The sequence below is a fragment of the Neoarius graeffei genome, chromosome 11, assembly GCF_027579695.1.
Source record: "Neoarius graeffei isolate fNeoGra1 chromosome 11, fNeoGra1.pri, whole genome shotgun sequence".
NCBI classification, from domain to species: domain Eukaryota; kingdom Metazoa; phylum Chordata; class Actinopteri; order Siluriformes; family Ariidae; genus Neoarius; species Neoarius graeffei.
The window spans coordinates 48270730-48379470 of record NC_083579.1 but is presented as its reverse complement, the minus strand read 5'-3'; the positions used below and the strand labels follow the sequence as shown (position 1 = coordinate 48379470).

General features: G+C 40.1%; 4 protein-coding genes across 8 annotated transcripts in view; 2 read left to right on the top strand and 2 right to left on the bottom strand.

Moving 5' to 3' along the window:
• Window positions 1–1212, top strand: part of tpp1 (tripeptidyl peptidase I) — a 35305-nt gene extending 34093 nt beyond the window's left edge. Inside the window, exon 13 of the mRNA XM_060934082.1 lies at window positions 73–1212. Within this exon, the coding sequence (XP_060790065.1) occupies window positions 73–213 (141 nt within the window). The 3' untranslated portion in view covers window positions 214–1212. The remainder of the gene's footprint in view (window positions 1–72) is intronic.
• A 4201-nt stretch (window positions 1213–5413) lies between these two features.
• On the bottom strand, window positions 5414–10206 carry yy1a (YY1 transcription factor a). Its single transcript, XM_060934083.1, has 5 exons — window positions 9614–10206; window positions 8141–8303; window positions 7628–7688; window positions 6521–6679; window positions 5414–6238 (listed from the first exon to the last, which is right to left on the bottom strand). The coding sequence occupies exons 1-5, from the start codon at window positions 10113–10115 to the stop codon at window positions 6056–6058; spliced, it is 1068 nt and encodes a 355-aa protein (XP_060790066.1). The 5' UTR covers window positions 10116–10206; the 3' UTR covers window positions 5414–6055.
• Window positions 10207–35308: 25102 nt separating this feature from the next.
• On the top strand, window positions 35309–41241 carry degs2 (delta(4)-desaturase, sphingolipid 2). Its single transcript, XM_060933030.1, has 3 exons — window positions 35309–35580; window positions 39307–40049; window positions 40637–41241. Exons 1-3 carry the CDS (start codon window positions 35499–35501, stop codon window positions 40778–40780), a joined length of 969 nt encoding a protein of 322 aa, XP_060789013.1. The 5' UTR covers window positions 35309–35498; the 3' UTR covers window positions 40781–41241.
• A 3043-nt stretch (window positions 41242–44284) lies between these two features.
• evla (Enah/Vasp-like a) lies at window positions 44285–107507 on the bottom strand. Of its 5 annotated transcripts, none has more exons than XM_060934081.1 (13): window positions 107335–107507; window positions 80210–80378; window positions 76807–76984; window positions 64646–64706; window positions 60997–61058; window positions 53168–53394; window positions 50410–50528; window positions 50280–50316; window positions 50123–50159; window positions 47545–47605; window positions 45412–45472; window positions 45249–45306; window positions 44285–45155 (listed from the first exon to the last, which is right to left on the bottom strand). In XM_060934081.1, exons 1-13 carry the CDS (start codon window positions 107337–107339, stop codon window positions 45118–45120), a joined length of 1113 nt encoding a protein of 370 aa, XP_060790064.1. In that variant the 5' UTR covers window positions 107340–107507; the 3' UTR covers window positions 44285–45117. The 5 variants fall into 5 exon arrangements, with proteins under 5 accessions (XP_060790064.1, XP_060790060.1, XP_060790062.1 ...); XM_060934077.1 differs by lacking the exon at window positions 107335–107507 and adding an exon at window positions 81633–81711; XM_060934079.1 differs by lacking the exon at window positions 107335–107507 and adding an exon at window positions 81633–81711 and having other exon boundaries at window positions 53168–53391.
• Window positions 107508–108741: the final 1234 nt, after the last annotated feature.

Below are 108741 nucleotides of genomic sequence, written 5' to 3'. Positions count from 1 at the left end.
TGGAATTTTGGCTTTCTCTGTTGCCAGAATTTATTTATTTATTTTTAAGTTTTAACTTCCTTATGTTCTCAGGTCACAGAGGGATGTCACTTGGGTTGTCTGGATGAGAAGGTTGAAGGGCAAGGTTTCTGTGCTGCTTCCTCATGGGATCCAGTGACTGGATGGGGAACGCCAGACTACCCTGCTCTACTCGCTGCTCTGATGAAGGACTAAAGACTCAGACGATCAAAAGTGCTTGAAAATGTTCACCTTTACCTTGCAAGACCTTAAAGATAATCTTGTTCTATACAATAACTGAGTATCTCACAGCAGTATGATTCTATGAGGCATAGTGTTCTAACTACATTTTTCTTTTACTGAGCAAATACAAGTCAAGGTGATGTATATTTTTTTAAGATTATTAAAATTGGGGGGGGGGGGAATACACCACACCACACACCTGCCCCTCTTGCAGTGATCTATATTTAAGATAATGTTGTTGAAAAGCCCAGGACTAAAGTTTATAAGCATAATAAACACTAGTGTTTAAAGAACGCAAGTCAGTCATGTCTTTAAAGAGAAGCCAGCCACAAAATCCACTGTTCCTGACCATAAATATACTGCACTGGAGGTATGTATATATCTTTAGATATGTGGCCTTAAAACCTCTCAGGCTCTTTAACTAATGTAAAACAATTTTCAGTAAGATTGCACTGAACAATTTATGCAGTGAAACTGAGCTGGATTCTTAAGATCAGTAAAAGTACCGGGAGGGGGGGACGACTTCCTGTTGAGTCCATTCATCTGTTTTGCACTGAGTTTGTCAAAGAAAATGTCTATTTTTCCTTATAGAAAAATAGCCAATTTTCAAATGAGCTTTAAGCTGCGTTACAAAGAACAACACTGGTTATATAACCTGCACTGATATGTAGGATCATGTATCATTAATCTAGTTCAAATGCAAATTGAATAGGGTCAGTAATCATAATGTACACCTTTACCTTGTGTGTGTGTGTGTATGTATATGTCACCTTAGACCACAATATTTGTGTTTTTTTTTTTTTTTACTATTGCTGAAATTCCTTTGAGGTCATGAATGTTGTTTTAGACACACAGTTGAGTTGAGCCAGGTCTGTTAATCCAGGGAACATGATGCAACAGGGAACCTTTACTCGGTATTTTTAATGATGACCAATGATTGATGCAAATCAAATAAAATCATTTTGAATAGCATATGCTTACTGTGTCTTGGTGTAATACAAATTAAGTTCCCCCATTATTATTTTTTTCCTCTGTATTACACTGGACCATACAAGTCATGGTAAAGGGCTGGGTATTATGAACAAAATAATTCACAATGGCTGTCTCTAATAACACAAGAAGAAACTAGACTTTCATTGTGATAACACTCATCAGTCAAGTAATTGTTTTCCTTTCTCCAACCCACCAGATTTAACTCCGAACTGATGATCAAGCTACAGTAATCAGAATTATGTGCATTAAAGCAAGGAAATCTGTGCAACCACCATGTACTCACCACTGCTGACTGGGAGTGCCTCACAAGCCTTGCCACTACTGTAGATGCTCCAACCCAGGTGTGCGTGTGTAACTAACACACACAACACTCACTGTCCACTTTACTAGGAGCATCTGTACACCTACACATTCATGTAGTTATCTAATCAAGTGTTATCACGAGTTATCATGTGACTTTAACCATGGCATGGGGTTGTTGGTGCCAGATGGGCTGGTGTTAATATTTCAGAAACTATTGATCTCCTGGGATTCTCGCATGACAATGAAAACAGTCTCTAGAGCTTACACAGAATGGTGCAAAAAACATCTGGAGAGTTGAGAGTCTGCAGGCTGAAACACCTTGAGAGAGATCAGAGAAGCATGACCAGACTGGTCTGAGCTGACAGGAAGAGGTATGTATGCTGTGATGCTTTTCTGTTCACCACGGTTGTAAAGAGTGATTATTTGAAGTAGTATATCCCACCTGGCAGCTCAAACCAATCTGGCCATTTTCCTCTGACCTCTCATCAATAGGGTGTTCCCACCCACAAAACTGTCACTTTTTTAAACACTATTCTGTGTGAACTCTAGAGACTATTTTTTGTGTGCGCGCACACGAGAGAGAGAGTGTGTGAGAGACAGAAATTCCCAGGTCAGTAGTTTCTGAAATACTCAAACCCAGGGTGTCTACAGGTTTGTCCAAGTTAAATTTAAGACTTTTTAAGACCATGTTCCAAAAAAAATTAAGACCAAATCTAAAGTCACGCAAAAACGTACTCTTTTGAAAAAAAAAACCTATATAATTTAATGCAACTTATTGTTCTTGTAAACATTCACCAGAAAACACTATTCTAGTAGAAGTACTTCATTTCTTTTCCTTGACAGGCATTCACACACTCAGAACACAATATAAGGAGGATCGGATAAACTTGTAACTATGTGACAATCAGAATGCAGTCACAATGTTTGAATCCAAGGCCATCCTTAAAAAAAATCTGTTTTCTGTCCACCGGGTGAGCAAAAAAATTTTCAGTAGGGAGGGAGGGATTTTTTTTTTAATGGATGGATAAGAAAATCGCAATGCTGTGTTTGCTTTTTCTTTCAGTACTTTTTTATTACAAAAGCAGACACATTTAATAATATGACAGTTTAATCAACTGAAACTTGTACAAAAACTAAGTTAGCATTTTAAATGCTGACTGCAACATTTGCAAAACTTTTACAAAGGTACTTAAAATGTCCGACACACGGACTTTTTGTAGTTCTAAATCGAGCGTTAGGCCTAGTTCGGATGAAATTACACTATTAAAATGATCACTGAATGATTTGTTTTTCTGAATCTTTACTATTTTGTTGTTCGCTAGAATACCATTTTGCGATTTCACACTTAAGCAAATGTTTGAAAACTCCGGATCTCCTTCCTTCATGGTGGCTGCTATTTTTTTGTGCCGCACGGCACATGCGCAGAGCTGATTCGACAGGGCTTTCCACAAGCGCCGGCTGCCGGCCATACAGCCGACTACACAATTAAGTCCAGCCGGCTACTTTAATGACTATTATTTTTGTAGCCCACAGGCTCTAAATATTAATTTTCGATTTTAATAAAATTAAATGTTTATCTAACGGACTGACAATAATGTCAAACTGAACCGCACTCATTTAAGTTGTGATTCGCGCTGTTTGTACCGATAATAACCACAAATTCCCCGCCGACTTCGTTGATCAAGGGAGAGTAACTCATCCGCGGCCCCGACATGCGGTGTGCGCGCGCGCACTCGACGGAGGCGACATCAGAGGGAACAGAAGCAGAGATGACGCTTATTTTGTCTCCGGTAAACCAGTCTTCTCTCGTTCAATTACGTGCTGGCATCAAAAGACACCGTTGGTTGTAAATGAAACCAAACTGAGTCGTTGGAGTGTATTTGCATACACAAATGGAGAAATGTTCGCTGAGTGTTTAATTGTGTAGCCGCCACTGCAGACCGTTGTCGTTGTTAATTCATAGCATGCTCAGCTGCATGAATGTGTCATGCACCGAAAATAAGAGATTTACAAGCCAGGAACGCCTCATGATGCAATACGCAAGAAAAGAAAGATGATTTACTGCCATTTTACTTTGTATTTGAGTAAAGTGAATAAATAAATGGTCTGTGGAAAATACATTTAATCCTGGGAACTGCGTGCACAGGAGTTTATTATTAGTGATGCAGTGCTATGCATTGCAAACTACTGACTCCCATATAGGGAGCAAAGCACAGCAAACTCTTGTTCTTCCGTTTTTCATCTTCTGTACAAATTTTGATTTCGAATAACCCAATAACTGTACATCGCACACAGACAAACAATACATCAAAACGTGCGGCTCGATCGGACTCGCTATGCTATTACTTTGTTCAGCATTCTACGATTTTTTTCGCGACATAGTCGCGAAAAAAATCACACAAAATTTCCCATTCATTTTCTATGGAATTAATTGAAAAAAATCGCACATTTTCAATGTTTTTCAAACATCCGCTGCTCTGGCATGCTTTCACCTAGAGACATGATTCAAACTTTAAAATGGAGACAAAATTCTCCTGTGTGGATCTGGCATTCAACTTTTTTCCTAGGTTCTATACTTTTTGATCAGTCACAGATCAAACACCATGATCAAATCTGGAGAAATTCAGACTTTATAATGGGTGTCTATTGCGTTACACACCACGGGGGTTCAGGAGTTTAGAGTGTAGGCAGCCTGAAAAAAAAAGCTCTAACTTTCTCATTTAAACTGTGTTTTCAGCCACAATTTTCACTCTACACACAATTTTCTCAAAAGTAGTAGCCACACTTGTCTTGATTCACACAATGTGTCTCCCTGAGCGATAGGATTTACAGTTTTTGAATGAGAAGCCTGAAAGTAAGGAGAGGACAGGCACGCTGCCCCATAGACTCCCATTATAAACGTGGCGGCGCTTTTACTGCAAAATCAGAAATGTCACTCGTTTTTAACTCGCTCTAGTGTCCACATTTTTTACACTAGGGACAAAAAACTTACATCAATGTGTTTATGAGACCCTTGTAGCGCTCAATGTGCAAGAATTTTGTGAATAGCTCCTTTCGTTTCCGTGTAAATCAGCGTTGTTCGAGGAGAGGGAACTCTGAGAAAAAGCGCTCTTTGCTTGTCATATTGTGTCTCTTCCCTGCACCTGCACCGTTACCAAGGCGACAAGCTCCACTCAGGGAGCAGAGAGGGGAGGGGCTCCACTCAGGGAGCAGAGAGGGGAGGGGCTCCACTCCGGGAGCAGAGAGGGGAGGGGCTGCTCTCTCTCTCACACGATAGGACTTACACAACAGATCAGGCACTGAGTGGTTGTCAAGCACGCGTGTGTCTAGCAACCGGTGGATTCTGAGCCTGCGCGGTATAATTGTGGGCATCAAAAACGATTAAACTTTTTCCCCATCCAAAGTGTACCACATTTTAACGATATGACTGAGTAAAATCTCCATAAATTTAAGATTGAAAATTTAAGACCACGGGGTTTGAAATTTAAGACTTTTTAATGGCCTTATTTTAGGAAAATTAAATTTAAGACTTTTTAAGAACCCGCGGCCACCCTGCAAACCAGTCCATCTGATGTCTACATCTATGTCACGATCAAAGTCACACAGATTACACTTTGTCCTTAATTCTGATGTTTGATGTGAACAGTAACTGAAACTCTGGATCCGTCTCAGCAAGATTGTGTGTATTCTGCTGCTGCCACATGTTCAGATGATTAAATAATTACATAAATGTGCAGGTGGATGGTGAGTGTACACCAAACAATGCTAACATCTAAAATCTTTTACATTTTAGTAATTAGTACATCCTAGTAACAATAATGGACTCGCACTAATTTGTTGAATGTAAAGGAATGTAGTTCTGCATGCAATGGCACAATTTTAAATTGAATAAAATTCCTTTAATAGGTTAAACAGAAATCTAACATCTCTATTATCTACATGATTTTCAAAATATTTTTACAGAACAGTTATACAAAATGAGATACCGCTGGAGGATACCCCATAACTGGAAAAATGTTTTAATAGTATCTTCTTCTTTTTGAAGAAGAGCATTCACATATATCAAATCTTAGGGGAAAAAAACAAGCATTTCAAGATGAATCTAATGTCTAAAAAGTGTACAATATGCACACTTGGAAGACAACTAAAAAGCAGTCATGTCTCTTTGTGGACAGGTAACATACACAGATGAAAAGATTAGACTCTTTGGGCTCTGGAGACAAAAAATAAAATAAAATCTCAGGTTGTGGCTGAAGGTCCAGAAACGCACATCTTCAAAAGAAGATACTTTCTGGTAGCAAAGAAATTTCAGTCCATTTTGTACCATAAGAAGTGTCCTAAGGGCTAGCTGAGCATCTGATCATCAGTTAAATACTCATTCTGATAAAACATCAGTAGATAATCTCTCTTAAAAAAAAAACCCAAACAAACAAAAAAAAAAACCCTACAAACAACACACAAAGGGTGTTTTAAAGCGTTGAATGCTGCTGTCCTTATTGAAATGTCTTTCCAGAACAACTCACTGGTTGTTCTTAGCTTTAGCATGTGTCAGAATGTGAGACTTTAGGTTGGTGGACTGAGCAAATTTCTTATTGCAGCCGTCAAACGGGCACACGTAGGGTCTGTCTCCAGTGTGAATACGCACGTGTGTACGCAAGTTGAAGTCCAGCGAGAAACGCTTTCCACAGCCCTCGAATGTGCACTGAAACGAAAAAGAAACTACTTTAATGTATTCTATTAGAACAAAAATATTAAATTCTTTAAAAGACTTTAGTGTCTTAAAGAGGTGCTGCCCAATCCCACTTCTGGTGTGTCCCTGCAATGCACTATTCATAGAGGTTTGCTTGTAACACACCAGATTTAACTCAACTGACGAACAGGCTCCAATAATCAGAATTATGTGCACTGAGCAGGAGAACCAATTTATGGAATACAAGTGTCCTGAGAAATGTAATTAAAATTCACTGCTTATATTAAAACTCACCTGGAAAGGCTTTTCGCCAGTATGAACCAACTGATGTCGTTTGAGTTTGGAACTTTCAACAAATGCTTTCCCACATTCTGCGCACACGTGGACGCGTGGTCCGTGTGTGTGCAAATGCTTCCTCATTGCAGAGTTGTCTCTGAACATTTTTGAGCAGCCCTGGAAATTAGTCCACAAAAAAAGGGATCAAACTCAAAATCAATGGCTTAGGCTGCTGGGCCATAGAAGGTTCACGCTGCATGCTGCACGCTACACGTTCACGTGAAGAACCGGACCCTGGGCCATTAAACTTCATGCTTGGATGTTCACGTGTTGCGTCTGTTCTACTTTGACCGAGTAACCAACAATATGGACTCTTCGGATGACGACGATTGCCTCATTCTGCTTTTACTGAGACAGAGGAAGAGAAAAAGGAACACTATTTGGAGCCGAGAACACTTCCTTCTGAGAGAAACCCGTGGTGAATTTCACCGAACATTCTATAATCTGCTTGACAATCCCGATGAAGAACTATTTTTCAATTATACCATTCAATTATATTTTTTCTGAAGTTTTCCCCTGAAAGCATAGCGTTATCTCCCTAGACCCGTTCTGATTGGCTGGCGCGGCGGTGACCGCATGCATTGACTGGAATTTCCATCTTCACGCCTAAAAAAAAAGTGTGCATGTTCATTTCATGCTTCACGCGTGAAGTGTGCAGCGTGCAACGTGAACGCCGTTCTATGGCCCAGAGCAAGTCATGCTACGTTTGTCCACTTTTCTTTACACGCGTGTAGCGTGTAGTGTGCAGCATGCAGCGTGAACCTTCTATGGCCCAGCAGCCTTAAACATGATGTTAAATGCCCTTATAGGGAAAATGGCAAGTTGGCCACTGAAACGAAGGCTATTTAGATCACACCTCGCTTAAAACTGCTACTTTCTCATATATACAAAAATAAAATGACATCTAAAGCAATCAAGTGAAGTAATAATGATTGTGACATAACCCTTAATAAGTAATTTGATTCTGTAGAAGACAGCCATGCATTATTTCGGATATTTACAACAGTTGCTCTGGATAAAATGGGAAAAACAGCATTTAAATTTGCTGTTTGTGACATTGCTTACTTTGTGGGGGCATGCTATTGTTCTTGGTGAATCATCTTCCTTCATTTTTCGTGGTTTCATCCTGTTACATAAAAATAATATACAATGTTTAAAATGTTCAACAACACACTGTGAAATAAAAATTTTTATTATTGTGACAGAAGAGGAATAACGCACTTTGCAATGTTCTAATATATTTACTGTTCATATAAACCTGCAACTCAAATTATAACCAAAGCTATGGTCCAAAAATGAATTGAAGAATTCAATTATGCTGTGGTACAATATTCAACAGTAACCATTACAGTATAGCACTGTCTTTTTAAAACATTCAATGTCTAAATATTAGTGTAAAACCCCAACACAAAATGTATTACACTGTATTTTCACCTGTACATGTGTCATGTATTTTTTAAAACCAAAATATGGATTGCTTTTACTAATGATTGGACTTGTGTGTATATAAATAAAACAACCCCTTCTCCTCAAAATACCACTTCAGAAAGTGTCTCAGTGTAGACGTCAAATGATCACCTAGCAAACTCTGCCAGTTGTTTGGGGTCAGACAGGTCAATGCCCGGGATTCCACCAGGTGGCAGCTTCTTGCCCGTCATGTACTCGGAGTAGTCTGGAGGGGAGTTCTCCCCAATGATCTGCTCCTCAACTACTGACTCGTGATCAATGTCTTTCTTATCATCTGCAACAAAGCCAAAGGACAGCATTAGTAGTAACAAACAAAAGGTCACATATAAACACTGTAAACTGACGGTCACTGCTTTGAGTGAGATCAAAGTCAAGCCAAACTCAGAGATTAGGTCAGGAGTCCTGTTTCAGCAGGCTATTAAAGACATGGATTAAACAAGACGTTGTCACTGATACAATCATATCACTAAGGCAAGTAAAGGGTGACTGAAACCAAACTAAACCTTACTTATGTATACAGGTACTACAGACTTCATACCGATTCACATTCAAGCAGTAAAAACAACAAGCACAGCTTTTGGATTTGCAAATGTACAAGGGAAAGACCCACTTTAGTACTAATTAGCTAGTCGTAAAATTGACTAATAAGGACTTTCTGCTTTTACGTCACTTATATCATGACTAGGTTTCAGGGATCAAGAACTTAAAGTGCAGCCTGGTTCATCTACATGATCAGCACAACAATAACAAGCAAAGAGCCAAAATCAACCTCTGAATTTTCTCACATTTTAACCATGTTCATAACTAGCTATCTATAGTAGACACATACATAATTCATGCTTTAATAATAAGTTTATTATCAACAATTTATTATTAATAAAATTAATGATTATTATTAACTACTACTATTATTACACTACATTAAATAATCTATCATAAATAAGTGAAGAAAAAAAAAGCTAAATTCGCTTAAGAGAATTAACATTTTTAAGGTCACGCCCCTTCTTCGGGAGGACCGTGGTTTTGTGGCACTTTCACCCGTATTCCGCCAAATATCACCTTATCTTCACTGACTGGTTATAGTATCAGGCTTTCTGAAGGAGAACTCGACACTGTCCAATAAACAGCTCGCTTGACAACATGACGAGCCAATCACGTCGCACGAGGCGGGATTTACGTGAATACTGGTAGGGAAAAAAAAGCAGACAGGTTAACAGTGAAGAAAGCCCGTTGAGCTGAAGTGCGCCACTGAGGCCTTCTTCCAGCCTGCAGCTGGGCGCCTGTCGCGGTTCGCCGCCATCTTTCCCGGTTACAGAAACGCCATTTTCGGGCGGCCATAATGGTCTGGACGAATATGGCGGCGCCCATCAACACTTAAAACATGGCTTCCCATCAAAACAAAAACATTTCAAGCCGGCACTAGAGCCTAAAGTCTGTATTTGTGGCTGTAAATAAGGCGCACGGCGCGCTGTTTCAGTGAGTCGCCTGCTGTGTGTGTTGAGCAGCTCAGGGCCCACACGAGGCCCTCTTTCTTTTCAAACCAAGAACAATGCAACTAGCCAACTTTCACAACATAAAACCTACCGGATGCCCACATAGTAACAGAAAATTCCCCTTCCAGAGTTTTGATCTGCACTTGTTTCTGCTCCCATTTCCGTCCGCTCGCCTCGGTGGAGCCCAGAAAGCCTTTTTTGACCACTTTCTTTCCGCTTCCTTTCTTCAGGCGCCCCGTGTTTTTCCCGGACACAGTCACCAGAGTCTGCTCGATAAACTCTTCCTCCGCGGCTGGAACTGGAACCGGAATGAGAATTTGGTCCTCGAATCCGTCGTTCGGGTGAAGTTCCGAGTCGTCGCAGCCCACAACCTCCTCCCGAGTCTGCACTAAGATCACCTCTTGGTGGTGGATGTGATTCGGGTCGTCAGAGACCAGCGGCTGCAGCGCGATCATGGACTGATGCTCGTCCTCGTCGTCTCCCCCGACCACCGTGGTCTCGATGGTCTCCACCTCGATTTCATGCAGCTCCACGATCTCCGCCGGCATCTCAGAGCCGTCCGTTTCTATGTACAGTGTCTCTCCAGACGCCATTCCGGATTGTTTTTCGTCCAAACAGGACCTGAGCAGCTTCACTCTGCCTCTCCGGCGCCTCGTACTGACACCCCCTTCCTTACAATAGTAACAACACAGACTGCCCGGGTGGCCAGATTGCACAGAAACCCCCTACTCTCCTTTGACACTTTTTGAATTCTGGAAAGTAGAATAGAATGCCTTTATTGTCACTATACACATGTACAATGAGATTAAAGCATCTCCAATAACAGTGCAAACAACGTGGAGAGAGAGAGAGAGAGAGAGAGAGAGGGGAAGGGGGGGGAGGTGCACAGTCTGAGGTGTATATGTGTTGTGTTACACATTATGGAGTGAGGTATTGCATATATTAGTACAACCAAACATGAAAACTATATGAAAGTACATCAAATTATGTACAATATTTACTAATAAACAAATATCATTATTGCTATTATTCAAACTATAGATCAGGATATAGCAACTGTTAATAAAAAGGACATGATTTGTGGGCAGGTTATAAACTCAGTAGTGAAAGTACAGTGTTTGAGTTGTGTATAGATTTAGTGTCTATAATTTTGCTTAAAAAGAAAAACTTCCATGAAAGTATAGTGCAACATAATCGGTATACATAATCTAAAATATTTCTACAATCTTACAAAATCAATAATAACCATAATCAATAAAAATCCATTGTAACAGGTATGAGAGGTAATTTTAAACACATAAGTAAAATAAATATTCAGTTATTACAGCTTTATATGCTACAGTTTATCATCAATTTCATATTACTTTACATACACAGGTAGTCGTCGACTTACGACTGCGTTTGGTTACGACTGACCGGTCGTAAACCGATCTGGTCGTAAGTCGGCCTATGTTAAATGAACGTAAGTATATTGTGATGTGTAATGATATTGTAATCATCTTAAAGTCTTATTTTATCAACATTTTCTTATTTCATTACCTTGGCTCATTATTTGGTTTAAGTCAAACACTGCATACTACATTGCGTACAGTACAATTCATTTAATATGTGCAAAACAAAAAATATAAAATACAGGTGTGAAAAATAGAAAACATTTTAGTTTGAAACATACCAAAATACAGATGTAAAACATAGCAAAATACAAAATTTAGTGACCGCTGGCATCACTGGTGCTTGGCTGTGGGTCGTCTACGTCATCATCAGCTGTTGCAGCACTCAGGCTGGTGGGAGGATTTGCTCGTTTCATAAACCAGGAGCTGGGGCGGAAACTGTATGACGGAGTGCGCGAGGACGCGCGAGAGAGACTGCGCATGTGCCTGAAACTGTCGTACGCTCAGCTAGCTCAGCTGGGAAACACTTGCCAGTCATAACCAGATGGTTGTAAAGTCAATCGGTCGTAAGTCACATAGGTCGTAAGTCGACGACTACCTGTACTCAATACATTTTACTGAATTAGAATATTTCAGTTTACACACACACACACACACACACACACACGGTACTGAAAATGAACAAATAAATTAAATAAATTAAATGTACTGATTAAAATTCTTGTGTGCACAAAATAATTTATGATAAATTTATACGCATCTTTCATGACTTCAGATGCACACTGCCACCATATAATGTGCAGAGCCCCTCAAATCCCATAAGGTAATATTTTTAATCTTGTGTGCACAAGATTAAAAAAAAAAAAAAGAAGTAAAATAATAAAGACTAAAAAAGGCTTTAGGGGATCAATATAAATGAGTAAAAATTGGTTAATAAATATTATTTGTATTATATAAAATAATTTTAGAATAAATGTACTTGCTTTTGTGTATCTTTAAAAACTGGGAAAATAACCAAATTCGATCCAAAATAAACAGTGGTAAATAAAGAAATTTAATAATAAAGTCAAAGTTAAATCTGTGCCAGTTCAAGGCTATGATATTAACCAAAAGTTATTAAGAAGAAAAAATAAAAGACAACTCGAGGGTAAAAATCTCAAATCTGGCAACATTGCAAGTTACACATTCATGTTGAAGCAATGTTGTCAGATTTAATAGTCTTATAGTTCCTGAAATCAAACTAAGAATACTTTTGTTCTTAAAGAACACTCTCGTAACCAAAAGTATTCTTAGTTTGATTTCAGGAACTATAAGACTATTAAAAATAAACACTAGGATAGACTTAACTATGGCGTGTGTATATATATATATATATATATATATACACACACACGTATATAAACACACACACACACACACACACTAGTGCATCTCAAAAAATTAGAATACCATGAAAAAGTTCCCTTTTTTCATAATTTAATTCAAAAAGGTAAACTTTCATATATTCTATATTCATTACATGTAAAGTGAAATATTTAAAGCCTTTTTTGTTTTAATTTTGATTATTATGGCTTATAGCTCATGAAAATCAGAAATCCAGTATCTCAAATTATTAGAATATTCCCTAAGATCAGTCAAAAAAAGGATTTACAATACAGAAATGTCCAACTTCTGAAAAGTATATTCATTTATACACTCAATACTTGGTTGGGGCTCCTTTACCATGAATTACTGTATCAATGCAGTGTGGCATGGAGGTGATCAGTCTGTGGCACTGCTGAGGTGTTATTGAAGCCCAGGTTGCTTTGATAGTGGCCTTCAGCGTATCTGTATTTTTGGGTCGGGTGTTTCTCATCTTCCTCTTGACAATACCCCATAGATTCTCTATGGGGTTCAGGTCAGGCAAGTTGGCTGGCCAATCAAACACAGTAATATCATGTTCAGCAAACCGTTTGGTAGTAGTTTTGGCACTGTGGGTAGGTGCCAAGTCCTGCTGGAAAAGGAAATCAGCATCTCCAAAAAGCTCGTCAGCAGATGGAAGCATGAAGTGCTCTAAAATCTCCTGGTAGATGGCGGTGTTGACTTTGGACTTGATAAAATACAGTGGACCAACACCAGCAGATGACATGGCACCCCAAATCATCACAGACTGTGGAAACTTCACACTGGGCTTCAAACACCTTGGATTCTGTGCCTCTCCACTCTTCCTCCAGACTCTAGAACTGTGATTTCCAAATTAAATGCAAAATGTACTTTCATCTGAAAAGAGGACTTTGGACCACTGAGCAACAGTCCATTTCTTTCTCTCCTTAACCCAGATAAGACACTTCTGACATTGTCTCTGGCTCAGGAGTAGCTTGATATTAGGAATGCGAAAGTTGTATCCCCTTTCTTGAAGATGTCTGTTCGTGATGGGTCTTGATACACTGACACCAGCCTCAGTCCACTCCTTGTGAAGCTCTCCTAAGTTCTTGAGTCAACTTTTCTTGACAATCCTCTCAAGACTGCGGCCATCCCTGTTGCTTGTGCATCTTTTCCAGCCACCCTTTTCAGCAATGACCTTTTGTGGCTTACCCTCCTTGTGGAGGGCATCAGTGATCATCTTCTGGACAACAGTCAAGTCAGCAGTCTTCCCCATGATTGTGGCTGTGTGTACTGAACTAGACCGAGAGATACACTGTGTTCATACTGTTTTACTCAAACTCGAAATGAAATATTCTAATATTTTGAGATGTTTTTTTTATGTTTTTGTACTGTATGCTGATTAAAATTAAAATAGAAAAATGCTTGAAACATTTTAGTTTATGTGTAATGTCTAATATATAACATTTTCACTTTCTTAAATAACTGATGGAAAATATTGAACTTTTTCACAATATTCTAATTTTTTGAGATGCACTAGTATATATATAAAAGATAAACAAGTTTGAAATAGAAAAGAACATCAAATTATATTACATATACATAACACACACATGTACATATTCTCTTTCTCTCTCTCTCCTTTTTTTCTGTATTGCTAAAGCGACATCAACTCCAGAACCAAATTCCTTGTGTGTGTTTACTACTGAGCTCTACGTAAAATATCAAAGAGAGCTCAAGGACTAAAGCGCTGCTGCATCAGTCTCTTTAGATGGAGTGTTGACTAAATCTCACTGACACCACTACAATAGAATGGCATTGTGGGTAATATAGGAAACTTTTCAGGAAAGTGGAAACAGACTAACACAGGCTTGTAGTACTTGAGTCCAGGACTGGGAGTCGAGTCCGACTCGTGCCCTAATTTTAAGGACTCGTGACTCAACTTGGACTTGAGCACTGATAACTCAAACTTGGACTCGTGCACTAACTGCATTCGGACTCCTAAATTGGAGATGAGGACTTGGATTTTTTCTTTAATTTTTTGTAACATGCCATAATAATTTGACATTTATATCTACATTATTTTTTATACTAATTTCGTCCAAGAGTGTCACACCTGCACGCCTTGGCACGTGCATCAAAATAGACTCTCGGGCGTGCTCCGGACAGCGCACGCACCAAGTGGACTCTCGCACACGCTCCGTAAACAACTCACACCTGCACAGGATTAAGGTGCAATCAGCACGCTGATATAAAAACTGTGAAAACACACTTACTTTGCAAAGTATTGAGTTGCGTTATTGACATTACTGAGCCTTATTTCCTTGCTTGGGTTCCTGAGCCCTGATTTCCTGTTTCTCCTCTTTGATTCTGCCTAGTCTACGATAGCCTGTTTGTGTCTTGCTCGACCTACTGCCTGTTTCGCTGTTTTACAATTTTGCCTGCCATTCTGGATTGTTTACCTGTCTTCACTTATATTAATAAACACAGCTTCTGCACTTACATCCATCTCCCAACCATCTCTGACAGAATACTTCACACTCCCTGATAAAGAGAATGCACATTCACCTGTTCATACGTCATGTTCAGGAACAAACTAATGTTAATGGCACGAAAATAGCCACCGTTAAATGGTGCGTTTGGAGTCTTGTTCTTTGACTCAGCTCAAATTTTTTTAATGACTCAGACTTGAACACTGGGGACTCGAGACTGGACTCGAGGTTTAGTGACTCAACTACAACACTGGACGAACATGTAGATGAAGAAAATTTAAGCAAAAGTAGAGATCAGTGGTGTCAACAGACCTGGCCAATGAACATGATCCTGAAAGTCACTGTTGCTGTGAAGCCCAGTGCTAAAAGACAGCGACATGTTCCTCCTGAGTGTTTACTTATCTCAAGAAAAAAGGTTGAAGGTAAATTTCTCTCACTTTTAGGAGTTAGTGGGACCATTAACTCGTAAGCTATAGATAAACTGACGACTGAAATGTTATGAGTCCATGAAAACAAAAAAAATTCACTTTAACAAAACATATTTCATGAATTGTGGGAAATTCTCAATATATTGTCAATACATATGGGGTAAATTTCCACTTGTCAGTAAGGGGCCACTCAACATATTATGGACAAAAATCCACAATATTGATAGATTTATTTATTTAGTGTAATATAATGTATCTATGCTTATTAAAAATATGAAATTCAGATATTCTTTTTCTTCCTTTGCAAAATATTTACACAATCAGGTAGCTAGCTCAATAATAACAACAGTATTACATAGATTAGTTAGCAATTAATTAAGCTAATATTACTTGCAATCTTTATAAGTGCTAATAAAAAATTTTTTATGGCCCACACATCTTACTTTATCTGGCCCACATATCACCGTGAAACGATGGCGGTGAATTCATCTGAATCTGGCTGCCAGAACACAATACAAACTACAACCCCAATTCTAAAAAATTTGGGACACTGGGTAAAACATAAATAAAAACAGATGTTTTAGTTTAGTTAAAACTGCATGGCTCCGTAGTAAGAGAGTCCGGGTGCTAAACTGGCTTGCCTGCAGTCCAGACTTATCTCCCATTCAAAACATTTGGCGCATTATGAAGTGCAAAATACAACAAAGGAGACCCCGAACTCTTGAGCAACTGAAATTGTATATCAGGCAAGAATGGAATATTTATTTTTCAAAACTACAGCAATTGGTCTCCTCAGTTCCCAAATGTCCACAGAATGTTGTTGAAAGTAGAGGTGATGCAACACTAGTAAAAATGCCCCTGTTCCAACTTTTCTGAAACATGTTGTTGACATCAAATTCAAAATGAGCATATATTTAAAAAAAAAACAATAAAATTTCTCACTTTCAACATTTGATATGCTGTCTTTGTACTATTTTCAATAAAATATAGGGTTTCCATGATTTGCAAATTATCGCATTCTGTTTTTACTTACAGTTTACACAACGTCCCAACTTTTTTGGAATTGGGGTTGTAGAAGGGCACTTGGTAGAGCGCATACCTCTGCCAGGACAAATATTTGGATTTGCATCAAAATTTAATTAATTGTTCATTGGCCCATGGCTGACCTTTCCTCAAAATTTCATCAAAATCCATTTACTACTTTTTTTTTTTAGATTAGATTAGAAACTTTGTCTGTTCTTCAGTAAAAAAAACAGAAATTTATCTTAGACACGGCTTCAACAGAAATTAAAAACACACAAACACATTCACACACAACAACAAATAGTGCAACCTATTTTGTGCTGTTTAGAACAGTTATTGCAAAGGGGATGAATGATTTCTTATAGATGATGTTTTTCCGGGCCAGTGGGGTTCTGTATCGTCTGCCAGATGGCAGCAACATGAAGGAGTGGTGCAGGGGGTGGGAGGGGTCTTCAGTGATGAGGGTGGCTTTCCTCATCACTTTTCCTCATGAGCCTGTACAGTTCAGTCAGAGGTAGTTGGGCTGTTCTGGTTATTTTACTGGCCTGATTTATTATGTGGGAGAGTTTTGTTTTGGTGGTTATGTTGGTGGTTCTTTTTGAGTTACGTTGGGAACAGGCTAATAAATGGAGGCAAAAACATAACCTCCTCCAACAAAGTTGGCAGAGATAACTATTTTAGCAATATGCTCGAAAAAGTTAAAGGAAAAGTCCACCCTGAAACACATTAATAAATGTTTGTAAAATAGTTGTGATGTGCTTAGCAATTCTGGTGTAGAATTGTTAGTTGTTGCTGCATTTTCTTTATTCCAGTGAGAAGTTAGTGGTTGTGTCACATGCTGACGTCACAGGGGAACATAAGAGCAGTTACAATCGAGATTAATAACTGGAAATATAGGTGGAGACAACATATGTTGGATTAAAAGTCCCAGAATGCAACACTGCTCTACATCATGTTGCAATGGGTGATGGCAGAGAGTAGGTTCAGCTAGTTAGTCATCTAAGGGTGTATTCAGACCAGGATAGTTCGATAGTTCACTTGCTTTGGTCCGAACCAAATTTTTTTTTTTCATTTTGGTGCGGTTCGCTTTCACACTGTACATTTTAGTAAGCAGACCAAAATCTGTCAACAAAGCCACGCGCCCTGAGGTCGTTCAGCTATTGGTCAGAGACGACATGCGCACAAAGCGTTAAGTTCAAAAGTAGTCACGGAGGATAGCGCTGATGAGCACACATCATGTTGTGACAGTTCTGGCTCTTCATGCAAGTCGCTAGTACCGCCACTTTTTGAAAGAATGTCCCTGATTTTAATGTAGGTCTGATGGAGTTTCTTCACTTTTAGCCGACATTGTTCTGGGGAGCGCGTGAACCCCTTCTCCTTCATTTTCTCACTGAATACAGCAAACACATTGGCATTTTTGTGTGTTCTCTCCAAAAGCTCAGATATGTGGACATCTGCCCATATATCCACAAGGGTATGGGTTTCTTCCTCGGCCCACGTTTGCCCCCTACTCATTTTTTGTACTCTGTAGTCTAGCCTACCACTGGTCTGAATGACTGAACGACTGTTGTAAGGTTCCCTTGACAACCGAAACAGTGTTTGCGCTTTGCGGTGGAGTGTCAACACTCTGTTTCCCATAATGCTCGACAAACGACGGAAGCTCCCGAGGTACAAAAAAGCAAAACTGTCGGATTAGGTCCGGTCTGCTTTCACACCTCCAAAAGGTCCGCACCAGGGTTCCTTTGGTCCGGACCGAGTCCGACCTTGCAGCTTGGTCTCGGTCCGCTTGTTTGGTCCGGACCAGAGTTCGGTGGTTTGTATTCAGACCAACCCAAAAGGTCCGGACCAAGGGAAATTTGGTTCGTTTGGTCTGGACCAAACAACGTAGGTGTGAATACGCCCTAAGTGACAGTAAGAATCATACTACTGATGGTCAGTGGTATGAATGTTGACAATTTAAAATCTTATGTTTGAGCAGACTGTACAGATCAGGAAGTGAGAGAGGTCAAGGACTAGTGCGCTGCTGCATCAGTCCCTTTAGATGGAGTGTGGACTAAATCTCACTGACACTATCGTTCATCTTGACATACTTATTTGTCTTTGTACACCACCACAATGGACTGGAAATGAAATAATCAATCAAGATGTGGTTCAGTTCAATTATACTTTCAGCTTTCATGTAATTCAAAGGGTTTAACAAATAAATAAATATTATATATATATATATATATATATATATATATATATATATATATATATATATATATATATATAGTAATTGGACAAAAATAAATTGTCCAATTATTCAAAAGTAATTGGACAATTGACTGGTAAGCAGTTCCATGGCCAGTTAGGGCTGGTTTCCTCATTAGTTCATAAAAAAATTAAGGAGATAAACGGTCTAGATAGAAGTTGATTCCAAGTGTTGAATTTGCATTTGGTAGCTGTTCATGGAAACTCTCGATATGCAGTCTGGCGAGATGTCAATGCAAATGAACGAAGCCATCATTAGATTAAACAAAACAGACCTATCAGCGAGATAGCAGAAACTTTAGGAGTGGCCAAATCAACAATTTGGGATATTCTACAAAAAGAAGGAATGCACTGGTGAGCTGAGCAACACCAAAAGGCCTGGAAGACGACAGATGACCACTGCAGCGGATGATCACAGAATTATTTCTTTGGTGAAGAAAACCTTCACATCATCTAGCCAAGTCAAGAACACTCGAGGTGATAGGCCTATCATTATCAAAGTCAACAATCAAGAGATGCCTTCATGAAAGTAAATACAGAGGGTTTACCTCAAGATGCAAACCAATTTTAACACTCAAGAACAGAAAAACCAGATTAGAATCAAATTAGACTCGAAGACATCCAAAAAGCCTGCCCTGTTCTGGAACAAGATTCTCTGTACAGATGAAACCAAACATGACTTGCACCAGAATGATAAGAGAAGAGTATGAAGAAAGAAAGGAAGGGCTCATGATCCAAATCACACCATCTCATCTCATTATCTCTAGCCGCTTTATCCTGTTCTACAGGGTCGCAGGCAAGCTGGAGCCTATCCCAGCTGACTACGGGCGAAAGGCAGGGTACACCCTGGACAAGTCGCCAGGTCATCACAGGGCTGACACAGACACAGACAACCATTCACACTCACATTCACACCTACGGTCAATTTAGAGTCACCAGTTAACCTAACCTGCATGTCTTTGGACTGTGGGGGAAATCGGAGCACCCGAAGGAAACTCACGTGGATACGGGGAGAACATGCAAACTCTGCACAGAAAGGCCCTCGCCGGCCACAGGGCTCAAACCCGGACCTTCTTGCTGTGAGGCGACAGCGCTAACCACTACACCACCGTGCCACCCCAAATCACACCATGTCATCTGTAAAACATGATGGACATGGGCATGTATGGCTGCCAGTGGAACTGGATCACTGGTGTTTATTGATGTTGTGACTGCTGATAGAAGTAGCAGAATGAATTCTGAAATATATATAGCTATACTTTCTGCTCAGATTCAGTCAAATGCTACAAAACTGATAGGACAGCATTTCACAGTACAAATGGATAATAACCCAAAACATACTGTGAAAGCAACCCAAGATCTTCTTAAGGCAAAGAAATGGAATGTTCTTAAAATCCCAAGGCAGTCACCTGACCTCAACCCAAGTGAGCATGCTTTTCACTTACTGAAGACAAAACTGAAGGCAGAAAGACCCACAAACATGCAGTATTTGAAAGCTGATGGAGTATTATCTCAAGGCCTTGTAAAGCATCTCAAGGGAGGAAACTCAGCATTTTGTTGATGTCCATGGGTTCCAGATTTCAGGCAGTCATTAACTCCAATTATTATGTGGCACGAGCTGCTTCCGTTAAAATCATACGCTTTCACTAGTTCCTTGGCGGGTAGTATTTTCCCATAATTATGGACTTTTTTCCAAGGTGCTGGCTTTTAATGCTACAAAAAACAAACAAAATGACAAAAGATTAATTGGAAATCAAAACAGAAACAAAAAAGACAAACAAGAGTCACTGAGTTATTCAAGAAATGAACAATGAACAGCATTCAGAAACCGCTAACCACTAACAGAAATTCAGTTTTGAAACTGCTAGCTGTTTATTCTACATGCATGACTCAGCTACGTTACAAATATGATGTTACTGAAAGCAGCACCACACCTCATTATAATGACAGTCTATTTTAATCTTAGGAATAAAAAAGCCAGATAATAAACTCCCGATTAACCTCGCTTGCTCGGCCTTAAGAGGAAAATATCAGACTTCGGTCTTTTTGCACTGTCAAGATCTCGGTTGATGCTGATTTTCCCGTAAAGACCTTGTGCTCAGTTAATAAGTAATTATGAATTTGAATCCAATTATTAAAAATAACCCTAATATTTATAATTGTTAGTTTTTCCAATGACTTTTGAACCGGTAAAAATGGCTGTAATTCCTAAACGGTTAATGCCATGTTTTTGTTCAACCTCTTTCATTAAAACTGAAAGTCTACGCTTCAAACACATTTTGATGGCTTTATTTCAAATCCATTGTGGTGGTGTACAGAGACAAAATTATGAAAATTGTATTTTGAATTTGGCTCAAGGGTGGCATGGTGGTGTAGTGGTTAGCACTGTTGCCTCACAGCAAGAAGGTCCTGGGTTCGAGCCCAGCAGCCGGCAAGGGCCTTTCTGTGTGGAGTTTGCATGTTCTCCCCATGTCTGTGTGGGTTTCCTCCGGGTGCTCTGGTTTCCCCCACAGTCCAAAGACATGCAGGTTAGGTTAACTAGTGGCTCTAAACTGACCGTAGGTGTGAACGTGAGTGTGAATGGTTGTTTGCCTCTGTGTGTCAGCCTTGGTGATGACCTGGCGACTTGTCCAGGGTGTACCCTGCCTGTCGCCCATAGTCAGCTGGGATAGGCTCCAGCTTGCCTGCGACCCTGTAGAACAGGATAAGCGGCTACAGATAATAGATGGATAGTATTTTGAATTTGGCTCAAGGGTGGCACGGTGGTGTAGTAGTTAGCAATGTCGCCTCACAGTAAGAAGGTCCTGGGTTCAAGCCTAGCGGCCGGTAAGGGCCTTTCTGTGTGGAGTTTGCATGTTCTCCCCATGTCTATGTGGGTTTCTTCCAGGTGCTACGGTTTCCCCCACAGTCCAAAGACATGCAGGCTAGGTTAATTAGTGGCTCTAAACTGACCGTAGGTGTGAACATGAGTGTGAATGGTTGTTTGCCTCTATGTGTCAGCCCTGTGATAACCTGACGACTTGTCCAAGGTGTACCCTGCCTGTCGCCCATAGTCAGCTGGGATAGGCTCCAGCTTGCCTGCGACCCTGTAGAACAGGATAAGCGGCTACAGATAATAGATGGATAGTATTTTGAATTTGGCTCAAGGATGGCATGGTGGTGTAGTAGTTAGCAATGTCGCCTCACAGTAAGAAGGTCCTGGGTTCGAGCCTAGCAGCCGGCAAGGGCCTTTCTGTGTGGAGTTTGCATGTTTGTGAAGATTCTTAATCATCCAGGTCATAGTAAACTGTGGGTGGTAGAAAAGGGCAACTGGACTTGCTTGAAGATTCTTGAAAACGTTTCACCTCTCGTCCGAAAGGCTTCCTCAGTTCTGTCTGACTAATAGGGAGTATCATCCTCTCCTGGATCAGAATCAGAATTCTGATGACAAGCTCATCTAAGGTGTCGTTGAGGCATCATGTTGGTGTGGGTCACTGGAGGCTGGGTGTGAACGGCGAGTCATTAGGGTGATCAAAGGATTGCCCGTTAGGGTGATCAATGGAAAGCTGACTCTCTCTGTCCTCTTGTGAGTCACCGAAAACAGCTAGGTCCTGGCGTACACCCAGCCGTCTGGGAAGAGTGTCCAAGACCGCATTGTAGATGGTTGATAAATGATGTCTTAGACCCCCACCTCTGGTCAGTGATGGCTGTTCCAGGTTGACAAAAATGGCTTCTTTAACTCCTCACTCATACCAACGATCCTCTCTGGCTAAAATGCATACGTTACAATCCTGAAATGAGTGTCCTTTGTTGTTAAGATGAATGTAGACAGCCGAGTCCTGGCCTGAGGAGCTGGCTCTCCTGTGTTGAGCCAAGCGCCTGTATAGCGGTTGTTTTGTTTCGCCAATATACGAGTCCGTGCATTCCTCACTGCACTGAATTGCATACACTACGTTGTCCTGTTTGTGTCTGGGTATTCTGTCCTTAGGGTGGACCAGTTTTTGCTTCAGGGTGTTACTGGGTCTGAAATGTACCGGAATGTTGTGTTTGTAGAATATCCTCCTGAGTTTCTCAGATAGACCAGAAATGTAGGGAATGACAATGTTCTTGTGTTTGTTCCTGTTATCATCCTTGTCCATTATGTTCCTTTTTATGCTCTTTAGGAAAGCCCAGTTGGGATAACCGCAATTCTGAAGTGCTTTCTTGATATGATTCTGCTCCTTCTCTTTCCCCTCTATCGTTGTAGGAATGTTCTGAGCTCTGTGTTGCAAGGTCCTAATGACCCCCAATTTATGTTCCAGTGGGTGGTGAGAGTCGAAAAGTAGGTACTGGTCTGTGTGTGTGGGTTTCCGGTAGACCTCGAACAGTGCTTCAAAGAGACCGGAACATCACCATCCTTCCTGCTGACAAAGGGAGATGCACAGTGGTGCTAAACACAGCAGACTACCACTCCAGGATGACCAGTCTCCTCAGTGATACAACCACTTATGAAACATTGAGGAGGGACCCCACAAGTGGTTACAAAAGGAAAGTTGTTAGCTGTTTGCAACAACTAGAAAAGGACCAAGCCATCAACCGATCTCTTTACTACAGATTGTACCCTGGGGAAGCCGTGCCTCTCATATACGGACTCCCCAAGATTCACAAAGAAGGCGCTCCTCTCAGACCTATTATCAACAGTATAAACTCGGTCACATATAACATTGCCAAACACCTAGCCACCATCTTGGCTCCTCTGGTTGGGAATACACCATATCATGTCAAAAATTCCCAAGATTTTGCTACTAAAGTTGCAGACCTCAAACTAGATTCAGATGAAACCATGGTTTCCTACGACGTCACTTCTCTGTTCACCTGCATTCCCACCACAGAAGCAGTCGAATCTGTAAGAAAACGACTTCTTCAGGATAGCTCCTTACTGGATAGAACGAACCTCACCACGGATCAGATTTGCACCCTGCTTGACCTCTGCCTGACTACCACTTATTTCCAGTTTAATGAAAGTTTCTACAGACAGAAGCATGGATGCGCCATGGGATCACCGGTGTCCCCTATTGTGGCCAATTTATACATGGAGGAAGTGGAACATATAGCTTTGACCACTTTTGCAGGAGTTGCTCCCAGCCATTGGTTTAGATACGTAGATGATACTTGGGTTAAAATCAAAATCCATGAGGTGGAAGCTTTCTCGAAACACATCAATGCAATGGATAGCAACATCAACTTCACTTGGGAGGATGTCAGTGGGAATAATCTAGCCTTCTTGGATTGTGATGTACACATTAGACAAGACAGAAGCCTTAGTATCGAGGTCTACCGGAAACCCCCACACACAAACCAGTACCTACTTTTCGACTCTCACCACCCACTGGAACATAAATTGGGGGTCATTAGGACCTTGCAACACAGGGCTCAGAACATTCCTACAACTATAGAGGGGAAAGAGAAGGAGCAGAATCATATCAAGAAAGCACTTCAGAATTGCGGTTATCCCAACTGGGCTTTCCTAAAGAGCATAAAAAGGAACATAACGGACAAGGATGATAATAGGAACAAATGCAAGAACATTGTCATTCCCTACATTTCTGGTCTATCTGAGAAACTCAGGAGGATCTTCTACAAACTAGGGCTGTGCGATGTCCCCTTAATTGGCATCGACGATGTTTACAGTGCAAACATCGTGATGGACGATGATATCGTGGGCGGGGGATTTTAATACCACGTTATTAAATATATTATTATTATTATTATTAAAAGTATTAGATACTCATCCGAGGCTTTGGCACGTAAAGGAAAAAAAAGCGCTAGGTGATGTGGAATATTTGGCCTTGACAACGGATATGTGGTCCAGCTGCAACATGATGCCCTATATGTCAGCTACCGTACATTATGTGGACCGAGAGTGGGCAATGCAGTCCAAATGCCTGCAGACGAGTTTCATGCCAGAGACACATTCAGCGGACCATTTAGAAGACGCATTGCGCGAGACACTTGCCGAATGGAAAATAGAGGAGAAAAAGATCGCCTGCAACAACGGGGCGAATATTGTCGCAGCCATCAGGCAATTGAAATGGCCGTGGTTAAGTTGTTTTGGGCACAATTTGAACCTGGCCATAACCAACTCGCTTGCGCAACAGAGGGCCAGTACAGACCGAGCGTTTGGAGTTTGCCGAGCAGTCAACACTGCGTTTGCACACAGCTGGCTTCGGAGAAATGAGCTGCGCAAAGCGCAGGTGGAAATGAACCTCCCCGAGCACTCACTGATCACGGCAAGATATTAATCTGCTCTAACAATGAAAGACTAGTATTCAAACTATGAGAAGAAACTACACTTAAGCTATTACTCATTGTTTATAACCATATCAATTGAAGATGCGTTTCGGCCTTTAGTGCGCACTTGAACGCGCTAATTTTTCCAATTTATTAGTGTTTGAATTATTGCACCAGCTTTTAAAATCATGATTTAATATTGTTTTTTTTTAACTGTCTTTACATTTATCAGAATCACCTTCATTCTTCCATTTGGTTTGACATTATGGCTTAGAGTGGACCATTTTGAGTCTGAAAGTAGGCCTATTTACCAGATTAAAGTTATTTGACTTCTGCCGAAGTCTGCGCTTCACTGCCGTTTGATAAGGTGCAATATTTCCCGACTGTTAATAGTGGCTATTTGTTTGAACAACATGACAAATTTTACATTAAAAGTGTAGTGTAGGCTAAAAAATGAAGTCGAAATTTATTATTAGTAGCATACTGTATTTGTGTAACCACGTTATGTTCACTAGCACGTCCCTGCACCATAGCCTACGTAAACAAGTGGTAATAGGATATTACTTTATAATGATTTATATAATTATGTATTTATATATATGTTATATAATATATTTATATATTAAACAAAACTAACTAACTAAACTAACAAAAAACTAACTTTTTAGGTTAAATAGGCCCAGATGATACTGTATATGCATGCAGGCATGCAAACTGGTCAGGGGTGAAAAAGGTAAGAAGGATGCACGGGGACACGGCACGCGCGCAAAAGTACATTTCGTAGTCTACGTTACAAAAAAAATTGCAACCAGTGACATCTTGAATTTAATACAGTACAAAATAACTTTCCATAAACATATCTTAATAAGTTACTGTTGAGTGGCCGGTAAATTGTACCATTTATTTGTCAGTGGCCGGTAAAGTTTGATATTTTGTGAAGTTAATTTTCACCCCTGTGTACAACACAGTGGGCTATTTACAAAAAGGTATATATTACTGCCTGTGCTATCTAACAGACCTACCCCAGAGGACACACCTGACCAATCCCTGTCTGTCAATTTTCTTAAAGACATCACCTATGTGAAATCAGGGGCGGATCTAGAAAAATATTTATGGGGTGGCAAGAGGGGGGCAGGAATTTTTGAGGGGTGGCAACGTATTACAGACATGTATATATACTGAATTTAATCACAGTTTGACGACAAATAGTATGTACACACTACAAAAGGGCACAGACTGCCATTTGCAAACTCATACAGATAAACTTAATCTCATGCCTTTATTGTTCACGAAGAACACACATTCTCAGATGAGGTCTATACCGTTTCTGGACAGTTTTATACTGTATTTGCAAAAGAACAGACACTAAAAAACAACAATAACAACACTGCTTCAAGTTCAGCATGATTTAAACCATTTACACCAGTGCCACATTTTATAGTTTTTTTTCTCACGCTTTGTAAAGGCTCACCAGTGAGCAGAACATGAACTTGTCATGCCTACAACAGCTGAATGCGGCGATTTCCATGTTGCTCAGCAAAACGCTTCACAAATTTATCAAGATCTAATGCTTTTGTGCGCTTTGATTCAATGCTGAGTACAGCCAAACTTGATAGTCTCTTTTCTGTCATAGTCGACCGCAAATAAGTCTTTATGAGCCTGAGAGATGAAAAACTTCGTTCACAGGATGCACTGCTCACAGGCAAGACAACCGCTATTTTACACAACCTGAACAACTCAAAAAAAACCAACAACATCATCTTGGTATGGGTCCAAAAACAGTGAACTCCATGAGAGTGGTAGGACTCTCCTGTTCCCCCTTTTTTCTGTCTAGTACTCTCCTCGTCTGATGTAACTCATGTTTAAGATCCTCAATATTTGAATCATAAGCTTCAGCCAATAGCAATGTTTTCCTTGACAGACGGTGAATCAATATTAACTTTCGTGGCCGACTTTACACAAAACTAATGTCAGACCTAGCTAACATTAGGCCAAAAAAAAAAAAAAAAAAGTGTTTCAGGTAACATGAAATACTAAAATAAGGTCGGTAGGTAGGAAATTTTTTTTCTTAATTTGTTTTATTTTGTTCGAAAAAATTAACACAAGTAAACATCTTACAAAATAGTATTTTGGCACAGAATCCTTTATACCACACATCATAATAAAATAAGTGTTTTAAATCTTTAAACGAATAAAAAAAATATCGCAAGAGTTCGAGTTATGATCTGCGGAAGCGTATTGCTGCCACACTCAAAAAAAAAAAAAATTGGCTTAGACTCAAGTAATTACGTGAAAAGATATTGCTAACAGAGTTATCACGTTTTTACAATATATTTATCATGTAATAACAACACGTAATTTCATGATATTTTCATGTGATAATGTGAAAACACCTTATCAAGAAATAACGTGAAAATATGGTTTAACGTCCTAGGCTAGGCTACTTCCATTAAAAGCAGACGGCCTCGCCTACTGTAGAACTTGGGTCGAGCAAAAACATGGCTGAATCCTGAATGACTCCTATTTGTATAAATAGGGGACTACATAGGCGGCAAAATGTAGTGTTTTTCCTGCCATGGAAGTGCACTTGTATACTGAAGAGGAAGCAATTTGCATTACAGCCAGGAGGGCTGATAGAAGTGGCAAAACATTTTACTTTTTATCGTTTCTTTCACAACTTGAATGTGTTGAAACAAAAAATTATGACAAACTAACGCCACTTACACTAAAATATCGAGGGAAATTTGTAATAAAAACTTTACGGTCGGCAATTTCGACGCGGAAATTCTCGATCGGTCGGGTTACCGGAAACACACTTTTTTTTTTTGCCTTACATGTATAGTTAGCTAAATAACCTTCTCCAACCTGATTTTTATCCTCTCAAAATCAGCATCGCAACTATACTAGCACTGTTCATTCATTATAATTTCATTTTTTGATAGATAGTTAATCAGCTTTTAGCCCTTTCCTCCCGTGTCTCCTTTCCTCGCGACTCCTGGCTCCCTCGCTTCGCGCCTCTCAATTTTCCAAAACAACCAATCTCTGGCGTTATCTCGTGCTGCATTCGCCGCAGTCGGACATTGGAAATTCGCGCACGTAAATGTCAAATTGGCCGTAATTTTTCTTTGAATTCGTCGCTGCCAACTGGGGTAGCAGCAGGGGTGGCAAGGCTTTCTTTTAGAGTGGCATATGCCACCCCGGTAGATCCGCCCATGGTTATTCACCCCCGAGCGCGCTGGAAACTGTTCCATTGGTATTCAGATTCAGTCGCGAGATGAGGTTGCCAGATCTCTCTATAAAAAGGTGACTTTGCGGTCTGAATCTGTGGAATATTCGTAAGCGAGGACTGGCAACCAGCAGTGGGTTGTGCACCAGCTGATCAGAACTCCAATGGAAAAGAAGCGTGTTAGTTACTGTTTATCTTGATTGGCTGTAACCTTGTAAGTGAAATGTTTGGCAACAATAGCGTTGTAGCCTGCCTACCCCCCCAAAAAAAAAAACCTCTTCGGATCTACACGATTCACACAAGTGACCTATTTTGGGACCAAAACGGCGAATTTCGCCGAAAGGTGAGGAGTTTGCATGTGTGTGCATGTTTATGACAGGAGGGGGCGTGGTATCACGATGGTGGCTCTCCATCGTGATGGATGACCACCATCGTCGATGGACGATGGCATCGTCTATGGACGATGGCATCGTCTATCGGCACAGCCCTACTACAAACACAACATTCCGGTACATTTCAGACCCAGTAACACCCTGAAGCAGAAACTGGTCCACCCTAAGGACAGAATACCCAGACACAAACAGGACAACGTAGTGTATGCAATTCAGTGCAGCGAGGAATGTACGGACTCGTGTATTGGGGAAAACAAAACAACCGCTATAGACCCATCCCACGTGACGTCATGACAAATGCGGCTGCCATTTTGGACATGAACTACCAGTAGTCTACCACAGCCAACAACGAGGAACGACGGCGAAGCATCGAAAGGAATATAGCCATCAAAGAAAGTTTTTACTTTCAGCAAGACTTCCATCATGCCATTATATTGTTGTGCACCTGGATGTAGTAACCATCAACACACAAGGCAAGATTTATCATTTTATCGGATCCCGACAGATGCTGACCGACGGAGAAGATGGATGGTCTCTAAAATATTGGCAAAATGATGTTTATTGACATAGCAATCGTGTGTAACGGGAAGCATTTGCATATCCGAAGTGTTGTGTTTACATCAAAGATAAAATAAACCGATATGACAACGACTGCTGCTGCCAGGTTGGGGACGGGCAATTCCATGTAAATGTCAACCTCACCATGCAAAATTAAAGCAACATGTAATACATCAAAACCACTCCCAGAGATATCACCTAGGCCTGTATTTTACAGATGTGAATAAGTTGAACCAATTTGTAACCAACCTAATATGTCACTGTCAGTCTTTCTTTCTTATAATGTAAAACCCAAGCTAAAATCAACTTTGATCATATACAATTCTATATTATTGCCACAAGCCACAGAAATGTATGCTAAAATCCACAAAACAGCAAAACAATAGCCATTCTAAATATTATTTAAGAACTTTGATAGTTTTAGCTGATATTTAGAGAGTTTTTCAAAGGGTTATGGTGGTTAAATTGATGATTTTCTAAACATATGCCATGTCTATTTCAGACGCGTCACATCCATAACGGAATTTCGTCACATCCATAACGCTGACTTTTCCTTCCGAAACTCTGCATGAAATACAAAATATTTTAAACAAAGATTTTTTTAATATTCACCTTGGACCCCTCTATCAAATGGATATCTCCATTTCGACATTAGGTTTACAATTTCACAGAGTTTGATAAAAATGTACAGTCACCCAAGAAAAGTGATACTTTTTCTGTCACATCCATAACGCATCTTTTATTGGCATTTTCTGGCATGCCCTAGATGTACTATGGGAATTGTTCTTGTTCTATCACTTCTCCAGTATGGTACAGCCTTAAAATATGCAACACCTGTTTAAATACTGGGAGACAATAAAACATGCACTGGGTCATTTGTTGCCATTTTGAGTTCAAGTGTCACGTCCATAACGCTGGAATTGCTCGGACACAAACTAGTAGAAAGGAAGTGTGCCAACACGCTTCCTTTGTGGTCGATTCTGCTTTAAGCTAAGATGCATTTAATTATTCGTCTGCTGTGGGTTTGGAATCGGTAGCCTGACCGATCCGTTCATGTTTGTGGTGCCATTTGTTTGTTGACGCGTGTTGAAATGGAAGATTGGTTGTTGACATGATTTCCAGTGATGCTTTGGTGCTGCTGTGGATCAGATGTGTTGAGTAGCCTGACTGTTTTTTTTTTCTTGCGTGTGGTATCATTGTTGACGCGAGGTTGTTTTTTGAACATGCCAATGCGGACACAATTTCCCCTGATGAGTTATGACTTCAGACGCGATGCGTGTGTGGAGTCCACGTGATATGTGCGTAAGATAGGCTTCTCATGTGTTTGGAGATCCGCGCTCTGAGACAAGCGCAAGCACCCCCCCAAGGGGAAAAAAAGGGACCCCCCGAAAATATCGGCATAGTTCGAACACTGGGTTGGAGAAAGTAATGGCAAATAGTGAGTGCACAAACCATAGAAGGTAAACTGTACACAGCGCCAGGGCAGTGTGATGGTATGTCTACTTTTAGATTGTGTTAGCTTATCAATAAACACACTCGTCACTCGATGAGTTTCACGTCTTTACGACGGATACTTAAATGTGTGTTAGGTATTATTGTTGCAGTCTAAGCAATCATTGTAGCAGCTAGATGAGCGAGAACCGAAAGGGTCTGTGCCATAAACCGTTATTTCTTCATGTCCAAAATGGCGGTCGCGTTTACGAAGGTCACGTGAGTGGGAAGGGTCAATACAGGCGCTTGGCTCAACACAGGAGAGCCAGCTCCTCAGGCCAGGACTCGGCTGTCTACATTCATCTTAACAACAAAGGATACTCATTTCAGGATTGTAATGTACGCATTTTAGCCAGAGAAGATCGTTGGTATGAGCGAGGAGTTAAAGAAGCCATTTTTGTCAACCTGGAACGGCCATCACGGAACAGAGGTGGGGGTCTAAGACATCATTTATCAGCCATCTACAATGCGGTCTTGGGCTACATCCACACGACAACGGCAACGAGATTTAAAAAAAAAAATATTGCGTCCACATGGGCAACGGATCAGTAAAATATCAGGTACATATGGCAACGCAACGCTTGCTGAAAACAATGCAATACACATGCCACACCTCTAGGTGCGCTGTAAGACGGTCCCATCGGAGACACCACAACAATAGAAGAAGTAAGGATGCATGCGCATAAACTATTATGCGCGAGACTTCATATTAGCCACAAAGTCAGAAAAATCTGTTCGTAAAATTACGTTATAATGACCAAATACAATGAAAAGTATTTTTCCAGTCTCACCTGTGAAAGGTAATCCCATGTGATCTCGTTTGGACGGCAAACCTGTTGGTACAGTTAAACGCAGCACATGAATGAGGCATCTTTATTCTCCGCTTTGACCCATCCAATATGGCAGCGAGGATGACGTATGATTCTACGCGGAAGGCGGCGTCTTTAATGGTCCGGAATAAACTGAATGCTACATGTTGATGGATTAATTTGTTCTTCTACGCCCTTTTTGAGGAATGTATTGTAGGACTTAAACCAACATCTGAAGAGGTGAGATCGCGCCTTTTTTTCCCTATTTTTGCTGGCGGGATTGGCTCTCACTCTCTCTCTCACTTTGCACCATTACACAATAAATATTCACAGTGAAAATATTTTGTAAGCATGTTTCATGAACCAAGTTATAGGATTTGTTGACAACTCGCATCGAGTTCGTTACACTTCTACCCGGCGTGAAGCACATGTGGTTGTGACGTCATCGTAAACAAATCCGTTCTACTCATCCAGACGACTTCGCAACGGCGCCGTTGCCAGATCTTTCCACTCTAGAACCCGTTCTCAAAAGATTTCGTTTTGGGGCACCCAAAACGCCGGTGCCGTGTGGACGCCAGGCCAAAACGATAAACAATTTTATCAGATTCACCTGAATCCGTTGCCGTGTGGACAGGGCCTTGGACACTCTTCCCAGACGGCTGGGTGTACGCCAGGACCCAGCTGTTTTTGGTGACTTACAAGAGGACAGAGAGAGTCAGCTTTCCATTGATCACCCTAACGGGCAATCCTTTGATCACCCTAATGCATACCTGTCAACTTTGAGGTTTGAAAAAAAGGGATATTTCCCAGATTTTTAACTCAAAATAAGGGAAAATTTCGGAAAGTCATACCCTTCACCAAAAGTGGGTGTGTAGTTGAATGGGGGGCAATTTTCTATCTAGTATTTGTGATTTCCTGTACTCTGGTGTATGTTGGTGATAGCCAAGACCCAAACTCAATATGCTTATAGTTTATAGAGTGCATTTGTGAATAAACTATACATTTATTTTTATTTGCTTTTAGTGGTACCAGTTAGTTCCCAAATTAAGGGCTAAAATACGTATCTTATGTTAAAATAAGAAAGGTCATTATATAACCAGTCAATAAATTCAATTCCATTGCAATTTATTATGGTTTTACCAGAATCATGGCCTCAGAACACTAGATAGATAGATAGATAGATAGATAGATAGATAGATAGATAGATAGATAGATAGAGTAATAAAGAGTAATATAAAATATTAAACCAAGAGTGATTTAAAATGGGTAAGTTTCAGATAGAAAATAAAATAGACAATTAGTGGATAAAACAGTTAATACACCAATTAGTTTACACTAGGCCAGGGGTTCTCAACCTTTTGCAACCTGGGCCCCACCAAAGCTGGTTCATTGCAGTTGGGGGCCCCTCTTCTCGCCCCGCCCCCATCCCCCCCCAAACACACTCACCTGCAGTGACGCCACCCGACCTACAGCACCTTATATAGATAGATAGATAGATAGATAGATAGATAGATAGATAGATAGATAGATAGATAGCTAGCTAGCCCTGGGCTAGATTATTATTATTAGTAGTAGTAGTAGTAGTAGCAGCAGTAGTAGCATTATCCATTCCATAGAAATACATAGGCCTATTATCATTATTAGGCTATTGTTATAATTGGCAGTAGCACCACATTTCTAATCTGCTTTCGGGCATTATTATAATTATAATTATTATTATTATTATTATGGCCTATTATCATTACTAAGCTGTTGGCAGTAGTACAAGACTTATGTTCTTTCAGGCATTATTATTATTATTATTATTATTATTAGGCCTATTATTATTATTATTATTATTATTGCTGTTGTTGGTTGTTGATATTATTATTATTATTATTATTATTATTATGCTATTATTATTAATAGGCATAATAATAATAATAATAATAATAATAAATAATAATAATAATAATAATAATAATTATTATTATTATTATGTGTTTTTATTAGGTATTTTATTAGGCTTATCATTAGCTGGCTATTGATATCATTGGGAATTGGGACCAGGCGTGAATTTAGGTTTTACTTTTTACTGTGCCTTTGTGATCTGCATTTGCGTTAATGCGAGACCTGAGCCTGCTTTGCCTTACAAAGATCCTCGATTCTTGGCGAAATGTTTGACAAGCACAGTCTCAAGTCATCCTCAATTTGCGCACGATTGCGATATTTCGTTTTGAGCGCAGTCATTTTTGAAAATCCTGCCTCACACAAGTAGGTCGATGCGAATGGGATGAGCAGTTTCAAGGCTACGTCACACAGTTGCGGGTACTCCTGCATCAATGCTGCCCAGAATGTCGAAAGAGGGCATGAGGTGAAGACTGCCTTAAGTCTACTGTCACTCTTCAGCTCAATAAGCTGTTCCTGCATGTCAACTGGAAGTTCGTCAGCAGTACACACAAATGGATCTCGAACCCACGCAAAAGAGCGATAATCCTCTGTGAAGTATGCCGCAAACTGTTTTCTCATTACCGACAGGTGCTCTGACGCTGCTTGAAAGACAGATGAGAAATCGTGGGAAGTGCCTGCATTACTGACAAAGTCTGCAAGGCTTGGGAACATATCACAGTTCCCCCGACTGATGCGGCCACACACACAAGATTTTATGATAGATTTTATAATAGTATTGATTTGTATGTAATAGTCCAATGTCCTGCATTTTGACATGGGTAAATGTGTTGCATCTGCTTAGCTTAGCTGGGGCCTGTTAGCCCCAGATTTTTTTTTCCCTCCATACATGAAGCCTACTCGCGACCCCCCTGGAGTACCTCCGCGCCCCACCAGGGGGGCGCGCCCCCCCCCGGTTGAGAACCACTGCACTAGGCTATTTATGAGGTCTTAGCCAGGACATACTTAATGTAAACATGTGTAGCTTACCTTTGATTATTTGGGAGGCTTTTTGTTTTCCCCATGGAAAATTTCTTTGCGATGGAAGAGTCTGGGAACATTCCAGCCACGCACTTGTTGAAATCATCAAAGAAAGAGAGGCTAATGTTTTTCTTAGCTGTTAGCATCGCCATCTTCACCTCAGACCTAATCACTTGCTCAGCCTCGCCTCCGGACGGAGTTCTGTAATTACTGATGCCTGAGAGGGCGGGGACGTGAATTCATGGCCCGACTTCCTGCTGTAAACTCCTGTCAGAGGCGCGTCATGAATTCTGGACCTACCGACTTTTTTATATTGTGAAAATACGGGATATTTTCGGGGAAATAAAAAAACAGGAAGACAGCGGGAAATAAGTCAAAATAAGGGATTTCCCGGGGAAAACGGGAGGGTTGACAGGTATGCCCTAATGACTCGCCGTTCACACCCAGCCTCCAGTGACCCACACCAACATGATGCCTCAACGACACCTTAGATGAGCTTGTCATCAGAATTCTGATTCTGATTCAGGAGAGGATGATACTCCCTATTAGTCAGACAGAACTGAGGAAGCTTTTCGGACGAGAGGCGAAACGTTTTCAAGAATCTTCAAGCAAGTCCAGTTGTCCTTTTCTACCACCCACAGTTTACATGTTCTCCCCATGTCTGTGTGGGTTTCCTCCGGGTGCTCCAGTTTCTCCCACAGTCCAAAGACATGCAGGTTAGGTTAACTAGTGGCTCTAAACTGACCGTAGGTGTGAATGTGAGTGTGAATGTTTGTTTGTCTCTATGTGTCAGCCCTGTGATGACCTGGCGACTTGTCCAGGGTGTACCCAGCCTGTCGCCCATAGTCAGCTGGGATAGGCTCCAGCTTGCCTGCGACCCTGTAGAACAGGATAAGCGGCTAGAGATAATGGATGGATGGATAGTCCTGATAATTAATAGATTTGATAATATAGCATAAAAGGACTGTATAAGGGGTCACATCTAGAGATAATGGATGGATGGATGGTATTTGGCTCGATTTGCTTGACTTCACCCGAATGTAATATGGCGCCATCTGCTGGTCGTAATGTAAACTGCTTTCATAATCGGTTAAAGTCCCGAGAAAAAAGTAGAGGAGCTGTCAGTTACAGGCTCGACCTGGTGCTTATGAAATAAGGGAAGGATGGGCTAGTCTCTGCCTTTCCCACGTTAAGCCTGTTTTCTACACTTTCATCAGGTCGAGAGTTTCACCGCCTTAAGCAGCCTCGCCTGTTTTTGGCAAATCCATGATCATTATATAGTTTGTGTAGTCACTCTGGCACACCTTTCCAGCCTTATCAGCGAGGGCGTGTCCCAAAGCAGCGCTCTCCGACACGAATCACCTGAGCTCACTACGCCACGACAGGAGGAGGAAAATGGGTAAAGTAGGAGAACGTGTGGATTTTGAATGGGTCTATGATGAGCAGCCACACACATGGAGAAGAAAAGAGATTTTAGGTAGGTCCACTTTTTTAGGGGGGAAAAAAACATCACTGGGGATTAGTGATTCTGTCTTTGTAATATTTCTTTTAAAATGGCAGGGAGTTATATCTAGGGCAGGTGTTTCGGATTTAACCCCGTAATTGCTGGTGTAAACTGGCGCACTTGTTTTATTTCCTTCCATTTCCATATCGTTTGGGTTTTTTCCCCCCCTCCCTCTCTCTTAGATTTTTTTTCTAACTGAATGTCAGATCATGTGAACTGTCTGCCTGTTTATTTTCCGCATCTGCAAAGCCACTGGACGCACAGTTCCCTACTTCCGCTCAGACAGGTGGCTGAAACTACCGCATAGATACTGGGTTCTGTATTATACCCTGTGTTTAGGAAACAAAACAACACAAACAGAGGGCTGTCTTCATACCTGATGAGCTCAGAACGCTTTCTAGTGCTTCTTTGTTGCTGAAGGTTTCTACAGTTTCCTGGATATTGTTTGACCCTTGTTTTTCCAGAAATGATTGCACCATTCAGTCCTGTTGAACCACATGGGGTGTTAAACGTTGATGCATTTTTTTTGTTTTGTTTTTTTTTGGTGGTACTCCTTTCCAAACTAGACTAATTTTTGGGGGTTTTTTTCCCACAGTAATATGCTAAATAGTTAAACAATTAGGACAGTATTCTGAGGTTAGAATATTAAAAAGGAAATAGATTAAATATCCTAAAGCAAAGGCATGTGAGATTGAATTAAATTGACTTTGCTTTAGAAGTACTGTAGAATTTGGATTTGTAAAGCACATATCCACATTTGCTTATTCAGTTATTGTGTGCCCTTAGATAAATATCATAAACTGTTAAACAGTAACCGCTACCATTCTGGCCTTTTTCAGTTCACTTGCAATCTAGCCTTCAGTCTTTACTGAGAGATGCAGTGTGAATGAGAACAGGCTGATTATTTTCAGTAAACTGACTCCAGACAAATCACACTTTGACAAGTGGAACAATCGCTGAGTGGCTCAGGTGTGTCTGGTGGTTATTAGGCTTTGCTTGGAAACAGTGCACACTTGAATACTGTGGTGGTCCCCCCCCCCCCGTTGGCATTAATGTCTGAAGGTCAGCAGAGCAGAACTCCATTCAGGACTGGTAAAATGCCCCTATATTGTGTTGCCAGTTTATTAGTTACTGGATTGGTATACCTAACAAACTAGCAGTCCACTTATATAGCCATAGATTGTGTACAATGAATGCCTGGTTTGTGTAGTGTATCTAGGTGGACTCTGCTGACTTTTTTTTTTTGGTCATAAAATATGTAATCTCTGCCTTGTAGTGTAAGTATTATGCGAGAATGAACAGCATATTTGTATGATGTAAAAATCAGTTTTCTATTCGTAATGGTTTCCTTTTTGTGGAGTTCATTAAACCTAAACCTCCATTGGGAACTGACACCTTGAGGCTGTTCAAATATTTATAACGCTGTATTTTATTATCCCTATGCACACTGAATGGGAACTGAGGAGTCAAAATGGCTAGTGTTTTTAAGTGACACTCAAGGTGTGGAAGTTGTGTAAGAAATGTTTCCATCACAATCATTTTACACCTTCACTGAAGATACTAGTGCTCACTGAGCTGATTCATAGTACTTGAAGGTCATTAAGTTTGCACAATGCTGAAGTGGCATTTAAAGAGAACCTTTTTTTTTCTATTAAAGAATTGGTTACCTCCTGTAACTCTCTCTTCTTGGAGCATTTTGGGAAATGTTCTACTGATCACATGAGATACTTGAGTCACAGGAATTATGATGATATCAGTGCTGACTGAACACAGCTGTTTCGGTCACATGTTACTCATTCACATGCTCAAAAATGTATCAGGATGAATGATGAAGAAAAAGCTGTTATTTATATGCTTAAAAAAACCTTTATTATGAAATTTGAAGAAATAGTTGCTCTGTAATTTTCTTAGTTACAAACAGCCAAAGATGATGTGTGCCACCCTGTTATTGAAGTCAGTGGTGAGGTAGCCATCCAGTCACACACAGCGTCTAACTGTGACACCTTAACAACCCCGCTTGCCGATCAGTAGCTTCTTTACATCTTAAAAGATTTGGGGTTAATTGAGGCTAATGTACAAAGTAATGCTTTGTCTAAACTAGCCCTGGTTGTGGTCAGTGAACTACTGTCAAAGCTAATTGTAATGTATCGGTGTTTTTCTTGTGTTGTAAATTAAAGGATCCAGATATCCTTTACAGTAGTATCATAAAACAGGTTTTTTTTTTTTTTTTTGGGGGGGATGTACAATATAATCATTAGACAACAAATAGTTCATTCAAAATAGCCATTGCTAGTTAAATTAGTATTATTGGAACTGTTCCTGTAAAGGTTGTATGCGATTTCCCAAGTGAAAGTAAGAAGTGAAAAACAGAGGAACTGTTTCCGTTGCAAGTTTAAATAAAATGGAGGGAACAAAACACAATTGTGGAAGTGGAAACACACACCAGAGTGGTGATGTGCAGTTAAAATCAAGTCAATTTGTGTATAGCGCTTTTAATAATAGACGTTGTTGCAAAGCAGCTTTACAGAAAAATAAAGATTTTAAACATATGAAGTAATAAATTTATCTCTGATGAGCAAGTCTGAGGCGATGGTGGCAAGGAAAAACTCCCTGAGATGACATGAGAGAGAAACCTTGAGAGGAACCAGACTCAAGGGAACCCATCACCCAGATGAGGATAACAGATAGCATGATTATAAATAACTCCCTTCCATAACTATGTAACCAGGAAATTCACTATAGTTTTAACATGAAGTCTGTTTTATATTGGTTATCAGCTGTTCATTGATGGAGATTTGAGTCAAAACTGCTCATGACAACAGAAGCCCTAAAGTTATCATGGCAACTGTAGTCCTGAGCCATTGCAGCAAAACTGTAAGTGTTCAGAGCCATCTTCTAAGTGTATCTTTAAACTGTCCAGTGCAAGCCCACTAGAAAGTACCCCTGCTTTGGGACAGAATATGCACGTCTGATGATGCAGTTTTCGATTAAACCTGGGTTTTCTCCTCTCGCAATAGTCATTCCAATTAAACATGAGTAATGGATCTCTGCAATCTATGGATGTGTGTTGCCATGATGATTTTAATTGCATCCTTGTGACTTAAATGCAAACAATGTGCTTCTATTTCAATTTGGTGAAATGTTGCTGTGTTGAATCGTCTGAAAACCAGCTCATGCATGGTATTATCTGAAAAGTTTTCCTCCCAAAAAACATATTTGTTTTTTAGTTTGCTATTTCAGATTGTGTATTAATGGAAACCTGCTTAGGGATTGCTCAGCTGAAGTGTAAACAAACGAATGGTACAGAGTGTAAACTGACATCTTCAGTTTGCATACGGACTGCATGCAAATGGTAAATGTTGATGTAATCGTTAATGCAAATGGTAAGAGTAAGACCTGGTTTTCTAAATTCAGTTGTTTTTGTCATAAACCAAAATAATTGAGTGTTTTTGTCAAAGTATCTACCATGAGTGCCATTTGACAAGCAGTCACAAGAGCAACAAGTGTACTAATTAAAACAAAGGCACAACATCAGGAGGGCTTCCTGCCCCACAGGGAGACCATTAACCACTGCATGACTTCTCGTGTACCTTGTTGCATTTCCATGTAGTTTCCAGGTTACATACAACTGCGGGGGGGGGAACCCTGAAAGCAGAGTTAACATAAGTAAATGATTGACTTCCTGCTCTCTCTTTACAGGAAAGTATCCACAGATCAAGAGTTTGATGGGTCCTGACCCCCAGCTGAAGTGGGTTGTGTCTGGAATGGTGCTCACTCAATTCGTGGCATGTTACCTGATCCATGAGTTGTCTTGGAAGTGGTTGTTTTTCTGGGCATATGCCTTTGGTGGCTGTATAAACCACTCCTTAACCCTGGCAATCCATGACATCTCGCATAATATTGCATTTGGGAACAAGCGAGTGCGCTGGAATCGGTGGTTTGCCATGTTTGCCAATCTACCCATCGGCCTACCTTACTCAGCCTCCTTCAAGAAATACCACATTGACCACCACCGCTACCTTGGAGGGGATGGCCTGGATGTGGATATCCCTACAGATCTGGAAGGCTGGTTCTTTTGCACGCCTGCAAGGAAGTTGCTCTGGCTCTTCCTCCAGCCCTTCTTCTATGCACTACGGCCTCTGGTGGTGAACCCAAAACCTGTCACCAGATTGGAGATGATGAATGCAGCCGTTCAGTTTGCAGCAGACATTCTTATCTACTATATCTGGGGACTCAAACCAATTGTGTACCTTATCTCAGGGTCCATACTGTGCATGGGCTTGCACCCCATCTCTGGACACTTCATTGCTGAGCATTACATGTTCCTGAAGGGCCATGAGACCTACTCGTACTATGGCCCTCTGAACTTGATCACCTTCAATGTGGGATACCATATGGAGCATCATGATTTCCCCAGCATCCCTGGTAGTAAGTTACCTGAGGTGAGTGTCAATGTATATGGGCTGTTTCCAACAGTGAATGCCTGTTTGACATTCCAGAATGTGTATGAAAGTGAATTAGATGGGTGTGGCACCATGTGGTTTGACTTTTAGAAAGAAGGTATTTCCAGGAAAAAAAAAACCCTGAACAATAACAGCAAACAGCACTTTAGCCACATACAAAGACAAATATTTACCTGATTTGGCAGCCTGTTTAAGGTCTTAACTGCAATTAAATTGATTGCCTAAGTAATGTTTTTATCTGACAAGTTTTATAACCCATGTGTGTATTTTGGTACCACATCCATGGTATTATTTCTGTTTAAAGTTATGAATATGCAAATCCCAGACACTATTCCACCTATACTTCCTGGAGCTTGTTTTGTTTGCCAATTTTGTTGATGTAAACTACAATGTCAGGGATTATGGTAGGAAAATTTACTCTTTGTGTTGTGACAGACTGTAGAAATGCATGGTTTGACAGCATATGCAAATTTAAGGTGAAGCAACCAACATGGATTCTTCTGAAGCTTGGCTTCCAGGTCCATTCCCTAAGCAACTACTGAAATCTTTTCTCCTTTCATTACCAGGTGAAGAAAATAGCAGCAGAGTATTATGATTCTCTACCGCAGCACACCTCCTGGATACAGGTGCTCTGGGACTTTGTGTTTGACGACAGCATTGGCCCCTATGCCAGAATCAAAAGAGAATACAAACTGGCCAAACAGGAATAAGTTGCACTGTGGGCGCATTATTCTCACAGAGCCGCTATTTAAACGGAAAAGAAGAAAAGCTGGACAGGCCTGCTGAACTGGTAGAAACCTGCGTTTAAAACCTTTTTGACTTGCAGCAGGGAAACGGGTTTAGAGTACATCTGAACTGGATGGTCAGTTCCATTGAGTTTTCAACTAATGTTGGGTAGAAGCAATGGATGATGAGATGAAATGTGTTTTTGTACTAATCAGCCTCTAAAATGTCTTCTCAGTGATGAGGCATACTGACCTTTGGACATGCAGAATATTTCAGAAGAGGCTGTCATTCTAAAACTACTGTAATCTGAGATTGATCAAGTTTGAATACGTTCATTCACAAGTTGTGAACTGTACGTGACCTTGTGAATCACTTGATGTGTGACAGTGTGAATACGTTACAATGCAATGCCTAAATTAAAACAAGAATTCCTTAAGTAGTTGAAGCACAAGTATAAAAAGTGTTTGTGTTTTTATTAACGTGGGATTCTTAGCTTTTTTTTTTTTTTTTTAAATTCCCTGTTGGCTGAAAGGCCTGAAGGGGGATTATGTCGTGGTGATGTCCGTCCATCCCAGGAAGGGTCCTCGCCTTCTGAAATCAACTCCTCTCACAGATTTTGAAAGAATTTCACGAAACTTGACAGGATTCTTTGTTCTATAGCGGTAGTACACATATTGCAATTTTGTTCAATTTAGTCGCATTTTACCAGAGTTATGGCCTTATAGTATAGATATAGTTGCCGGGGGGGGGGGGGGGGGGGTATTGTGCTCTCAGAGCACTCTTGTTTAAAAAAAAAAAAATGCTGTATTTCCCCCAAGCCTGGGTATGATCAAGTTACAAATCAAGCATCCACAAATTCTATATTGCACTATTTTTTTTTATTTTTTTTAAATTTTCATGTGCAATATCATGAGTCAGTTTCATTTATCTGTATGATCAAAGTTGTAACTTGAGTGTAAAATTTACACAACCTAAAGAATGCTGCCTTTTTTTTTTTTTTTGCAGTTAAAGAAGTATAATCTAGCTGATATCGTAAGCAGGCTACAGTAAGTGCAATGCTCATATTAAAATAGAAGCCAGCAGGATTTAGTGCCAGCATGTAATTTGCAAATGTGAATCAGAATGCTTGGAGATGGATCTTTTTATAAGCTCATTAGTCCTTCAATTTAGTAATGTGTATGTGCATACAGGAAAACAGCATGGAGTGCTTGGTGAACTGAAGTTTGAGGTTATAATGTAATGCAAATCATATTGCATTACAGGTATTTAGCAACTGCTCTTATCTAGAGCGATGTACAACATACTCGGAGCAGCCTGGGGAGCAGTTGGGGGTTAAGTGCCTTACTCAAGGGCACTTCAGCCATTCCTGCTGGTCCTGGGAATCGAACCAGCGACCTTAAGATTAACAAATATACCAGACAGGCCATTATTCATTTTGGTAGTCTAATTTTTCAGTGCCTCATTGAATCCCCCTTTCTTTCCTTTCAGCGTTTAAATAAATCAAAATTGAAAATGAAGTAATTTTTAGCATTTGTTCAGGATAGAAACCTGGTTCACACATCGTGTACTTGTAAATAAATCTTTCATCAAATTTGTCTTATTTGGTTCTAAAATGAATAAAACCTAGCTGTGTACAGAGTTCACCTAACTAGCTGCAGGTCAGGTTGGAGAACCTTTATCCCATACCCCTTTCTAGGAGGGGGGAAAAAAACCCTGTATATTTGTAACAACCTCGGACAAAAGCACTTCTAACTCACTGAAAATTGAGTCTTCGCTAAATTTTTTTTCCCCCTTTTCTAGTTTGAGGATGAAATTGATGAATAAGGAAACTGTTGGTTGAATTTGCATATACTTTTTTTTTTTTTTGGATCAGATTTGACCATGTGCAACTTTTGATGAATACCAGTCAATGCAATAATCATCTTTTGGCGGCTCCCGTTAGGGGTTGCCACGACTAAACCTGTGGAACAGATCTATTTGGCATAGGTTTTACACTGGATGGTCTTCCTGACACAACCTTCCCCAGTCTATCCAGGCTTGGAACCAGCACTAAGTTAAGTATGCACTGGCTTGTGCAACCCCAGTGACTGGGTATTTTACCTAATCTGCATGTCTTTGAACTGTCAGGGAAACCAGAGGAAACCCACACAGACATGGCAAGAGCATGCAAACTCCACACGCAAAGGCCCCCATATAAAGGCTAACTACTATGCTATTGTGCTGCCACAATACCAGTCAATGTGATTGATTGTTTAAAAAAAAGTTCTTTAAAATACTTTCCTATTTTTATAGAGATCTTGCAGTCACGTGACCGGAAAGTACACAGCCGCCATCTTGTCGGTCAACAGCACAGCTGAATATTGCTGCACTCGTGTACAGAATGGATCAATTTCAACCGACAGACTACACGGCTCATTTTTCTAATGAACAGATAACTAGATATATGTCTCAAATAAACGATCTACAGATTAGTGACCCTTATGGCTTACCGGACGGAGTTTTCACGACCGTGTCAGTGGATATGGAACTGCCAGAGGTGGAATACCCGGACGTGTTTAATTACCTCATCAACTTTCCCTCGCTGTTCAGTGGTGAAGCACTGCGTGCTTATAAATCTCTGGACAGTTATCTTTACAGAAATTCAGGATTTGTCAGCGACTCAGATGTGGCATCTTGTAAACAAGAAAATGATCCTCACTGGATGGGTAAGTCACTTAAGTATTGAGTATAACACTGACCAGCCGATTATAGAATAGAGTAAGGTAATTCCAGCTGTAATTCCAAATCGTCCGTCTTGTTTACCTGGCGTTGGAGAGGTAGAGGCTTAGCAGTGGAGATTTGAGTGGCTGTTTTCTGAGCTTAGTCAACAGGCCGGCTCTGCAGCCTCGCTTTTGCTTCCTCTCCCGGCGCCGCCTCCTTAGCTTTGCTTCCAATAACAATCCACGGAGACCCCGCTGGTCTCGCTATCTCGTCCGGAATGTATTTTTTTTTTTTTTTTTTCTCGTCCGGAATGTTGTGCATGCGATTGGAAATTGCTACAAACCGTCATTTTCTGCTGGAAACCAATGTCCAGTAAGTCCATATGGTTGTAGTGGATATTGAAGTCCGGTACAGATGAACAACACGCAAAAATACACACACAAAACAAAAAACGTGTAAGGTAGGGAGAGCTTGTAGCCGCAGCCGTTGTAGTAGAATTGTATATAGTAGGTTTTTCCAGAAGAAAAGGTAGAAGTAGAACCAGAAGTAGAAGGTGGAAATATGGCGTTTGACCTACAAGATGGCGTCTGTCACAATCTGGATCGGCTGTGACGTCACATGCAAGTGCTCCATAGGTAAATATTTTTCCTTTAAATTTCAATTAAGTAAAATTAAGTGATTTAGCATTACATGTAATGTTGTGGAGTTTGGAAGTATTCATCTGAATGCAAAGTGTATAGGACAAATGAAAAATATTTCTTGTACATATAAAAGAAGACATTCACAAGTTGTAGATTCAGTGTTTTTATTCAAAGGTCATTTAATGTTGACTTTTTAAGAGGATTAACCCAGTAGGCTAGGCTAATCATTTTAATAATTTAGGACCCAATATTAGGAACCAATTCTCTTTCAAACCAAATGAGGAGAGTCCACAAACTGGTGTCTCACAGGGCTATAGCTACAGGTACATCTCTCATAAGACCATCATCAATAACTTCACACTACCAATTCAAATTGAAGCTAAAAAAATCCAGTGAACATTTTGTATTGGCAAAAAAAAAAAAAAAAACTGTAACGTAGGATGGTGACAGAGCAGCGCAAAAGTGTGCTGAATGTGCTTATCAAAAACCAAAGTATGAAGATAAAATATAAAACGTGGACAAAAGTGAGCAACTTTTGTGTTTCTATGTCTCTGGCTGATACCACTGATGATAAAATTACTTTTACAATAACAGTAATTAAACAAAACGGTATAAAACACAAATCTTCATCAAGGTCCACCTAGTCAATTTTCTCTTTAAGACTTGAAAGACTGGGAGCAGCAAACTGCACAGTGGGCTTAGTCTTTAAATGTTTATACAGAAGTAAATAGAAAATTCAGTGTGAAGGTCCATCCATTCATCCATTCGCACATGCATACACACACTCACTCTCACTCACTTTCATTTCGCTTATTTCTCTTGCTCCTTTCTGTAAGGCTCCTTGTTGATGCAACATTCCTGCAACACCAACCTTTTCCATGCCGTTGCAGCTATGTTGCAAGACAATTCCTCCAACTCGTCACAGGATCCTTTCCGTACTTTCCCCAAGAGCCTTCTGGTGGTGTTAATGGTTCTAAACACTATGTTGTACCCATCCTAGTGAGTTCTCTTCTAATGGCTAAAGAAACAAGGAAAGTATACAAACCATGCTAGTATCGCTGCACAAATGTTGCACAATGTATGTTCAAGTAGAGAATGCGTTAATTCTCACCATCTATTATCTCATCTTTGACTTTATGCAGTTCACGCACAACTTCCTCCAAGATCTCCTTTGTGAAGGAAAATGAAAAAAGTCTCATTGTGGTTCCTGAGCAGGCCCTTGGGGCAAATTCTTTTAAATGGTCATTTCTATTCTGTGTGGGTATAAAACGTACCTGTTTCATTCGGTCGAAGTCTCCTGATTCTCCGTCAGTGGTGCTGCCAACAGCTCTCAACCTGTGCCATTAAGGACGTGGTTACTTCGGAATAATAAATAGAACATTTTATAATAAAGCCCTTAGAAATGTTTAAAATGAAGCGGCTGAATTCGGTCAGAGATACCATTATATCAGAATGTTGATCGATTTACATATTCCCTTCAGGCCTTGGTGGCTTTCCAGTGACAACTTGTCAATATATGCATGTTTTATCAGGTTGTCAAAACTACAGCTTCTGTACAAACTCACTCTGTTTACATAAAGCTGCTCCAGGATCCCATGAAATACAGTATTGCTTGAAAGTTTGTGAACCCGTTAGAATTTTCTATATTTCTGCATAAATATGACCTAAAAGTAGATAAAGAGAACCCAGTTAAACAAATGAGACAAAAATTATACCTGGTCATTTATTTATTGAGGAAAATGATCCAATATTACATATCTGTGAGTGGCAAAAGTATGTGAACCTCTAAGATTAGCAGTTAATTTGAAGGTGAAATTGGAGTCAGGTGTTTTCAATCAATGGGATGACAATCAGGTGTGAGTGGGCACCCTGTTTTATTTAAAGAACAGGGATCTATCAAAGTCTGATCTTCACAACACAGGTTTGTGGACGTGTATCATGGCACGAACAAAGGAGATTTCTGAGGACCTCAGAAAAAGCGTTGTTGATGCTCATCAGGCTGGAAAAGGTTACAAAACCATCTCTAAAGAGTTTGGACTCCATCAATCCACAGTCAGACAGATTGTGTACAAATGGAGGAAATTCAAGACCATTGTTGCCCTCCCCAGGAGTGGTTGACCAATAGAGATCACTCCAAGAGCAAGGCATGTAATAGTTGGTGAGGTCACAAAGGACCCCAGGGTAACTTCTAAGCAACTGAAGACCTCTCTCACATTGGCTAATGTTCATGAGTCCACCATTAGTAGAACACTGAACAACAATGGTGTGCATGACAGGGTTGTAAGGAGAAAGCCACTGCTCTCCAAAAAGAACATTTGCTGCTTGTCTGCAGTTTGCTAAAGATCATGTGGACAAGCCAGAAGGCTATTGGAAAAATGTTTTGTGGACGGATGAGACCAAAATAGAACTCTTTGGTTTAAATGAGAAGCGTTATGTTTGGAGAAAGGAAAACACTGCATTCCAGCATAAGAACCTTATCCCATCTGTGAAACATGATGGTGGTAGTATCATGGTTTGGGCCTGTTTTGCTGCATCTGGGCCAGGATGGCTTGCCATCATTGATAGAACAATGAATTCTGAATTATAACAGCGAATTCTAAAGGAAAATGTCAGGACATCTGTCCATGAACTGAACCTCAAGAGAAGGTGGGTCATGCAGCAAGACAACGACCCTAAGCACACAAGTCGTTCTACCAAAGAATGGTTAAAGAAGAATAAAGTTTATATTTTGGAATGGCCAAGTCAAAGTCCTGATCTTAATCCAATCGAAATGTTGTGGAAGGACCTGAAGTGAGCAGTTCATGTGAGGAAACCCACCAACATCCCAGCATTGAAGCTGTTCTGTATGGAGGAATGGGCTAAAATTCCTCCAAGCCGGTGTGCAGGACTGATCAACAGTTACTGGAAATGTTTAGTTGCAGTTATTGCTGCACAAGGGAGTCACATCAGATACTGCAAGCAAAGGTTCACATACTTTTGCCACTCACATATATGTAATATTGGATCATTTTCCTCAATAAATAAATGACCAAGTATAATATTTTTGTCTCATTTGTTTAACTGGGTTCTCTTTATCTACTTTTAGGACTTGTGTGAAAATCTGATGATGTTTAAGGTCATATTTATGCAGAAATATAGAAAATTCGAAAGGGTTCACAAACTTTCAAGCACCACACATGTTTTGAGAAGCTGTGTGTTGATAAGACCCACAATAGTTACCAAGGCATTTTGCTCAGCCATTATGTGGCTTGCCATGTCATGTGCCCATTGACTTGTATAAACCTAAGGCTAATGCACCAGGCAGACATTCAGTTAGATGTTTGCTTGTCTTTGGACATGGAAAGAGTGGTATTACTGAAAGGAAAAGAACAAACAAATTGATCAAATCAAATTTATGTGAAAGTGACCTTGATCCAGCAGAGGATTTGTCTGAAGAATTTGCTCGCTCCCATGGCTTCTTCAGAGCATCTGGAAATCAAAACTTGGTTAGGTGTGAAAACAATTTACACTTTTTTTTTTTTAAATAAACAAAATGTTGAATTAATTGACACAGAGACCAGAGCAAGGCTTTCTAATTGGAAACTGGTCCATTCTCTAAGAAATGGCTAGATATTATGTGTAATGTGGCTCAACTTTTGTCCTCTTTACATGATCCTGTACACATTTTTTGAACCAATGCTTTATTTCCAAATGGTATCCAAATCCAAGTTAGTCTGTATCAGGAAGGTGTTTTTTTTCCCTTCTTCTTCCTTATCCTGTTTGATGCCAATCTTGATCAATAAACCTCAATCTTTGAACAATTTCCGAAATATCATGACCGATTACTGTTCATGTTAACATCTTCAAAAGTTTCCTAAATATCCTTCATTCTAGACATAATTTCATATTGTGTGTAAAATAAGTGTTTTTGTGCAGCCATTTCAAAATACTGCATTCAGAATGTAGCCTTTCCATATTTTATGCACCAGTTTGTATGCTCCTTGTCATGCACAATTTAACCAGAAATAAAGATATAAATATACTCTTGGTTTATTACAAAGCAATCAAAAGATACTTTACATAATGTGATTCAAATGAGATGCTGGTAGTTTAACAGGTTGGTGAAAGAGTTTTGAGCCCATTAAAATGTCATTCTCAGTAAAAAGCTTTACATAACACCTCACGTGTGAAACAGAAGCCAGTTTGGCTGTATCTGATCTATTAAGATATCTATCTTGAACTGACAGCTATGAGGTTTGGCCATATTCTGATGGGAACTGTGATTTTTTTTTTTTAAATATTATTTAGAAATATTCCAACTATGCAACTCAAATACCTAGGCATTCACAAGTGTACCAGTCAAATAAATACATTTTAACAATGCTTAACTTTATCTTAAAGGTAGACTGCTTTTCAGATTTTTCAAGTGTAGGTCATAAAAAGAATTTTCCCTAACACCCAACTATTTTTGTTTAGTGGACTGACAGCTACTGAATTCAAATCACAGACTTCCAATTTTATTAAATAGAACAATTAATGACTTCAGGGCCATGTGGCTCTAAATTCTCTGTGATTGTTTCTTGCTTCACCATGACCCAATTTAAGATACTACGTCATGCATCACATGGTGGGCTTTCCCCGTTCATGCAAGGCATTGTGGGATACAAATTTGAAACAGTAGAGAAAAATGGAGGACATGAGTGTGCGAATGAAACGTGAAAGACTGACTACAGTAACGGAAAGCGAGAAGAAAAGATGTTATGTTGCGAAGGAAAGGAAACGCAGGACCAAACTAATAAATATTGGCGGTCAGTGAGCACCTCGGTGTGATCAGCTGTTCATTTAGTGACAGAATGATGTAACTGTCAGTGCACGGTCAAGGTAAACCTGTGCATGGCAGTAATGCAACATTGTGGATGCCAGCTGCAGTAAAACTCAAAAGAAGACGACGAAGAAGGTAAATATGCGCATGCGCACACTGGACTTCCTCTGTCTGCTTGACTGTGTGAAGCAAGCGATTTCATGCACATTATTTGCTAGGGAATCCCCTCAAGTTAAATAACTTCCCAGCCACAGAAAGGCATGGGGTTTTTTTTAATTTTTTTTTTAGATATTACAGAAATAAGCATATCACAATGACCAAATTTCAGAAGGAACTAAATTTCACAGATTTTATGAAATCGAAAGGCCGTATAGCTTTAAATGCACAAGAAAGTCTAGCTTTTACAGGCCAGTGATTACTCGGTGAACACTTTAACAGGAAAACCTGTACACCTGCTCACTTCTGCAGTTATCCAATCAGCCAATCATAAACTGCTGATCTCCTGGGATTTTCACACACTAGAGTTTATATAGAATGATGCAGGGGGAACATCCTGTGTGCAGAGGTTCTGCAGGCTGAAACACCACGATGATGAGAAAGATCAGAGGAGAATGACCAGATGAGTTTGAGCTGACAGGAAGTTTGTAGTATAGCAGGAAGTCCTGTTCTTAGCTGGCATGAGTTGAACCCAGTGTGCTCTTCTGCTGTTGTAGCCCATCCACCTCAAGGTTTGATGTTTTGTGCATGCTGAGATGCTTTTCTGCTCACCATGGTTGTAAAGAGTGATTGTATGAGTTGCTATATCCTTCCTGGCAGTTCAAACCAGTCTGTCCATTGTCCTCTGACCTCTCTTATCAACAAGGCATTTGTTTCTACCCACAAAACTGTCGCTCACTTACTGGTTTTTGTTTTTCACACCATTCTGTGTAAACTCTAGAGACTGTTGTGTGTGAAATTCCCAGGAGATCAGCAGTTTCTGAAATACTCAAACCAGTCCATCTGGCACCAACACCCATGCCACAATCAGAGTCACAGGAATCATAGTTTGTCTTCATGATGTTAACATTATCTGATTTGATGCATTGTGCTGCTGCCACATGATTGGCTGATTAGATAACTGCATGAATGTGCAGGCATTCCTAATAAGGTGGACAGTGAGTACATAATTTTACATTTCTGCTAACCTGAACCACGTGAAGCTGGTGAGCCGTTGGACTCTTCCTGCAAAAAAAAAAAAAAGCGTACACAACATTTCATACAAAATTAATGGAATTATTAACTACTTAATGTAAAGAAGAAAAAAGTGTAAAATGTGAATATCTCTCTGAGAAATGAACAAACATTTTGACTGTCTTCAGGTTTTTCAGAAGCTTTCCTCCTGAAGTAAAGAGAAGACAATTTATGGTCAAATCAGTGTGACTATCGGCGATTAAATAAATTAATCGAATCTAAGGTACTGACTCAGACTGACCTTCGTGCTAGGAGGGCATTCATTTCTTGCATGAGGCCCTCTCCCCCTCCTCCACTGCCTCCACTGGAGCGGCTGGCATCATTCTTGGCACTGCCCAGCCCTGCAGAGCTCTCCTCAGGCTGCCAGGTTTAAACAGAGGACATCAGCCGTGCCCAGAACAGATAAATATTACATTGCTCAACAAATTACTCTGTCCCCAGTTTATTAGTTAACAACTCAATGTCTCATATATAATTCACATCTTCTATTAATCAAAAGGAGAATAGTTTGTTCTAATAAAGTCAGTCTTATTAGTAATACATGTGAAACAATTGTATTTTCTCTCAAAAATATACTCTGTGCTGAAGTTATTAACTATAATCTGACACTTATAAAGAGTATAAATATATGTTGGTGAAAAACGATGGCACAAACTTGTGTTCACCCAGGAGCACTACTGTACATTATTGTATAAATATATTTGTTACAATTAAAAGCTGTATTTAATACATCGTGACTAAATAAGATAAAACCATTAAACCCTAAACATGCCCTCTATGAATATACTCTCTTAACCATAAAGAATGTTGTCATTATAGTCACTGTAATTGTCTGAAAGCATAACCATGCTCAGTGTTTTTGGACAGGCCTTGAGTGGTGAATCAAATGAATCGACACCGGCAAAGTTCAATTCATGTAAAATGCAAAGGGCAAAATAATTTAATTTGTAGAAATTAGGAGTAATGCTCATCACTATTTCACAGCTTCTCAAACTTTACAAACAATATATACTCACCCATGACTTTTTATTAGGAACTACCCATTCTTGCAATTAATTAATCAGCCAATCATGTGACAACAGCAAAACGCATAAAATCATGCACATACAGGTCAAGACGAGTCAGCTGAAGATCGGAAAACATCGTCTGGTCTTTTTCTAGTCTTCAGCTGTCCAGTATGGTACATTTGTATCCACTGTAGACTCAGGGGGGTGGCACGGTAGTGTAGTGGTTAGCTCTGCTGCCTTACAGCAAGAAGGTTCTGCGTTCGAGCCCAGTGGCCAACAGGGACCTTTCTGTGTGGAGTTTGCATGTTCTCCCCGTGCCTGTTTGGGTTTCCTCTGTGTGCTCCGGTTTCCCCCAAAGACATGCAGTTAGGTTAACTGGCTACTCTAAGGCTACATCCACACGACAATGGCAACGAGATTTTTTTTTTTTAAATATCGCGTCCACATGGGCAACGGATCAGTAAAATTTCAGGTTCATGTGGCAACGCAACGCTTGCTGAAAACGATGCAATACACATGCCACACCTCTACGTGCGCTGTAAGACGGTCCCATCGGAGACACCAGAACAATAGAAGAAGTAGATGCATGCGCATAAACCCCTTCTTCTGTAGCATTAGCCACATAAAGGTTTGATTATTAATCAGTAGCATAAAACGAAAGACGCGGAAAGAGGAATGAATGGGGGTAGATGGAAGCCGGTACGCCAACATTCTGATATCCTCCAGAATTCTTTAATGGTCCGGAATAAATTGAATGCTACACGTTGATGGATTGCTTTGTTCTTCTACGCCCTTTTTGAGGAATGTATTGTCGGACTTAAACCAACATCTGAAGAGGTGAGATCGCTCCTTTATTTTTCCTGTGTTTGCTGGTGGGATTGTTTTTGTTTTTGGAAAGCGCACGGGCGGTGCGCGGTTTGGTACTGCTTCCACAGTGTTTGGACTAAAGACTCTGCCCTAAGGGCTATTCTCTCTCTCTCTCTCTCTCTCACTTTGCACCATTACACAATAAATATTCACAGTGAAAATATTTTGTAAGTGCGTTTCATGAACCAAGTTATAGGATTTGTTGACAACTCGCATCGAGTTCGTTACACTTCTACCTGGCGTGAAGCACTGACAGTCATGTGGTTGTGACGTCATCGTAAACAAATCCGTTCTACTCATCCAGACGACTTCGCAACGGCGCCGTTGCCAGATTTTTTTCACTCTGGAACCCGTTCTCAAAAGATTTCGTTTTGGGGCACCCAAAACGCCGGTGCCGTGTGGACGCCAGGCTGAAACGATAAACAGTTCTATCAGATTCACCTGAATCCGTTGCCGTGTGGACAGGGCCTAAATTGCCCATAGGTGTGAATGTGTGTGTGTGTGTGAGTGCACAGAAAGGAACTAGCTACCCTATTGCTGCAATTCTGGTCAAGCCAACGGTTCATGGTTCGCCTCAAGCCCGGATTGGGTTTGGCAGTGATGATGACGTAGACTCAGGTTCCTTTTTTTGGCTGACAGGAGGACCACCCAGTGTGGTCTTCTGCTGTTGTAGCCCATCCACCTAACGTTCAACATGCTGTGCATTCTGAGATACTTTTCTACTTACCATGGTTATAAAGAGTGTTTATGTGAGTTACCATACCCTTCCTGTCAGCTCAAATGACCGACCTGTCAAGTCATTGTCGTCTGAGCTCCCTCATCAACAATATGTTTCCACCCACAGAACATGCTGTGTAAATGCTGAAGATTGTTGTGAATGAAATATACAAACCTGAGATAATATACTCCCCATTCTGATGTTTGATGTGTACACTAACTAAAGCTCTTTACCAGTATCTGCATGACTGTATGCACTGCACTGCTGCCACATGATTGGCTGACTGGATAATTGCATGAATGTGCAGGTGTACAGGTGTTCTTATTAAATAGGCTGGTGAGTGGATGCAAACAACACCCACTAATGCATTCTTATGTAGCCGGGCCAAGAAAGCGTTGGCCACTTACTCGCTGTACTTTACGCAGTTTGGCACCAGCCAGAGCTGCAGCCAAGCCTGATGGAGCTGGGAGAGGAGGGGGGTTAGGAGGAGGTGCAGCAGCTGGCGGAGGAGGTCCAGGTGGAGGTGGAGGAGCTGGAGGAGCTGGAGGACCTGCCATGGGAGCAGGAGCAGGGGGATGGAGGGGGGGAGTGGAGGAGAGCATGGAGGGATGTCCTGGAGGGATGGGAGGACCTGCTGAAAAAAAAAACAGGGATGAGTGCACAGGCATTATATATGACTCAATTAAGTAATTTTTGTAATGGTAGATTTGGTGTTTCATATCAAAATGAGCCAATTTCAAGTGAAATAATACTAAAAAAAAAGATAATCGACTCATCTCATTATCTCTAGCCGCTTTATCCTTCTACAGGGTCGCAGGCAAGCTGGAGCCTATCCCAGCTGACTACGGGAGAAAGGCGGGGTACACCCTGGACAAGTCGCCAGGTCATCACAGGGCTGACACATAGACACAGACAACCATTCACACTCACATTCACACCTACGGTCAATTTAGAGTCACCAGTTAACCTAACCTGCATGTCTTTGGACTGTGGGTGAAACCGGAGCACCCGGAGGAAACCCACGCGGACACGGGGAGAACATGCAAACTCCACACAGAAAGGCCCTCGCCGGCCACGGGGCTCGAACCCAGGACCTTCTTGCTGTGAGGCGACAGCGCTAACCACTACACCACCGTGCCGCCCAGATAATCGACTCATTAAACATTTTTGTGTAGATTGTATTGACTTGAGCTAAAATAAGAGCATTAACAAATCAAACGTCTTTGTAAAACGGCCCAAGCACAGGAAAGACTGTTTCTTTTTTCGAGCAAATAATGCTCAAATACTAATAACTGAGATGAAGATGAAATGGTGCGGTTTTTTATTACATTTATTCAATCAATTTACAAATAAAGGTAGTAGTACTGATAGACGTGACAACTGTACCAATTTAGCCATTCCAAAATAAACACATACATACATATATACATACATACATTATATAGACATGAGTGTTTTACTGGGAAATATGCCACTCATATTTTTCATATGAATTACATCTGGGACATCAAGTAACATATTTTCCAATATCTTTACTCATGAGAAAATCGATGAATTGTTTTGATAAATTTGGGTACTTTTTTTGTGTGGATGTGTCAATATAATAAAAAGAACATCACACATTGGTTTGAAGATATGAAGTTTATTTTCCTGATGTTGAAAATATTTTCACTTGTTTGCTTCACTCACTCGTGAATATGTTCACCACTCAAAGATAAACTTCATATCTTTGCACCACCGTGTCATGTTCTTTATATTATATCGACACATCCACACAAAAAAAAGCAAGTTCATCAAAATAATTGTAATTTTGAACTGGTTCTAATCCAATGGCTTTTCTTTATTTGTATTAATTAAAAGACATTTCATGTATTTAAGTAATGATAGATGTCGTTTTTCTTTACTTAGCTGAGCGGTTCTTGACATAATATGGATTACTACAGTTGTGGAATAGGGCTATTTACTGTATTTTTATTATGTACTATTTACTGTTTGGGGCGGCACGGTGGTGTAGTGGTTAGCGCTGTCGCCTCACAGCAAGAAGGTCCGGGTTCGAGCCCCGTGGCCGGCGAGGGCCTTTCTGTGCGGAGTTTGCATGTTCTCCCCGTGTCCACGTGGGTTTCCTCCGGGTGCTCCGGTTTCCCCCACAGTCCAAAGACATGCAGGTTAGGTTAACTGGTGACTCTAAATTGACCGTAGGTGTGAATGTGAGTGTGAATGGTTGTCTGTGTCTATGTGTCAGCCCTGTGATGACCTGGCGACTTGTCCAGGGTGTACCCCGCCTTTCGCCCGTAGTCAGCTGGGATAGGCTCCAGCTTGCCTGCAACCCTGTAGAAGGATAAAGCGGCTACAGATAATGAGATAAGATGAGATGAACTTTTGACGAGGCACGCCTGTTAATTGAAAAGCATTCCAGGTGACTACCTCATGAAGCTGGTTAAGATAATGCCAATAGTGTGCAAAGCGTCATCAAGGTAAACTGTGGCTACGCTGAAGAATCTAAAATATCAAACATTTTTTAACACTTTCTTGTTTACCACATAATTCCATATATGTTCCATATGTTATTCCATAGTTTTGATGTCTTCAGTATTGTTCTACAATGTAGAAAATAGTCACAATACAGAAAAACCTATGAATGTGTCCAAACTCTTGACTGCTACTTGCTACAGTTTAACCCATACATAAAATATACATCCCCAGACTCTAGAGATCCATTACTTCATTCATGGTCATCTCAGTTATTCCCCCCCACGAGTTCTTCCCTATCTCCCTATAGTATTTCCCTTTTGTTCTGAATAATTTACTAGTCACTAATAAAGTAGTATACATGGTTGATGACACACTTTTAGACTTAAAGAATAAGTAGAGTATAAACTGAAAGTATAAAATGAAGTTCTTTAATAGTAATCATTTCTGATGGAAATGTAGTCAGTCAGAAGCTCAAGAAAGGTAATATCTTACTCACAGTGGGCCTCCTTTATCAATCTTTTACTAAAGTTCTGTGACGTTGTGAGTGTTTTCTTAAGCCAAACTGAACTAAAAATTTACTCCAGACCTACAAAGTTTTATTTCTTTAATTTTTTTTTTTGGTACTCACCAACCACCCATAAATTACAAAGCACGTTCACAGGACAACTGTTTCCATTAGTTCCATTAGTTCTACAAGAGTCCTGAATGAAAACAAAATGATGCCTAAATGGTGAAAGAGTGCTTCCAAAGGAATGCATGCTGAAACTTCCGATAATCTTGCTCAGCCATTGTAGCACTTACATACACACTAACACTTCCTCCTTTTATAGGGTGCCATTTCTTTTGTTCTAATTTAATGGCTAGTCTTATTTGTCTTGATTTCTGGACATCATTTGGATTGCTTTCTTTCAAGTCAGTAAGGAAGTAAAGTTTTGCTCAAACTGCTGGTTATGTATATAACTAAAAATGTTCTAGATAAACTCAAAATTGTCCGGTGTACTCAAACTTCTAAGTTATTATAATTTTCACACTATTTCATAAAGTTTCCATTGTCAATACAAATCACCATAAGTTTTAATATTTTTATCCACATTATATTTTTATTTATTCTATTTCTTATGATATATTTGCCATTCCTTTATATTTGTTATCCACAGCTTTCATGTAAATAAGTGTCAGCTTTTGAAACCCTTTACCTAATAAAGTTGTTTATTATTATTATTATTATTATTATTATTACCACCTCACCTGGGACGGAGTCCACCAGGGGGCGAGATATTGTTTTCGGTGTGGTTTCTTTGTTTGTTTGTTTTTTATCTTGCCTTGGACAGAGTCCACCGGGGGCGAGATATTGTTTTCGGTGGGGTTTCTTTGTCTTTTTTGTTTTTTTTACCTCACCCGGGACGGAGTCCACCAGGGGGCGAGATGTTGTTTTTGGTGGGGTTTGTTTGTTTGTTTTTTTTACCTCACCCGGGACGGAGTCCACCAGGGGGCGAGATATTGTTTTTGGTGGGGTTTGTTTGTTTGTTTGTTTGTTTGTTGTTGTTGTTGTTTTTACCTCACCCGGGACAGAGTCCACGAGGGGCCGAGATATTGTTTTCAGTGAGGTTTGTTTGTTTGTTATTGTTTTTACCTCAACTGGGACGGAGTCCGCCAGGGCCCTGTACTACGAACGGAGGTTAACCTACCCAGAAGTAACCCAGGGTTCCCCCGCTAAACCGGGGTTGACAAAACCTGGTTATCTTGTTTGGGGTTAAACGGTACTACGACGCCAGTTATGAAGTTGATTTGTTGAACCTGGTTTAACCTAATCAGGGTTAATGCGCATTCACGTTAAAGGGGAGGTTATCAGCGCAAATCACCACTGTTCACAATGGCACGGTCGCCGTACTTCACGGAGGAAGAATGCGCTGTCATAATGCAAAGCTACGAGGAGTTCAAAACAACATTAAGAGCAAAATCTAACACAGCGGCTGCCAATAAGGAGCGGCAAGCATGTTGGCAACGAATTGCCGATCGGGTAAATGCGCAAGTACATTCTCCCTTCTACATGTTCCAGAACAGAAGTATAGGATGAGAGAAGCTTCATGATCAATCACAAGTCACAGAAAATGGTCCTTCGACGTGGCCCCAGTCATATATAGCTTGTTTAATGTCCGAAAAATCCTGAATAAAATTTGGTATGGTAAATTCATGGAGTAGCCTACTTAAGCTGATATGTGCACAGAGTCACATGAATTAGGATGACTGACTGTTCAGTCCCTTTGACTAAGTTGGTGTCGGTCCTGTGAACATTTCAGAGGCAACAGCAGTGCCAAACGCACCTGGCAACAGGTGAAAATGAAATATAAAAACATCATTCATAATGGTGTGTGTGTGCGCGTGCAGGCAAGCATTCATTTGCCTTTTATTTATTCAAGTTTTATCTGTTTGCCTAATAGTTCAAATTGTTTTGTATATAGTTTATAATGTTGTTGTGTGATATTAATGATAATATTGTGGGGAAACTACTTTTCACGGACGTTCATTTAATTTATTCTATCGTCATTTTGTTTGTTCTATTTTTGTGTATTTTATTTATTTATCTGTTTGTCTAGTTGTATCTATTTTTCTAATAATAATATATTTTTTGCATTAATAGTTTGTTTTTTCCTATTAAAATAATCTTGTGTTCTTGTTATAACTTTATCTATTTATCTGACTGTTTAGTTGTATCTATTTTTGTTACAATTTCAATATTTTTAATATAGAAATTTTTTGTTTTTTTCTATTAAAATGTTCTTGTGTGATAACTAGTTCTTGTGTTATATTTATTGTAGTTGTATCTATTTTGTATCTCAGACTTAAATGTTTTTGTAAAACAAGTGTTTTTCTATAAAATATTCTTGCGTTCTTGGTAACTATGTTCTTGAGTGGGTTCTTTTTTTTTTTTTTTTTACAGAAAAGCCGTTCTGCATGGACATTCATTGAAGCCCTCATTGTTTTTTAATGGTTATTTATGAGCGTTTAGGGGTTACAATAATGTAAGTCTAGGTTGCTTTATATAAAAGGTATGTCCAGAAATATTGATGTCACTGTCTAAGCAGAGGGATCTGGCTTCTTTAGACGCTGTCTTCTTAAAACTGAATAAATATTTAAAAAGAGCCAAATGAGCCAGTCTTTTGAACGGCTCTTTTCAAAGAACGGATCACAAAGATGCGATCAAAGAGCCATAAATCCCATCTCTAATCTGCGCTCCGATATCGCACGGGTCATCCAGGTACGCTGGCATTGTCTCTAGAGGAAATGTCGGTGGAGAGGTGGTGTTTAAAAAGGGTGTGGTTAATCGGAAACCTCGGGTTAACCAAGAACATAACCTGAGACGAGCAGGTTTGAGATGCAGCGTAAGTTGCCATGGCAGCATACCTCGGTTTGAACATAGCCAGCTTTCGTAGTATGGGTTAATCGGGAAGTTACGCTGCACGTGATCAAGTTACTCTCGAAGTTACCCTGGTAAGCCAGAAAACCCGCTTCGTAGTACAGGGCCCAGGAGGCAAGATATTGTTTTTGGTGGGGTTTCTTTGTTTGTAACATTACGGGAAAAGGGCTGGACCAATCTTTATGAAACTTTCAGGATAGATGGGCATTGGTCTTAAATAGAGCCTCCAAAAGTTCGAGGGGCATTCGGTCAAGGTCATGGTCACCAAAAAGGTCAAATTCTTTTTTTCATGATATCTTCCTTCTAGTTCTGGTTCTGATTCTCTTTCTCACAGACACATGTGATTCTGGTTCTGAATGTAATGCTCTCTTTCACAAACATACGATTCTGATTCAAAATCTAAATCTGAGAAATGAGAGATATTAGGTATAAAATCATTATCAACATATAGGTATAAAATAAGTGCTGCTGGGCGAGGTTTGTTGTGCCTGGCAACTTATTATTATTATTATTATTATTATTATTATTAAAGCAGGAAGTTTAAAAAATTTATCACAAAATACTTTTGTGCAACTGAAATAAATAAGTTACAACTATTTAAACTCGTCAACATAATCTGTATATAAATTTGCAGTAACTTGTGCTAATTATATGACCAGAAACATACTGTTCAAGGTTCACAGGTTAGTATTGTTATAGAGAAATTTACACAAAGAATTTTCGTAGGAAATAAACTGGATGTTCATGAACAACATGGTTCTTGTGTAAATGTTCCTGTGAAAGATTTATGAATAAATCTGTTCATATCCAGATAAATAAATGAGTCCCATTGTACTGCATCTATTATCCAGTTGCATAAGCTTAGGCACTATGTCACCGGTTATCTGTAAAAATGAGCTGAGTAGTGTGACGGTGAATGTATGAGAACACTCGGTTGAAGAGCCAACAGCCTGATGAATGTGTAATGTACCAGTATTTCCAACTAGTCACCATTACAGCAACTGTATTGTTTCTTCAAGCAGTAAGTAAGAGGTGTGTACATCATCAGTCCTGCTTTGTGCAACAGCTGTGTGTAGTGTGGGTGAGAACCATGCTGAAGTCCCCAAACACACTCTACAGCCAGCTACATGGTGATCTGAGTTACTTACTGCTGGGTGCGGTGACAGCCTGAGAAACAGCAGGGGGTGTGGTCTCGAGTGACACAGAGCTACAAGAGAAAGGTGTGTTTTCACTGGGGGGCTGAGGGCTGATAGAGGCAGCAAGCTGTGGCTGGTGGGCATGGCCTTGAACACACTGACCAGTGTGAGCAGGAAGGAGAATATCCTTGCAGTGGGAAGGGTAGGAGAGCTCAGGATTACAGTATTGTGGGAGAGGAGGAGGCCCAGAGACAGACTTGGAGAAAGAGGTCTGGAAAGGGTGGTAGTGCTCTAACTGGCTGTTAGCATCAACCTGGGTGGAGGTAGTGGGATGTACCAGTTGGTTAAGAGGTATGACTGGCTGGGATGAAGAGCTATTTGGGCCATATATATGAGCAGAGGTCCAGGTAGCATCTTTGGGGTCAGACTGGCGGCATGTGGGGGGAGAGAGAGGGATCTGTCTCACATTTCGCGAAGGTAGAGTGCCCCCTGGCTGCACGGGAGAAAATGCAGAAGCCAGGGAGGTGGAGAGCTGTGAAAACTGCTGAGTCTTTTTCTGAGATGAGTCCTTCATGTGAGAGATGCTCTCTCGCTCCTGTGAGGAAGAGGAGGAGCAGGAGGAGGAAGGAGGGGAGGGGGCGAGGCGGGTGTGGGAGGGGAGTGTGTTGGCACGAAACTGCCTGTATTCTGTTGGAGAGGTGTTGGACTGACAGGCAGACACTTTAAACTGCAGGGTGGAAACTGAGACAGGAATGGAAAGAAGAAGTGACACACAGAAGAAGAGAAAAGTGACAGTGATGAAAATCAAAAAAAGATCAACAGAAATTCCTTCAAAAAGAAATAATATGTAAGCGTAAGCAAAATTATGAGCGAAGACATGGCCCATGCTGTGTAGAACATGTATTAAGTCTCAGCTGTCAGACTGAAATCTGATGAGTATGTGTATGGAATTATGGGAGGTATTGGTCTGAGCTGGACTGATACATGGGGAAGCATGAGTAGAAAAAAAAATGAATTGACAGAGTAAGAGAGAAAGTATTGTCTGAATAAGCAGTTTAGTGATAAATGATCTGGAAACTGTGAGGTCAGGGAAGGGAATTGTGTCTGGAGTTTGCAGTGTTGAGTGTGAAGTACCCTCCAAAAAACCTTGGCAGAAGGTCCACTTTTTATATCGTTAAAAGTGGCCAGTTGTATTGTGCAGACTCTTTACCTGCCGAGCCAGATGTCCGTCGCTCCCTTTCAATTTGCATCTGATGCTGTTCCATCATCTGCCTACAGACATATAAGTTAAGAATATTACATTACACGATGAAGTGACATTCTCTGCTTTCACAGCATTAACATATTTGACTCCGAAACATGCAAGATTTGTTCTTCTAGATTACTCTGACCACTGCAGGGCAGCAAATGAGCAAAGAGCTCACAGATTTGTGTGTGTGTGTGTGTGTGTGTGTTTCATGCACTATTTTCAGTCATGCTCAGATATCACCAGCCTCAGTAGTCTGTAGATGCAATACATTGTTTTAACCACAAGAGGGCAAAAAGCGATTTATAGAGCAAATAGTAGCTGTAGTTGGAGGAGGTTTATGTTTGTGAGGTTTAATAAAAGATAATGGAAGAAGTGTTAAAGTACATGATCTGAATAAAGTCAATATTGCACACCGGGAACTGGAAACATTCATGGTGATTAGCGATGAGGAAACATTTAGGCCTAAAGGATTTGCTGCCTTTACAATGAAGACTTTACAACAAGGGTGTTAAACTGATTTTACGTAAGGGGCCATGTTACACTAGTCTGATATAAAGTGGTCTAAACCAAAGAAAATATCAGTTCAGTGACCAATAACATTTAAATAACGCATCATAAATGTGTTCATTTAATGCATCACCAGTTATCTAAATGGTACATTTTGAATGTATAAATGGATTGATGAACGTGTATCACAAGGTAGGTGTCACGGGGGGCATTCGCAAGCCATCCCCCCCCCCCCCACACACACACACACACACACACACACCTGCAAGCCAAGCCTTTGGTTCCAAACTCTGACTCAAACTTATCAATTAATTGAAAGTAAACATATTAGAAGTCCTATGCCTGATTTGTTGTCATTACGTCAAGAAAAGTGTGTGCATTAGTAAGTCATAGTATGTTTAACTCATTCTAAAGGTAAGCCATGCATTTAATTTGCTTTATGATGCCAGTCTTGGCTTTCATGATTATTATGCAAAATGTTGAATGATTTTTGGGTCTGTCTGCAATTATTCAGTAAGAAATGAACATATAGTCTATTACAAATGATGTTGTAATGATGTACATAGTACTCTGTGTGTGTGTGTGTGTGTGTGTGTGTGTGTGTGTGTGTGTGTGTGTGTGTGTGTGTGTGTGAGAGAGAGACTTTGTTGTACAGTGGTGCTTGAAAGTTTGTGAACTCTTTAGAATTTTCTATATTTCTGCATAAATATGACCTAAAACATCATCAGATTTTCACACAAGTCCTAAAAGTAGGTAAAGAGAACCCAGTTAAACAAATGAGACAAAAATATTATACTTGGTCATTTATTTATTGAGGAAAATGATCCAATATTACATATCTGTGAGTGGTAAAAGTATGTGAACCTCTAGGATTAGCAGTTAATTTGAAGGTGAAATTAGAGTCAGGTGTTTTCAATCAATGGGATGACAATCAGGTGTGAGTGGGCACCCTGTTTTATTTAAAGAACAGGGATCTATCAAAGTCTGATCTTCACAACACATGTTTGTGGAAGTGTATCATGGCACGAACAAAGGAGATTTCTGAGGGCCTCAGAAAAAGCCTTGTTGATGCTCATCAGGCTGGAAAAGGTTACAAAACCATCTCTAAAGAGTTTGGACTCCACTAATCCACAGTCAGACAGATTGTGTACAAATGGAGGAAATTCAAGACCATTGTTACCGTCCCCAGGAGTGGTCGACCAACAAAGATCACTCCAAGAACAAGGCGTGTAATAGTCAGCGAGGTCACAAAGGACCCCAGGGTAACTTCTAAGCAACTGAAGGCCTCTCTCACATTGGCTAATGTTAATGTTCATGAGTCCGCCATCAGGAGAACACTGAACAACAATGGTGTGCATGGCAGGGTTGCAAGGAGAAAGCCACTGCTCTCCAAAAAGAACATTGCTGCTCGTCTGCAGTTTGCTAAAGATCACATGGACAAGCCAGAAGGCTACTGGAAAAATGTTTTGTGGACGGATGAGACCAAAATAGAACTTTTTGGTTTAAATGAGAAGCATTATGTTTGGAGAAAGGAAAACACTGCATTCCAGCATAAGAACCTTATCCCATCTGTGAAACATGGTGGTAATAGTATCATGGTTTGGGCCTGTTTTGCTGCATCTGGGCCAGGACGGCTTGCCATCATTGATGGAGCAATGAATTCTGAATTGTACCAGTGAATTCTAAAGGAAAATGTCAGGACATCTGTCCATGAACTGAATCTCAAGAGAAGGTGGGTCATGCAGCAAGACAACGACCCTAAGCACGCAAACCGTTCTACCAAAAAATGGTTAAAGAAGAATAAAGTTAATGTTCTGGAATGGCCAAGTCAAAGTCCTGACCTTAATCCAATCGAAATGTTGTGGAAGGACCTGAAGCGAGCAGTTCATGTGAGGAAACCCACCAACATCCCAGAGTTGAAGCTGTTCTGTACGGAGGAATGGGCTAAAATTCCTCCAAGCCGGTGTGCAGGACTGATCAACAGTTACCGGAAACGTTTAGTTGCAGTTATTGCTGCACAAGGGGGTCACACCAGATACTGAAAGCAAAGGTTCACATACTTTTGCCACTCACAGATATGTAATATTGGATCATTTTCCTCAATAAATAAATGAACAAGTATAATATTTTTGTCTCATTTGTTTAACTGGGTTCTCTTTATCTACTTTTAGGACTTGTGTGAAAATCTGATGATGTTTTAGGTCATATTTATGCAGAAATATAGAAAATTCTAAAGGGTTCACAAACTTTCAAGCACCACTGTATGTTTTGAATTCAGAACTGGGTTCATGTGTTGGTCGTTGACGACAAACTCATATTATCAAGCACGTACATCATAGATCCCGTTCTCCAATGGCAAATCCCCCCCCCCCCCCCCCATTAGAGTTGTTCTCACCCCAAGTTTGATGTATCACCTACAAATCATACTGCAATTCATTACCAAGAAAACAAAATTTCCAAAATATTTTGTAGTGTTTACACTTGTAAATGGAATGAACTTAACGGTGATTATATTATCAAATGTTTAGCTTGTTAATGAAGAACTATATTATCACATGCACATTCTGTCAGTAACCGAGTTTGTGATCCTGAGTTTATTGTGCTATTGAGTTTATTTGTCTCCTCGTGGAATAACAGAGATAGCACTTCTTTTTTCAAATCTTTCAACTCAATTGTGGTCCACAAGATGATTTTAATTTAGAACACGGATTCTCTTTTTTTTTCTTTTTTAATGTACCAGATTAGGGCGAGTCCTATCCTGATATATTTGACACGTCTGCGTTAGAACATCAGGGGTTTTATAAATCAGCTGCTCCAGCTAATTAACATTGGCCTCATAGTTTAGACTTTGAATCAGTTTGAGTTTCTTTACAGTCAGTGAAGATCTGATCTGCAGTCTGACATTTTGCAGTCAGATATTTACTGCAATTAGGAGGAGATATGACATGACCTAAGCCTCACAGATAAACCAGGCTTAACACATTGTACTGTTAATCTAGACTCTCTTTTTCATATTGGTGATAATGCCTGTCTCTGAACTGTTTTTGTGTTTAAAATGGTGATGATTATTATTAAATCTTAAAACACTTAAATCTCTAATCACCTCCTCTGTGCTTCTGTGTCATCCGTTGTTGGTCCATTCTGCCGTTGACCAGCTGGACCTGCTGGAAAGACATAGCAACGTTCTAGACATTAATTCGGTTAGATAATGCAGATGAAAATACACAGTGCACCATAATAATGTTTCCATTATTATTATTTTTTCTACCTAATTAATGTTTTAATGTATAATTGAGAAAGTGGACATAACAAAGAAAAAGAGACAAATATCTAAAACCATTATGCAGTGCTGGAAGTATGCCTATTAGACTCTTCTTGGAAATGTATCCTCATGACTTCCCATCCCATCTCCAACTTTACTTTGTTATCTGATGGATGGACTGAGACAGAGAGCTGCTTAGAACTAAAAACATGGCTATCAGGTTTCATAGATGATGTGCAGATGCCTGAGGTGTGGAGTAGTATTGCTGATATCTGTCTGCTTATCTGTGTGATACAGCATAATATAGTTACACAGTTATTCACAGTTAGTGAGTGATAGATTGCAGGTCAAAGCTGTGGAAAGTTTAAAAGTCAGAGAAGTGTGGAGTAAATTTTGAAGAATATATTTTATAAAATGCTACTGTGAATGTGAGTTTGGTGAAAAAAAGAGCTGTAATGTCTTTTTCCTCAAGCATTAGCAAAGTGGTGCCATGCTAGCTGCTGGTGTAATTTTAGCATGGTTTGTTTGTACTTCACACATTGATGATGCAAAGACTGATGCAGTGCAGTGTGTAATTGGCACAATATATGTTCAAAACTGCAGGCATTAAGACTAGCAATCACAGCAAAACAAAACAGTTTGCTTTGAGTGCTGGATTTCTGCCTGCATTATTACACATACAGGCATATGTTAATACACGACATGTTCCTTGTGAAACAAATCCATGGTACGCTATACACCAGGGGTCGTCAAACGCGGTCCAGATGCAGACCTGGCAAAATAGTCCAGCACTTGAAAAATAGCACAGCTACTCTAGTTTTTAATACATGAACCACATTTGCTTCTGTATCAGATGTTCTGTTGTGGTTTGCTGCAACTATTCACATATATTTATGTAAATAATTCAGCTGAAGGCAGCTCACAGAGAAAGTGAGGAGTTTTCACAGGCTCTCATAGATTTTTTTTTTTAAATTCAATTTACCCTCTCTGGTCTAATTCGTATGGAGCCCTGGAAGGGACATGGGAAAAAATAAAACTTTTGGGAGATCCCATAAAGTATTTCATTTAGGTCAATGTACTTCCGGGTCAGTTCAGCCACATGGAAAATACAAACACGGAGCACGCACACACACACACACACACACACACACACACACACACACACACACACACACTGTACTACTTTATATTTGAGTCCAATCTCAAAATAAAATTCTTCAAACCTCTCCCATGGGTGTCTGTGCTCCATCCTTGTAGTTTCCATGTTGCTGAACTGACCAAGTACATTGACCTGAACAAAAAACTTTACGATCTCTAAAACCTACAGCCTTTTTTAAATTGTATTTATTTATTTATTTTTTAACCATGTCCCTTCCAGGGCTCTGTTGATTAGTGCAGGGGTTCTCAACCTTTTCTGCTTCGAGGCCCACCTATTCAAACTTATAACGAGTCGGGCCCATTAAAAAAAGATCCACAATTATTTTGGCTTATCTATTCTATTAGAATCTAATAATCTACTGTAAAGTGTATTATAAAGTGCTATAAAAACAAAGTGTTTTTAATTGTAGGTATTATATTTAAAACTGTATGGATGTAAGAGAAGCCAACATAAAACCATGCATGTAGGGCATTCTCAGCCAAAAGGGATTAATGATCCAAAAGTGGAGTCTGGTCCATTAACACAAGAACTTATTGCCATGTTTGTGTACAGAAAACAAGCAAGTTATTAAAACCAAGAAGTACACTCAAAAGAAGTGGATATAGAAACCACTCAATGGAATTAGATCCTTACACACTAACAATGAAGGATCTTTCCTATGAGTTGGAAAATTATCCATCTGTTGAGTTCCCTGATATCTCAAACTACCTGGTGCTGCAGACATTGTTCTACACGGACAAAAAGATTAAACCCTGGAAGAGCATGGAGGCGAACAACTTCTTATATGTGACTGGGTTAAAGATCTAGGGATCAGGACACTACAAGATAGATGGCAGTAGACGGATCTAAGTGCAGGAAGAGTGTTTATTAGCAGGCATGATATTTACAAAAACAGAACAGAAAGCAGAGTATTAAAACAGCATTATGAACATGGCTAGAAACAAACATGACAGTGATGATGCTTCGCAAAGCTTCTGTAAAAACAGCTTCTGTATTTGTGTGTGCTGATTGCACTCAAATCAGTATCAGGTGTTTCCCGTAACAACTGAGTCCCAAGTGCCCATACAACACACTCTGTGAGTGCACACAGCCCCTCGAGCTGCGCCAGACTCAAGCATGCAAAGGCGTGACAGTCAAGTGTTCACCTACTGTGTGACCACAACTTTTCGCTCATGTGTATATCGCCACCAAAATGCCTCAATTTCATCGATAACCCATCGCAAAGCATCATGAACTGTATAGCTTAATGAGGCGGATGTGACATTGGATGCAACCCAGTAATCGTACCCTACTACGAGTAAAAATTAGCTTCAATTAAAAAATAAATTCACAGCCCACTAGATGGCGCTTTGAAACACTGGATTAGTGAACTGATGAGCTGGCTTAAACAAAAAAATTAAAATGTCACTGAAGAAAGAATGTTACAGATGAATGAACAAAGAAATGTGTATTTATTCTTTGCTTCAAGTTCAAAACAAATGTCTCATCTGTTCACAGGCTGTGGTGCTACTCAAAAGTATTAATGTGAAGTTTCAGTGAAAAACAAAACATAACCACTTCAAATTGATTTGTATTATTTATATCCATAAACTACATATTATTGGTTAAGCAATAAATGGTAAGCTGTTACCATTCTGTCATGTTAATTGCTTATCCAGACTTTTCTAAGCAAGGAATTTTATGTAGCTGGACCTTTTGTAAAGCTTCCAGATCAATAGATAATCTGTGAAACCTCTGAATAAGAACAAGTATAAATCATTATTCAGCAGTCAGGAAGGTGTTCACTGCTGAGTGTTGCATTTGTCTGGTCTTTTTTCCCGAAGTCAGAAAGACAGTATAAGCATTTTCAGGAATCTCTTAATCAGTTGGGTCTGATCATTACTGCTTGGTCTAGTTCAGTCAGAATTTTGTCCCAGATTTCTCATAATGACATACACATCTGATACTGAGTATCAGCCAGTATCAGCCAGAATTTCCTACCTGAAATTCTGGATCAGTTTTTGGATGCAGATTTGATATTTTTCAATCCAATATTTTATGTTGTGGAAAAAAAAATACCACGTTTATTGACACGACACATATCATGCATATTAACACGGGATATACAAAAAAAGTCTCTGATGTTTCACATTCAACTTACAGACAGTCAGCTCCGTTACTATGAAGATGTCAGTATCAGATCAAATATTAGCCAATACTCAGAGCTCTGATATCAGTATTGTATTTAAAAAAAAAAAGACTAGTGCTCCCTAACACTACGAAACACTATTTGCAAAGGTGAAAAATATACCTTTGCATAGCTGAACTAGAATTCAGAAATGTATTAGGTTAATGAAAACAAAGGATGAAAATAACTTAATATAAATTTAGAACTGTGACTCAGAGACTGTTCTTACTGGCAGCACTAAAAGCACAGACGATTAATATTTTGCTTTCCTACCTGATCATTGACATGGGCTTGAAAAATGCACAAAATATACTCATTACACAGTGATGTGTGTGTGTGTGTGTGTGTGTGTGTGTGTGTGTGTGTGTGTGTGTGTGTGTGTGTGTGTGTGTTTGGTTTAGTTTGGGGGATGATGACTCATTTTCTACCCGGTGTGCGTGACATGGCAAGCTGATCCCACAATATCTGCTCATACATCATCTGACTCATACAGACATCAATCTATAAACCGAAATGGCAACATGGACTGCATATACAATGTCGCAGATGAAAAATACCTGTTTTATAGCAAATAACCAAATGATTTCCAGATGCTTGTGGCTAAGCCACATATACAGAAAGCCTGTCTCAGCAAATGGCCAAGATTAACACCATGACCATGTGCATCAACATCAAAAAAAGGTAAGTATGCGTTTCCTCATCAAATCTTGTTTCCCAAAAAGCCTAACAAGCAGAACATACAACCCCCCCATATATTTCACTCCACTAACCTATTTAAGTCCAGCTTTCCTTAACCACACATTTTTAAGAGATGCGCTACAAGTATGATGTACTGAATGATGTACTGAATAAAAGAAACACCATTTTAACATTGTTCTGTTTTATGATTTCCAGCATGATTTTTTTTATTGGGGGGGGGGTTGCTTTTACAAATAGAAATAGCTTCCTTTGATGGTAAGAATAGCTCTTTTAAGAGGGGCCATAAGGGTGTCGTCACAAAAGTAAAAGCATTATTAACTACTTTCACGTTACCCATAATGCTTTGCGCCTTGGGGGATAACCAAAATATAAACAAACTAAAACAACACGGCGTCACACACTGACAGTAATCTTTCGAAGTTAATGGTATGGCTTCCATTTCCGGTTGAGAGTACGTCATCCGCGTTTTGGCTGCCGCTTCTCACCAGAGCTTTTCATTTTTCTTCTTTTTTTCCCTTTGTTTTTCTTTTTTGAGTTTGTGTGGTTTGATGTTTGTTTTTTTTTTTTTTTGTTTGAGTGTTTTGTCCGATGGTTATGGCGTAGCTCCGGACCCAGTTTTGGCATCGGTTTCCTTCAGGCCTTGGTGTGCCGTGGGTGATGCCCGTGCTCCTCGCTATGGACTGCAGTGAGCTCATTGCTCTTTTTAACATCAGGGCTGTCCAGCGCTCTGTGTGGCAGTGCTTTTGTGCTCACTTTGTGGATCCATGGCGTGGTGTTCTGAGTGATGTTGCCCGGTGGCGTCGCAGCGGCTGTGCAGGCTGTGTGGGATTTATCTTCGTGCACCTGGTAGGACTGTGGTAGCTACACCGTTGGAATTACATCCTGACCCTCTTTTGGTGGACTCTCTCTTTTTTTTCTTTCCCTAATTGTAAAGCATGTGAGAAAGGCGCTATATAAACTGAACTGATTATTATTTATTATTATTAAATCTGGGCGGCACGGTGGTGTAGTGGTTAGCACTGTCGCCTCACAGCAAGAAGGTCTGGGTTCGAGCCCCGTGGCCGGCGAGGGCCTTTCTGTGTGGAGTTTGCATGTTCTCCCCGTGTCCGCATGGGTTTCCTCCGGGTGCTCCGGTTTCCCCCACAGTCCAAAGACATGCAGGTTAGGTTAACTGGTGACTCTAAATTGACTGTGAGTGCGAATGGTTGTCTGTGTCTATGTGTCAGCCCTGTGATGACCTGGCGACTTGTCCAGGGTGTACCCCGCCTCTCGCCAGTAGTCAACTGGGATAGGCTCCAGCTTGCCTGCGACCCTGTAGAACAGGATAAAGCGGCTACAGATAATGAGATGAGATTACTAAATCTTCCTAAAACCTTCAAATAAGTGTCAAAACTAATTAAACCAAAGCTTAAAGAAATCTGCAAAGCCTTTTACAGTATGTGGACTTCGAGAAACCAATTGGTAAAAAAGCGCTTGTAAATATTGTATCAAACGCTTTGAACATCTCGACTTCGGGTGACAGTCAGCAGCCTTCTTTGTCTGTCAACACGGGTGTTCCAACAGTTACTGTCCTGCAGAAGATACAAGATTGACAGAAGAGCATCAAAAGATCGACACTGATCATAGAAGAACTCACAGTGAAATTGTTTTTGCTGGGTGCTGTTTACGACAAGAAAGCCATAAGAAAATATAAAATGCTTCATGCACGGGAACACAAGCAAGGAATTCACTCAGTCAAGTGCTATAAACACAGCAGAAGTGTCAAATTTCTTTGTTAAGTTTAAGTTGATTTCCTTCACTCTGATTTTCTTAGAGCTCATATGCTACCAGATTACGACAATCTTTGGGCTGTTAGAGGAAGCTGTTAGGATTACAGGGTCAAATACGACATTTGATCCACTGACAAACACTAAAAGGGGAAGTACGTGTAAGCTTACTGACAGTGCATCGTTTGTGCTTTGTTTTGGGAGTTGATCCTTCAATAAAGTCCTTTTCAGTTCTTTGACTTGTCGTTGTTTTTCATTTTTTGCACTTTTTATGACTAAACACAAAGACAGAGGGGTTGTAGGCTTCATGACTTGGATCATCAGACTTTACTCCACCACTGAAGTGTGCAGAACACAGTCGCATGTTGTCTGTCGGCGTAACATTTTGACGGCAAATTCTGTCTAACCCATGCTTTTCCACGCTTAGCCTCTTTAGGTATTCTATAAAACTTTTAAAATCAGGAAAAGTCATTTTTCCCCCAATGTGAATTTGAAGAAATGACTGAGGTTATCTGACTTAGTAAACAAATATAGTGCCTGGTTACCCCCAAGGCGCAAAGCATTATGGGTATGTGAAAGTAGTCAATACACAGAACACCCTTCAGCGGCTGAAGTAAACTTTGTAGTATTTCATATTTCACATGTCGGTCACATATTAGGTTTTCGACATACCTTTGTTCAACTGTGTTTGATACAACAGGTTTTATTAAACAAGGTTGCCAGGTTTCAGCAATATCCCCAACCTAACTACATTTCAAAAAAAGACAAAATACTTGAAACTACAAAAAAAAAAAAAGCCATTGTGTGGAAAATATGGTCTCTGTGGAGCACAGGCAGTTCTAATCTATGGATATTATCCACTCCATAATCCCCCTTTTCTCTCTCCAAATCTTTGCAATGTATCTTACAACAGAAATGGTTTAATTCATCACAGACACACTGTCCGCAGTTACACTCCCTTTTTTGGTGGAAATTTATAAGATTTAGAGTGAATCAATGGAACATATTGGAGTAACAGAGCTTATATCTGTCAAATAGCAACATTTCAAAAAATATATTTTTGGTCACTTGAAGAAGTATTTCAGTGGATTTTAAAATGGATTGTATGGAGTTGTGGATGAGGACTTTATGAAGATTAACGTTTGTTGAACAGATAATATAAACTGGTTAAGAGTTAAAGCCTTCTTTATCAGGTCAGAGAGCCACTGTTGCATAAAACGAGCTATTTTTTCACCTCAGTCACCAATGAGTCTGCGTTTTCACTTCCCAATTTTGCTTTTTCAAATTCTAGAAATACTTCTGACAACATGCACTGATGCAAACTGGAAACTTAAAGCTGCAGATATTTTTTTCCCCTCAGAAAGGAGAAGAACAGGAAGGTGTGAAAGAAAGAAGGGGGAGAGAGAGAGAGAGAGAGAGAGAGAGAGAGAGAGAGTATTTGCCAGGTAAAATATCACTCCTCATTTTGGGTTTTGTAACAATTCATGAAAAAGATTAATAGTCATTATCCCACATCCACACTGTACGTGTTTATGGCACTACCAAGCACTGTGCTGGAAAACTGCTAAGAGGGGAGGTTTTCTTTTCTTTTTTTTGTGTGTGTGTAGACAAAAGGCGAAGCAGCACCTGGGACAGCACTTTTGAAGAACCTGAGATGTGATTTTAATATTTGCCAAGGTATCTCTAAAATAGCATTTATCTCCATCCTGTTTTAAGCTGCAAATACAAACGCTGAATCATCTGAAAATCACTAGGATTCCTTTCTTCATTCAGAAAATCTCTCCCGAACTAAGCATCATTTCTGAATAATAAATAGTGATATATTATACATCTCTAACTATACATGTACGGTTACCTTGAATTGTAGATGAACGCGAATGAACAGAAACGGTGCAAAAGAATTCAACCAGTTTATTTTGGAGAATAAAACACGTACATACATACATACATACATACATACATACATACATACATACATACATACATACATACATACATACATACATTATCTGCAGCCGCTTATCCTGTTCTACAGGGTCACAGGCAAGCTGGAGCCTATCCTAGCTGACTACGGGCGAGAGGCGGGGTACACCCTGGATAAGTCGCCAGGTCGTCACAGGGCTGACACAGAGACAAACAACCATTCACACCTACAGTCAATTTAGGCCCTGTCCACACGGCAACGGATTCAGGTGAATCTGATAAAATTGTTTATCGTTTCGGCCTGGCGTCCACACGGCACCGGCGTTTTGGGTGCCCCAAAACAAAATCTTTTGAGAACGGGTTCCAGAGTGAAAAAATCTGGCAACGGCGCCGTTGCGAAGTCGTCTGGATGAGTAGAACGGATTTGTTTACGATGACGTCACAACCACATGACTGTCAGTGCTTCACGCCGGGTAGAAGTGTAACGAACTCGATGCGAGTTGTCAACAAATCCTATAACTTGGTTCATGAAACGCGCTTACAAAATATTTTCACTGTGAATATTTATTGTGTAATGGTGCAAAGAGAGAGAGAGAGAGAGAGAGAGAGAGAGAGAGAGAGAATAGCCCTTAGGGCAGAGTCTTTAGTCGAAACACTGCGGAAGCAGTACCAAACCGCGCACCGCCCGTGCGCTTTCCAAAAACAAAAACAATCCCGCCAGCAAACATAGGAAAAAAAAAGGAGCGATCTCACCTCTTCAGATGTTGGTTTAAGTCCGACAATACATTCCTCAAAAAGGGCGTAGAAGAGCAAATTAATCCATCAACGTGTAGCATTTAATTTATTCCGGACCATTAAAGAATTCTGGAGGATATCAGAATGTTGGCGTACCGGCTTCCATCTACCCCATTCACTCCTCTTTCCGCTTCTTTTGTTTTACGCTACTGATTAATAATCAAAACTTTGTGGCTAATGCTACAGAAGAAGGGGTTTATGCGCATGCGTCTACTTCTTCTATTGTTCTGGTGTCTCCGATGGGACCGTCTTACAGCGCACGTAGAGGTGTGGCATGTGTATTGCATCGTTTTCAGCAAGCGTTGCGTTGCCATATGAACCTGATATTTTACTGATCCGTTGCCCATGTGGACACGATATTTTAAAAAAAAAATCTCGTTGTCGTGTGGATGTAGCCTTAGAGACACCAATTAACCTAACCTGCGTGTCTTTGGACTGTGGGGGAAACCGGAGCACCCAGAGGAAACCCACGCAGACACGGGGAGAACACGCAAACTCCACACAGAAAGGCCCTCGCTGGCTGCTGGGCTCAAACCCAGAACCTTCTTGCTGCGAGGCAACAGTGCTAGAATAAAACACTATTAAATAATAATTGTTGGATTAATAAATGCTGAATTGAGAGAGAAAAAAAATTGAAAGAGCTCTCTCACAGACTCATCTGTACTCTTTGCTCAAACAAATCTAAATGGCTACAAATCTGCCATAATGCATTGTATACACTGCATTGCATTCTATGTTGCATTTAATATGACATTGATCATAGCCCAGAAAAGAAGCTTTTGATTTTCTGTTTTTAGAAACTCAAAGTGAAACCTGTTAAAGAGAAACATTTAAATTTTTTTCCCCATTATAACTGAGATAGCGATGTCGTCCTGTAATGTTAGCATGGCAGACAACTGCTAACTTCTCATGAGAGTAATGAAAAAACAGCACCAAATCAACGAACCAGCATCAGAATATTAAATATTTCAATATAAACATATTTAATGTGTTCAGGGTGGAGTTTTCCTTTAAAACCATTCCATGCAAAATGTTTCATAACAGTGTTCCAATACACCATCATCATTTGTGTTGACATCACGTGATGTTTCAGATCGAGGTGGAAGGAGATCCTGATTGATGCTTTCTTTTCAGAAATAGTCATGAAAAACACATCCAGACCCACTACACACCTCAGACAGGCACTGAGCCACACTCTTTTCAGAACCTCCACTGAGGACACCACAACAGCACTTCACGGTCATTGCATTATACTGTCAAGATCATGCAGAACATCACATTCACTCCTAAAGTGATATCATCAGCCAAAACATCCTTCAGTAATACTTACTGTTGAGTTTTATAACAGCAGAGCTCACCCGTCGTGCTGGCCCAGGAGAGAATGGTGGTCCTAGCATAGTGCACCGGCTAATACTTCTTCTGGAGGAACTCAGTATAAACAATGTACTAATCGTGGGCCTAGAGGTTACGTTATTATCCTAAGGGACCCATGTGAGTGTATCCAGGCATATACACAGTGTATCCTCTGTGCTTTGCATGGTAAGATGTTTCCAATAAACTCATCTCCAGTTCCCTCGCCAAAAAAAGCACGAGAACATGCAAGATTGGTTCCGCGACAGCTTGGCTCCATGGATATTTTAGCCAAGCTAGGCACCAATGGGAAGACGTTGTTACTTAACTCCCCACCCCATACACTTTAAGTAGCAGCAACCTGAAACCTGAGAAGCTCATGTGCTGTTCTTAAGTAAGTGACTACATGTAAAGGAAAAATTAACATACTAGACTGCTGCATCATAACAGCTTCTAGAGTAAACAGCAGCTCTGAGACTAAGGTAAAGACCCCTCAGTGCAGGTGTTTAATTTTTTATCCAACTATTCAAACATTAAGATTTATTTGAATGTATAAATAATATTCTGGTGATGTATTCACACCAAAGAGCTTTGTATTCCACTTTAGCTCCAGTTTGACATTATTTAATCTTTGAGTAATTGAGGTTTGGCCTAAACCCATTCAATATAATAAATTATTATACATACAGACCACTTTTTCCATGGAAGAAAAACATGTATTCTATTCCCTTCTAGTGGGTTTATTGATGACATGCAATATTATCATGTCGCTTATCCTCCATGTATTATGCCACTCTACCCAATGGAGAATGAGCATGCAATATTGTTACAATATTGCACGTTGTCAAGACAACACGACGTCACACATCGGAGCTCACGCGATGATCCAAAGACAAAACTTTTCTGCTGCGCATGTGCGCAATCATTTCTTTGTTGGCTGGGAAAGAGAGAAGACGAGGCTAATCCAGTGCTAGGTTTAAGCACTAAATAAATAAACTGAAAACTGAAACTAAAGACGCTGAACACCCAAAAGGCTACCAAAACTTCATTATATATTCTTCACGCATATTTACAAGAGAAAAACATACCAACGGACATTGAAAAACTGGAAAAGAGACACGCCGGAGACGTAAAACTTCTGCACTAGTGAGTGACTGTGACAGTTTGTACACAAACATGGACGCGAGGTTTGCTTCATTAAGAGTGGAAGATTTAGAGAGAATTTTGAAAGAGAAAGATGCACTGAACACCCAAAAGGCTACCAAAACTTAATTGGATATTCTTCACACATATTTACAAGAGAAAAACATACCAACAGACACCGAAAAACTGGAAAAGAGAGCAATAGTGGAAATATTGCCAAAGTTCTACTTGGAGGTGAGGAAAAGTGATGGAGACTTTTACAAGAGGACTTCACTCGTGGACTTCACTCAGCAAAGCCCTTTTGTTTTGAACAACTGCAATGTAACAATTAACTACGACCAAAAGTAACTGTGGACTTGAACTGTCAATCTGGATATAGCTTGTATATAAGTTGGGTTGTTAGTCAGGCATTTTGGACTTGTACCGTTTTTATTGTTAGAACTTTGACTTTGTACAGGACATTGGATTGACAGAACATTGAATTACCTTCGATCAGAATCAGCATTCAATATTGGTAAGTTACCCCCCTGTTCTTAACTTTTTGTAAACTCTATAATTGTTCCATTGAATGTGTATATATAATAATAATAATAATAATAATAATAATAATAATAATAATAATATTGGCTGGCTTTTTTCGTGGTATATCAGATATATTCCATTCAGCAAGCATGATACTGAACTCGTCTTCAACTCATCTTCGACTCGTTCAAGGTCATGCTAGCTGAATGGAATATATCTGATATACCATGAAAAAAGCCATCAATATTTAAATAATATTGGCTAATGGCAGCTTGTGATTTCTACCACTGTAATAAAATAAAATTTAAAAGTATCACAGAACACCTGGCTTCACTGCAGAAAACCACTGTGTAACCTAAGTTCATTTAAGACCTGGAAGAACCACAAACTAAATAGTAGTAGTTACTCAGGTGGCTTATTATTTTACATATCTACATAGTATTAGAATACCTGGCAACTGAGCCAAAACTGAACCTACCTGCATCTTGTGAACTGAGCACATTGAGGGCAAAAAGCATGGCAGTGGAGAAAGTGGTGGCTTCCTCCTTGCTGGCAAAGTTGAGTCCGTAGACTTGTCTGGCATCACGCCACTGGTGGAACGTCGGAGTGGCCTGATTATATTTCAAACCCTTCACTATAGAGTAGTTTATCACAACCTGTTAAAAAAAGAGGTGACATCAGGCTTCAATACTGCAGCAAAGTATGGCACTGACGATCCATATTCATTCAATGAATGAGAAAATTCAGTGAAACAATATAATTGCATGAGAACAAAAAACACATGACAACAATAAGCATGAGAACAACAATCTTTGACAATAAGGCACAGGTACAGGTTTTTACTCTACTAATGGCTCAGTTTCTAAATCTCCATTTCACATGGATATTAATGATGCAGAAAAAAATCAAACTCAAATTATATTGTGTATCTGACACCCAGAGATGGACAAAGTACCCAACTTCATTACTTAAGTCAAAGTACAGATCCCACTGGTCAAATGTTACTCCGATACAAGTGAAAGTTGTACAGTCAATTTTTTACTTAAGTTAAAGTATTGAAGTACTTGCTTTTAAAAATACTTAAATATTAAAAGTACATTTTCTCTCAACGCATCGTTGTATTATTGCCACAACACTTACAAAACCTAACGCCGTTACCAAGGACAGAAATGTGAATTCACAAAATGAACGCATGCTGTGCCATCATGGTGGTTTAACGTTAAGCTACGGTAGCTAGTCAGTGAAGCTCCACCTGATATGCTAGCAAACTCTTTTCAAACTCGAAATCATATTGGGTAGTTAACGTTACTAGAAAAGAAAGATTTCTACATTGTTTATTTGGCAAGATTATGCTAAAACATATTTCTGAAAGGACTTCAGATAAGTTAATGTTATTCATGTTAGTGTAACTCCGTGTTTACATGCTAACTAACAGTGTCCAAGTTAACTCGCTACGTGTTATCATTAGCCGTGGACAAGGTTACGACAACTTGGCGGGCAAATCCATAGAAAGTCATTTGATTAACCAGACTGCATAGCTATTGCAACGTTATCGCTAGCTCTAAAAGCACAGACAACTTCATTCCAAGCTTTCTCTTGGAATAAAACATTTACATCCCTCAATATGCTTCCGCAGGTCAGACGGCGAGTTTTTGTAGGCCGTGATGTGGCTTGTTTTCGGCAAACATTTAAAACAAAACGAATCTTTAATCCTTTCAGAAAACTGAAACATGGGTTCTAGCTACAGCCATGAGCGTATGCATTCTCCAGAAGATCCGCCTCCTTCCATTCTGCCATCAACTGACTGTGTTAAATAATGCTGCTGAGAAATCATTGATCTTGATTTTATAGTCTATGGATGTGATGTGACCCTAGTGATTACTGGTAGGCTGTCTCAGTGTCACCTGCAAAAAAAACCCAATCATGTTTTAGAAAAGAAAAGAAAAAAATATCCACTTTCAAATCTGCTTCATAGTAACGAGGACCTTGATAGAAATCTAGTGGAGTAAAAAGTATAATATTTGTCTTTCAAATGTAGTAAAGTTAAAGTCATAAGTTTCTAAAAAAATTAATACTCAAGTAAAGTACAGATACTCAAAAAGTGTACTTAAGTACAGTACTCAAGTAAATGTACTTCGTTACTGTCCACCTCTGCTGACACCTGTGTAGTTACACATAACTTTACATGCAACTATAATGTACTGTAACGACTGAGGATGTATGCACTTTTAGAGTAGTGCATTTCATATCTACAATCATTTAATACTCACTAATTTGACTGGACAAGTGACAATTAAGTGATATTTAGTATAACAGTTTTTAGCACTCTGCTTGCTACATAAAATCCAAATGTAGTAATAGTTTATGATAAAACTTACTACACTTAGTACAGGCTGTCAGTACAACTGCCACAAATTCACTACTCCAGCACTCCTGCTTGTGTGATATAGTGCTTGGCAAATAATTTGACGACAGCATTAATGGGTAACCCTGCAGACTAATCAAACTGGTTATTACAGCCTACAATAACTACAGGTTGCACATGACATCCATCTTTGTTTTCCCATCAGACACAAAATCGATAATTTCATTATCATTCATGAATAATATGATCACATCACTATGCGTGACGGAAATATCTGAGTGAAAGCTGCTGGAAACTCACACGCCCTGTGTTCATTCATAGCCTGAATGCCAGATATTTATCACAGAGAAGACACACATATGCATTTTATTACAGACACCTTGAGACAACAGTATCCAAGCAATTGTTGACAAAAATCTCTCAGACTACTGAATGTGAAGAAAGTTTTCTCTAGTTTTTGTTTCAGAAAACAGACCAAAATATATGACGTATGAAAAGTGTGAACAATTCTGATTCAGAGACAGTATAAGAGTATGAGATTACTAAAGACTTAAGACACATAAATGTAGACACTCTGGTATAATTAACAATTATTCCACGAAATTGAGTCGTACATGGGTTGGCTATAAGCCATGTACGACAAGATTGAGTGGAATAATTGTTTTATTCTATCCACATTCACTGGATTTTGAAATTTATAATGAATTTTTGCAAATTCAATAAATAAAAACTTTATGCAAAATGTCTGCCAAAATAATTTAACAAACCAGCGAAATGACGGTAGTAATTTGTGAAAAATGCTATAATAATAATTCTTGAAAAATAAAAAAAAAAAGATACGTTCTTTCCATCAAATACTTTCATTCCATATTTTGTTGCCTTTTTTTTTGTTTTTTTTAGTAAAGTTTTTATTTCATCCTCGGTTGGTTCAGCAAAATGCCCCGCTTTTGTTTTTCTCTACTCACAGTATATGAGCTGATAGCCTAGTAGTAGAGTAGCCAATCAGAGCGTGCAATTGCTCATATCCAATGAATGTGGATAGAATAAAGTCTGATATTTGAGGAGAACTAGTAGTTATGGACCTGATAAATAAGAATTGAAAAGTTTCAGCAAGCCACCACTGTATTAGGCTGTTTTGTTTTAAAGTAGAAAATAGGGAAAAGCTTAACAGAACTCAGTGCTAATCCAGTTTATTTGGATGGCCAAAAATAAGTTTATGTTTACATGTTTTTTTGTAATTGCTGCTGATTGAATAATATGCTCAACTTTTGGTAGTTTGAGTTAAATTATGATAGCTACCAAGTTTTGCTTTAGTTATTTAGGTTTTTCAGGCAACCAAACGTGACTGTATGCACATTGGATTTTTCACTTGACCAGTGGTCTAGCTATTTATTTTATAATTTGTCAACCCCGTCCATATACCCACACCACTGAGTTTATAGTTTAACTCTATTTGTCTGGTTACTGGAATATAAACCAAACTGTGCAGCTTCACATTACTGGCCCCTGCTCTCACCTGTTGGTCCTGCAGTTTGACTCCCACCACACGGAAGGTGTTGTTAGCAGTGTTGTGGTAGATGTTGATGCGGCTGAAGCCCTGCTGGCCTGGCTTGATGGGCACCCACTTCTTACTGGTGTCGTCGTAGATCATCACAGAGGCCCGGGCCTGGCAAATGCTCTGTTCACTGTTTTGGGGGGGAAGTTGAACGATTATAAGGTAATTATACTTCCCAAGGTCATATCATGATTTGGTGTGGAAATAGACCTGGGAAATGAAAATATGCAAACTGACATATTGTATATTTACTTTATTTTACAGTAAGCAATTTTGAAAGAACCTAGTGACACATCTCAGTCTACGGTAAAAGCATTATACAGTATTTGCTCAATGCTTTTCAAAAGTCACAGATACGGTCCTTTCTATTCATTTCATTTTATACAGTCGCCCTGAGGGAGGAGTGGTTACACCAAGTAACAAAAACAAACACACAAGCCATGAATGCATGACAAGTGCTGAAAAAACAGTACCGCCTCTACTATGGCAATGTAGTGGTAATGTAATTACACCACTGAATGACACTGAGCAAGGGGTGTACCAGTTATCTATGCTAATTATACAGTAGGACATGAAACAGACAAAACCGTGCAGCAAAGAACAGGAAAGTGTTTAACTTCTGGATAAATCTTAGCCTGCTGAATGAGTTTTCACTTCAATGTGGGGTTCAACTGTGTTTAAATTGAGGACTTCAGTCTACCTTGAGTGCAAGGAGACTTTGAATTATTATGAGACTGTAGACATCATCAAAATTTATTAGGAAGTGCAGCTGAATTGCCGAGGTCTTTAAAAAGTTTAAAAAACAAACAAACAAACCCCATAACCAATATTTATACTGTTAGCAATAACCATGTCTTCAGAAGGCTTTGTGGGCTCTAACTTTAATTTAAAAATTAGTCAAACTACACAGGCCATGCCCTAAAAATATAAAACACATCTAAAGCAAGTAAATATATGCTACATTCAGTAAGGCTGTGTTTCCAGATTTGACACCACAATGTACATTACGTTTGAAGTCTGAATACTTTTAGATGTCCAATGAGAGGATAAAGATGAAAGCACTTCTCATTATCTGGAGCTGGTCTCTGTTATGTTCTCAGTTAAGCATGGCAAATTTCCACCCTGCCTTTTCCATCAAAATCCCATCACTACCACACCAATCGCCATCAAAACTGTCCATAAACACGTCCTTTAAAGTGAGTCCAGCAACATCGTTTCACATCCAGTAGAGTAAATACTATGATACATGCTGTATTTGTACCAGAACCTTGCTAGAAACATACGGGACTCTAACACATGTGCACTTAAAATTGTTATGAATTATTATGAGACTGTATATGAGACTTGAAATTGTTAAAATGTAAGAAAAATATGACAGACTTACCACTGAATGGACATGATAATAACGTCTATATTGTACTGCTGTAAAGACTACAAGAATAGTAATCTCCAACAGTCTGTTGGGTGAACAGAAGCTGGACTACTGTGGAAAGACTACCCAAGTATAGAAACAGGAAGTGCATGGAAGTGCACAGGAAACAGGTTGAGTGTGTGAAAGTGTTAACTTGTCAGTTTTGAAAATGAATGCAGTTAAATTATTTGAATTAAATGAAACGTGATTTTCAAATGATATTCATTTATTTATTCATCTTCAGCAACCACTCTAAGGGTTGCAGTAAAGATGGAGCCTATCCTGGGAAAACTGGGAAGGAGGTAGGACTACACTATGTTCATACACATTTACACACTCATTCACTACTAGGGGCAAATTAGAGTAGCCAATAGCGGCAATTTACACTGTGCAAACATGTAAAACTACACACAGACAATAATCCAAGCTCAAGATTGAACCAGGGAGTTGTGACGCAGCAGTGCTACCCGCTGCACCACTGTGCCACCCTTCAAACAATACGATCTAAATAAAGCTTATCTAGTACATGCGGTCTAGCCAACACAGTGAGATAAAACTATGCAACCTGTTTGACAAAGTGTGGATTTAAGAACCATATTAGCAACTCCAAACTACCATACTCTTTCAAATCTTCATCAAAGTACAGTGCATTTCTTCAATATATTTCATCTGACTGAAACATCACATATTCATCAATACTTTCAGTTCTTCATTCCTATATTCTTCAGTCTGCTCAACTTAGCATCTTCCCACTTTAACAACCATCAGTCATCGCAGACGTGACAGCTCCCAGAAACTTTGTACAGTTTATGGACAAAAAGCTATTGCCAATTTCTCTGCTCACTCCTGCTTCTTTAGCTTCATAACAAAAAGAAAAATTTCCAGATAGTATTAATTGATTCACTATTGGGTACACTATCGCTAGTGAGCTCTGCCAAATTTTAGCATGGCTAATAATATAGATAACTGAAAACTTGATTGTACCTTCTGTAGGAAACATTACTGTGTAGTCTCATCAAGCATTATCGAAGACTTACTGCTAAGGAGAAGGGAGGCTGCACAAAGTACTAAATGAAGAAGAAGAAGAAGAAGAAGAAGAAGAAGAAGAAGAAGAAGCCTTTATTTGTCACATGCACACTCAAGCACAGTAAAATTCATCCTCTGCATTTAACCCATCTGAAGCAGTGAACACACACACACACACACCCAGAGCAGTGGGCAGCCATACTACAGCACCTGGGGAGCAGTTAGGGGCTAGGTACCCTGTTCAAGGGCACTTCAGCCCAAGGCCACCCCATGTTAACCTAACTGCATGTCTTTGAACTGTGGGGGAAACTGGAGCACCCGGAGGAAACCCACGCAGACACAGGGAGAATATGCAAACTCCACACAGAAAGGGCCCTCATTGGCCACTGGGCTCGAACCCAGAACCTTCTTGCTGTGAGGTGACAATGCTAACCACTACACCACAGTGTTGCAGGGATGCCAATAATTGTAACGTGGTTTTGTTCAAAATATAATTTTGATTGTAGTTTATATTTTTTCAAGTAAGGGTTAGATTTCGGGCAGCACGGTGGTGTAGTGGTTAGCGCTGTCGCCTCACAGCAAGAAGGTCCGGGTTCGAGCCCCGTGGCCGGTGAGGGCCTTTCTGTGCGGAGTTTGCATGTTCTCCCCGTGTCCGCGTGGGTTTCCTCCGGGTGCTCCGGTTTCCCCCACAGTCCAAAGACATGCAGGTTAGGTTAACTGGTGACTCTAAATTGACCGTAGGTGTGAATGTGAGTGTGAATGGTTGTCTGTGTCTATGTGTCAGCCCTGTGATGACCTGGCGACTTGTCCAGGGTGTACCCCGCCTTTCGCCCGTAGTCAGCTGGGATAGGCTCCAGCTTGCCTGCGACCCTGTAGAACAGGATAAAGCGGCTACAGATAATGAGATGAGATGAGATGAGTTGGGTTAGATTTCTGTCAAATTTTCATCTTCTACATCTTCTACCCATTTTTGGAGCTAACTATAAGAAAAAAAATGGATTCGTCATCTCTCCTATTTTTTTTTTTTTACTTATTCTGATTAATTCTATTGTTATTTAGAACTAATTAATATGTTTGTCCATGGCAAAGCATACCGTACACAAGGAGGTTAAAAGTGCCTGATGGGTGAGCAGCAGAGAGGAAGCTTTATGATTACAAAGCCAACAGTCTGAATCTGATGAAGCCCAGCAGCACTGCATTAATGCTTTCGCTCTTACTGTTCTACATAACTCTCTGCACTCAGGCCTTCCAGTCATCTCTGCATTAGCTAAGTGCTCTCTGCTGTGTACATGGAGGATGCAGTCTGGCCTGTATGCAGTTTGCCTGTCCTATTCTTATCAACAAGCGTTTCTACTTAAAGGAGACTGCTTTAATAAAGCAGGTTAATAGAAGACAATCTGACTTTAAACTGAAATGGTTGGTTTGTGTTAGTGATGTCATTGCTGGTGGAGGGGTATGGTTAAGTCAGCATTGCGAGGTAATGCCATGCCATGGAGAAAGCTGTTGTTTCCAAGTGACAGGGACAGGCCAGTGGAACATGCCAAAATAGTCCAGCATGCACATAACTTTGGGAGCATCATATGTGTTATTGGCTTGGAGAGTGTTTTGTGTTCAAAATAACTTAAATATGCATAAACATATCAAACAGACACTTAAATCCTTATATGTTATATATCCAGTGCAGTAAAGAACAAGCACTTGTGCAGTAAACGGTACATTCACAAATAAAATCAGATGCCCTTTAATAAATATTGTGGGGCTCAAAAGTCAGGTAACTCTAGGATTTTTTTTCCATTTTAAACTAATAAGACTATAAAAGTCTGCACTATTTCGAGGTCACCATTTCAGTGTAAATCAAGTCAAGTTTATTTGTATAGTGCGTTTAACAATAAACATTGTTGCAAAGCAGCTTTACAGAATTTGAACGACTTAAAATATGAGCTAATTTTATCCCTAATTTATCCCCGATGAGCACGCCTGTGGCAATGGTGGCAAGGAAAAACTCCCTCAGATGACATGAGGAAGAAACCTCGAGAAGAACCAGACTCAAAAGGGAACCCATCCCCATCCGGGCAACAACAGACAACATGACTATAACATTAACAGTCCTAACATAAAGTCAGCTTCATTGATGCTATAAACTCCCCACCGACAGAAACCCAAGCGCAAAACCGTTCACAACAACCGCAGTCCCAAAGTCAGCAAGTCAACTGCAGTCCTAAAGTCAGCAAGTCAACTGCAGTCCCCAGCCACAAAAGCACCAAATGCAAGCAAATGTGTGATACTGACCATGTTAACTTATTTGTACAAAAGGTCAGATTTTCCTCATGCCTAATCTCTTCTACTGAAGCATGTGTTCAGATGACACTGATGGATCTCATCTAAAATGGATCATAAGATTTTGCACAAACTTGCAGAATCCATGCCCGCTCAAGTGCACACTGCTGTTGGGGGGACGACACGTACCAAATACTAAAAAAACTCTGAAATTCATGGAAGTAAATATTTCAAGGATTCTACTTTTCACTCAAGTTGTTGTCAGTAATATAATTTGCAATTAAAATTGTATTCTTATTCTTCCAGCTTGTCCCACTAATGTGTGTGGGGTCACTGCCATGTTCTTGACATGCCATATTAATTGGAGCATAGTTTTAGGCCAGATGCCCATCCTGCTGCATCCCCCCCCCATTAAAGAAAAAAAATGCAAAATAGAAGCATTTCTCTCGTGCTGTCAGACTTTTGGATCCCCGCTATATATGAGAATTTTTAGCAGGAGGAATTGTTGCTCTGATAAAACAGCTTTTGATTAATTACAATTAATTAGTTCTCACATCAAAAGACAAGAAAATATAAAAGGATATGTATTAATTATCTTTGATTAAGAAGACAGAACACTCAAGAACTGCTTTCATGTACACTCTAATAAAAAAGGGCAAACAAAATTATCCCACATCAATACATGAAAATCCTTCCTATTCAATCTATTCTTCCTTTTTTGCCCACTGTATTATCAGATGACACAAAAAATGTTAGTTGCAGTAACAGAATGAAAGAGGGCAAATACTTAGGTCATCACTTCCTGTGAACAGCTCAGCACAACTGTATCACAGAGGAATGCAAACATACACCATCAACAGTTCATTCAAATAAATCACAAAAGGAATATAATTTCTACTCTGAGAGTAAATAAAAGTATACCTTTATGACACATTATAGGTTTGGTAAAAGCTGAGAAAATGGGGGGGGGGGAATATATATATATATATATATATATATATATATATATATATATGGGCGGCACGGTGGTGTAGTGGTTAGCGCTGTCACCTCACAGCAAGAAGGTCCTGGGTTCGAGCCCCGGGGCCGGCGAGGGCCTTTCTGTGTGGAGTTTGCATGTTCTCCCCGTGTCCGCGTGGGTTTCCTCCGGGTGCTCCGGTTTCCCCCACAGTCCAAAGACATGCAGGTTAGGTTAACTGGTGACTCTAAATTGACCGTAGGTGTGAATGTGAGTGTGAATGGTTGTCTGTGTCTATGTGTCAGCCCTGTGATGACCTGGCGACTTGTCCAGGGTGTACCCCGCCTTTCGCCCATAGTCAGCTGGGATAGGCTCCAGCTTGCCTGCGACCCTGTAGAAGGATAAAGCGGCTAGAGATAATGAGATGAGATATATATATATATATATATATATATATGAAATTAAATTAAAAATTCCAGTTAAAAACAGAAAAAAGGAAGAAAGAAAAACAGAAGGTGGAAAAAAGATTAAATGTATACGGTCCCTGTTATTAGGCAGCAGGGAATCAGAAGGTTTATGGCAAGGTTATATGAGGGTATGTGAATGATTTTTTAGCTTGTAGGCCAGTAATTATCTGGGGAGTGGAGCTAAATCTCTGGTCTTCTCTCAGGGAAGAACACAGAGCTCAGTAAGAAGATGGATTGCGTTTCCTGAAAGATCATTAACTCCTTCCAGTTCGCATTTTAAATAATGCAGGGCCTAAGCAGCCTTCCACCAAGTGAACTACACAGGCGCACACACACACACACACACATGCCAGCTACGGTAACTGAAAAGGTATTCTAATATGCGAAGGGAATATTTTGAAATAATACAAGCAAATGAATATGGTTTTGAGATGCTCCTCTTAGCCAAGGAAGAACGCTGTCCGAGTATTTAGTATACTCCTACAGTAAGATTGCTGTATCAGTGGCTAACTATTATTACATTGATTTATTGATGAACTAAAAGCATCCTAGACTAAAAAGACTAAAAGCATCTTTAAAAGCTGCCCTGGAATGTTAAAAGTGACATTATATTAGTGGTGAATTTTATTATAATTTGTCTATACTATACAGCTATAAAACACCTAATCTGTGTGGGTTTGTAATGTAGCCAACAACAGTTACTACTATGTACAGTATGAAGAACACAGACCCTGTCTTCATTAAAACACATTTTTTGCACAGTTTTGTGTCAAGTTGAAGTCAGCTACAATGTGTAGTTTCTTTCATGTTGTTGTTAAAAATGAAAATATATTACTGGATCATGGGATAAAAACGATCTATAATTTGAAGTCTTTGAGCTGCTGTGAATCGCTTTGACGATTTTATAATGGTACTCTACAGTCAACGCTCAGTAGCGTATCACAAATCCAGGAGGCCTCTCATAACCACTTCGTTAGAAGGACTCGTGCTTTACACCAAAATATTTTTTATATACTTCACTTATAAGGCGATATTAATCCATCAAAAAATGGGGGGGGATATTGGGGGGTTTATATGGCAGTATTACATGAAGACCATGAAGACCAGATTTTTTTTACACCTGGAGGAACTAAGTTACATCTCCTTGTAGCACCTGCCTCAAATATATCCTTGCAAATAGTGCTTCATCAATGTAAGAGTGTGTAAAGTGTAAATTAGTCACAGTGCAGGGATGGATGGACACTGAGCTTACTTTGCTTCTGCTTGAAACATACATATTTTGCTTGATACATTCTGATGTAATTTGCTATCATCCAAAAACAGTTATCATCCCATTGTACCAGCAATCGGTACCAACATCCAATATCATGTGATACTATGTGTACATTGTCACACTAATGAACAAATGACGCAAAATTACAGAAGAAGAAGAAGCCTTTATTTGTCACATACAAATAAATATTTATTTGTCTCAAGTACAGTGAAATTCATCCTCTGCATTTAACCCATCTGAAGCAGTGAACAATGAACACACACACATACCCAGAGCAGTGGGCAGCTATGCTACAGCGCCCAGGGAGCAGTTGGGGGTTAGGTGCCTTGTTCAAAGGCACTTCAGCCCAAGGCCACCCCTTGCATTCTGGCCATAATTAATGATGGCAATCAAAGCAAAACTGATTGGACCCAACCAGTTTCACATCTCGCTAGTTCAGTATAGACATTGCTAATCTTTATCTGGAGGCAGGTGTGTGAATGTCTTCTTAGAAATAGACATGGACAAAAGTTTTGCTGCTGCCAATTTCCACCTTATCTTACCATTATACTGGGCGTTGGAGGGAGTTTTAGATGGAGGATGAGGGACTTAATAGGACTCTAGTTGGTTAATGCTGGCAGAAGTTAGCAATAACTGCTAATGTTGGTTAGAATGGCTGAATGAATCTTCAGTGTTTTACACTTTCACAACAGTGACACTTTATCCGATATGACCATTCACCATCACAGTGAAGTATGTCAACCTCTACACACACCACACAGCAGCACTTATCATTATTATTTAGTGTTGACTAGCCTCCCATATCAATCCACTTACATGACATCACTAATGCTACTAATACAACTCCAAACCCCCAGTGCCAAACAGGAGCACTGCTGACCCTTTTGCCCCTTCTGTTCTGTAATTCTGGATTTGGCAGAGTGTTCACTATTGTATTAACTTCCTTTGGCAATGATGTGCAATGTATAATTTCAGCAAACATGTATTAATTAAAAAGAATAGCACATAATTAAAATATCGTGCACTCATTTTTTTAACAACGAACTTAGGTCTTTCTATAACATTTATTATTATTGCTGGGTTTCACGTGATGTCACATCCATCTCATTAGTTATTCAAAACTTTAGCTGGTGGTCTACCAAAGCTCAGTTGACAAAGCGTTTGTATGGAGAAGGTGCATTGCTTGCATGAAAAATGCCTTACACTTGCATTGTTTTAGGTTGTTCGAATCGATCAAACTGTGAAACTGAAAAGTTTCTTCAGGGTTCCCCGTGAACTAATAAAAAAGGGTGAACGAACACAGGATTTCACAAAAAGACATCGAGAAAGGTGGCTTTTGAACCTTTCACTGAAATCGAACGGAGCCGAGTTGAAGCGTACTCGAGTTAGCAGTGATCACTTCGTGAAAGGTTTGTATCTCCCTCTCACCTATGTCCTTAGTGTTTTCCAAGTACTTTAGAAGAAGAAACCTTTATATGTCACATGCACACTTCAAGCACAGTGAAATTCATCCTCTGCATTTAACCCATCTATCTGAAGCAGTGAACACACGCACACACACTCAGAGCAGTGGGCAGCCACACCAGAGCGCCCGGGGAGCAGTTAGGGGTCAGGTACCTTGCTCAAGGGCACCTCAGCCCAAGGCCGCCCCACGTCAACCTAACTGCATGTCTTTGGATTGTGGGGGAAACCGGAGCACCCGGAGGAAACCCACACAGACACAGGGAGAACATGCAAACCCCACACAGAAAGGCCCTCGCCGGCCGCTGGATTAGAACCCAGAACCTTCTTGCTGTGAGGCGACTGTGCTAACCACTACTCCTCCGTGCCGCCACTTTTCTTGCTATGTGTCGTTATTTTACGATCCTTTTTTTAAAGTCATGAAGCACTAAAGTTCCCAGCTGTTTCTTTGTTTACTCCTCACTCCTCACAAAGTCCATATGCATGAAGGTCGCAACAAAATTCTTCCCCAGCCATACAGTTACAATGCGCCGTGATCACTTCTCCGTCTTGTTTAACTAAGATCCAGGTCTTTAAAGGGGTTTGTGATGATCTTTGTGAATGATTTACCTGAGCTATAAGAGCCAACACAAGTGAGAATCAAGCGAACTGTTGCTTGTTTACACTTCAACTTGCAGCGCTTCGTTGTAAAGACGCGAATGAAAAGCTTAAAAAAAAAATACTCACACGGGCAAAAACAATACAGGATTCATTTGACAGCGGCTTGATACCGAGGTCCTTCACCCAGCCTCATACAAAAAAGTTGTAAGCTTCTACTTTCATCTGTTTTGCGGTGTAGAAGGATGTCTGCAACACCAGATAGTTCGAGATGTCGGGAAACTCGACTGAAGGGTACTTTTCGAGATTGTATGACAAATCCTTCTTTCCCAGACTGTAGGGGTCGATTCCATTGCACATAAAAATCTTCTGAATATATCTAAAGCGAGCAGTGGCTTCTAGATTATGAGCATACTCAAGTTATCGCTAGTTATTTGCACTACGTCAGCCGTTTAGACCACCAGCCATTTCGCTTCTGGTAAAACCACTAAGAAAAGTCATGTGACTGAAACCCAGCAATATAGACAGGACACTTTTTAATGGAATAAAAACAAGTATTCTATTCCCTTCTAGCAGGTTTCATTCATTTGGTTTGATAGCATGCAATATTGTTAGCATATCGCTTATCCTACGTGTATTACGTCACTCTATCCAATGGAGAATGAATGTTGAATATGGTTTATGATATTGCATGGTTGTCAAGACAACATGACGTCACACGTCGGAGACGTAAAACTTCCGTGCTAGCGAGCGACTGTGACAATTTGTAAACAAACATGGCCACCAAGTTTGCTTCATTAACCCCTTTGGATATAATGTGTATAACTGTACACATGAAGTTCCATAGCCTTTTTCCTTGTGTCAGAAGGGGTTAAATATGGAAGATTTTGAGAGAATTTTGAAAGAAAAAGACACACTGAACACCCAAAAGGAATGTGTCTGTATAATAATAATAATAATAATAATAATAATAATAATAATAATAATAATTAATAATGGCTTTTTTCATGGTATACTGTATATTCCATTCAGCTAGCATGATACTGAACGAGTCAAAGACGAGTTCAGTATCATGTTAGCTGAATGGAATATATTTGATACACCACTTAATGTCAGCCAATATTATTTAATTATTAGTGGTAGCAGTGGTGGCTCAAGGGATTAAGGCTCTGGTTCAAGGGTCAGCGTTTTGAGCCTCAGCACCACCAAGCTGCCTGTGTTGGGCCCTTGAGTAAGGCCCTTAACCCTATCTGCTACGCTGTAATGTACATCTGATAAATAATGGCTTCTTTTTCTTCCTAAACATTGACCAGAGTAAAGAGATTTTACTTATTTGTAAACTAAAGCATATTTGCAGATATATTATTAAATAAAATTGTTCCAATAAAATTACTATTTTCACTACTCGGTTATTATACCTATACCTAACAGAACAAGTCTTTTGAAGTGTTTGTCACATGATAATTTCCAGATTATTATTGTTAAACCATTTTTCATTTATGTCACTTAACCATATTGTTTCTATTAGCTCTGGGTAACATTACAAAAGGGGCTTTTGTTCTAGCAGTCATGCGTCTTGTGTTCTGTTGCTGGGGGGTAATGCAGGACTCGCCCTTTATCTTAAGAGAAGCACTTATGCAAGAACATTTGCCCTTTCTGCAGTAACAGCATAAATTAGACATTAGCTCTTACAAAAGGCCCTATAAAGGATGTCCATGAAACTTTCACAGATCTCCATCAATAAACAGCACTGCTTTTGTGGTATGTATTAACTATTAAGAACATAAATATAACATCTGAGTTGTCACCCAGGACCTAGGTCCTGGGTGACACCATCATTACCAGTGCTAGTCTAGTTTTGTAAGGAAGCACAAAGCAATGGAAAGCTGTGGATGTGGGTTGGGAAGAAGATGATTCTGGCGTAGCTTACCTTTTAAGCAAAACTAGGAAAATAAATCAGCGCAGTGAACAGGCAAACAAGATGGAAATACAATAACTTTCTTTTACTCCCATTTAAGTGCAGTCTGGAATCACTGTGACTCTGTGGTAGGTAGAAGTGAAGAGAATGAAAGTGAGCATCTATTTCACAACTGCGTCTGTAACACTGCTCTGTGTTCCTTGGTAGTACATGTGTTTCTTTCTACAATGTTTTTCTATTTCTTTCTACAAACTGGGTTGAACCTAAACCATGATTCACCAGATACATCATGAGCTGCTCACTCTAGTCAGAAAACCAAATATGTATGGAGCAACAACATTGCATAATCTCAGTAAATATGACTGCTAAGTCAGTAATGAAGAGTACTGAGACATGATCTGGAGACGAGCAGGGTAAAGCACTTACAGATGACTGAATGGTCTACAATAGAGCTCTACTGGATAGCACAGACATGTCATGGGATTGGATTGCACTTGTGAGGGATTTGGGCTGTTAGTGGACGTGTCCTGTGTCCAACCCTGAGGGGGATTACCTCACCACACACTCAACCCCCTGACGAGCAAGAAAGAGGTTTATGAAACACTGACACATTTAGAGCTTTGTGAATGCTTGTATCATACACAGATATACAAAATGATTGTCAGCACTAATCCCCTCTCATACACATCAAAACACATGACTTGTATTTCTCTAAATCTACCTTTAAACACACAAACACACAGAATCTATCATCAATGCCTCACAACACACATTTTATCCTCTAGCAGTACTAGAAAAGTAAATTAGATATAAAATGTCTTTGTACATTAAATATGATGAAAGGTGACATTATCAATTTTACAAAAAGGCTGTTTATAAATTTGTTCTAAAAGCAACAGTAAATATGTAAATTTGCTAAAAGGCTGACTGTACAGTTGTGGATAAATCATGGATTTATTAGCTAGCACACGAGGCAAGTGTGTGTTTTGTTGCTTCCAGGTCTCTGCAGCTCAGTTTTTTTTTTATTTTAACTAAAATTACTTGGTAAGGATCTATGTTTTTTTTTTCATTGTGGAGTTTTTCCAGCTCGATAAGAAAAAAGGAATGAGCATAAGAATTAATTTAATTATTTTAAAAGTAATTCTGTTACATAAAAAACAAGTGTTGTCAAGCAAAACAAACCTCATCCAGTAGCACTTATGATGCATATGAAGATATTGCGAAAAAACAATTTTGACCTTTTTGGTGACCTTGACCTTGATTTTGACTTTGTGTGAGAATAAACATGGTTCTGATTCTCATTCGCACACCGTACTGCTCTCAGCCAATCAGAACATATCTGAATGAATATGAAGGAAGATATCACTAAAAACGATTTTGACTTTTGGTGACCTTGACCTTGACTGGATGACCCTCAAAATGTTGGAGGTTCTATTTGAGACCAATGCCCATCTATCCTGAAAGTTTCATGAAGATTGGTCCAGCCATTTTCCTGTAATATCATTAACAAAAAGACAAAGAAACAAACAAACAAAGAAACTCCACCGAAAACAATACCTCACCCCCTGGTGGACTTCGTCCTGGGCAAGGTAATAAGCCGAAAGTGAAAGAATCTAAAAACTGTCTGAGAACTGATAATATTATATATGGGCAAAAGTATATGGACACCTGGCCATCATATCCAAGTGGTTTTTTTGAACATCCTTTGCCAGATTTAGTCCTCCTTTGCTGTTGTAAATAAACTCCACTCTTCTTGAAGGCTTTCCATTAGATTTTGGAAAGTGGCTATGGAGAGTCGTCCATTCAGTCACAGGAGTATTAGTGAGGTCAGGCACTGACTGATGTCAGGTGAGGAGGCGTGGTGTGCAATTGGCATTCCAAATTATCCCAAAGATGTTTAGTGGGGTTGAGGTTCCACTCCAAACTTGGTAAACCATGTCTTCATGGACCTTGCTTTGTGCACAGGGGCATTGTCATATTGGAATATGTTTGGGCCATTTAGTTGCAGTGAACGAAATTGAAAAGCTAAAGAATACCGACCTGTTTGCCAGAAAGAATCCAAAACAGTGAGGAATTGACAGAGAAGAAGTGATTTTTATGGAAACTGCTCGTTAGGGCTTAATTACTCCATATATTCATTATTTTTTGGGCTTTTTTCACCTCTATTGGACAGGACAGTGCAGAGACAGGACAGGAAATGAGCGGGAAAGAGAGATGGGGAGGGACCGGGAAACGACCCCGGGTCGGAACCGAACCCGGGTCCCCGGACCCATGGCATGGCGCCCCATCCACCCGAGCCACGACACCCCCATATATTCATTCTCATCTCATCTCATTATCTCTAGCCGCTTTATCCTTCTACAGGGTCGCAGGCAAGCTGGAGCCTATCCCAGCTGACTACGGGCGAAAGGCGGGGTACACCCTGGACAAGTCGCCAGGTCATCACAGGGCTGACACATAGACACACACAACCATTCACACTCACATTCACACCTACGGTCAATTTAGAGTCACCAGTTAACCTAACCTGCATGTCTTTGGACTGTGGGGGAAATCGGAGCACCCGGAGGAAACCCACGCGGACACGGGGAGAACATGCAAACTCCACACAGAAAGGCCCTCGCCAGCCACGGGGCTCGAACCCGGACCTTCTTGCTGTGAGACAACAGTGCTAACCACTACACCACCGTGCCGCCCATATATTCATTATTAATTGCAATTTTGCAAACTTGGGTAGAAGCTATATGTACCCCAGGCAGACCTACCTTCCTGCCAAAAAGAATAAATTGGTGAAGAATTGAGAGAGAAGTGATTTTCGTGAAATGTGGACGCCGCCGGATGGACGACGGACAACACATGATGGCATAAACTCATCACCTGTCGGCCAGATGAGCTAGCAATTAGGTATATAAACAATGTCAACTGGTTCTCTCTGTGGAAATTCAGAAACAAATGCTATGGCTCCAATAAATAGCCAACATAATATCATACACATTTGAATAATGAGCCTAATATTTGAATTGTTGAATTATGTTTATAAAATAAATTTATATGAGGGGGTTTGTGGAACTTTGTACATTGTGCAAAAAGTTTGAGAATACTGGGTTTAAGTTTTAAATATAAGATTACATTGGGTATAAGGTTACATAAGATATATTGTATTCACTAATGTGAATTGAATGAAAGGCTGAGTGAAGTATGTGAGAAGAGGCTAATTTCTTCATCTAAATTAGCAAATCAGTTGCATGAGCTGACGAAGTGTCTGAAGAAAATGTACAACAGTCTGCTGGCACCTTAATTGTTAGTAATTTACTGCAAAATCTACAGGAATTTTTTTTTTTTTACAATGTGTCCAAGCTAAGTAATCACACAGATTTATAATGACGTGCTGAGAGGGACAATTTATCAGCTCCTGCTCAAGTTGTGAGCACAACACACACTCACATGTACACACCCAATGCTCATGAACAACTCTTGCTGTGGACTCAGAGTTCATCATTAAGTCACACACAACAAAAAAACAAAACTACACTACAAACTGCTCACCCCAGCCACATGATATAAGCAATTATCATATAATCTCCAAATAGATTGCTCCTAGTGCTAACTGTCCTGGTCCTGAGTCCCCTACAGTCCCAGAGTAATAATACAGCCACAACTGTTCTTACAGAACATCTACCCTCCAAAAAGCCCCAGTATTAAACGGCTCCATAATGAGGACTGAGAGCATGCCGCGCAGGAAGTGAGCTAGGAAGCGGTTTCCATAGTGACGATGAAAGTAGACACATGGCAATCTCCTTCCCCGCTGAGGCTAGAAAGAATAGCAGCTGCTAGTCGCTCATTCATAAATCCTCATACATCCAGCCTAAGGTCTCTGCTTACATACAGCATGTTACCTGAACAGCCATCTGAGACAAGCTGACGCAAAAGAAGAGATATTGCTCAAAGTAACTGCAGATTCAGCAAAGCTTCTCAAGGTCAGGGATTATCACAGCACCAGTGTTTTGAAAACACTGCTTTCCTTGCCTGTGTTTTCCTTGAAACTTGTAGATTATCATTAATAGTACAGCTGATGCATATTGTTCAGAGATGTCAGTCTGACAAACGTTTGTTCAACAGAAATGAGCACCAACAGTGATATACTGAAAGTGCTGCAGAAGTTTTCATTAATTGGCCGGAAACAAGTGCAGAGAAAGCCATACTTGTATTCAACAGTAATTGAACAATCACTATTACAGAATAAAATGCAAAGCACACACACTACCACACCCTACATACTTTAAAGTACACTGATCAATACTTCTTACTAACTATTACAAATAAATTGGCATTATCTGGGGAACATAATAAAACAAGAATGAAAATCTGCTGACTGCAAAGTGCCTAATGCAGTTAGATATCAAATTGTCTAATTACATTTCTCCTGGACAGGTAATGCAAGCATTAAGTCAATATTATGGCTTGAATCAGAAACCACAAGAGGTCACTTGGTGTGTCAGTAATATACATAATTATTAGTTTGTCAGAATGGATTCCAAATTATTACATCTGTAAATTAGTAAAGGTACAGGGTGGTGGTGCAGCGGGCAATGTTGCCATTTCACAGTTCCTGGGCCCTGGTTTTGCATGTTTTCTTATTGTTCTTGCATTCCCTGGGATCGCTGGTTTCCTTCCACAGCCCAAAAATATGGCTAGTAGCTGGACTGGCTGCGGGCGGCACGGTGATGTAGTGGTTAGGACTGTCACCTCACAGCAAAAAGGTCCTGGGATCAAGCCCAGCGGCCGACGAGGGCCTTTCTGTGTGGAGTTTGCATGTTCTCCCCGTGTCTGCATGGGTTTCCTCCGGGTGCTCCGGTTTCCCCCACAGTCCCAAGACGTGCAGGTTAGGCTAATTGGTGGCTCTAAGGTGGTGTTTACATTAGATCGTATCCGTCTCGTTTTCGTCGCGGATGCACTGTCCGTGCACATTAAAGGGCTGATGACACGAACATGACTCTATGCAATTTCTTAAATAAACTATACAACATGGCAAACATGTTAGATTTCTGTTATAATTACGTGAAAGGAAGCTGTTGTTACACAAATATCCAACTTTTAATTGCACAGCGCAAGAAAACTGGGTCCGTGGCTCGCGGCCATGTTGTGACGTCAGCGGAAGAACACGCTGCAGTTCACTGGCTGTTCTACTCTGGTTCTACTCAATGGAAATGGCACATGAAAACACCGGTGAACTCTCTAGTGCTAGCTCTTCCTCTTCTGGGAGTCTAGAATTGTGTTGATCTCTTCCGAATAGAATCTATGATAGCCTACCCTCTTTACCCTTTGCCTCTCGTTGCTAGGCGGCAGTTACATGAAAGCTGCAAGCTTTCACAAGCAAATACATGACTGATATCACGCCGACTTTATGATTACATTTATGATTATCATGTAGAATCTATAGCTTTACGTACCTTTATCTTATGTCGTTTCACAACACGTTCTGACAGGAGGACTGTCTTTGGATCCGGCATAGCTACTAGTAGACCCCCTCCGGAATACTGGCAGTGTTGCCAGATTGGGAGGAATCCCGCCCAGTTGAGCGGTTTCAAGTGCATTTTGGTGGGTTTTGAACATATTTTGGGCTGGAAAACTTCAGCAGTATCTGGCAACAGATACTGCTGACATTTTCCAGCCCAAAATATGTTCAAAACCCACCAAAATGCACTTGAAACCGCTCAACTGGGCGGGAAACCTCCCAATCTGGCAACACTGTGTAGGCACTGCTGATGGTAGTAACACACGTTTGTGATGAACTGAACACCCAAGAGATTCTTTTAAGCTGGGAAGGGTGTCAAAACAATCCAAATCGAAGTGTTCAGAGCACAGGACGGATGTTGGTGAGGGCTCCCACTTGTCACGAGTGCGCCTGACTTGCTTCACCCACTTCGCATGCAGCTCGAGATCTCTGGGAAACTTGAATAAACTTACCCCATCCTTGTAGGTTTTGGAGCAAAAGCCGGCAACACAACGTGAAGGCATAATAACTAATATATATATATATATATATATATATATATATATATATATATATATATATATATATACAACCCCGATTCCAAAAAAGTTGGGACAAAGTACAAATTGTAAATAAAAACGGAATGCAATAATTTACAAATCTCAAAAACTGATATTGTATTCACAATAGAACATAGACAACATATCAAATGTCAAAAGTGAGACATTTTGAAATTTCATGCCAAATATTGGCTCATTTGAAATTTCATGACAGCAACACATCTCAAAAAAGTTGGGACAGGGGCAATAAAAGGCTGGAAAAGTTAAAGGTACAAAAAAGGAACAGCTGGAGGACCAAATTGCAACTCATTAGGTCAATTGGCAATAGGTCATTAACATGACTGGGTGTAAAAAGAGCATCTTGGAGTGGCAGTGGCTCTCAGAAGTAAAGATGGGAAAAGGATCACCAATCCCCCTAATTCTGCGCCGACAAATAGTGGAGCAATATCAGAAAGGAGTTCGACAGTGTAAAATTGCAAAGAGTTTGAACATATCATCATCTACAGTGCATAATATCATCAAAAGATTCAGAGAATCTGGAAGAATCTCTGTGCGTAAGGGTCAAGGCCGGAAACCATACTGGGTGCCCGTGATCTTCGGGCCCTTAGACGGCACTGCATCACATACAGGCATGCTTCTGTATTGGAAATCACAAAATGGGCTCAGGAATATTTCCAGAGAACATTATCCGTGAACACAATTCACCGTGCCATCCGCCGTTGCCAGCTAAAACTCTATAGTTCAAAGATGAAGCCATATCTAAACATGATCCAGAAGCGCAGACGTCTTCTCTGGGCCAAGGCTCATTTAAAATGGACTGTGGCAAAGTGGAAATCTGTTCTGTGGTCAGATGAATCAAAATTTGAAGTTCTTTATGGAAATCAGGGATGCTGTGTCATTCGGACTAAAGAGGAGAAGGACGACCCGAGTTGTGATCAGTGCTCAGTTCAGAAGCCTGCATCTCTGATGGTATGGGGTTGCATTAGTGCATGTGGCATGGGCAGCTTACACATCTGGAAAGACACCATCAATGCTGAAAGGTATATCCAGGTTCTAGAGCAACATATGCTCCCATCCAGACGACGTCTCTTTCAGGGAAGACCTTGCATTTTCCAACATGACAATGCCAAACCACATACTGCATCAATTACAGCATCATGGCTACGTAGAAGAAGGGTCCGGGTACTGAACTGGCCAGCCTGCAGTCCAGATCTTTCACCCATAGGAAACATTTGGCGCATCATAAAACGGAAGATATGACAAAAAAGACCTAAGACAGTTGAGCAACTAGAATCCTACATTAGACAAGAATGGGTTAACATTCCTATCCCTAAACTTGAGCAACTTGTCTCCTCAGTCCCCAGACGTTTACAGACTGTTGTAAAGAGAAAAGGGGATGTCTCACAGTGGTAAACATGGCCTTGTCCCAACTTTTTTGAGATGTGTTGTTGTCATGAAATTTAAAATCACCTAATTTTTCTCTTTAAATGATACATTTTCTCAGTTTAAACATTTGTTATGTCATCTATGTTCTATTCTGAATAAAATATGGAATTTTGAAACTTCCACATCATTGCATCCCATTTTTATTTACAATTTGTACTTTGTCCCAACTTTTTTGGAATCGGGGTTGTGTGTATATATATATATATATATATATATATATATATATATATATATATATATATATATATATATATATATAATGTATAATAATAATACTAATAATGACAATCTGAACACCTGTCGCATCAACAACAAACTGGTACGTTAGGAGGAAGGTTCTTTCGCTGACGTCATATAGCTCCTCCTCCTCTTTCGTCTCCTGTGTGCTGCAGCCCTGTCAAATTTGCCCAAATAGCCACGTTTTTTATCATAACTTGTAAAATAGGCGCCTTCGTGAATTAATATATGGATCATTGGGAATTACTTTTTATGTTATAAAACATCGCCAAAGATGTCAAAAACGTGTCATCAGCACTTTAAAACGCTGGGAAACGACTCCACAGGCGGAACAACTTGAATCCGCCAGGGCCCACGTATTCAACCCAGTTCGTATCTGATCCGGTGCTGTGTAAACATTGAGGAACGAGGAAACGCAGTGCTGAGCTCTAGCTGACGTCGTCATTGGACAACGTCACTGTGACATCCACCTTCCTGATTCGCTGGCGTTGGGATCACACACACAGCGGCTCAGTCCCGAATCACTGCTTGTGCACTCCACTCGCGCGCTCTGTGAGCTGCGCAGGGCCGGAGTGCGCACCCTCCAGAGGGCACTCGCTGTTCAGGGCGGAGTGATTTGGAGTGCAGGAGGAAGCGCTGAGCCACACTGAGGTTTATTTACACATTTCAACTTATTTACCTCCTTCAGGCGCTTAAACTCAGTGAGAACATGAACATCACAGCCAGGTGTGTTTATCTGCTGGAGAAGGTGTTCACTTGCCATCCTTCCACTTGCAAGTGGTGAGTGACTTGCGCATGCCCGATATGCACTGGGATCATGTGACGTGCCGTCTAATTAGTCATGTGATTAGCGTATCCGTGTATTGGTGTTGCTGTGTGCACGCGAATCGTGTATTGGCGTTGCTGTGTGCACGCGAATAGTTTTAAAAACGTTAATCTGATGATCCGCTGATACGGTCTAATGTAAACACCACCTAAATTAACTGTAGGTGTGAATGTGAGTGTGAATGGTTGTGTATCTCTATGTGTCAGCCCTGCGACCACCTGGTGACTTGTCCAGGGTGTACCCCACCTCTCGCCCATAGTCAACTGGGAGAGGCTCCAGCTTGCCTGCAACCCTGTACAGGATAAGCGGCTACAGATAATGGCTGGCTGGCTGGACTGGCTGCACCATGTGTGAATGTGTGTGTGTTTGTGTATGGTGCCTTGCAATGGCCTGGCATCCCATCAGGGCTATTCTGCCACTTTGTGTCCAGGGTTTCCAGAATAGGCTCTGAATTTACCGTAATCTTGAACAAGATAAAGTACTTAAGATGAAGTTTAAAAGTTTTAACTTAACTTATTAAGTAAGCAATTTGGCACGTCAGTATTTGGTCAGTCATAGCTGACATCAGGCAGTTATGAGAAAAGCAGTCAGCAGTACTTGTAAGCTAATTAACCAGATTTGCTAATGAAATATGTTCCAGGTGTGTATAAACTCACCCTTCCAAGGTGATCTGAACCATTCTTGCATTAAGAAATCAGTGGCGAGTTTCCCAAAAGCATTGTAGCACGAAGATCATCGTTAAATGGTAGAGCAAGCAGCACAATGAACACTCTCTCTCTCCTAGTTAAGATGCTCTTAGCATGAAGAGGCTTTTGGGAAACCCACCACAGTATGTTATATGGCATGTCAGTATTTCATATATTTATGACTTAATTACTGTCTTAACTAGGGAAGTAGAATGACATGATGGAAAGTTAGCAAGCTACCACACTAATGCGGATAACCCGTTGACCGTCATCTGGAAGCATTGTCCCTACTTTCACATTAGCAAGTGCTCAAAGCAATGCACTAACTACTTAAACACAACTAGTTAAACACAAATTAAATAATGAACTATTAAGTGTGAAAATAGTTTGTTTTCGATTGCCATGTTACATGCGAGGCTTCATACTAACTTTGTTAGCAGATTAGCAAAGCCAACAGAGGCACTAACATTCTCTGATTCTGCATTCAGAGCTTAATTTTTCTTTGTGATAAAATGAAACTATGGTTATATGTTTTTAGCCACGTTTATAAAATGGGAATTGAGAAATAATTGAATGTAGGAACCAGAAGGGCACTCGGTAGAGTGCATACCTCTGCCAAGCCACATATTATCAACAGCAAAATCAAATAGCTGGATCCTAGGATAATACGAAAGCTGTCCACCAAATTTCATCAAAATCCGTTCACTACTTTTTGAGTTACATTGGGAACAGGCAAAACAAATCCTGGATCCGCATACATATCTGAATTTGCATCTAAATCTAATCAATTGTTCCTTGGCCCATTGCCCACCTTTCCTCAAAATTTCATCAAAATGGATTTACTACTTTTTGAGTCACGTTGGGAACAAACAAAAAAACAAACGGAGGCAAAAACATAATCTCCTCCAACAAAGTTGGTGGAGGTAATTAAAGTTAATGTAAACTTGAAGAAGCATCACACCACGTGTGCCATACGATTGGTCCAAGGAATCATTTGAGCCAATCGTTTGGTTTTGTCACTGTACTGTACCTCATCATTCCTGATTTGCAAATGCTGCGTGTCCTGCTGTCACATTGTTGCTTGTTGTAGTCACTAAAATCACAGCTGCCTGTTGCTTGCTATTATGAACGTAGAGTGATAGGGTCAAAGAGTAAAGAAACAAATCTCTGCAATGTATTTATAGGTCACAGTGTAAGCACTAAAGAGAAAATTCTGCCCAGCACACCTTTAAATGGAAACCCAGAAAGAGGTAGAGACAGTCTTGTCTCACAGCTGCAGCTGGCATGGATGCTGATGGAAACTTTCCCAAATCTAGCCTTTCCAACAACATACTTACACTTCCTGAAGAGGTTCCCAAGTGAGCCCTGTCTCTATTTTTTTCTGCCCAGCAGCTCTTCTCTTTTGAAAGTCTCAAAACATTTTCTGTTCACATGGACCCTCATTACATGTGTGTGTTTATACCATACAATTTGTGTTCTATATATGTCATTCTTCACATATAATGAGGCAGCAGCAAAATGTGGGAGGCACATGCAGTAATGAAAGCTATTATTTGACAGCTGCTCCTTGGCTTCTATCCACTACAGAGATGTTGTGTCTTCAAAATACTGCATGTTCATGCCTTTAAAGATCACAAGAACGTGAGAATTCTGTTCGTGTTATGGCACAGTGTGAGAAAACTAATCAGCACATTCTTCTGGAAAAACAGCTGGCAAAACAAATCAGTGTGCCTGCTTACCACACTTGCTGAGTGTGTGTGTGTGTGTGTGTGTGTGTGTGTGTGTGTGTGTTGTACTAGTGCTACAAAGAACAATTAAATGTAAGGCGCTGCTACAGAGGTCAGCCAAGAGCCCTTGCCCAGGAGAGCAATATATGCAAAGGAGGAATGGAGAGAAAGAAGGAGAGGAACATAAGCATGTGACAGCTACAAACCAGTAGCCTTTTTCTTCTGACAATCATTTCTATCCACAGGAATGAAGTGTGGAGGAGGAGACTGGAATATTGCGTATGTTGAATAACCACATGATCCTTATAACTACTGCAAGCAAACACACACACACACACACACACACACTACAGCCCACAAGCAGAGATTTCTGGAATCAATAGACATGACACGAGATTACTTAACTGAAAAACAAAGTTGTCTTTATGGTGGAACTCATTCTTACACATCTTATGATGTAAAATGTATTTTTAAAGACTGTATCCCAGATAACACACACATATCTGCACACACATCCAACATCGGCACAATGTGTGCAAATGGCATCTCAACAACGTCACATACAGCTCGCTTGGTGGAATGATGTGTTGGATCACTGTAAATTTATGTTCTTAAAGCCAGCGTTGGTAATTTTTAGAAGCATTTTTTATATTTCTTGAAATTCTCTTTACAACCTGTCAGTAAAGAATAAATCAAACGCTCCGTCGATAAAAAGAAAAACAATCCATCATCTGTGGCAGTCGCAGGGCTGTAAAAACCCCGTCCAATCATTTTGTTCAGTCTGAATGAAATGATTGGATGTCCTACCTACCTGCACACACACTGCCCATACACTAATTGTATATGACCGGACTCTTTCTCAAGGTGAGATAGACATATTGCTAAGTCTAGCGAGCTAGCTGAGAGATGTGAGCACTAACAATAGCGTTGTTCATTGTTTACATTCATTATGATAATGTTAGGTGGGGGTTTTTTTACATATGAATGAGACATGAGGTTGCTGGATATGACAATGATGCACTATGCTCCTCCCCCCAGTGCCCTTTCTCGTGGACTTAGCAGTAATCGTCCAGCAGTAATCAGGCAGTGTGCATTCATGTGTTTTAGAGGAGTGGCTTTGGAAGGAGGGCTGAAGGGAGGGATGAGATTTTTCGGTTGGACACTTTCAAAATTTAGCTTACTTTTGCTGGTTTCTCCAAAATTACCTATCCTAGCTTTATTATTCTGCTTTGTATACATTTAGACAAATTGGAATATTTATTTAGTTACTGGCTGTAATCATTAATTGTAGGTTATGTAGCTTAATTACAGGAAGAAACCTGCATGAAGTGAACACACTGCTTATCACAGTGCGACAGTGTGGAAATTAAAAGAAATTATCAGCAGGACGGTGCGCTGTCCTATAGCACTGATAGGATTTTAATCACACTGTGTACTGAAAGATGGCTGAAAGTAACAGTTCATAAAAACAACATTGTGCTGACTTCCTGATTAGCAAACAAGGTTGTTGTGACATTGTTGTGATACAAACTGTGCCATCAAACAATGTTGTGCCAAAGTACGAGTGATGTATCTGGGATTTGCAATGTCAAGGGCCACTTTTGAAAGCACTGATGTATAATGTTTCCAAGAACAAACACTATCCATTCAATCGTGTATGTGTTCCATCCCATAGCTTTGCAATCATTTCATCTGTATAAACAGCCAGCTGGATACTTCGAATGTACCAAAATGAACCATAAGCTGGGTGAGCTCAAAGGCTTACGAGGCTTTAAGCAAATGAAGATAGTCCTAAGGAAATAGATGTCTTTACAGGAAAAATCACAGGCCAAGAAAGTGAAAGGAGGTTCAATTAGCTAAGGAGAAAGTTTATGGTGTTAAATGATTTCATTTAAGTGCAAATCTGCCTAAATTGTTATGAATACTGATTGGGGTTTTTAATTGCTTCATTACTTTTAAGCATGCATAGTAATGGATTGACAAGTGATCTCAACATCATTAACCGATATAAAAAATAAGGGGAGAATAACATGATTAAAGACTGGCCACTGACAACAGTGTGATCATTTTCATACATGTTTACAAGCATGTGGTAAAGACTGTAGAGACATAGCCCCTAATAATTTTTCTGCCTCAAGACCCTTCACTACACCTGTGACATCCAGACCCACTGATCTGAAAATATCACCACACACACATGAACAAACTACACACAGACACATGCAAAGGGCCTCCATGAGTCACTCAAGCAAATGCTCTCACAGTCAGTCGACAAAAATAGCTCTTCTGAACATTTTCATATTCCCACTACATGCACATGGCAGACAGGGGAAAGAATGCAGATTCATCTTACCATGATGGAGCACAACTTCAAAGTCTAAAAATAACCCACATTAGGAAGAGAGAGAGAGAAAGAGAGAGAGAGCTGTGGGTTGCGTAAATTCTTCCGGGTGACCGGTTGAGATTTCTTGCTGGAGGGGATGTCAGCTGGAACGGAGAGCTATTTGAGACTTCCTTTTGGCAACAATTAAAAGAGAAAGTCTATAAATAAGACTTCAGACAAACTTATGAGTGTTAAAGATTTAGGACTACACACCTGCTATATGATCAGTGCAGGTTTTAGCTGATGATTCTGATCTAATCAGGAATTTGAAAAATTACTTACAATAAATGAATAAATAGTTAACACTAGGGTGGTGTAGTGGTTAGCACTGTCGCCTCACAGCAAGAAGGTCCTGGGTTCGAGCCCAGTGGCTGACGAGGGCCTTTCTGTGCGGAGTTTGCATGTTCTCCCTGTGTCCGCGTGGGTTTCCTCCGGGTGCTCCGGTTTCCCCCACAGTCCAAAGGCATGCAGGTTAGACTAATTGGTGGCTCTAAATTGACCGTAGGTGTGAATGTGAGTGTGAATGGTTGTTTGTGTCTATGTGTCAGCCCTGTAATGACCTGACGACTTGTCCAGGGTGTACCCTGCTTTTCGCCCATAGTCAGCTGGGATAGGCTCCAAGTTGCCTGCGACCCTGTACAGGATAAGCAGCTACAGATAATGGATGGATAGTTAACACTAAGATCACAGTACTAGTTCTTAAAGGTTCTGTGGTGATGACCAGAAGGTTGAGTTCAATCCGAACACTAGCAATGGCTCATCATGGTTTATATACATTAGTATGTTTGAATAATAATTATGCCTCATAAAAGTGTCAAACAAATGAAGGTAAAATATTGGTGTTAGAGCTTGTATTCAGAATTTAGTTTTGTGGCACAGGAGATAAAATTGCCCCCTCACAGCTTCAGGGTCTCCACTTCAATCCTGAACTCAAGAGATTTCTTCCCATGTCTTTGGAGGCTCCATCTGGGTTTCCTCCAGTTTCCTCCCAAATACATGTCAGTAGGTGGATTGGCACTCTACATGGCCACTGGGTAAAAATGAGTGTATGAATGGAGTGTGTGTGTGTGTGTGTGTGGTGGCTTGAGATGGACTGGAGTCCCATGCAAGGTATATTCCCACCTCCTCACCTACTGTTCCTGGAACAGGTTCCGGATCCACAACTACCTTACCTTACGTGTTTCATTCTCTCCTCCTTAACATGCCAAGGTGAATTTTAGGTGTGAGGTACTATTGCTCACTCTGCTGCACTTACCATAACAGCTTATGTTCAAGCCTCACCCATTCATCAGTGAACAGTTTCACTTGGATACTAAGCCAATACCTAAAAACATCTGCTGCAATCATCAAGAAACTGATGTTCGTACTGAACAACCTTTCAACATCCTCAGTAATGTTTATGACTTTACAGTATACAATTCTTGACTGTTACAGTATAATCCCACAATCTGATGTCAACCCTTGTGAGTCTGGTTCTTCTCAACACTTCTTCCTCATTTCCTTGCCACTGTCTAGCCAATGGGTCGCTCTTTCGGGATCTGAAGCTAGATCCAGATTTCTGTGAAGCTGTTTTGTGACAATGTCTATTGTTAAATGTTCTACATAAATAAAATTGAACTAAAGAGAAATAGGACTAATGAAAGAAAAGGCACGTTCAGGTTCAAGTTACCAATATAATTTCCAAACTAGTTTGTTGCTAGACATTCTGACTTTTCTGTAGGGAAAGGACAGACAGAGACAGACAGACAGACAGACATCCGGAACGTGCGCTCGCGCGTTTTCTCTTAAGAATTCAGCATCTCTGCTCATCCAAGTCGTGACGTCATCAAGATTTATCGCGTCATCACTACAATGACATCATTTTTATGATTATATTTAGTACACAGTCACAAAACTAGTAAGCGTTGAGATGTTTTATTTTTGAATGTGATGGACGAATTTTTATTTGCACTGTATAGCTACAGTTTCAACCAGAATATAATAACACATGGCCATATATGGTGGTTCATTCACAGAGCATTGAATATCCCTGTAATATTGGATCATAATGATGGTCTTTGGGCGTATATATATATATATATATATATATATATATATATATATATATATATATACCCTGATTTGTGCGTGCACAAGAGAAGGACAGGTGATTTGGTGAGATCCCAGGCCCTCTGTGCTCATGGCTCGGACTGTATGTGCATTAGACAGCAGCACAACAGACATCTGCAGTTAGATTAGATGAGACACAGATTTCCTGAAATCTCATGTGTCCTTTTCATTCACATTTCTAATGTCAGCCTGTCGCTGTTTGCCAACAAATACGCCGAAGAATCGCTTACCTCATTTTCACGCCGTTTTCCACCAACTATGAGACAATAAGGAGGTAAATGGGATGCGATCTGTGTCCCTGCAGAATCACCGGCGCATTTAGACCGCGTTTAAGCCAAAGTCAGACGTGCAGTTCAGTTGAGTCGTATAAGAAGAAAGCGTTGAGATGTTTTATTATTATTATTATTATTATTATTGTAGTAGTAATAATAATAAACGCTCTCAGGCGAGGTGATAACAGCAGCAGCGCTCCGTCAGTGATGGGCGACGCAACAGCTCAGCCAAGTCAGCAGCGTCTGCATTATATCGCACTTTCTCACTGTATACATCTAAAACAAATGCCATGTTCAGACAACGGTCGCGCCCATAACATCGTCAGTAATGAATCTTGTGGCTGAAGCGCTCTGCTCCGGAGATGCCGTTTGGGTTTAACTCCCTCCTGGATTTGGGCAGCCGGTTTGAATGGAGAGAGTCTGGATATTATTGGCCGTAATATACTGGCCCCTAGTGGTAAGTACGGGATACTGCACCGTCTGTGTTATAAGGTGTGGCGATTATTCTCCCTGTCGCCTGGGTGAACTTTTTCACATAAAGACATTCATCGGTATTTATTTTATTACACCAAATTTGAGTCTTTCTTTCTTTCTTTCTTTCTTTCTTTCTTTCTTTCTTTCTTTCTTTCTTTCTTTAACAAGCAAGACAACTCAATATCAGCTCAGTCCAACTGACCTTCTCTCAGGCTCATTGTTGCAATGCGCATGCGCGACAATTTGACGGGATGCAGAGTGGGCGGTGCCCTATTTGTTGGACTATCACTATTAAGCAGGACTAGACTGTATGCTGGGGATTCATATTTCAGCACGTGCTTGAATTAATGAGTGGCTGAGCCACTGTTCTGCCAACAATCATAAATAGTTATACGAATAACTGGAGAATAATTGCCATAATCATCTTCAGATGAAGCACATTAGCTTGTAAAGGCAGCTTCTGTTGATTTTTCCCCGAAAAATATTCAAAGTTAATAATCTGACTTCCAGCTCCCTGATGAAAAATTTCAGCTTGGACTGACCAGCCATCAGCTGCCAAAACAGTGTGAGCTGATCAAGCAGGTACACGACAGTACATGTTACTTTCCATCTTACTTGACTAAATTGAAAAAAAAAAAAAAAATATATATATATATATATATATATATATATATATATATATATATATATATATATATATATGGCCTTTCTGTGCAGAGTTTGCATGTTCTCCCCATGTCTGCGTGGGTTTCCTCCGGGTGCTCCGGTTTCCCCCACAGTCCAAAGACATGCAGGTTAAGTTAACTGGTGACTTTAAATTGACCTTAGGTGTGAATGGTTGTCCGTGTCTATGTGTCAGCCCTGTGATGACCTGGCGACTTGTCCGGGGTG

What these genes read in the sequence shown, in the direction of transcription:
- yy1a (XM_060934083.1), bottom strand. Translation starts at nt 10,115, where the DNA reads ATGGCGTCTGGAGAGACACTGTACATAGAAACGGACGGCTCTGAGATG. An exon ending in CAACTGGCAGAGTTTGCTAG is followed by an intron (nt 7,689 to 8,140) that starts GTGATCATTTGA and finishes TTTATGTAACAG; the next exon opens with GATGAAACCACGAAAAATGA. An exon ending in CTGGCGAAAAGCCTTTCCAG is followed by an intron (nt 6,239 to 6,520) that starts GTGAGTTTTAAT and finishes TTTTCGTTTCAG; the next exon opens with TGCACATTCGAGGGCTGTGG.
- degs2 (XM_060933030.1), top strand. Translation starts at nt 35,499, where the DNA reads ATGGGTAAAGTAGGAGAACGTGTGGATTTTGAATGGGTCTATGATGAG. An exon ending in GAGAAGAAAAGAGATTTTAG is followed by an intron (nt 35,581 to 39,306) that starts GTAGGTCCACTT and finishes CTCTCTTTACAG; the next exon opens with GAAAGTATCCACAGATCAAG. An exon ending in CTGGTAGTAAGTTACCTGAG is followed by an intron (nt 40,050 to 40,636) that starts GTGAGTGTCAAT and finishes TTTCATTACCAG; the next exon opens with GTGAAGAAAATAGCAGCAGA.
- evla (XM_060934077.1), bottom strand. An exon ending in AAATCCTCTGCTGGATCAAG is followed by an intron (nt 45,473 to 47,544) that starts GTCACTTTCACA and finishes TTAATGGCACAG; the next exon opens with GTTGAGAGCTGTTGGCAGCA. An exon ending in CAAAGATGAGATAATAGATG is followed by an intron (nt 45,156 to 45,248) that starts GTGAGAATTAAC and finishes TTGTTTCTTTAG; the next exon opens with CCATTAGAAGAGAACTCACT.